The 118,826-nt window shown below is 37.7% G+C and overlaps 6 protein-coding genes across 14 annotated transcripts; 2 read left to right on the forward strand and 4 right to left on the reverse strand.

Annotated features, from left to right (window-relative positions):
• Positions 1 to 828: 828 nt before the first annotated feature.
• Positions 829 to 2,619, reverse strand: si:dkey-1j5.4 (leucine-rich repeat-containing protein 15). The gene is made up of 3 exons (XM_056763772.1): positions 2,616 to 2,619; positions 1,273 to 1,971; positions 829 to 1,019 (listed from the first exon to the last, which is right to left on the reverse strand). Exons 1-3 carry the CDS (start codon positions 2,617 to 2,619, stop codon positions 829 to 831), a joined length of 894 nt encoding a protein of 297 aa, XP_056619750.1.
• Positions 2,620 to 6,379: 3,760 nt separating this feature from the next.
• lbr (lamin B receptor) lies at positions 6,380 to 13,735 on the reverse strand. Of its 3 annotated transcripts, none has more exons than XM_056765215.1 (15): positions 13,602 to 13,727; positions 12,198 to 12,268; positions 11,575 to 11,749; positions 10,948 to 11,130; positions 10,726 to 10,821; positions 10,053 to 10,221; positions 9,767 to 9,963; positions 9,437 to 9,491; positions 9,145 to 9,339; positions 8,903 to 9,006; positions 8,581 to 8,706; positions 8,331 to 8,499; positions 8,169 to 8,249; positions 7,957 to 8,079; positions 6,380 to 7,798 (listed from the first exon to the last, which is right to left on the reverse strand). In XM_056765215.1, exons 3-15 carry the CDS (start codon positions 11,743 to 11,745, stop codon positions 7,638 to 7,640), a joined length of 1,830 nt encoding a protein of 609 aa, XP_056621193.1. In that variant the 5' UTR covers positions 11,746 to 11,749; positions 12,198 to 12,268; positions 13,602 to 13,727; the 3' UTR covers positions 6,380 to 7,637. The 3 variants fall into 3 exon arrangements, with proteins under 3 accessions (XP_056621193.1, XP_056621191.1, XP_056621192.1); XM_056765213.1 differs by having other exon boundaries at positions 10,053 to 10,224; XM_056765214.1 differs by lacking the exon at positions 12,198 to 12,268 and having other exon boundaries at positions 10,053 to 10,224; positions 13,602 to 13,735.
• A 1,159-nt stretch (positions 13,736 to 14,894) lies between these two features.
• Positions 14,895 to 96,881, reverse strand: enah (ENAH actin regulator). Of its 6 annotated transcripts, none has more exons than XM_056764304.1 (14): positions 96,497 to 96,881; positions 61,605 to 61,770; positions 54,761 to 54,938; positions 39,410 to 39,482; positions 29,507 to 29,841; positions 24,367 to 25,071; positions 22,483 to 22,817; positions 21,917 to 22,053; positions 21,655 to 21,703; positions 21,498 to 21,549; positions 21,101 to 21,167; positions 18,645 to 18,729; positions 17,845 to 17,902; positions 14,895 to 17,340 (listed from the first exon to the last, which is right to left on the reverse strand). In XM_056764304.1, exons 1-14 carry the CDS (start codon positions 96,499 to 96,501, stop codon positions 17,303 to 17,305), a joined length of 2,283 nt encoding a protein of 760 aa, XP_056620282.1. In that variant the 5' UTR covers positions 96,502 to 96,881; the 3' UTR covers positions 14,895 to 17,302. The 6 variants fall into 6 exon arrangements, with proteins under 6 accessions (XP_056620282.1, XP_056620281.1, XP_056620280.1 ...); XM_056764303.1 differs by lacking the exon at positions 96,497 to 96,881 and adding an exon at positions 78,673 to 78,827; XM_056764302.1 differs by lacking the exon at positions 96,497 to 96,881 and adding an exon at positions 71,185 to 71,580.
• Positions 96,882 to 97,670: 789 nt separating this feature from the next.
• Positions 97,671 to 98,933, forward strand: srp9 (signal recognition particle 9). Its single transcript, XM_056764312.1, has 3 exons — positions 97,671 to 97,881; positions 98,229 to 98,297; positions 98,377 to 98,933. Exons 1-3 carry the CDS (start codon positions 97,810 to 97,812, stop codon positions 98,494 to 98,496), a joined length of 261 nt encoding a protein of 86 aa, XP_056620290.1. The 5' UTR covers positions 97,671 to 97,809; the 3' UTR covers positions 98,497 to 98,933.
• A 799-nt stretch (positions 98,934 to 99,732) lies between these two features.
• ephx1 (epoxide hydrolase 1, microsomal (xenobiotic)) lies at positions 99,733 to 103,441 on the forward strand. The gene is made up of 9 exons (XM_056764311.1): positions 99,733 to 99,792; positions 100,546 to 100,739; positions 100,860 to 101,040; positions 101,118 to 101,336; positions 101,420 to 101,549; positions 102,216 to 102,430; positions 102,585 to 102,693; positions 102,774 to 102,896; positions 103,069 to 103,441. The coding sequence occupies exons 2-9, from the start codon at positions 100,557 to 100,559 to the stop codon at positions 103,277 to 103,279; spliced, it is 1,371 nt and encodes a 456-aa protein (XP_056620289.1). The 5' UTR covers positions 99,733 to 99,792; positions 100,546 to 100,556; the 3' UTR covers positions 103,280 to 103,441.
• Positions 103,442 to 104,032: 591 nt separating this feature from the next.
• slc5a6a (solute carrier family 5 member 6a) lies at positions 104,033 to 118,617 on the reverse strand. Of its 2 annotated transcripts, none has more exons than XM_056764309.1 (16): positions 118,485 to 118,617; positions 113,446 to 113,903; positions 112,863 to 112,928; positions 112,662 to 112,713; positions 112,424 to 112,491; positions 112,169 to 112,323; positions 111,647 to 111,787; positions 111,299 to 111,428; positions 110,633 to 110,721; positions 110,417 to 110,529; positions 110,255 to 110,322; positions 110,053 to 110,139; positions 109,775 to 109,947; positions 108,549 to 108,652; positions 108,183 to 108,304; positions 104,033 to 107,863 (listed from the first exon to the last, which is right to left on the reverse strand). In XM_056764309.1, the coding sequence occupies exons 2-16, from the start codon at positions 113,791 to 113,793 to the stop codon at positions 107,702 to 107,704; spliced, it is 1,878 nt and encodes a 625-aa protein (XP_056620287.1). In that variant the 5' UTR covers positions 113,794 to 113,903; positions 118,485 to 118,617; the 3' UTR covers positions 104,033 to 107,701. The 2 variants fall into 2 exon arrangements, with proteins under 2 accessions (XP_056620287.1, XP_056620288.1); XM_056764310.1 differs by having other exon boundaries at positions 113,446 to 113,894; positions 118,485 to 118,581.
• Between the last annotated feature and the right edge of the window lie 209 nt (positions 118,618 to 118,826).

Raw genomic sequence — 118,826 nt, forward strand, 5'->3', positions numbered from 1 at the left:
AGGTCATGAACCCCATGAGGATGAACTAATGATAACAGATTTTTTTATTTCTGAGTGAACTATCCCTTTAAACTAAACCGCTGCTGTCCTTCCGACACATCGTATATCAATATTTGTTTTACTTTATGTCATTAATCATTATTATAAATCACCCTTTATGTTGTCACTGGGTGTTGCAAATATCTTACATATTAAAATGATTAAAACATGGTGTCAACTTTTTTTTCCATTTCCTGAAAAAAAGAGAATTTGGACATTTACATTTACATTTACATTTAGACATTTAGCAGACGCTTGTTTCGAAAGGATAGCAACTAAATCTAACATCATACAGCAGTTCAAATGGTTATTTGCCACATAGTAACATAAACATGCTTAAAGCATCAAGCATCGCTTAAAAAGACACACTTTGTATACATTAGATACATAATAATATACTCTATATCAAAGTATCTAACCAATGCTCAAAATTATGCAAGATTAACTATTTCTTATGACAGCAGAACTATTGTCAGATTAAAATGAAAAGCATTCAGTTAACTCGTCACACTAAGTGATCCTAAGCTGACTGCTAAATCGTGATCCAAATTCATAAAATAGGCACCCAGGTTTAGTCGAGAGGCTCTCCAGGTGGTCTTAAAATAGCGGAGCGGTTGAAAATGATGATTATCTGCAGAACGACGCGGCTATCATTAACCTGTCAAAGTCATTGTGTCTGAAGTTATGTGAAGTATCACCTTTCAACTCCAGTAAATATCACACTGTTATTATACAGCGCTCCAAACTTCTAGAGGTCGTTCGTGATGGCATATCAGACGTGAGGAATTTCTAGGCCTTGCAGGGTAGTTCGTCAGGTTTTAGCTGATGGATTGGCCTGTCGCGAACCTCTTCTGGACTAACACACAGAAGTCTTCGCAGAGGAGAATGGTTAGCCGTCGTCTGGGATATGTAATGGACCAGGGAGTTTATATTGCAGTCACATTTCCATGGGTTATCGAACAGATACACCTCCTTCAATCCTGAATCACAAAAGTAAAAAAACACATGAACAACAGATGGAAACACCTAATATATTATATTGGATTTTATATGTAATCAAGTACAAACTAAAGAGATACTCCTAAAGCTATTCTACGTCTGTGATTTATCTACAGTACCAGGTTTTCTTACATCAGCAACAAACCAGCTACTACAGCACAATCCAAACCCAAAAAATAAAATATTTTCCGATAATAAATAGCGATTTTAATCAGCTTGGATAGAGTTTCTTACCTTGCATGTTAGCTAGCATGTTGCCATCAATACTATGAAGCCGATTCCCGCTCAATCCCACATGAGTAAGTTTAGGCGTGTGACGAAAGACATCAGCTGGCAGACTCTCGATCTCATTCTTTCTTACATAGAGCTCCCGCAGGTTGGAAAGACCATCCAGTGTAGATGTAGCAAGCGTGGAAAGCAGATTGTTGTCCAGCACCAGCATCTCAAGTCCAGTCAGAGGTCCAAAGGTCCCAGCCTGGATGTTCTTCAATTTGTTATTGTCCAAATTGAGAAAAATCAGCTCTTCAAGTCCAACGAAGGATTTTGGCGAGATCCTCTGAATACGATTCAGCGCTAAGTCCAGAACCTTTAAGGCGTTCAGAGGCTTGAATGCATTCGGTGGGAGAGCAGTAAGAGAGTTCAGGGGAAGATCAAGATCTGAGAGATTCCTCATGCCGATAAACATATTAGGTTTTAGGCTAGCTATCTGGTTGTGGCCCAGCATGAGAAAACGAAGATTTAGGAGGTCTTTAAAGCCCTTCACTGGGAGTTTGGAAATCTGGTTTCCTTGCAGATTCAAAAGCTTCAGTCGCTGGGCACCGCCAAACGCTTGAGGGTCTATCGACTTAATTGAGTTTCGTTCCAAGTTTACGCTCTCGATTTTTGGAGAGGAGGTTAGAATGTTGGCTGGGACATCTTGTAGTAAATTATCACCTTGAATATTAAGAAAAAAGGGTCAATATTCTTTAATGACTTCCTTTCATCTGCAGAACAAAAAAATATATTTTGAAGAACGTTGGTAACCAAACAATGGCGGTCCTTGCCTTGGTATGCAATAGTTTTGTGTCCAAAATGAGTGAATTGGTACCGCCGTTGTTCGATTACCAACATTCTTCAAAATATCTTATTTTGGGTTTTGAAGATGAAAGAACGCCAAACAGATAAAAATTACTAGAGAGGGATTAAATTATGACAACATTTTTGGGTGAGCTTTAATTCATAAATGTATAAACCTGAAAGAGAGGTTTGGATCGGAGCACAGGGTCAAGAGAAATAAAAGCTCATGGACTAAACAGAGCTCTATTAATCATTCTGGAGACCTTCTGGTACAAGCTCCTGCCAAATGCAAGTGCACTTCTCAAAGTGTAGATCAATCAATGACAAAAATTACCAGCTGTCCCCACTGAAAAAACACTTTGAACCAGCCTAGGTTGGTTTGCTGGTCTCATATGTAGCAGTATACGCATCTAATATGATCAAGAAAATGTATACAGTACGTGGTATAAAAGTCAGATGGTAAGATGGCAAAATATGTTGTTCATGAATTACTTTGCAAAGAAATGAATTCCTCTGCTCACCCATTTTCAGGATCCATGAGTCCGGAGGGAGTTGGGGGGGGATGTTTTCAAGTCCCCTCTTCTGACAATTGACTTCAGTCTTCTCCGTACTCAATTTTTGGCTGCATTTACAAACGCTGGGGCAGTTTTCCACAGCCTCTGCCACCCACAGCCATAATACCGCCAACCCCCAAACCAGCTTCATACCCCTGAAAAAGTGCAGACCCTCAGCATACATCCACTGATTTAATAAGGCAACATGAAGGACCATTCTAATCCCGTTGAAAAGAGCATTAAGAGTATTAAAGAGAAGCCCACATACTGCCTCAAATGTATCAACATAATGTGTGTTAACTACAAATTATTCATGCAGGCTTACCTTATAGATGCTTTTAATGGGACCTCACCGTTTCAATTCGATGCTGAAAGCCGATAGCTGCTCTGTGCTCGAGTCGGATGGAGTCAGAAAATACGCCAAATTATTTGCCCTTCTACGAAAACGTCAAATCTGTGAAACTCCCAGCACAGCACGTCAGTGTGAAAAATGACATGCACGGATCACGGCAGGTTTCCCTGCCAAATTGAACTCCTGCGTCTCAAGAGAGACGTAGGTGGGCATGTGTTCACGTGGGTGTGTGAATTCACAGGGCACCTTATGCACGCCTTTGATTGTTTAACTTGGCACAGGTACGGTCTGGTTCTCGACAGATTGATCTTACGGTTCTATCACAGAGCACACACGGTAATACAACAGATCGGCGAACGGAGGCCGATGCCACAACCATTCTGCCCCGTGAAAGACTGCTGAGCTGATAAGGACATAAACCTTGTACGGCTTTTCTCCCTTGGGCTTTTTGTGGCATTGTCCGTCAGGATTTAAAATCTCTGTTTTCTGCAGAGCATCATCAACGTCAGTCTTACTTAGGCGCCCCGGGACTTTGAAAGAGGGCTGTAGAAACGCATAGACCTCCCGAAATGTGATTATACAGTAAGTGTTTCTTTAAGAATGCCCAAGTGTGACGGGTCTGCTCGCTGTGATTTTATTGTGTGATAAAGACAAATGCTCTTTCAAGGCCCGCCAACAGCAACGCAATATGCAAGCCATCTGGAGAAGCATAATTATAATTTTTCTAGCTCCAAGCTGAGAAAAGCTGATACACAGCCTCTTGAGAAGAAAATGAGAAGACCAGACAAAATGACAACAGTAAACAGACAAAACAGCATGTGATTCTGATTAATAGGAAGGTGTTACGATTGCATCTGTTCTTTAACAATTATTCATTTCAATATCAACTAAACAGTCATTGGAGGACCAACAGGCTGGAACAGTATTAAAGGAACAGTTCACCCAAAAATACTTACTCACCCTCGAGTTGTTCCAAATCTGCATCCATTTCTTTGTTCTGATGAACACCGAGAAAGAAATGTGGAAGAATGCTTGTAAGCAAACAGTTCTTGGCCACCTTTGACTACCATATGAAATAAATTCTTTGTAAATGTCTTTGTTCTGTTGAACACAAAAGAAGATATTTTGAAGAAGTAGGAAAGCAAACAGTTCTGGGGCACTTTGACTACCATTCTGTTTTTTCCTACTATGGTGGCCAAGAACTGTTTGGTTACAAGCATTCTTCCAAATATCTTTCTTGGTGTTCGTTGGAAACAAAGACATTTTGAACAGGTTTGGAACAACCCGAGGATGGGTTCATGATGACTATTTTAATTTAATATGAATCATTAGTTTAAAGGAGTAGTTCAAACAAAAATAAAATCTACTCCATTCAGCCACGTCAGCTCAAAACCCAAATGAAAAGAGATTTTTAACATTATTAATATAATGTTATATTTTGAGATGGACAACTTGAAGGATACGATCTATGAACTGCCTTTATAACAGTTTCATTGTGTTTCTGTTTTCTAGTTCAGCAAGAATTGTATATTGGGAGACAGAAGCATGAGTACAGGGTGAGCAGATACCGACAGCATTTTTATTTTTGAGTGAAATAATCCACTAAAGCACATTTCACGCTTGCTTTCACTGTTTATGAAACAGCCATAGGTACAGTCTTTCAACATCAGTGAATTCCCCTCCCCCTGTCAGCCTCATGCACCGTTGCAAAATAAACCTGCATCTCAAACGCATTTCTCAACCCAGCACTGCTCTGATGCTGTAATAATAAAAAAACACTCTTTTTTTCATGCACACCAGTTTTCATGTCCTCTGATAGGCTTCTAATAGACAAATATATATCATTTAGCATGAAGTGATGCATTTTTTAATTGGAGCCGTTCAACCTCAGCAAGCTGCAAATAAAAAGCTCAAAGACTTCGGCTGAAGGCACAATCCCATTGCTGTAGAGGTCACATGCGATCTCGGTTTTAAATGCCCCCTCCTCATAAAGTCCCCCCGATGCCTGGGTGGGAGCTCCAGGCACTTTTGAAATTGCCCATCTTGCTCTGTATGAGAGAAAACAATGGGTAACCTTTTATATCAGTCCCTGAAGAATTATGATAAATGTACTCGGCTCCAGAGAGCGTGTAGTCTCGCCATGTGTGTCTGTGGACAACAACAGAGTTAAATATTACATTGTTTTTCCGTTGACACATTTCCCACGGTGTGACGGAATATTCAACTGGTTCTTTGCATGGTTACAAAATGTTTTTTTCCCTCAATGAATTGTTCACAGTTGATGTTGCTGAATACAGGTAAATCAGGCAACTTAAGATTGAAAATACACACTGATATAACCTAACAGATGCCGTCTGTAATGAAACAATTTAGCGTGACAACAAAACTAATTGATGTCACAATAGGCAGAATTATGGAATCTCCATATGTTTCTCTTTGGCAGCAAATAAAATCTGTCACTTGGTTAATTTGCATGGATGAGGCAGAGGTACGGCCCCAATTTTAAAAAGTCTGTCTTGCAGTCTTGATAATACGGTACATGATATTGCTGACATCTAGTGCTTGAATGTTGCTAATGCAGATCTATTTCACTGGCTCACCTATAAAATTAATCGACTCGAATAAACCCATGTGGTTTTCTTTCTGAAACACAAAAGGTGGGATGCCATATGTTTTAATGCACTTACAATGAAAAGGTGCCAGAGCTTTAAAGCAAAACATTTCTTGTAAGATAGTACTCAGATACTTAACAAAAGATAGATAACAATTCCGATTAATATCAATCAAACTTCAGTTGCTTTGTTTTGATCCAAGCCATAATACCTAAAAAAAGCTAACTCGCACAAAAAAAACATGATTTTTCCCAAATTTAGAAAACGCAGTTTTCATATTTTGGAACCAAAGTCTACATTTACTGTATAACACACTAAAAAGTTACAGGGCAACTTTTTTGATGAGGACCAAATGTCCCCAATAACATTACATTTCATGGCAACCAACTTCCTAACATTTTATCTAAATCCAATGTCGTGTACTTGTTTCTTCAAGACTTATGTGATATCATTCATTAGCTTAAAAACACCGTTAAAGTGTATAGCCACAAACGTTGCGTACAAATATTCGACTCAAAAGTTATTTGTTCGCAAACAAGGCATTACGAGAAACAAGTTTGTGTAACGTTACTTGAACCCATTTGCTGTGGACGTCAACGCCTCAACAGTATTTAATACTTCTGAAGGGACATTGATCAGTTTTTTTTCTCTGTACTTCATTCTGTCTGCAAACATTTCATTTACAGAAAATTTCAAAATAAAATTCAAAGATAATTAAGAGAAAATGTTGTCATTATGAGGAAATAAAGACCATGTGACCAAGGACAAAATGTTTCATTTCTTTTTTTGATAACACACTCACCAGTTACAAGCAACATGACCATGAGAAATGGTGAAATTATTGACAATAATTAAAAAGAGCAAAAATAAAAAGAAAATAGACTAACAACTACAGAAATAATTCATTCTAAACTTGTCGATAAAATATCAAAACCTGTACGAAACAATTTGCAGTCTGTACAATTTAATTTGTGCCAGGACTTTCATCTACAGTGGTTTAATTCTGAATGTGTATTATTGGCATTTGAGATTACCTGCTCGTCAAATAATATTTTAACAAACTCATCACGCTATAATGTAACCAGATAAATAACATTTGACAATGCCTTTGTACTGTGATAAGGTAACAGCTCCTCTTAGCCATGAGCACTATTATGCCAGCCCAAGTCCATACAATTATGGAGTAAACTTATAAAGTAATATTGGATAAATTAAGAAAAGCCTTACATTACACATTCAGTCAAGCATTTTAAATTACAACCTTAATAAAATGATAGCCTTTTAATTTGAGGTGTCTAGCTTTAGATTTTTCTTTCACAGCACATCCTTGTTTTCAGATAGATACTAAGAGAAACTTCACTTTGTGACTGAAACCACAGCTTTCAAAAACTGACCCAAAAGCTTAATTTTTACATTGTCTTGAGCTGGAGAAATCTGAGGTAGCCAAGCCAAATTTGTGAACTTTGGATTTAGCACAGTGCATAATGCCTAAAATGCAAATCAAACCTAAGATTTTGTTTTAAATATGTACAGAAATTAAGAAAATATAGGTTTGTTTCTTCACACATCTCTGGTCCTGAGAAAAAACATTACACCTCTTCTTACTATACATACACGATGAAAAATAAAATCCCATCATACACAATTCAAAAAGCATAACACAAATTGTCAGCGCTAAACAACCAAGCAGATTCTTCATATGTGTATATGTGTACATAAGATGAGATGGCAAGTTATGTTCTGAAGTTATGAATAAGGCAAAACAATCTGTCAAGTAGAAAAACACATCTGTACAACAATATACATCTTAAAATGGAGGTCAAACTCTGGAACCGGGGCAGTGTCCACAATCCGTAAACGTTTTGTGACAAGGCAAAATTCGGATTTAAAAATTGCTTTAAAAATTATTTGTTTCAAATACAAAATGACAAGCTGCTAGAAGTGAAAGACTCTGTCTAATGTTCAGTGTCCTCCTGAGGATTTATTTTACCCTGGGTGTCCAGAACAGGTTGAGTCCATAAGTGGTCAGTAAATCCCGGGGAAAATGCGGTACGGGACAGCTTTGCAGTACTCTTCCCATGCAGAACCGTACTTTTTCCTGCACTGACGCTCGTCTCGTGCATTACGATGCACCAGAAGAGTGATCAAGTAAATCAGATAAAAGTAAGGAATCACATGGTTGAAACCTATGGGAAAGATTAGACATTATATTAGAGATGCATACAAGTGCCTGTGTATATGATCTATTTGGAGCATTAAATTCTACTTAAATAAGAATTCCCAAACATTTCATGTACATCATGTTATATGTGTAAAGATACATTTGTCACAGAGACACACTCACCGCATGGTAGAGACCAGGCTAAACCCATAATGATATCTCCAAGGTAATTAGGATGACGGACAAATCCCCAAAGACCAGACACTATAAGACTCTTTCCAGTTGCAGTAGGAATAGCCTTCAAGTCTGAAAAGATACATCACAGTATAAATCCATTTTAAACTGAAATAATCATGTTCGATTACATTTTTTTGCACCCACTTCAGAACACTTACGCGACACTGCTGGGTCAGACGGATTTTTTCTGAAGACGAATTTCTGAGAGTTGGCTTTCCGGAAGATGTAGTATCCGACTCCTGTAAGATTTTAATACAAGGTAAATAATTCAAGTTGAAAGTTTTATGACAAACCTAGAGAAAAGAAAGCCAAGGACTGACCATTCATGGCGATGAGAGTGGTGATCCAGAACACAGAAAGGTCATTGGGATGATTGACTAGATAGTAAGCTTGACAGGTGAATGTGAAGGGAACAAAAGCCAGATCTCCAAATGTCAACATAAATCCAAAGCCATCATACACTATATCCATCATAGTCAGAAGCTTCTCCTAAAACGAAGAACAGTTGAATCACAGTCAGTTCATGGTTTCTATATAGTCATAACAATAAAATGGTGTATGTTTGATTACCTCATGCCAAATACCATCAACAACCCAAAGAAGCTGGAAACCATTAACCAGAAGCATAGCTGGAGAGGGATTTTCTAGATTCTGGTGCTTCATCTCAGCGAGCAACATAGCAAAGTTAATCAATACCTATGAAAACAAGCTATATCAGTGCTTTTCAATATGAAAAAATCAAACAGTAATGTAGCATTCAGCATAAGTAGTTTTCAGGTTTTTTTATGTTTGAAAGATGAACACAAGAGGGAGCCATTACAACATCCGTCCAACCTATCAAGACTGCTGGAACATTGACTATCTAATTTAAAACAAAATAAACAATACTCACCCAACCAATCAGACCTGGGCGCATTTCACAGAAGAATTTGATATCAAAGCTTTTGATTCGAGGATTCAGCTCTCTACCCATGAAGAAGTCATAGATGATATAACCTAAAAATTAATAAAAACATATTCATTATAGACATTCAATAAACCCAACTAAACTCTATAGACCCATTATACAAAATGATGGTACAATGCCAGAGCCGCTAAGCCCTGCCCATGCTAACACCCAGCTGTACTGCTTACCAGAGTTTCCTCCAGGAGCGAGGTTACTTTCGGTGGCCCAGCGCGAGCAGACGAAAAGGTAAATGCTGAGAAGAGTGACGATGACCAAGGCAGAGGTGTAGAACTGCAGGAAGTGAGCATGGATGTAGCTGAGATCCACTTCCTGGTACACAGCAGCACCCACTACCACAGCCGTGAGGACCAGTGCATAGAAACCTGAGACAAGACCCCGTCACAGGTCACTCAATAATAATTCCTAAACATACATCTCAATGGCAACAGCCAAAGTTTCGAAATTAAATAAACAATTTACCATTAATCCTGTATTTCAATGTTTTCCCGTTCTTGAGGGGCATTCCCTCAATGACCTGATGAACAGAAAAATAAGCATAAACTACATGCAAGTGTGCTTTCTACTAATGGATGAGTACATTTGAAATTTTGTGCGTTTCATACATTGTTATAATAAACAATATACACTGTAATGAAAAAACAAAAGATGTTTTTCCAGAGAGTCTGTACACCATCTCTAATCATGAATCTAATGTAAACCGCTTCATTCCAGATAACAGGCAAAGCAGAAACTGGAGTGGTCATGTGCCTTAAGTCAGGTCACGGGGTGTCATGTGATTGTGGATGATACCTTTCCGATAGGGAGCAGAGCGAGGACAGCCTGGAAGAGAAGCCAGAGCAGGACGATGCCAAAGACCTGCCAGTCCCAGAGAGACTGAAGTGGAGGGATTTGAAGAGGGAAGTCCTGAAGACTGGCATCCTTCTGCCCACAGAGAATGAGCAGAGCTAACACAGCCACAGGCAGAAGTAACATCAAGAAGAACACACCTGAAAGAAAGATCATGTATGTAATATTACATTCTATGATTTATTGCATTTTTTGAAGTTCTTTGCATCCATCTGTTGATAAGACTCACCAACTCTTCCTCCAAACTCCAGATCAGTTGTTTTGACGGGAGCTGGCGGTTTAGCCTGCACCAATGTCTCCTCCTTCGTCTCCTCTTCTACAGGTTTGCCGTCGCCCTGTTCCTTCCTGCGCCGCAGATTGTATCGTCCACGTGTTTGGTTTTCAGATTCAGCCTCTGTCTTCTGCAGCGATAGCGAATTTATTGTTCATCATTAAACTTTATATTCAATACTTATTTTCTTAGTGCAGTTGTCACTAATCAACTTAAAACGGTAAAAATAGTATTAAAGAGTATAAATGAATCAAGGATCTGTGCATCCATGTTTTAAACACATTCAAGTTTCATTCAAAGTAAATGATGATTTTTACATGACTGAATTAGTCTGGTCATGCATTGTAAAGCCCATTCAGTTGTTCCATGAGGTGAAACATGCTGAAAAACATGAGGATCTGATTAAAGCCCTCAGTCAGCTTTAGCTTTGTGTGCAAAACTAAACAGGCTTCCGTCACACATGGGAGGCACAACATGCACACATCATGACATTCCAACCTTTACAAGACCTGTTACCAGTGTATCTAACTACAGACAATAAATTGGTTGTAAGATTAAGAGCAAAACGTCCTTGTGTCGTCAGTGATTCAAATATTACCGTGATGCAGAAATCTGTAATATACTCTCTTACCTCATTGACTTTTGTAGCTGTATCATTTTCCTCTTTCTTCTCATTTTCCTCTTTCTTCTGATGTTTACTGTTGCTATTGTTTTCGTGTGGAATTGCCTAAAAAGGATGAGACACGTGAGGTGAATTTCACGAGGAAAAGTCAAATTTTTTAGGTAACAACGATTGTAGATTTTAAATGACAAATATGATTTTTGCTGCCTGTCATAGCAGACAATTCCCTACCACAGGTGTGAGCCGGACCTCCAGAACTTCTTTGAGTTTTTCTCTCTGCAAATCTGCGGTGCGAGAGGAAGATCGGCGGGACGTCCTGGCCGGAGAACGAGAGCTGCGACGAGTGCGTGCCGGTGACCGGGAACGAGATCTAGACCGAGAGCGTGTACTGCCTTGTTTAAACATCGTCAGACTCTGAAATACAAAAAAGTGCCAAATTAATGTACAGTCAGTGGGGTGAAAATGTCATATACCAGATTCAATAAAATTTGTGATTAAATGTTATTTATACCTAGACAAAAAATTAAAGGTTTAGGATTTTAAAAATACTTCATGCCTTTTATAAGGTTCATGTGACATTTTCAAAACTGAGTTGTTCACACATTTTAATTCTGTGACAACCTATTACATTATATGATGTTTTTTCTTAACATTGCGTATATTTTGTGACTTTTCCGAAATCAAAAAGGTTTTAGCTACATATTTTTGTGCAGATGGAAAAACTTTTCAGGAATTAGGATGCAGATAGAACCTAATAATTCCAATAAGTGACGATTTATAGAATTAAAATTTTTTTTATCCTTAAATAGGCCTAAATCAATCAATTATAAGTTCGTACACAGGACTGGGGTTCAATACCGTAATGTCAGACTCCTTCAGCTCCAGCTCAGTGCCATCTTTGTAGATGACGGTGTAGAGTCGACTCTTGTTGTCATAGTTTAGCACCTTGACCTCATAATAGAGGTTACTGCCAGGCCAGCGGCCCATTACAGTCTCTCCGCTTTGAAACCTTGTAGACGGCATCCTCATTTACCTACGAAACAAATTAACATGTCAAAAGGTCTACAAGCTCCACACACACCAACATCATTCAGTCAAATCCTCAGGAATTAGATCAGTTAGTAAAACAATGCAAAATAAGTTTGCTTTTTATAACCAGTCTTTAACTAGACTACATAACATTTGGAATGTTCTCATCAACAAACTATCGAAAAAATGTACGAGTAAAGATTTTCAATTCATATTTTGTAGGTTCAGAGGTTAAAGAAACTCATGTGGAGATATATAAGCGTGATGACAGCACAGGCAGCTAAGTGCTAAAAAGTGCTGATGGTCTGAATTACACTACGCATCCTCACACTATACTCTCGGCACTAGAGTTTTTGTTGTACCCTCAATAGCCTTTGTGAGGGGAGTTCTAGTACCACACAGATAATACAAACTTTGAAGTTCACTATTGAAAACATAACCAAAACGCCTACCTCTAAATGTTAAACACAGAGGTGTAAAAGTCCTTGCGAAGAAATAGTTGTAAAACACATTAAAGGCAGCTCTATAACCACAAACACATGTCAAGATCAGGAACATAAATAACAAAACACAGTAAATACAAAAGTTACGCAGAATCTTGTAAAACGTAGCATTCACGCTATATCATAAGAAACAATCATATTGAAACCATATGTAAAGAAAATGCCATAAAACACTCCCAAGAACTCAAACCATCAAGTTAAACACATTCTTGATCTAATACACTGACACACACCCAACAACCTCGAGTTAAAATCCAGCACCTGCTTAATCCCACGTGCATCTAGTAGGTTATGAGAAACCAAAGACCAAAAGATTTAAACTGAAAGAATTTGAGGGGCGGGGCATATTATGCAAATGAGAGGAAACACGACGACACGCGCGCTTTACTACCAGTCCCAGCTATTCAAGCTAAAAATATACGGTGCTTAAACTAACTCCACGCACTTATAACGTTTATGACATTTTAACAATATTCAAGAAACCAACCAATCAGAATGCGTTAACTTTGCCTGTCTGAAGATAAAGTGAAGATATTTTTGCCACATTCAACAAAAAGTTAGTTTAAAACATATATATTGTTTTATTTATTTAGTGTGTTTTTCATGTGATGAGGATACTTAAAAAGTATGATCACTCGATGCTCCTTTAACAATGAAAAATAGTGACACCGCAATGGAGGGAAAACGTCATGTATTCAAACCATTGTGTGTCGGCGTGCGTGCGGCACAAGTTCATATAAATTAGACAGTAACATCAAAAACACCCCCAATAAATACAGTAAGCGGCCAAACTGTTTAAATGATTTACATTTTCCGTCAAGGCATCATATTTATACGACAACTGTCTTGCATTTTGCGCAACGTCGGGCTGCGAATTGCTTACACTTTCTTATTCAAAGCAAACTATGAAATCAAAGATCGAATATTCGACTAACAAAGGTTAACAGTTATTTAACAGCTAAAGTGTCTTAAAATGAATGCGCAATCTAATCTGGACGATACAACAAATGACTTGTGTGTCTAAAGACAATAAAAGCGCGCCGTGCCCAAGTTTCCTGTATAACGAGCCGGTTGTAAATAAGGTTGTTATTACACTTCAAACACCACAGTATCGGTATATGTGTTAATTATTTAAATACAACTGCAATGTAAGATATTTTAAACCACACGCGTTAGATACAAATACAGCTGGCAAGGTTTTCTTACGGTAACGTTAAATGATATTCACTTCGTGAAGTACGTTCACGTTAAAACTGGAGACCGCCGATATACTTCTGCACCGTTTACTACGCAGTCACAACAGATACATTCTAAAACATTAAAACGCAAAGTAAATAATATATAAATTCTTACCTTGGTAAGGAGGGTAAAGGTTTAATAATCACCACAGTTTAGCAGTTAAATTTCATTAAATAAAGACTATATTTTTAAAAACACTAGTACCCCGCTCTGAGCTTGTTCCTCCCTCTGTCTTCGCTTAACCTACCAGCGTCGGTGAGGGCGGGAAGCTCTCTGATTGGCTGTAGGAACTATCTTTTAAATTGTTCAATGTTCTGATTGAACAACGGATAGTGTTAGCTGAGCGCTGATTGGTGGGTAGGTCTTTGCGCTTGGGTCATAGACAAAGTTTAACAAAATGGAGTCCTCTGGCAGGACTGTTGAGCTGAGAGATATGAGAGAAGATGGACAGACAACGTTTTTAAAAGGTTTATTAAAGTTGGATGTTAATGGTTCGGGACTTTTTTTTCACGAGGTCAAAGTAAGATTTAACAAAAAAGGAGAAGATTTAATTTTGTAATTGTTAATGTAATAAACAATATTAACTAAATTAATATTTATTTTTGTATTAGTCTAAAGTAGTTTGTGAAATGGGAAGTGTGATTTATTTATGACATTAAATGTGACGAAAACAAAATAGTAAGTAAACACATTTAATTTCTGAATTGAAATTCCAAACAAGGAGCTATGATAATTCTGTGTACCGTCCAAAGTGCACAGTCCGTTTTTAAATAGTAGAAATAACATTAATACCTGATCCTTAAATATTACAATCATAAAAATGAACTACATAAAAAAGAAAGAAATGTCATGAGTTTTATGTTGGAAGGAAATAAATGCACTGCAAATGTGCATTTTCAGTTTCTGCTTTTGTCAGGTTGCATTATTGCACTTGCACACAAATGAACTGCAGCAATGCCTCTACTATTCAATAAAGAAGCCACCAACAATCTTTTAATTTCATCTCACTTGAGATATTCTATTCAAAATAAATATATTTGATATATGAATGAGACTGCAAACTTTGCATAGGCTAAAAGTTTGTACATGCATCAATTTTTTATTTTGAAGCACTAGATTATGTAATAAATGTATAGATGTGTTATGTCTCTGTGTTACTGGATCGTGAAGCGTTAGCTGTTCATGCAGATCTCATTTTTAGTGAAGTCCTGCCTTCTTCCTGTTTGCCTCCGCTGAACAGCCAGTAAAGCAGCAACATTTGCTACAGACGAGGTGTGAAACTAGGATGATGTCATGTTGCACAAGTTCTATATATGTGATTTGGTAATATCCCAAGGCAACAGGCCATTTCTAGCCCAGATTGTTGTAGTCCACAGTGCATACAGAAATAAACCATGTAAACAGCAATGTATTGCAATTTTTATTTCATTTGCTCAAACAAAACAATGTTAGCATGTAAGAAACTTCTAATTAACATGAAAACAGTATGGTACAACATGACGATAAAATAGAAAGATAAAGAAACTGAAAGTTGCATTTTAAGGAAGTTCAGTTAAATATGACCTGTCCCAAGGTGCCGACAACACGATCAAAATTGATAACATCATCAACTGATTTCCACCACGACAAAGATCAGTTTCTCACATCTCGCCAGCATACATGGTTTTAACCTTAACACAAACCACACCGTAATTGCAAAGGAAAATGACGCAGAAGAATGAGAATGCATGTTTAATTTTAAACAAAGATCAAAAAAGCTTCCTTTGCAACTTGCTGAAAATGCAAAACAATCAAAGTTATGGCAGGCCCTAAAATAATACTCTCTATATATACGCTTTTAAATTTCTGACATATCAAATACAACTTCCAAACAAGGCACAAACCATGAGGGTCACAAACAGGCTTTTCCAGGAATGAATCAACCCTGATCAAAACATTACGCCTGTTTAACCTAATGATCAACCTACAATAGTTGTTTGTTGTTAAAACAAAGGGTGGATCAGGAGAGGGAGACGTTCAAGAGATTAACTCACTCTTTAGCTTTGGTGATATTGCCAGCCACAAAGGGACGGCTGTCCTGTCAGCATTATAATAATTTGAATTTCTATGGGTTTTTTAAAGTGCAATCAATGCTGTAAACACTCCATACAAACGCTCTGATTCCTTGAGAGGTTATTTTCAGTGATGGCGAAAAGGATTTGTTGTGAACTGCACAAAATGTATAAAAGAAATTCCATAGGATTGAAAGGTGAGCAGATGCAACCATGCCATGGGTTGGGGAGAGATTTGATCCGAGAGAATAAATTCAATGATTTGCCGTAAAATTCACATAGCCTATAATCACACTTCATGTTTGTACAAAGATATCCATCTTAAAAAGCACATTCCCAATAAAAGTTCCCTAACAAAAGCATGTTGGAAGATAGAGCCCTTCTACAAACCGAGCCGAATGCCTTCCAGTGTGCAGAAGAAGGTCAACGCATAAATAAACAATACATGACTGGACAAAAAAAAGGGACAAAAAATCCAAACCATTTATAATGCCACAAACCTGTATTCGTCTGTGATGTGCTGCTTGGCCCAGAAGAAGCAGAATAAGTTTCCATGCATGATCTTTTGCATCCTTAAATCCTAAAATATAGGATGTCGTACCCCTGCAAATTTATTATGGCTAAGAGTTGTCCTTTTGCGAAATGCACTTACAAGTATGCGTATGGAGAACATCAACCACGGTTTTAGGGCAGAGTGGATGGGCTTAAAGAAGAAAAACACATGGGAAAACGAGTAAAGATGCTACACTTATTGCTTACGAACTTAAATTATTTTCGTGGCAACCGTTTTTCCCTTACCGTTCATAAGAAGACATGCACCGAAATTGAAAGAAATACGAAAGAGCCTACTGCGTGTAAAAAGTTTCATAGTATTTCTGGTGAGCACTATCTACAGATAAGGTCCGGTCGACGTTGGCGTCAACTTTCGATTTGATTGGCTGAGAGGATTTTGGTAAGAGCTACAATGATGTACAGTAGAAAGGCATTGTCCCTCGTAATCTTCCCGGCAAACACACCAGACAAAGAAGGTATACGTGTAACAGCGGCTCATCGACCAGAAGACTCATCATCCCAAGAGCGATTAAGCTACCTGATATGGTCTTGGCGCACATCAGGACAGGTTGACTGAAAGAGGGTATAATGTTTATTTTCTTCTTTAATGTACATATTGTGATTAAAATAGTAGGAAGACAAGCGTAAGAGTCCTGCAGCAATAGACAGCCATACACATTTGGTTGGCCAGAGATCAAGATTCAGCTCTATATAAAGACCAACTGAATTAACATTTCTTCATCATCATTATCATCATCATCATCACCACCATTTATAGAATTCATAAACTACAAAGCCTGCCCTTTGCTAAACAATGTGCCATAGAATGAATGTCATCAGCTCGATTTACAATTTCACTCTTCGATGGTTAATACAGTATGTAGTTCAGTAATAGATTGTGTCCATCATCCGAATTGACTTCCGCAGTAAGTCATCCATTGCATACGGACAGTCACTTCCTTAAGACTGTGTCCTGACCCCCCCCCCAAAAAACAGGGCTTCGGGAGTACGCTGTTGCTGTCGAGTCATCTGGGCATCCCCTCGCACCCCTGTGACCTCACGCTCAAAACTTCCTCAACAGATCTTCCCGAATAACATGGTTATTGTGATCACCACTGGTTAAAACTGTAAATGTCCATTTTCATTGCTTTTGAGATAATGTCTTAAACCGAAGCTGTTCTCGTGGGTAAAATACAGATGCGTCTCATCATCCTATTCAGAGCTTGACTTGCCCAATTCCTCCCTGATTGCTGCACAAGACAAAACAGAAACAAGAAAGAAATCGTGAATTATTTCACACTAACAGTTTAAAATTTGGACACACCTACTTATTCTTTCAGTGGTGTTTTCCACATTTTAGAAAACCAGCGAAGTGAGCAATACTATGACATATCAAATGAAAGGTTAACAGCTCTTATCATTTTGCATCTTGAGAACAGTAGACACCCTGTGGTTAGAAGGGTTTCTCTGTAAAACTGCACATTATGAGCACTCCTAACCAAGTTTAACAGGTTCTACTTGTATTCAAGGTTTCGACATCTTTAACTTTTTTTATGCTTTTTCAGTGGCCCAACTTCATATTTTGCCGGATTCTTGTTGGCATTTAAGCATTTATCATGGAAAAACAAATTCAACTAAATGCGTCCAAATAGTTGACTGGTAGTGTTTATCAATACTGTGACTATAAAGTTTGTGATGTATTACAAAGCTCAAAGCATTTTATATTATGGGAATACAATGTAATGAAATGTTACCATCTATTAGTTCTTCTTTCAGCTTTGACAGTTCCTTCCTCATCTCCTCTAGAATGTCCTAAAAAGCAATGAATACATGTCAACAATTCAAATATTATTTGTAATACGGTTACAGTATCAAAGGTAGAAAAAAAAGAGTTTTAAAACAATGCCACCAAACTGTTTTCATGAGGCACTACCAAACTATTTTAGCCATAAGACCCAAACTCTTAATACAAGCTATTACTAAGTATGATGCAACACAATACATCATATAATACAGTGTATTAATACTAAATATAATAGTTCATGTGAGTATTATATCCCTTAGTTTTGGTGGCTGGAAGGAAAAGTACTGTCAAGACCACCAGATATGTTGGTGTGTCAAGAAATTGACCAACATGATGTCACTATAATTATACAGTAGCTACTGTAAGTAACCCTTCACCGCCACAGACAGATGCTCCACTGACAGTGTGTAAGCCAGAGTAACTGTCTCCTTAGATAAGTAAGTCTCCGGCATGAGTCTTTCATATCTAACATGCTCATTCATAGAAGAGAAGGGAGGTATTGCGGATTGAACTATAATTGGACACACCCACAAAACTGTGCACTGTTAACCAGTAGTTCTCCCTGTTTCATTAGAAGCTATCTAATATGTTTGTTTAAACAGGCATTTTTATCCTATATAAAACGCATGATTTACTCATGTTTGACCAACAAGTTGAGGAAGCAATTGAGTAAATCCCAGTTACACTTGAGAGTGAAAAGACTGAAAGGTCTTTCGATTTGAGTTAGTTCCTCCTTGATTTGAGAAGTACCTGTTTCAATCTGTCATAGTCTAAAGCTTCTGTTGGCACCCCATTGGCACTTATGGATCCGGTAGGAGTTGGTGTAGACCTTGGTCTAAAAAGAAGAGATTGGGTGAGGTGAAGACAAGTCACAGAAACAAAAAGTATGCAGATCAAGATGCAAGGCAGATGTTTGGTCACACGCTTACTGATATTAGTGTTTATACGAAGCATTAACATAACATATAATAATGCACATAGACAAACTTCAAATGCAAAAAAACGTATGAAAAAGTCACAATTTCAATTAGTAAAATGCAGAAATAGACGTTTGATGAAAGTTTATGTATTCTTTAAATCATTTGTATTTAGCTGCATTCATTGTACTGAAATAGATACACGCATATCCACACATGTTCATATACATTTGGGTGATGTGAAAATAAGCACAAGGGGTATTTCTATGCAAAACCAACATTTGTTAAGTCCAAGTCTAAATGTCAGAAATGTTTCAAAAGTTGACGCAAACCACAGCAAACAGAGATTCCAAAGATTCTTTCTTTTCTTCCACTTCAAATGCATTCAAACACCACACAATCCAGCTGCTTTATCACTCTCATGCTCTTCTGGAGCTGAACAAGCCGAGACGGGAAGCTGTTGCCAACACAATAATCGCTATAGGGTGGAACGTGGGAAACAAAGGAAATGACGCTTTATCTGTGCCATCATACAAGTAATGAAAGCTGTGAACAGCGGGTTGCCTTTTCCAGAAAGGAAGCAGAAGCTAGGCGTATAACAACATTATGAAATAAATTAAGAAGCTAAAGTTGTTATCCCTGGAATAGAGTCATGCTACAGTATGAATCTTCTTCCATTTCGTAGGCGTCAGGATCATTTTTCTCTCCAGAATAAAAAAATGCTAAATTAAACATACGCACATTTGTACGGGGAGGGGAAAGAGTTATCTATGAGACCAGGTGGAAGAATTGGCATGAGCGACCTTAGACAAATGTTCCTTCTCTCTGATAGCACAAGACCCTGACGCATAGTGCAGTTCACTTTATAAGAGCCGTATTCAATTATGAGGTTACACTCAGAGCTTGATCCACTTTCTCTTTGAAACAGATACAATTTGGAACTCATCATAATATCAAATGGGTTACTGCAGATTTAAAGCAGAAAGACATTGACATTCATCTGGCAGACACATTTGTGACCCAGGAGAACAAAACCGGTCTTATGTGTACATTTTTCGAAATTGACATTTTTACATCAATAGAAAGCTTAATTATTCAGCTTTCAGATGATGTAGGAGTTGTAAAGGATAGGACAATATATGGCAGAGATACAGACGTTTATAACTCTGGAATCAGAGGGTGCTAAAAAGTTTTAAACGTTGCAAAAATCGCCTTTAAATTTGTCCATCACAGGTGCTTTAGCAGGCCATCCACTCAGACAAATAAAGTTTTTAAGTATTTAGGGTTGTAAATTTACAAATTATCTTCATGGAACACGATCTTTCCTTAATATCCTAATGATTTTGGGCAAAAAAGAAAGAATTATAATTTTGACTCATACTATGTATTTTTGGCCTTTACTTAAAAAGTTCCTATGCTACTTAAGACTGGATTTGTGATCCAGGGTCACATTTATCCAAAGTGACTTCAAATCGGTGCTTCTCTTTGGAATCAAACCCACAATTTGTCTGTCCAATGTTCTACTATTGAGAAACAAAAACACCAACAGTAACTTGCGATCGTTGCTGTCATAAACCAAGACTTAATTCGTACAATTTTACAGTGATTATATTGTTGGCAACAGCAAAATCTTTGTGTATGGGAAGGAATCAGAATCGTAGACAATCATCGCAACAGCCCTCATCTTATTTACAGAACAATCTCGGCACACAAATCTAGAAAGAGTCCTCAAACTAGTCTCTGATACCTTGTTAAGGAATCATAGTACTTTTCAGTACTCGTCTGATTTCTCCATGGTACGTCCCGTCTGTGAGAGTAAAGAGACTAACCGGTCAGAGGTCTGTAGCTTGGATTCGTTCAATGATATTTTCATTGCTAAATACTGAATGACCAACTCTGATATAATATTTCTATCAGTTATCTCTGCAATGTAGCCCTACTGAAATGTGCTTCAGTCACAACTCACAAATTTTTGCACATGACTGAAATGGTGGAATATACTGAACAAAAAGAAATCGAATCTATAAAAAATGCTTGTATAGCACTGGTAAGAAGCAACACAGCTCTTGGCTTTAGTCATGTCAAGCACGGGCCCAGTCGTCTGCATTCTGACATGCCATTCTGTGGGCTCCGGCTGGCAAGCACATGATGCAAAGCAGCAGAGGCAAATGATAATTCAAACTAGCGTGGACCAGGACCTGCAAATGACTCCCGGAAGCTGAAAGTTTTCTTCAGAAAGTCATAATGAAATCTGTGAAGCATCAAAAACAATGATGTGCAAATGTTTACCTTCCGATGACTGGCGATTTGCTACCGTTCATTGTGTTTGTCCTCTCCCAAGGCTTTCTGGGCATGTCTGTGAAAAAAAATGCATTATTAAAGCCAATCCACAGCCCTCAGACTCATACCTCAGGCTTTCAAAATACGCATACTGTACAATTCCAGCTCCTATTCACTTGAATGAGGTAAAATAAAATATAAATCTCCAAAACTGAAGATGAAAATGTAATAAACTGTATAGTAACTATCAGTATATAAGGGTTTTTAAAATCTTTGAAAACTCTCAAACTGAATCTGATCTGCCATAAGTTCTTTTAAAACTAAAACTAATGCAAAACTAAAGCCGGTCAGATTTTTATCTTCCTTTGTCTCCTCATGCACGTTTCTTCACTTATCTGAATCTTACCTGGTGTGCTACAGGCTGACACTTTCGGAGTAATGGTTGCCTCAAACTCCTCCTTTTGGAAAAATTAAAGCATGATCCATTTAACAATCCATCACATATGATCAACTACGTACATCATTCAATTATAAATATATGTACAAAGCTGATGTAAACTCACAGCTTTCTGCTCAGGCTCTGGTGATGAACCCTTCTCTGCGATTCTTCTCCTGAATCACATCAATATTAAACTTTAACATTTCGTGCCATTGCATTTGACAACAAGCTAATTTTATGACTAAACCGCTCCCTACTCCCATCACTGTGACCTTGCGTAATCCAATTACATGGCAACAGTGCTAAATACAGGTGTAAACGTTTTCAGAATATTTGATTACTCAAATCACACAGAACGCTACTAAGACACACGTAGTGTAGTTCACCTCCTGGCCAGCAGGGCACTCATCTCCTCCATTAGACCGCCTCCTCCAGGTAAAAGGCCGTTCCCGCGGGCTGCCTCGGGCTTGGCACCACCAGAACTCGCAACACCGACCAAAGGTGGAGTCGGTGGCTCATCAGGCTACAGTAACAGGAACGTTTCCAGAATGATTCAGGCATTTCTGATTTATTATGCATTGCATTTGTTTCTTTGTGATTTAATGTCATGCAAGCGAAATACTGGAAAAAATGAATACAAGGCATATCAACCAACATTAGATAGGGCTTCTTAAATTCCATCTTTGTAAAGTTTAAAACGAATTCGAGTCTGACCTACAAAAAAGTATGAATAAAACTCCAAGAAATTAAGGCCCACCAAAATCCAATATAATGGGTTTCATAGATTTAAGTCACATAATGAGATATCATTGCCTGATAATAGAAAACTGGCGTCGGGCTCCACAAAGCCATTTAAGAATCCTCTGTAGTAACTCACATCATAGTGAACTTTAATGCAACTGTGCTGAGTTTAAGGATCATGTGATGCATTGAGATGGTTCTAAACTCTTACCCTTGAAACTTTCCGTAGCTTGGCTCCAGCGAGGGCGGCTGCGAGCCCAGATAGGGCCTTGTTCTCATCTGTGGTGGGTGAGGGGGTGAACAGACCCGAGGGTAAGGGTGGGGCGGGAGGTGGAGGTGGTGCTGGTGGTGGAGCCTGGCCTGAGAGTGGGGGTGGTGGTCCTGGAGGTGGGGGAGGCCCAGTCGGGGTAAGTGTAGGAGGGAGTGGTGGTGGGGGAGGAGGAGGGGGGCCAGGAGGCAGCAGTGGTCCGGCAGTGGTGGGGGTCACAGTGGAGCCGGGAGGAAGGGGTGGGGGAGGTGGAGGGGTGGGCATCCCCTGTACTAAATCTGTGGGATTAATAAGAATTAAAATATAGTTAGAACACATCTCTTTAACATCTACACAAAGGATAGCTTAAGGTTTATATTTTTACGATTTACAATAGCAGAACATGAAGACACAGTGAAATGAATCATAATGAGTTAAATGGATGTCAGTGTCTATCCATATTTCGAGCCTATTAAAGGGTTAGTTTAACCAAAAATAAAAATTCTATCATTGTTTATATACCCTAATGTTACTTAAAACCAAAGTCTTCCTTTCTTCTGTGGAACAAAGAAGAAAATATTTTGAGTAATAAATTATTTTGTGTCCTTGAGATGGAAGTCAATGGGGGCCAATGATGTTTAGTCACCAACATTTTTTAACGTATCTTCTTTTGTGTCTTACAGGTTTGGAAAGACATAAGGGTACTCAAATGAAGAAAGTATTTTAATATGGGGTTGGACTATCTCTTTAATTCATCGGTTTTTAAACTACAATGTTTGGTACGACCCTTAAATGAATAATCATCATCCAAATCTCATTCTGGGGGTGGGGGTCACGTGTCTGTATTAAGACACGTGACATCAATACATGTGAACATAAAACAATCATCCATAAACGGTGTCTGACAATGTAGAAAAAAACTGAAGGTGTATATGGGTAAATAAATGAAAAGATTTAATAATGGGGACTACAGTTGGCTCCCGTTAAACTATAAAAACATAATAAATAAACCAACATTTGCTTTAAATTAAACATTTAGACTAGTTTTGGACGTACAGTAGACAGCTGAAGTTGTCATATCTTTGACATGCTTGTCTGCAAATGCAAAGTTAATCATATTAGTATTTACAATTTAGCTCAATGTCAAAGTGCATCATGCATATAAAGTGTCATGTCTTAAACCTCTTCTATAAATAATTCAGGAGAGGTGATCTTATTTCAGTGCCGTTTATCTGACCTTCCATGATGCTCTCTTTACTCAGCAGAACGGTCTGTCTTTGATGACCTCATCAAAAATAAAACACATGGTCAATTTCTTTTTCGATTTGTTTTGATCTTTCATTTGGACATTATATACTGCCTCTTCTGAGGATTTTTCATAAAACAAAAGTGTGAACATGAAAAATAACCAAGGAGGATGTGTGTAGTGTTCGTGGATGTCCCATGTAAAGTTTACTGTACCACAACAGTACTTGTACATGTTAACATCTAAAACATATTTAACAATGCAAGAAACTGTCTCTGATGAAAACTAAAAGCAATGGAAACAACACAAATCAAAGTCCACGAGAGTGACAGTGGAGATGTTCTTCATGCCATGCCGCACAATTACAGGCATCTGTCAAACCAATAATCATCGGTGCAATCAGACTGATGTAGACATTCAACATAGAACGGCTCATTTCCAGACGCTTCGGGGACCTTTACATTAAGCCAACAAGCAAAACAATAGTCGAAGCCAATTGCAGCCACAAGCCTCGCACGGCACCCAGCTCAACGAGGCAGGCCCCCTCCTCGAACCCCAGTTAGTGGGTTAGTGGAGGTGAAGCGACACAGAAGAGGCCTTACCCGGCTGGCTGGGGAAATCAGCAGGCAGCTCTGGAGCAGAGGAGCAGGAGTCTCCCAACCCAGAGTTTACAGAGTGCTCAGCAGAGGCAGGGAAGGCTGTGGAAGGAGAAGGGACAACAGCAGGCTGGGGTGAGGGACACGACACATGGGGCATGGTGGGCGAGGGCGAGTACAGGGGGGGCGGAGGGGGTGGCGTTGGCGGCGATGAGAAAGGCTGACCCGAGACTGGAGATGAGGTGTGGAAGTGAAGCGAGGAAGGTGGCCCGTTGGGCGCCATGATGGGTGAGGGGGGTTTCTGGGAAAGCGGACTGGGGGCGGGAATGGCGATAACTGGGCGAGGGCCCGTGGCCTTGCCGGGTGGACTGCTAATCATGACTGGAGGAGAGGGAGGTAGGGGCATGAAATTACTGGCCGTCCAAACTGCTGATTTGGAGGCGGGAACTGGAGGAGGTGGGGCTGGGGGTGGTGGCGTGGGTGGGGCGGGTTGCCTGCGGGGTACGGTGGCGTAATGAGGCAGGACGGGGTGGAAGGCGGATCCTAGCGAAGTGGCGAATCTGGATGCCGAATGGCGCAGGGGAGGGGTGGGAGGGGTGGCCGTGGAGGGGGAATGCATTGGGTAGTTGAGTGTGGAAGGAGACGCAGGTGACGAGGAGGTGGTCTTATTGTATTCGGGAGGTGGGGGCGTGTATAGGGTGCTTTCAAATGCTGCATGGGTGGGATGAGAGGACAGGAGGGGAGAAGCGGCAAAAGTGCAAAGGGAAAGAACACAAGACATAGAGAGAGAGAAGGGGGGAAAGAGACAGAAGAGAGGGAGCAAATGAAGCAAGGAAACCAGCAGAGACCTACAAGTCCATCATATGTTTCTATTTCTCTCTATGAAAAGGGAATACAATTAGTACAATCAGTAAGCTTTTGACCACATCATGAATTGTAATGGATGGATCCACTCCAACATTTGTTACAAAGATCCTGTTCATCATTCAGTGCTTTCAGGAGACATTGAGCATATGGACAAAACCTTCCTGTATCTCCTGGATGCACATTTCACACAAGTTTGGCATCTCTGCATCATCACACATTTGATGAGGGTCAGACATTTACTCACTTCATGCTTTTTAAGTTTAGCAACATTGAGCAAAAAAGCAGGATTAACCACAAACATTACCTCGCCAGATGACAAATAATGTATGTATGTGGACTGTGTGTTTCATACTGAAACACCAAAAACACAACAGTGAAAAATTTGTATTCCAGTGACTACAATAACATTGTTAAACCAATGACTGTCCCCCAATTTGTAACTTTACTACAAACTTTTCCCATCACTAATTAAATTTCATACATTCTACTAGCGCTTATCACAATACTAGTCTACTGTAAACTATCACTCCCTAAAACAGTGTCTTTACATTCTTTGTTGCATACTCTCAAAGACTGTAAATATTAACAAGACTAATGCAATCTACAACCAGTACTGAGTGTACTGAGTGTTGTGAAGCAATTGCCCTTTTTACTGCAAATTAGCTTAAGAAACTAAATGGATTGTTTACTTAATCTTGGAAAATATTTAATTCTGATATTAGCTTGCGATTTTTAGGAGTTTGGCCTTTTCCCATTCAACATGAAAAGAGGCTAATTTGGCCAATAAAGGATGACTTCAACGGTGTTTTGTGCATTCTGACTTCTTTACAATGTTTAACGTGCTGTCTTCCTATGCTTGACATGGCCAACTTGTCAAAAATACAAATTGGACGTATGACGTAGTATTTCTGTGCTCGATACACTCCCCCAGCACTCTTTATGGAAAGTTTTTTTCGAACATTAAAATCTGTATCGTAACAACTATTCTTAGTCCCTTATTGGACAATTTTCCGGAAAAAGCACGCCCACGCCTCAACCGGCGAGAGCCAGATGAAAGAGCACGCCCACATGTTAACCAAGGAGAGCAGGAAAAGGAGCACCCACACTCGTCAACCAGCTGGAGCAAGAGAGATAGACAGCACTGCTTCGTGAAGTTCAGCTGTGTTTGTTTGTTCACTGCATTTCGGTGAGAAATATTATATAAACGTTGGTTATGACGCTGTATTTGAAGATCATTTGAAACTGATAAATGCCGTTGTCCCAGCGCTAAAAGATGCCGGACATGAACCACAGCCGTTAAGTGAAACGGAGTCATAAGTCTGTTGGCAATGGGTGCACACGTGCTTTAGTTCTGACCCCCATCCCCCAGCACGCGTCATGTGTTTTGGGAAATAATCGTACAGCTGTATCTGTCTTTTATAAATGTGATCAAACTAAAGACTCGGATATTTGAAATGTGCGATACTATTCTGTAAGTATATTTGATTTTCAGAAACTATCTGAGTGACGGACACTTTAAAAGACCATTTGTGTTTTTAGGTAACTGTTAGCATCTAGCTAAAATGCATTCAGAGAAATAGACAAAACGCAAAAAGCATTGGAAATGGCATAGCTCCTTTGCATACTATTTTTAAACTATTATGACATATTCACGACATAAATCAAGCAAACTGGGACAGAGCCATTGCGAAATAGTTAGCTTTAGCAAACTAATGTGACCCTGAACCAAAACCAGTCTTAAGTAGCTCGGGAACATTTACATTTACATTTAGGCATTTGACAGACGCTTTTATCCTAAGCGACTTACATTGCTTTATCCTATACATTTTACATAGGTATTTGCAATCCAAAGGGATCGAAACCACAACATTGCGTTGTTAACGCAATGCTCTTACCACTGAGCTACAGGAAAGCTAACATTTTTAATAAAAGACAAAAATACAAAATTATAGATTTTTCTTTTATGCCAAAAATCATTAGGATATTAAGTAAAGATCATATTCCATGAAGACATTTTGTACATTTCCTACATTAAATATATAAAAACTTTCTTTTTATGAGTGGATGGCTTGTCACAGCGCCCCTGATTAACAACTTGCACTAAGATTCTTGAGTTTTAAACAGTTGCATATCAACCAGATAGAGTCCTATTCTAACAACTCATACATCAATACAAATCATATTTATTCAGCTTTCAGATTATGTGAAGCAAACTACAAGTGAAAATCAGTAGTGCCTAAAGATATATATGGGTAACTGACAAATAAAGAGTGTCATATAGGGTGACGTTGCAAAAATTTCACAAAAAAGATAAATCTTTCTTATACTATTTTATTATAAATATAAATCTTATAAAATTATATATTATCAACAGTTTGTTTACTAAAATTTCACTGTCACGCCATAAGACACACATATAGTAATATCTTTAGGCATGTTTTGTTTATAAATGAAAATTATGGAAGTTCTTGTTTTTGGTTAATGACGGAAGATATACGAGTCATATAATATACGAGTCACTGCATGCCATATTCTGGGCAAATCTTTCCGCTCTGGTGATTTCTGCAAGCAGCCTGCAGACACAGCTGCCCCCTCGCTGCGTGAAGCCTACCACACCCCCTGAGCACGCTTCAAAATACACGTCAACACACAAGCAAACACAAATTACCATGTCCTACATTCAGTTCATATCCTTCTCATTACAAACGCTGCCGTGCTTATTTGTGTTACTCCAGATTCAATTGCCTTTTACAACTTAAATACAACTTCTGTTTATTCTTCGTCTAAAACGGATAATCCATTTTAATTTAATGTCATCCATCTCATTTCCCTCTGCTCTTCCACATAGCTAGCTCTGCATTACATCACGGGTCATGTGATCTGCTTGTCAGTGTGTTTTTGTTCGAGTTAATGCAATTCTTCCACTTCTAAAGCATTTGTGGACATACTGTGAGGAACTAATCTAAGTTTATTAAATCTTACCATTTACTTAATAATAATTCAAATTCTCACAGACATCACTCAGACAGAATCAGAACGGCATCTGCTAAATATATAAGTGCTATGCAACAACACTTGATTCTAAAAGGAAAACTCAGGCAAACATTATGAAAACAAGTTGCACAAGTTTAAGTTTCAGAAGCACATCTCTTTTGGTTTTCTTACATTACACAAACGTTAGAACAAAACACAACAAACAAAGCATTTAGAACTGAATCAAAATATCTTAAAGATGTACTTATTTATGTAAAAGAATGAAAAAAATAACTAAATTGAAACAGGAAGTGCTTCTGGACGTCATCATTTACTTCTGTCATTTCAAACAAACTTTCTTTCTTCTGCAGAACACAAAAGAAAACATTTTAAAGAATTATGGTAACCGAACAACGGTGGTACCCGTTTACATGCATTGGTATTGTGTTCATACACAGGAAGTGAATGGGTATCGCCGTTGTTTGGTTAATAACATTATTCAAAATACCTACTTTTGTGTTTTGCAGGGGTGGGTAAATAATGTAAGAATTTTCATTTTTGGGTGAACTATCCCTTTAATATTTCAAGTTCAGTGTCAGCTATGCTCCAATTTTGTTTCTCAAAAACTAAATGTCATTTAAAAAAAGGCACTAACACAGCAAACATATTTTCTGCAATGATCTACATTATGCTATGAATGCCGTTGACTTTACTTATCTTATATTGGACCCAGATCATTCCTTGAATACTATAAAAATCCTAACAGCAGAGTTCTGGCAGGGTACCCATAATCCTAGTGGATTGCGCACTGCACACCATGAGGGAATTGTGGTTAGCCTGCTGATTCATAATTTTCCAATATACCAACAGATGGACACATGTCCAAAAAAATAATGTCATTATAGGTAAATTAGGACAAGTAGTGCTCCCTCCTCCCACATAAACAACAGCTTTACAAATACTACGCAGCCTAGAAATGTCTTCAACACAAACAACTAAATTTGCATGGACAAAATTTTACAGATTTATAATTTTCCTGTTGCATGATTCTTTGCAATCTGAACGCAGAAACGCCTATAAAACAACTTTTTATAAATTATGAAGTGTATAAAACTGCAGCACCACAAAATGATTCCTAATTGACACATCACAGGCATTTCCATACCTAGCCTAGACTAAAACAGAAGAAAAGCAACATGTTAGTCGGTTTTATAACCTCAATCAGCTGTTGTCTCCAGCCCGTCATGTCTGCATCTCCACTACGGTTCTGAAAAGATGCTTTAAAAACAAACATAAAGATGCTCACCGGCGTTGGAGATGCGTCTTCCTCTTTCCCAGTCCATCTGCTCTCTGTCCAGCTGCTCCTGGTGCTCTTGCTTTTCTCTCTCGGCACGCTCTCTCTCCATCATCTCCCTCTCAGCGCACTCCCTTTCCTGGCGTTCTCGTTCCAATTGCTCCTGACGTTCCTGCTCCAGACGTTCCTGCTCGGCACGTTCCCTTTCAAGCCGCTCTCTCTCCTGACGCTCCCGTTCCTGGCGTTCCCTCTCCAGCATCTCGCGTTCCAGCCGTTCACGCTCAAGACGTTCCCGGTCAAGCCGCTCACGCTCCTGCTCTTTCTGACGCTGGAGCTCCTGCAGCTGCCTAAGGGTACACGAGAGAGAACACATGAGTGCATGTCGGGCCAGATGGGACCGCAGTCAATCTTTACACAAGGTCTAACCTGGAGGCAGGTTAGATTAGGTAAGTGAGGCGGTGTTGTTACATAACCGGGTGTATCGCTTGACTGCATCATGGGAAAACAAAAGAATTGATGCTTACAGGATTAAAACTCAAAAGCTTTCATTCACCATCTACAGATTAATCATTGGAATGAACAGAACAGTCACTGTCGGATGGTTTAGAGATCATGTTATAACTTTCTTCCATAGCTCAGTTGTTCTTTCACAAGTTTCTACTTGCATTTCATTAGATGTTTCTTCGAGACTTCCTTTAAAAAAACCTGTAATTTTACAGAATTAACTGTCGTTTTAAAGATTTTTTTTTTCAATATACATTAAATACTGTAAAATTACAGAAAAAGTAAAAAGCTACGGCCAGCTGCGTCTTTTGAAATTTTCAGCTTTCTTCTTTTTACAGTTTATTTTTGAAATACGGTCAAAAACTATAACATTACATAAGACAAAATATATATAAGAAAAATGGGGAAAACAATTGAATACATATCCTTATATCCTACAATTCAGATCCCTGTAATGCAGACTGCGCAGTACATCGCATCCTCCTCTAGAGAGCAGCATGTACAAATTAGTGACATAAGATGTGAGAAGTGCCGACTTCAGCATCCAGACCAGCTCGTGTGCAGATGTTCTGCTGTGTAAGGCTTTATAAAAGAGCCACATGCCCAGAATGCCAGTGTTATTCAACTGAAAGGCCAGACACATTTAAAGTGTGGACAACAGGGACTTTAAATGAAGAAAAATGAGGCATTTGTGTCAAAAGGGGTCTGGAGCAGGGCAGGTGGCCTCAAAGACAAGTGAACTGAACAGAACCTAATACCAGTACTAAGGTTTTCTTTTGTTTCAAGGGGTAGTTTACCAGAAAACAAATCAGACTCACATTTCTGAGGTTCCCACGCTTCTTTTTGCCTAAATGGGTGTGCGTGAATGATGTCATTTCCTGGGACCCTGCCAGGCACACCTTACATCCTTTATGATGAAAAGAAACATCACATCAGGTGTGGTGCCATCATGCCTCCACATGTTCCAGAGGAAGAGATCATAAAGGCATAAGCCACACCTGAATATTTCAAAGACCCCACGAGAAGAATGAGGTGTACGGTTCAAACGGATACCGTCACACCTGCCGCGACAGTGACAGTAACAGTGTCGTCAAAACATTTGAATTTTATCTAGAATAAGTCTAGGATGGGAGAATCTCAAATGAACATATGACATCACCTTGCTTCGAGGCAAGTGAATGTTAATTTAGTGAAACCGTTGTCATTTGCAAAATCACGTCATGCCGACCAACATAAGATAAGCAGTTTTATCGCCTTTTTCAATCACTTAACTGAAAAATCTTATTCATTTTTTTCTAGCACATTATGAGCAGTTGGTCTGAGCAGGTAACAATCACAAAAGGGGGAGGAGCCAAACAAAGGGTCCGTTTTATGATCTTAAAACAGGTTTGATGCGCCATTTTCTTTTAATAAAGGTCAATAAAACTACACACGGCTGACAAGAAACCACAACGCCCATAGTACCACACAGATTCTCCAAAACGTGCTTGGTCTACTGCCCGAATTCTCCATATCTTAATTTAGTTGTCCTGTTTCACAGTTGTTCTCAAACCTCGTTTCCCATCGGGTGCATTCTGAGCCACTCCGTTATGAAATACAGTCGAGGCATGGATTGCTAAGAGCGTGTCCCACTTCCTTCAAATCCCCACTGAGCCTGAAACATGCTCAGAAATGTAATTAAAGAGCAGAGGAAGCCTTGTTCACGGCCGCATTAATACACTGCCCCCAAAGAGCACAGCAGCCACAGCGGAGCCAGCCGTAAGTCAGCCCTGAGTAGGCTACAAGAGTGGGATCCCTACAGCGGTGCTGACAGAACATTGAAAAGGCATGATGTAAAAATGGACATTTGACATCACAGGTCCACGTTTAATTTAAGACACGGATGAGCGGGATCATTAAACATACGGGTCAGATACGGTTCATGATGCAACAGCCATGCAATCCCGACATCCGAGGTGAAGAGGTCACCATAATATCAAGGGCTTCTTGATTTCACAAGCTGTCACATGTTACAAAAATAGACTCGGAACAAACATCGCTTTAAACCAATCTGGCTTGTGACCAACGGGAAAAACAGAATTTATGGGATCGAGTCTGGGCGCTCCATGTTGCTCTAACAGGAGCGATGGGCGGATTGCAGATCACACCATTTTTGTTCAGTACTTTATTTATGAGCAATCCTATTGGACACATACATTCCCTGGCATACGAGATCATAACATTCCAAAATATTGAGCCGCACAAACACTTAAAATTAGAAACTGGCCCTGCTCTGAGGTGAGACGCTAAGGGCCCAAAATATGAGGCCAAGGGGTTCAAGCAGCTTAATCGAAGGCATAGTTTGCCATTTTTTCTTGACTTGAATGCAGTTTTAAAATCGACTCCTTCAAATCATCAAGTTCTGAGCTGTAAGAAGAATTAGGTTTTTTTTGGCTCAAAAATCCTAGCTCTTCTGCGTGGAATGAGGAACATGCAGCACATCCATTTATTGGCGTCTTCTTTCCTGACATCAGTTACCAGGGAAACAGTATCTAAGGGAATGTAGGCGGCTCACAGCCTGATTCAGGACATCTTCCAACAACTTACTACAACACATTTTAAGGATATTGGACCTTTCTGGATATCAAAAGCAGGAAAACAGAAAAGGTACAGGAAAATACAAGGAAACAAAGGTCCTGCGAATTAAAGTAAGTTTAAAATTAGGCTTTTAATTGTGTAAAAAAGTATAATTTGTTGTTAATCGTCATTATTACTATTGCTCATAGAAGGGTTAGGGACTAAGACTACGTATCATTTATCTTGCACGGTTTTATTTAAAGATCCAGTGTATTAAATATAGCGTCATCTAGCGGAGAGGTTGCGAACTGCAACCAACGGCTCACTCCACCCCTCCCTTTCAAAGCACTTCATTTACATTTAGTCATTACGGTGGCTGACACAGAACTAAGATGTTGTCATGATTCGCTTCTTTGCCAAAGGAGATAACATATTTACAAAATGTGCTCTGTAGAGTATTTTGTCCGTCTAGGGCTACTGTAGAAACAACATGGAGAATTCCATGCAAGGGGACCCGTGGTGTACGTAGACAGAAATGGCTCATTCTAAGGTATTAAAACATAACGCTTCATTATGTTAAGTCTTTATACGCCTTTAAAAGACATAGTTACATATATTACATTGCATTTATGCGGATAGATCCTCTCAAAAATTACACACAGCACCTTTAACTCATTCTGCACAATAACGAACTGAGAGATCAAAATTGCTATACAGTATACATCGTATTAATGATCAAATGAACAAAAATAGACTCAGGAGGGATCTGAAGCATACAGTATTTTGGGCCTTCTTTGACTTGCCTAAGTAAACAACAACTTGCAAAAACACATTCAGAACACATTAACTACCACATAGCAACAACCTGGGAACCACCAACAACGCACTCAAAACCTGGAAGCACTTCTCACATTTTCTTTAGAATATTTAAATGTCTAGTTAAGCATAAAACTCTTAACCTGGGCACTGACAGATATTAATTCTGTATGCAAATTTGTGGCATATAAGAAAATCATTATAGGAAAAAGCTATTTTAAATATCACACCAAAAGTAGAGGGACTGGAATTACTACAACACAAAATATATCAGATCCTGAAAAAAATCATTATGTGGAAAAGGCCATCATCGATCAAACTGTGCTGACGGTCCATTGCGAGAGCAGGCAGAGTGAATAGCATATTGAAGTTCTTTTGGTCAGTGTTTTCCCCTCTATCCCTGAAAAGTCTAGACATTTGGTTCATGGGTACTACTAAGCAAATTTGTCTTCTTAAAAGAAATAGTACACACATACGTTCTGTCAATAAATAGCAGCCATTCTAAGTGGTCAAACAGCATATGGGTTTCAAAAATATTATGACAATTTATTTTAAGATGCACTTTTCTTTTAAGATGTTTCAGTTTGAACCCACTCACTGATGTCCACAGACATTAACAGAAATGGAAATAAATTGCAATGTCATACATCCCAAAGACACAGAAATCCCAGAGACACAGACTGTGTTGCTTCTGTGTCTGTAGGAAAACAGCTAAAATTTAGAAAGACATCTAGATGAGGAATGATTTTTGTGTATTATTGGGGTAAAACTTTACAGAAGTGGAGTTACAATAGGTTTAAATTATGTCTCAAAATATTTTTTTTAATTCCATATCTTCATACATGTGATCCTCTGTAAAACAAAATCTTGGTTGTCGTGGCGATGGAAGAGCCCACCAAATATGCATTTCCTCACTGCCTAACGTGCCACAAAATAATACTTGAGGTATTTCAAGAATGTTTGGTCATCAGATTGTTTTAAGTTTCCAGAAAGGCTCGAGCCACTAATTCATAGCATGTGTGCATAAGAAAACCAAAATTAAAAGACAAAAACAATACAATTCAGAAAAAAGCACCCCAAAAACTCTTTGGGAGAATAAACACATTCTTGGTCTTTGAATTTCAGACATAATGCTTTTTTAAACTGACACACAAAAATGGCCTCTGACACATACTAAAAGAATTCAGATGTAAAACGACTTGGTAAAAAAAGAATGATCCCAATAAGAGTAGAGTCAGTTTGAAGTTTTCTGTTTGAGCCACTCAAACCTTAAGGCTAAAAATTTTGATATTATGTGGACTTTTAAAAACTGCTTTCATTTTATTTAAATGTTTAATAGTGTCAAAAATCTAGAATGCAAATTACTTTCAAGGTAAGTGCATGTGAAATACCACTCAGCACAAGAGACCTGTGCATGTTAAAGTACGTGACCTTTATTCTACAGTTATCTTCAGCGGGCCTGTGTCATTAACACCATCAGGGTCCTTGGGGCCGTCTGACGAAACCACCAATTCATCTTCTGACAGCAAGCAGACGGCCTGACGGATGTTTATAAATGACCGCGAGCAACCTGCCACTCGTTCTTTTCCGCTCCTCTCTATCTCAGCAAAATTGTCAGCATTGTATCAGGTTTGCATCACAGGATGACATCAGATGCTAAGCACGCACCCAGTTCCATTGACTGCAATAGCTAAATATGGCTTTGGGACGGCATGCTGTGGCGGGGTGGGCGGCAGTAGGCCAGCTCCATTACACGCACTCAAAGACTTTCAGAGAATGTGAGCCCTCCGCTTTCTGTCTGATCTTTCACAGACGGGGGAAAATATCCTTATAAGGAACATTTTCACTATATGTACTATAGCACCTGGCTGATGATCACAAACTCTTAGAATGTACAAATGACTCCATCTTGCTGAAAGTAATAGTTTACCCAAAAATGAAATTCTGTCATCATTTACTCACCCTCTTGTCATTTCAAACCTGTATGACTTTCTTTCTTACACAGAACACAAAAGAAGATGCTTTGTAAAATGTTGTTACGTGGCACCCCTTGACTTGCATTGGTTATGTGTCCATACAATAGAAGTAAGAAAGTTAAAACCCTGAATCGCACAAGCAACCATTTTACAAAGCATCTACTCTTGTGTTCTGCTGAAGAAAGAATCTCACTCAGGTTTGAAATGATAACAGGGTGCGTAAATGAAGACAGAATTTCCTTTTTGGGTGAACTATTCCTTCAAGTGGAGAATATCTTACATCTCTTACAAGAGACCAAGCACAAAATTACTTTTTTTTAGAAAATTTAGAAGATTTATTCATTGTCAGTCAAAACTTGAACATGACTGTTTTTTTGTGGAACACAAAAGAAGATATTTTGAGAAATGTCTTATTGATTTTAAGTCCACTCAACGGAAGTCAATGGGGTCCAATGTTGTTTGCATACCAACGTTCTTCAAAATATCTTTTGTGTTCTGCAGAAGAGAGAAAATCATACAGGTTTGGAATGACATGAGGGTGAGAAAATGATGACAGAAGTTTTATTTTTGAATGAAGTACCCCTTTAAAAAGCCCTAATGAGAGGAGAACTGAAACAGGAGAATATGCAAACACAGGCAATAGCTGAAACACGGCAAGCTGTCAACACTAATTAACTTGGCTAAATAAAGCAATGCTAAAAATATTTTATTTCTATAATTAAAACCAGTTAACTAGAGGGAGCATTTTCCATCATACTTAAAGTTGAGAAAGTTTTAACATTTTGTTGAAACACATACTAATAACCCATTGTTGACAAATGACAATTTCAGCTTTCCAGTTTCCAATTCACTTCATTCTTAGTTGATTTTTACCCACAACCCCCCTTACACACTCACAATGCAATCCTTCCCAGAACTGTCTAGTGTGTAAGCACCCTTATACTGAAACTGGGCTCCAAATTGATGTTTCCAGCTCATCTTACCCTGAAATTGGGTCCAAATTGGGGCCTTTGTGTGGCTTGTGGTGAATCAGTGCATACTATTACACAACGATTTGTGACCGAGGCCATTTTTTCACAACAGAAATTCATGAGCTTCTGCAGTCTGACTACATCTAGAATACAGAACACTTCACTTGAAATAATAGCTATTTTCAAAGCAATATTTTGGACGGAAGGCCCGAGCTGTCGAAACATCTAACTTTGCAAAGAAATTGCTATCTCTTCCACATTATTTGAATGGAAAAGTTCACCCAAAAATGCTCTTGCATCTTATGGCTTGCTTGCAACACAGCAGGAGAAACTGAAGAATGTATTTTTTCTAATACAATTACAACGAATGGGCTTCAAGAGACCCATACAAATCATACTCCATATTCCTTATTGCAATAGCTCTGTGAGTAAAATAATACAATTTATGTTCTTTTGATAGTTTGAAAGCTGTGGTGCCCATTTATTGAACGGGGAAGATATAAAATAGCACTGTGCACTTCTTCATGATTCGGCACTTTGGCACAAAGAAACCCCAAAACACAGTCCTTGTTGTCACTACACTTGTTAAACATGTGAACGTGAATTAGCATAATTGAGCCTCATGTGTACTCTAAAAACCAAGTCTGCTTCTCAGGAGTTTACTATGCCGTGGAGCACATCTCTTTTTGGTGCTCAATGCCAGCCAAATTGTTTGTTATGCAGGACGCACAAGGCTGTCCAGAGACATCCTTGCTTGGCTATCAGCACGCAGAGACTAAAGCTAGACTTAATGTTTAACAGGCTGCAGGGGCTCTGCAGATATAGCCTGTGAAGATTTGACGTCTCTTCTGAAGCAAAGAAGTAGGACACGACTGTTGCTGAGTCACCATTTAAACATGGAGATCACGTTCAGTGTTCTACGAAGACCTTGAGATGAAGAGATGCATTATTGATGGAGAAAAGTTAATATGTGAGAAGCAAATCTTTCCATATGCTCCATAAAGGCAAATGACAATTTTGTTCATCATTTATTCCCGGTCGTGTCATTCCTAACCTGTGTGACTTTCTTTCTCCTACAATATGCAAGACATTTTGAAGAATGTTGGTAACAAACAACATTGGATCTCATTGACTTCCATTGTACAGACACAAAACCATTAAGACATTTCTCTAAATACATTCTTTTGGGTTCCACAGAAGAAAGTAAATCATGCAGGTTTGGAACGAAAGGAGGGCGGAATTATTTAAATCATTTTTTTTTTTGATAAACTATCCCATTAAGGTTCGATCCCAGCAGCCACCACCAGTGTATCCTTGAGCAAGACAATTTACTCCACGTTGCTCCAGGGGGATTGTCCCTGTAATAAGTGCACTGTAAGTCGCTTTGGATATAAGCGTCTGCCAAATGCCTAAATGTAAATGTTAATGTAAAGTACTATTATTAATCATCTGAGACACACTGTAGTAACACTGAAACAGCTTGAAGTAGTTGCACAAGATGGCGCCGGTGAGCTTTTGGGACGCCAGAGTCGGCAGAGTAATTTCCGGTTGTATGACACTGTGTGGGAAAAGGAGAATTTTTGGATGGCATACATGGCTGTTTTTTTAGATAAAAAAGAAGAAAGTAATATATCAGCGATATGACAGATTTTCTTTATATTGCTGAGCACTTTGTTAAGCCAAAACAACTCCAAAGTGTAATACAACCAGATATTAGTCTGCGAACTCTGCCATCGCTATAGCTCACCGCCGCCATCTTGTGCAGCTAGCGAATTGCTTTAAGCTGTTACAGTGTTACTACAGTGTGTCTCAGAGGACAACTAGACCATGACTAGCCGTGCATTAAAGGATTTTATTGCACGACGTGGAGGATAATAACCACCCGAAGCGAAGGGGAAGTGCATTACAAACCTCTAATGCATGGCTATCTGTGGATTATACCGCTTATGCCATGGTCATTTCCCAAATTAAGGCAGTTATTGGTGTTTACAGTGTAATTTTTGATCATACACGTGAAAATGAATGTCACACTTCAGTATAGGGGGCAATTCTCGCTATTAACAAACCATTCACTTTTTCCCCAATAAACAATTAATTTGTTGCTTATTAATAGTTAGTAAGGTAGTTGTTACATTTAGGTATTGGGTAGGATTAGGGATGTAGAGTATGGTCATGCAGAATATGTGCTTTATATTACTAATAAACAGTCAATATGCCAATATTAGGCATGCTAATAACAACTAGTCAATAGTGAGAATTGCCCCTATACTGAAGTGTTACCAAAAGTACATTTCAAATGTTGATCAAAGTGACTGGAACTACCAATGCATTAACGGTTTTAATGCACACCTTCCAGCAAATCAGAATCATAAATCTAACAAAGTTTTCATAACCGTTTCTAGTATCTTATTGCATTCAACTTAAATAACCCTGCATCAATGTTTCTAAATCCCAAAAGAAGATGTTTTCTCATCTGCAAAAAAGCTACAAATTGTGATTTTCAGCACATTCTAGTCAAGCTGCACTAACCTTGACTGCTACTACCTCTGGGAACTCACTGCAGAAAAGCTTTTCATTAACAAACCCTGGCTGAGTAACAACCTCTCTATCCTTTGAAGTCTAAAGAAATCTTGATAAAAACATGCTCATGAAAAGGCAAATTCAGAGCTTCAAAGTGGCAAATTAACAGAACTTGATCCAACAGACATTAGCATACCAACACAACAATGTGTGTACTTCATGCAGCAGTACGACGGTTCATCTGGTTCATACTCGCACCATCACACCTGTGAAGAGCACATATGTGATTCCAGGTGGTGGATGCCATTTTTTGTTTAAGGAAATATCTTGAATTTAAGTCTTTGTTCTTTCAAAGAGATTATATGATCATCCCTGACTAAAAAACCCCACCGAGCTGTTGCTGTTGTGTTGGAATATTCAAACAAACAGCAACATCTGGACATCACCTTAGAGCAAGTGTTGAAACATTTTACTGGAACATCAACCACAAATGCCTCACATTTATTTCTGCTTATCAGGCTAAGACAGGACAAACTGGTTTACCTTATAACAAACAAAAGTGTGTGTTTTACCTTCTCTGCATCTCCAGCTCCTCTGGTGAAGGGCCATTCTGCACCTGAGGGGTCTGTCTTGGCAACGGGGGGCCTGTGGAGAGAGTAGATGAAACAGTATGAAAAAAACATCAGATTGATTGTGAAATTGGATCAATATTGCAAAGTACACTAGACGAGCCAAAAACATTAAGAGCGGGTTGTAGAGCGACAGTAGCACTGACCGTTGGCTATAAGATGCATCGATTGGGTGTGTCAGACGGTTAATGAGGACATTATATAGCGGGGGAAAGGCAAATGATTATTTCTGAAACAAACCATCAGCACTGGTTCAGGTCACTGAGTGTACAAAACAGCAAAGCTAATCACCCTAAACTGGAAGTGGGGATGGAAAACTGACCGTTGTATTGTCTGATTTTACAGCACTGTTTGGGCACAAAGTGTCACAGCGTGTCTCTGAGTGAATGAGTGGCGTGGTTTCGTGTTCTTTGTGGGAACCCTTGTGGATTTTTCAGTTCTGCGTCTCACTTTATGAGTGCGTTTATATATTAACCTCCAAAGATGTTCTAAAAGTTTACAACACAAACAAATCATCCAACACCCATTGAATCTCAAAGGTCTTGAGACGTCTGGTCAACTTGAACAAATTGTGACACACCCACACGACTGTGGTATACTTCAGTACTTACTATAGTAAACTGTAGTACAATTTAATATAATTATGAATTACTATAGTATATTACAGTATTGAGTAGTATTATATAGTAAGAAATTTTACTACAGTTTACTTTACGGTATTTTTCACGAATGTGAGTATACTGTATTACTATTGAATGAAAAACTGAAAACACATATTCCAGAAATATTAACACAGATAAAATGACATTTAGGGAAACATTTTTGGAAAAAGGTTGAATTTTGGACAAATGGTCTCCTTTTCCACCGAAACCGCTATCAGAACTGGAATGTGTTACCATATTGTTACCTATTGAATCATAAGACTATGTAAACGTTTATGTCTGCTGAAGTCCATTTATAAGAAACATATTTTATCATCCAAGGTAATTTGATTCAGTGTCTGAATCTGTCAGAAACCGATTCTGAGCTATGCGAGGAAGAGTTCTGCATTAACGTTTCGCACAAACACAGAACCACAGATCCACTCGCCTAATGGATTAATGCAGCATTGTGCAGGTGAGAGAGGTCTGTTTACAGAGTTTAGAGGTGATGCCCGCTCTGTAGCTCATTACAGAACTGCATATGCCCTCTGACATTTCCTGTTTACTTTCTTCACACAGCAGGCATTGCAAAAAAAAGGCTTGTATGCGTACATTACAATAATGTTTTTTGGTAGAAGCTAAGGGCAAGTTATTTTCCTGGCATAAAATCCTACCATTTTCATATTGTTACATGAATGTTGCAGTAAACCAGACAGATCTTAATAATGTCAGGCCATGCACACAAAATAATATCAAAACAACAAAGCCTTACACAGATACAGATGCCGTGCAGAATACATTAATTGAATTTAACTAGCCTGAATTTCGCCCGCAGCACAAACTGCACGAGAAAATATTACATTAGCCATCTGGACAAGCCAAGCTGTGATCAACTCACGAGTCAAATTTCATTTAATGTTCTGTACAGTTTCGTAAGCCAAACTTTCAGCTGATGCATGTCTGGAAGACAGTTTCTGTAACCCACTCCTTTCTCAAATGGTCCTTGTCTCTTTAACACATAAAATACACACCTACGCCAGGCTTAATCTGTATGTAAATGGCTGTTATATAATACAACCAAGCACCCTCGCGTTCTCTTCCTTCCCCAAAACAGAAACAAGTATTACCCCTAAAATGGGATGAGGTAATCTTAAACTATCATGATGACATCTAATGAGTCGACATAATAGGTTGTTTGCGATCACATGGTTTTAATGATGCGAAGTGTTGACGGAGAGCACCAAGTGATTTTCTCCGTAAGGAATTCACTATCACTAACTCACGAAACCTATGTTTAACGACCTAAACAACAACCAGGGAAGCCAAAATCTCTGTTAACCCAATCTTGTAATAAACACTAGCTTCTGTTAAAAGAATGAGTCCTTATTAAACGGATAAAATGAAGAATCACGTTGCGAAACAACGATCAAGGAAAACCAAGTTAAATACATTTGTTTATCACTGATATCAAACCAAAACATGATAACAGAAAAGTTTTATGTTCTCAGTTTGTCGCTGCCTTGAGCCAGGTTATGTGGTTTCTTTATAATGAACTAAGCTTAAAGGCAGGGTGGGTGATCCTGTCCAGATTTTTTTTATCACTTTGGTTGAAAATCTCTTTACATCCTGATAGCAATCAAGAAGTATAGTGGTCCAATATCATTTTACTAATAATTATATTTTGTCTGTTAAAGGAGTAGAACCAAAAAGCGTTCCCCCAATCAAAACATTCTGGCAGAACATAATACATCATCAAGACTGCAGCGCACTCACGTCCGCTTTGTCAATTTAGGGAGAATGGTGGACAATCAGCAACAATCAAACTTTCCTGAAGAACCGACAACAAGTAAATCTACAAAACGAAAGTTAGTTTTTGAAAAAGCAGTGACGAAAAAATGTCTGGATCATGAAAGATAAAATCTCGAATTAACCTTCGGTTCAACTTTTACACGATGGAGACAGTTCTGGCAGGCAAAGGGTCTGAAAGACGACAGAATGGTTGATCTATTTCTTCTGGACAGGTATGTTAATGCTTCGAGAAGAATTTTATGGATTTAGTCTGTTATTCGCTACGTAGATTTACGAAATTCATTCATGTGTTTGGAGGAGGCGTGGCTTTGGACGTCGAATTGCATAGAGGGTGGGATTATAATTTCACTCCACATTTAACGCGAGACTATTCTTATCCCCAGAATAAATGCTTGTTCTTTTAACAGGAGCTAGTGTTTATTACATTTAAAGTTAAATAGAAATTACGTTTTACGTGGTTGCTGTTCCAGTATGTTAAGCGGTTTCCTAATAATGGATTTCTATTGGGAAGAAATACAAGATTGATCACTTTATCCGATTAACAAAGACACTATCTTTTAACAGCAGCTAGTGTTCATTTCAAGGTTTGACAGAAATTTGAGCTCACATGGTTGTTATTTAGGTACGTAAAGGGTTAGCTAGCTCGGCTCCTCCCAACCGCAGATTCAGGATTACAATCCTCTTTTATCTCAGTTTCTCCGTCAAGACTCGCATGTTCCCCCTTCATTATCATCAACATTTGCTACATAATAAAAAACACCATGCGGTTTCATGGTTTGATTGATTTGAACATCAACGCAAAACGCAGGCATTTTGAGTTTGTGATAGTGAATTCCTATAGAGAAAAAGACTTTGTGCCCTCCATTTGAACTTCTCGCAGTGCTGTCATGTGCAAACAACCTATTTAACCTCCATGGAGAGCAAGGACAAATTTACAAAGCTCTATACAGCAGCCATAATAACGAATTAAGATCAATTTCTTCAATTTAGACTTAATAAAGGCAAATTTATGTTTCTTTGTCAGGCTGAACAGCACTTTATAGCTGGTGTCAGTCCAAAAGCACTTAACTTTAGCTTTAATATAGACTATTGCCCCATCAGGCCAGTCAAGTGATGTACTGACATCACACACTTCTAGAAACCTGAACCTGAAAAAATCTAAACATAAAACCCAAAACAAGATATACAATAACTCACAAAAACAACAACAACAATAAAATAAGAAAAATAATAATATATATTTTTTTATAACAATATAACCATTTCATAATAAGTAAAAAAAGAATATTCACCGCCTCCATATGCCTAGTGATTAAACAGCTCTCACAAAAACAAGAAACTGATCTAAAAACTAAAGCAACTAACCAGATTAAATACAAGCTTCAAATGTTTACGTTACAAAAATCATCTCTATGTGGTTAAAAAATAAAAATAAAACACTGAATCCAGAAATTACAAATCTCTTATATATCACACAAAATAAATGTAACATCCACTTAAATCTCATTCGCATCTACAAGGGACCAGACCAAGAAAAAAGCTTCAGAAAAAAGCAAAAAGGTAAAAAATCAACTTCAGGTCAGCTGACCGCACAAGGAATTTCAGAATCTCTTGCACCTACATGAGAGGAAAGAGCCGCCGAGTCTCTTCTGACAGCAGATGTATTGAAGAAGTCCATCCTGGTTTTTGGGTGCGCTAACAAGTGCACTAGAGTCACTCCCATCGGAAAAATTGCCATCGATGACTCCATGAGATCGCAGAGAGAGAAGCATGTTGTTCTGGCTTTTCTGAAGCAAAATCTGCTGTGATAAAATAAGACCGGACCGGTTAGACACACAGTCGTGTTCACCGAGCAGGATGTGGTCCACTTATTGCACTTTCCGGCCCTGATCAATTATTCATGCCTGGATGGGCGAAGGGTAAATCGGTCAATGTTACCATCACATCACGTCGGGTGGGAGGAGGAAAACATGGATGTACTTGTTGGATTAACCCCTTCATTACAACAAAGATGGCGAGAAACTACTCATGATACAAAGGGCAGCATTTTAGGAAGTCTAAAGCAGCATCAAATGGATCTTAATAAAAAAGTAAATATCCCAGCTACCAAGGTGGGAAAAACAGATAAAATAAAATACATAAATAGACAAATAAATAAACTCTCCTTTATAAACAACAGTTCCCATAACCCAACGTATCCAATATGACGGATAAAAGTGGTATTACTGGATATTTTCTTTCAATAAAACCAAAGGAATATTTTCCTCAAGGTGGATATGAAACCCATCTCAGGATGGCTCTCTAAGCACTGAGAGCACAGACGCTTGAGTGGAAGGCAGACACACAGCTCTTCTCAACAGCCACAACATCAAGAAATGGGCTTTAAATCAAGTTAGAAGATGATGTCATTAACAACTAAAAGCCACAAATAGACCTGACAGATCCGAAATCGCCAAGCCTGGGAGGAGATTCCTTTTACTGATCTGTGTGTGCTTCAGTTGGTAACCGGGTACAAACACACAGCACCAAAAATCTTCAGGTGTCTGAAAGTTAGCTTTGAGCGTGCTGGATTATTCAGAGACACCCTAGCAGCTAATGTACAAATAAACGCATTATGTAAAATTGCGTGCGTCAGACCATTATCAGACGACAAATAAGAAAGGTTTCATAAACGGCAAAATAGTGGATAAAAAGTCTTCTATTTCGTGTCCTTTTTGTTTAAGTTTGTACATTTAAAAACTAAAATTAAAGGCGATTGAAGTACCATGTTCCTAAATAATTCAGCATTATAATTCTTGTCTTTAATATTCAAACCTAAAATATTGCCAAAGCAACTAAAAGGTTGTTAAACGATTAATTGCAATTAATCACATCCAGAATGAAAGTTTGTGTTTACATAATATTATAATATTAAAATTTAAATGGTATGTTAATGTTTATTAATTTTTATATTTCTCTTAAATATATGCATGTATGTGTTTATAAATACAACATTAAAATGCACAGTACAAAGAAATATATAATATAAACACAAACTTTTATTCTGGATTAATTGCGATTAATCATTTGACAGTCCTAATGTAAACGTATAGTTGGTTTGACAATGTTTTAGGTAAAGCCCTAGTTTACTTTCGGATTCAAATATGAAGCGTGCTTTCCCTGTTTTAAGGACAGGTTACCAGTTTAAATCTCAAAGTATGAGTTACAGTAATCTGATTTGACGTCTGTCTTTGGTTTCTTGGTTCAAGCGAAAGATTGTCTATCAGAAATCAAGTCTTTACCTGCTCCTAAAAGACAATTTACTCCCTCTGTTTTACCACCAGCTTCTAACAAACATTGTCATTACCACACTCCAGTGTTGTCACCTGGAAAGTACAACACACAGATCCCCTTTTCGCCCATGTGCGCCTTCCAATTAATGTGAAATCTGCCTTCACACACGAGGAAATTAACGTCAAGGGCTGCATCACTTTAGGATGAGGAAGTAAACGAGACTTACGAAGCTTGTGATTGGATGTGTGCAGGTCAGTGAATCAGTTAAATGGGATGTTAATTAAGCTATCTTAAGCAAGTCGCACAGGCTGTCGATGGTGAGGTGTATAAATATGTACTGCAAGGATCAAACATAAAAAAAATATAAATAATCTAGATGAAATAGTCCCTCTACATCCAAATATGACTCCGCTACATCCAAGAATGTAACAAATATCTTGAATGCCATACAAGTAGATGGGTAGTGTTAAGGGTCAGAATCTAGGTTTTGATGTGTTTTGTTACTCATGGCTTTGAGTAAGAGACACAGCGTCTGGGAAAAACAGGGACTGGGGTCGACCCACCTTAAAATAGTTACGTTTCTAGGTTAATACAACTTGCTTAAATTAGTTTACTCATCACTCACCCCAATGTTAACCACTCCGAGCTGGGCAATGTCATGCATGAGGTGTTGATGTTTTCAATCCTCTGCAACACCCCAGACACTAAATAACATGACCTGATATCACCTCACCTCCGGGGGGGCAAAATATTGCAATGACGGAAATGAACCACAAAGAATTTGGGAGAGTGTTGATGCAATGCCCCCTAATAAAAGAACCTCTGCATGGAAACAGTGCCATTTGTTGTCAGGTTTAAAAACAATCAACATGTGCTGAATAAAAAGAAACATATGTTGTACTTATTTTTGTACCATATAAGATGGAAAGTCGTTCTTGAAACTTTAGTCCAATACATTGTACGTGCTGAGATTATATAAATGTTCTTCTTCATATGCAATTTTGATCCTTTTTTGTAGATAGCTGCATGCAAACGGTTTACATTCATGAGAGGAGGTTGTAACATTCATACTGACATCGGGAGAAAGGATAATCTAGAAAAGGCGATTTGAATGGATAAAACATCCAGAATAAGCAAGATTGAAAATGTAAGGAACACTCAAGACTGACTCAGCACTCGCAGCTAAATTTGGCACACGTTCACCAAGATACAGAAACAGCCCTTGAATCGCTATCAACAATCTGTTTGAGACATTTAGTGGTTGGTTGTGATAAACTTGGCATCAATGTGCTGTTAAACCCAGCGAGGAAGGTCAGAACTTCTCTTAGATGTCACAATGAAATTTTGCTTGATTTTGCTTTGACCTATAATTATTATATACAATTTCTAGATCATTTTGGTAAATCAGCAAACTGCCACATATTTCAGTTCAGGTAGTAGCAAACGGCGAAATAAAATCATCATGATATAGTAAACAAATATCATTTCACATGCTTCAATTTGATTGGTTGGGAGAGCGATGACGCTCCTATTCAAGAATCTGACAACAACGCCACCATTAAAAGCAAATATATTACCATCAATTGCAAATAGTTTCAGAATCACATGCACCTTTTAATCTAAACAATGTCTTCTGTGGCATTGCTTTCCATTATACTGTACACTTGTAAAAAAGATAGTTGTCAGGTTTCACAGTATGAAACTGCCCCTGCTGTTTCATCTCCCACAGTTAAACCTTCTCCCCCGCCAAACTTACTCCTCAAGATAATCTCAGTGCGGCTGATTTTCTTCTGCGGGAAACGGTTCACTCTGGGGGCCGGCATGATGGACAGGAGCCCGCAGGCCTGCTTTCAGCTCTGATGCGAGACCAGGTCCCTCCGGGAGAGTCGAGGTAGAAATATCGAGTCGTACACCACGAGTAAAAAACTCAAAAATCTGTAACCAAAATAGGAAACCCTAAATTGTTCCAAAGCAACAAAGCCAACCTGGTGTCTACTCGGCTCAATTACTAAGAAAGCTGGAGAGGAGAAGAACTGTCCACAACGAGAACTATTAGAGTCTGGGGCAACAGAATGATCTCTTCAATAAAAAGTGTTCAGGGTTGCCAACGTCATCTCTCCCACCTTCAAATCAAATTGGCTGCTGTTGCAATTGGATGGTCATTTGGTGTCAGCTTGAAAAACAAACACATAGCAGATGCGGGGTCCAGCATGCCCCTTCCATGCCGTATTCAACTAGGAAAAACAACTCTTTTTAGGCTCAGGAATGTTGTGTCTTTTTTCCAGAGGTACCATGCTTCAAAAGATAAACACTTGTGTTGCCAAACCGTAAAGTCTCGAAATGCAGGCTGACCTTCATTTAGAACCCCAGACGCAGCGGGCTCCTGGGGGGCGACCGTCGAATGGGGTCAAAAGCCAGCTTTGTTCGGACATTGATGAGCTCATGCGATCCCACATATCTGCCCACTGTCAACAGGCCATCACGAGACAGTATTTATACACAGAAAGGTGTCACTTAAACCGTAACTCCTGACCCTCACACATGTGAAAAGACCACTGATCCAGGTACTATATGGAAGACAGCAACTGATAACTAAAATTAGATACCTTTCATTTTATTGAATATGATGCAAGCAAGGTTTCTGAGAAAGTCTTAAAGGGATAGTTTACTCAAAAATTGAAATTCTGCCATGTACTCAGTACTCACCCTAAAATTGTTTCAAAACTTTGTATATTTCGTTGTTCTGATGAACACAAAACAAGATATTTTGAAGAACGTTTGCAACCAAACACTTCTGGGGCACTATTGACTTGATCGTCAATAGTGCTCCAGAGCTATTCGGTTTGTCCACATTTCTCAAAATATATTTTTTTGTGTTCGGCAGAACAAAGAAATGTATACAGGTTTGAAACGACCCTATTAAATTCTGGAAGATTTTTGGTAACTATCTCTATAAAATGTTCTCTCCTGAAAACAAAAGGCATCTCCATTTCTAAAGACCAGATTTTTCCCATTTTTGGTTAAACAGATGAAGTAAATCATGGGTAACAATCTGTGAGCGTTTGTGAGTTAAAGCGATAGTTTATCCAAAAATAGAAATTCTGTTCTATGTTAAAAAACAATATATGACTCTTGGAACATGGAACACAGAAGAAGTTATTTTGAGTAATGTCTCATACATTGGAAATCAATGGGCGCCAATGTTGTTTAGGTACCAACATTGTTCAAAATATCTTCTTTTGTGTTCTGCAGAAGAAAAAAAGCCATACAGGTTTGAAATTACATAAGGGGGAATAAATAATCAACTTTTTAGGTGAACTGTCCCTTTAAGCTCCTGCCTGAAACTGGGATAGGTTCACCTAAAAATTCAGTCATGAATTACTCACTCTCCTTTATACATTTTTTGGTTTGGTTGAAAGATATTTGGACGAATGCTTGTAACAAAACTGTTCTTGGCCCCCATTGACTATCATAGTAGTACCGTAGTAGTCAAAAGTGACAAAACCCAGAACTGTTTGCTTTCCTACATTCTTCAAAATATCTTCTGTGTTCAACAGAACAAAAATATGTTGGTCAATGGGGTCCAAGAACTGTTTGGTTACAAGCATTCTTCCAAATATATTTCTCTGTGTTCATCAGTACAAAGAAATGTATATAGATTTGGAACATTTCATTTTTCGGTGACCTACTCCTATAATTATTTTGGGAAAGACAAGGTTTTCCAGTACGTGAGAAATAACACTTCTTTATCTCAGCCGGGGTATTACCTACTCAACAGGCCGCTGTTCCACCTATCAACACTACACCAAACTTCACATCCCGCTCTTAAACCACAAACACCTGCCTGTCTCTGTCCGTAAGAATTTAATCTTTTGTTCACACGTTCCTAGAAGTCAAGGCAAAGAGGCATGTAAAAGTTGACAATAAAACACTAGAGTTTAAAATAATTACATCTAAATCACTCGTGGGAAACACTCAATCTTATATTTCTCACATATTCTCCGCTGTGGAATTGCCTAGTGTGATTACTCAACAACAAACATGTTTGTATAGCTTTACTTCACTGATATCACAACCAGCACATTCATCACTCCTTCATGTATATATATAGTTCATGTCGCCAAGAGCTCTCTACCCTGTGACAGACCTTGTCCGTCATGCTGGCAACAGACTTTATATAAAAACGCCAAATCTCACAAGATCTACATCTCCAGTGTCAGGGTAACATCATTCTATCATGTGACTTTGTGTGGCACATTACGCCCCACTAAAATTAGCAGGGGTTTGGGAAAAGGACCTTTGATATTCTCCTGGATCCACCGACGGAGGTGTGTGGTCTCCCCTGAGAGGGGTTGGATGATAAATGTGGTACACAAAGTTAAAAAAACAAATCTACTACTGCACTGTTTTGCAACACAAGACCCAATTGGAAGACAGTACGACCACATGGGTATGACAACCGGGCACAAACATGGCAAATATCTCGATTAGGGTTTGTAAACACACTATTCGATGTGATGCTCCAAAAATACAGGCATGTCTAACCCGTGTCTGTGTATAGACAAATACAAAGGATCGCATTCTGTTGCCGAGGCATGTGTCGCTGAAACATTTGACAGGTATTACCTGATGTAGACGATACGAAAACAAAGCCTGACATGATTTACTAACAAGTCTGCCTAGCAACACTACAATTCCTCGTTCAATCAACAGGGGGCACATTTTCTATTCAAGGGTTTTGTTTTACATCCCGAGGCTTCCAAATCAGTTAATAAATAACTACAATTGAAACGCTACTTTATTCTTAGCAATGCAAATAAATGGGAGTCATTAAAACCCTCAAGGTCACATGCTAATTGAACGCGTCAACAAACCACTCAGTCACTTTTGGTGCACGTATCCCGAGCCCTAAAACAAGTAAAAAATGCCACTGAACGGTCAATGCATCTTAACAATATTCCCTCTCTCATCCACTTCGCTTCCTGTCCTATCTAAAAAACAACACTAATAAAGGCAAAATGGACAAAAAAATACATCTTTTGAATAGAAGTGCTGTGCAGTTCACTCAGGGACAGATCTCACCGCAGTTAGTTACAGTCCTCTAACAGCACCGAGCGGAGGCGTTTCACCCTACCACAGCTGTAAACAGCTTAATGCTCACAATAGAGTGAATTAGGGGAGAGCCAATTAGGCTTTCCTGTGCTGGCACCATGGCATGGGATCGTACTACGGTCTGGTTAGTTCAGTTTAATACACTCTCCAAACTCACTGTCTCACTGCCAGACATCCACAGGCATTGTCCACATTCAGCAGAGCTAGCAAAGCACAAACCAATGCTGAGGACTAAATAGGAAATAAATCAAATGTTTGTTCTTTTAACTAAAAGTATAGTTGAAGTATTGTAACCACAAGTAAGGTTTCCGCTGACCCTTAAATAAAAAAATCTTAAAGGGATAGTTCACACAATATTGAAAATTCTGTCAATTACTCACTCGCTAGTTGTTCCAAACCTGTATAAATTCCTTTGTTTTGTTTAACACAAAGAAAGATACTCGGAAGAATGTCAGCAACTGAGATTTCTGGCACACCTCTGACTACCATAGTACGAAAAATGACAATGTTAGTCAAAAGTGCCCCAGTTTCCTTTCCTTTGTTCTTCACTTTAAATAATGTATTTGTCCTACTATTGTAGTCAATAAGGTCCAGGAACTGTTTGGTTACATGCATTCTTCCAAATATCTTTCTCTCTGTTCATCAGAACAAAGAAATGTAAACAGATTTGAACAAGTTGAACTGTCCTTTAAACACAACAGTAAGAGTACAATCAACTTACTTTTTTACATCACTGCACCACAAACAATTTACATCATTGGCTCACAATTTTCAGCCTGAGGCAGTGAAAGGAACTTCGTCCAAGGCTATCCGCACATCAGTTAAGTATGCATAATTAACATCGCTTTGCATAATTAACTGGCGCGCTATCAGGTAATTAATAGAGAGTAATAAGGCCATAGAGTCTGAGACTCCCCATGGTGATAACAGGAGCCCAGCAGAGTGACTAGATCACTTTCCATAGACAGATTAGTGAGACAGAAAACTGAAGGTCATGAAAAATGGCACCAGCCGTTGCATCTGCTATGCTGAATCCACAAATTCCTGTTCGTCTTTTAAGATACAAACGATTAAATGATTTGAGGAAAAAAAGATACTGGACAGTGTGGTGAACGGATGTTCCCACATTTAACTGTATTATTTTAACTTTGTAAATTCGAATGATCAAACTTTAGTCTTAACTTAGTGTTAAATGATACAAGCAAAGAGTTTATTTGCAATAACATATTTTTATTATGTTATAATGTTTTTATTGCGTTTTACGGTGTTAGCAAGCTGTATTTATTTGAACAATTATTACTTAATCAAAACAACCCAAGTGCAGTTTGATTGGTATTACTTGAAATGCACAATAAAAAACATATTACAATTCTTTTTCTATCTTTTAAAGTATTTTTTTAATATCTGTTTTTGCAAATTAATTCTTCAAGTGTACTTTAAATTTAGTATCAATCTTTTTGTCACGATCTTGTCCTTTTGTCAAGAGATTTCTAGTTCTGTGGACAGAGTCGTGACAGTAAAATGTCTTTTGCGCTTGTTGTGTGGAAGCACATGGCCTTTGTTGTTGCTTTGTGCCATGTGTTCTCCTGTCGCATGTCTTGGCCCCGCCCCCTTGTTTCCCTGTCAATCTTCCTATTAGCGTTTGGTTCCCCTCACCTGCACATTGTAATTATCCCTCATTAGTTTTCCCCATTTAGGCCCCGTGTTCACTGTCCTGCGCCGGTTCATCAAAGTTCGTGTGCTATATCCTGCTCCTGTCGGGCCCGTCTTGTGAAGTGGACTTTTTTTCTTGTTGTTTTGATTTCATTTGTTTTCTCCCTCGTGGGAAGTATTTGTTTTGAGTTCTTTATTTATTTACTGTCTACCCCTTGTGGGTTTTTGTTTTAATAAAGCCTTTTGTTCTGCTGTCCTGCATATGGGTTCTCTCTCGAAATTCGTGACACTTTATTGCTAACAACAAATCACATCATTGTTGCCTCAGGACCAAAGATGTTGCCAACTTTAAATCTGAAAAAATCATTCTTTGAAACATTTATATCTATATATTAGTGGTGGGCATAGATTCATTTTTTTTAATCTAGATTAATCTTGGAATTAATCTAGATTAAAATGGCTCATTTGAATTCTACCCAACTACCCAAATAATGACTAAAAGTAAGTCTTTGAGAACGGGTGTCTCAAGCCAGGTGGGCTCTCCTGTTTCCAAAATGCATCACAAACTGCTTTTGAAAGCTGTTCTACTATGATAATTGGTGATGAAAATAAATTATGTTCAATAAGATGTACTTGTGTTTACTTCCGCATTAGCTAAGTAAACACGCGTTTAGGTGGTACTTGAGACTGGAAGAGCTCCTACAGTACATTTACATTTAGTCATTTAGCAGACGCTTTTATCCAAAGCGACTTACAAAGAGTGAGGGAGCAACAAGCTTTATGTCATACAGGAGCCATAATACATTAGATCTCAATACAAAGTTACTGGTTTCAACTAAAGCTAGACCACTACCTGTTGAGAGAAAGTGTTTTTTTTAAACCAATTCCGCATTGCACAAGGTGCAAACAACCTTAGTCTTGTCGATCTTTCCATTGGGAAGCTTCTTAAAAATAAATTTTCCCTGAAGCAACCCGGCGGTTTCAAAGCTGCATCCATGTTAGCACGTCACGTTTGATGTGGTAATTTCACAGTAACGTTATGTTGTGTTCAGACCAAACGCGAATGGCGCGTCAAGCACGAGTGATTTACATGTTAAGTCAATGCAAAGACGCGATAGACCTACTTGCGGTGCGAATCGCGCGAATGAAGCCCTGGTCATGAGATGATGAGGCGGCGCGAATTGCGCAAATCACGCGAGTTGAAAAATTTCGTTCTCACCCGGTACAGTGCAATTCAGCCAGGTATACATCCGCGCTAAAATATCAAGGTGAAAGTCATCATAGCTTGCGTAGGATAGTCCCAGCTCCGTACCCAACTTTGAGAATAGATTAACGGCGACATTGTTTTTATCGCGCGATAAGAGTCACGTTAACGCCGTTAACGGCCCTCCACTACTATATATCCATATATTAAATGAGCCCTTCCAGATGCTTACCATGGCACCTGTCAAAAATACTATAGTAATACTATGGTCGTTTTTGTTTGCCTAATAATAGCACCTCTTATGCTCAAAACATTTCATACACAAATTCTGAGTAAACAGCACCTAAATTAGCCAAAATCAATCTGTGACATTCAAAATGATTCTATACATCATAAAATAAAAGCCTGAACTATATAGAACTCTGCAATGCACACAAACAATCCTTTCATGAAAATCCTTGCCTCAAAAACACAGTCGGGGGTGACAGAATTACCTTACTATTGTGATACATTGTAGAACACTGAAGAGCTCAATATGCAACAGTTAAAAATGTTCAGATCACTCATATCTCAAAGAGACAAGCAGAGTTCAGCCCCAAACAAAAGCATCATCTGTTCTAAAAGGAAAACCGTCTCAGCTACTCTGACGTAGTCAGAACAGTTGGCTCGATATACAGGACGACCCCCGCTGTGACCGCGGCAGGGTCTCAGACGGTGGAGAAAAGAGCCGGGGGAAGAAATAAACTTGCATGTTTGCGTGCACATGCGCAGACAACCGCTGCAGACGAACGGCTTTCATGGGAGCTGTTATACACAAGCCAAAACTCCTCCCCTTATCCCAATCTGCAAAAACAACAAATACTGAGGTGACCCAGCTTCCCGTAAAAACTAGTGTGAATGCAAATCCATGCCCCTCTATTTGCAGAATGACAATAACACGAGTACAATAGACTGGGTCTGGATACAAATGTGACCTCACTGATGTAGAGCTCGACATAAACAGTAAACAACAATCTGCAAATTAAGTAAACTACCTGATTAGACCACTTAACATGTAAAGAGAAATAACTAGAAAAAGAAACAATGTGAAAATAATGCAAAATGCACGTTAATTACGTAATAAGGAATATTAAACATGATTACTAACTAAACATGCTGTCATAAAAACATACCGCTTTATGATCGAGACTTTCAAAAAAATATCGCAGACAGAACTCAACATAAACAGATTACAAAATGGATCGCTATCATGCTATTTTTCTGCTTTAACATAATTCAAAAATAAGATAAAAACCAAATAAACGAACACCGTGTCTACACCGGACGCGACCATCGCTACACGACACGACGAAAGACATTAGAAACGCATTAGAACTCATTATGATTACAAATTTTGTCCACACTTGATGTGGCGCAATGCGACGTGTCAAACGCATTAAGAACAAGCAGGTGGTCACGTCACTACAGATAACAGTTTAAAAATATATATTTTTTAAATGATTCCAGGTATCAGATTTTAGCAATGCTCTGTAATACTGCTGCAGGGCTCAATTCACACATCATTAAACGTAGCCCTCGCTGGTGTGAAAACAACATTCTCACCTGCATCCTGAGAGTTCAGCACCTCCAGGGCATGCATCATTGCACTGGCAAATACATTGGCATCCTCTTTGCTGCCAAAGTTAAGCCCGTAGACCTGCCGTGCGTCTCGCCACTGGTGAAAGGTTTGTGTTGCCTGGTTGTATTTCAGCCCCTTGGGAATGGCACAGTTTATTACCACCTGTTGACAGAAGCAAACAATGTATATTTAGATTTATTCATTTAGCAGATACTTATTTTACATCTATGAATGAAGTGTATAAAAACAGTTAACTGTATATTGGATTACGATACATACGATTATGGTTTGAACACATTTATAAAGGTCCAGTGTGTAATTTTTTGGAGAATTTATTGACAAAAATACAATATAAAATACATAACTATGTCTTCAGAGGTGTATAAAGACCTTACATAATGAAGTGTTATATTTTTATTACCTTAGAATGAGCTATTTCTATCTAAATACACCGCGGCTCCCTTTACATGGAATTCGCCATGTTGTTTCTACAGTAGCCCTAAATGGACAAAATGCTCTTCATAGTACGTTTTGTAAATACGTTTTCTCCTTCAGCAAAGAAGTGAAAATTTGACAACATTAAGCTTTTGCTTGCAATAAGCAACCTCACCGCTAGATGTCGCTAAATGTCATACACTGGACCTTTAAATACCATATTATTCCTGAAAATCAGTTTAAACTTAAGCGTTCATAAACCTACTTAACCAACCTACATATCCACAATTAAAACAAAGTTATAACACATTTTTGTTTGCCTTCATATGTTTATTGGTAAAAAGTATTAGGTGTTACTATTTTTTTATGAGAGTTCTTTAGTTCAAGTACAACTCTCTGAACATTCTCCGTAAATATAAAGGTAGACAAAGTTTCAAAATTTAAATCTGACAGATAAAGCAATGAGACATAGTTTCTGCTTTTATCTACAGTCCCTTTAAAGGTGTGACAAGAACGAAGAACAGACAAAGAACTGCTGGTGTCAGCACATTCATCCTGGAAGATAAATAAAAAATAGCAATGCATGATTTTGTACGTTTTGCCACGATATGCTACTTTTCCATTACACAAAGGTCACCAAAGTCAGCTTGGCTCAAAACAGGCGTTACACAACAACACTACAAGGTTAATGTTGTAATTGCAGAGATATATAAAAATCAAACACTAGACTCTCCACACAGCACATCTTCAACAGGGCAAATCTTTGTGGAGCTTCTGTGGAAACTGGCTGTTTTCTGAGTCATTTTCATTTCTCAGCCTCTGACATCAATGTAATTACTGTACCATGAGAAGTGCAACTAATTAGCGAGCGGCATAAATGGAACCGTGAACTGTAAGGCACCCTGACACAACTCACAAAAGCAGAAACTTCCCAGTTTTCTCAACACATTGGTATAATGGAGTAATAAGAACTCAAATCTGGGTCATGTTCTTGTGTAGGCAAACTTAGATGTTGGAATCAAAGCCTTTATGAGTAAAGAATCCATATGCATATTTTACTGTATACATTGTAAATAAAGCATGGTAATACTTGTAAAATGTGCCATCACAACACAATCACTTAAAAAATAAGTGAAGCATATACCATAAAATAACCTGCATTACAATTGAATATTATTTAAGATAATCTCAGTGTGAAAACCAGTCTACCAAAATTTCATTAACAGAGAAGTAAAACTTTATTGTAGTCTTGCAAGTGAGAAAAAAACAGACTAGAAGCATTTTAATGGTGGCTTCAATTCACTCCTTAATTCACTTATTAATTTACTTAATATACAAGTATTTGGCGGTTGTAATACCGACAGGTAAAAGCCTTATCCTTAAATTTATGATGACCCAATTTTGTTTTGCTGTATTTGCAAAAATTATATTCAGAACACTATGGTTGCTTCAAAGCTGAATTAAAAATGTATGAGAATTAAATATAAGATCTCTTAAACAGACAACTTTTCGTTCTAATTTAAATAATTTATTAGACAATTAATCGTCAGTCAAATTTCATAATCGTGACAGCCTACTGGTAAGTGAAACGGAGTCATTTGTCTGTGTTTTGTTGGCAATGGGTGCACACATGCTTTAGTGTTCTAAAGGGTAAGAACGTCTTTTTAATAATGGCTATTGTTTATTGGAAGTTTTAAAGTTGACGAGGTTGTTAAAAGGTTTATTTCGGAGTTTGTGAGAAATATGTGCATGTGTATTGTCCGTGTTCCACATCCAATAGCCGATCTATACTGAACATGTCAACACAACCATTTCAAATCGTGCTTAAATTATTTAAAGCACTTTATATGAATTAAAGGGTGATTATATAATGTAATGCTAGACAATGATGGCAAAAAAACACATGTTGTGTTAAAGGTGTTAATTATTTTTAACGCGTTATTCTGAAAAGAATTATTGCATGCGTTGAAGTTGACAGCCATAACTTTAACAAATACATTTTCGATATTTTCATAACTGTAGCCGTTGCATGTAATTACATGTTGTACTACGTCAGACATCAAAATTATAGCTACTTAAGAACAAAACATTTGTTTAAGGTTAAAAGATGATTTATTAAATAAAAGATTCTGAACTGGCAAAAAAGAATAAATTACTTAAAGGGATAGTTCACCCAAAAATACATTTATTTCATCCCTTTCTCACCCTCATGTCATTGAAAACCTGTTTGACTTTCTTCTGAATACATTTCAAAATGATTTTTTTTTCAAAATATCTTTTGTGTTCCACCGAAGAAAGAGTCTAGTTTAGAATCACGTGAGGGTGAATAAAGGATGATCAAATTATTATTTTAGTGTGAACAATCCCTTTCCACCCTATTGGTTGAAAATCTGAGGTATATATAACCAGCATCAGTCAGTTAAAGTAACCGTAAATGACAAGGCTTTCACAGAATGTGTCAAACGTAGAATCCATGATGACATTTGGTTTGTCTGCGCTTCAATGCTTTACTTCCTTCAGAAATTAAACAATGCTGGATGTCACGTCAACAACTGCCAGCACGTTTCCTGAAGCAATCCGATACGCTCCTTCACCGGATATCACCATAATTATGACGTTCATCGATTAATGTAACCATGACTAAACAAGCGAAGAGACCAAGAGGCACAAAAACACTTCCATAAGCGAGACACTTAATAACAAAAAAAAGTCCTGTCCAGTGTTGCTGTCTCTTCGGCATTTCTGTCAGTTGTGTATAAGGAAACACAGTCAGTGCCACAAGATGTTTACCTTCAGGTGAACAATATCTTGCACTTCACTATAGTGTGCAATAGGTTTAATCAGTATTTTCTCTAAAGTTTTAATTTAGGAAAATAATGTTTATTATGAAAGTGCCGGTCATGCCATTAGAGTTTTTATCTTGCCGAGTCATACCCTGGCTGAGTGGAATCTAGCAGCTCACAAATCATTCACAAAGCTCACAATTCAGACAAAAGAAAAGTTTATTTCTTGGTTATATATCTTTAGGCAAGTATTAAACAGACAGGGAAGGATCTAGGCCAGACTCGAATAAAATTCATACGTAATACAGTCTGAAGTGAACAATGTGATGCTAACAAGCATTCTAACTTTAGCACACAGAGTGAATTCCTGACCTATCACACTACTACATCAGCAACACTTTACAGCATTACTCACTCACCAAAAAATGAATTAATGAAGTATTACAGACAGAATCTGCAGATTCACATCAGGCTTTACAACTCTTGTCGATTTTAAATGCAGCCTAAATGACAATTTCTAGTTTGTAACTTTTACAAATCTGACCTCTTACTGCAATGTACTGTATCAATTATTTCCAAGATTTATTTTCATTGTATTTTTTATTTATTGTACAGTATCTTGGGTCAACCTCTGCCGTTTTTAATGTGCTTTAGATGTCAACTTCATTTAATCTAACAGTCAAAGAGGTGATTCGCCGGAAATACGTGTTTTTCTTTGTCTTTGGTGTGTCATAAGTTGCCCATGCGTGTATTATACACGTGTAAGTTTAAGTGTCGGAACAAAAGATGTATTTTATCTAGAAGCGAATGCTCACCCAGACCTGCCTGAAACGCTTTGTGTAACCACAACCCGGCGAATCTACGTCAGTTCGTAACACGATTTGACTAAGACCGGCCAAATCTAAACGAAAGAAAGGTAGGCGGTCTTGTAAATCTCATTGTACCGTTGCCGGTGCAACCTGATGTTCCGAATATGGTAAGAGGCATTACATTTCCGTGCAGTATGGGACCAATCACGACGCACTAGTGAACTGGCCAATCATAGCACACCTTTGTAAAAAATTTGCTTTGTAAAATATCAGCCCGTTTCAGAGAGGCGGAGCAAAGATGCATGGTATGTCCTTAAATCATGGATACACATTGTATTACATGTAAAGCAAACAATAATATTCGTTTTAGCCACGTCAAATGACTCCTTTAATTTCCTTACCAAAATTAAGAAATATATCAAAATTCTAACTTTTGCCATATCGTACATCTCTGCATCTAAAACTCACCAAATAGCTTTCACTGAATAGCATTCATAGACATTGATAGTCTGTATATTAAAAGAACTCATTTGAAGCCTTGCAGATGTCTAGAAATGCAATAGAAGCTTTGCAAAAAGGCTTAACTGAAGGATGGGTGCCAACTATAATATACCCAACACCACCCTCCAATACATAAGAAACCACTTGTTTTAATATAATATAATATTCAATATATAATATAATATATAATAAATCAAATATGATACATTCAACATCACTTTCAATTCTAAGGGATAGGGAAAATATTATAAATAATTAAATAAATTGGCTGTTTTCTTATGCATTAAAATGAGAAACAATGCAAATCACTGAGCAATCGCTAAATAATAATAAAAACTTTTTTTTAACAATAAATAAAAATAAGTCTTTGACATGACCCCTTATAAGGACATTTACAATTCTTAATTAAGCTCTGTTAAATATTTATGGGGCAAACTAAAATGAATTTAAAGAAAAGTGAATAAAGCAAATGCAAAAACAAGTAAATTTTCCAGGTAAAACTGTATATCTTAATTTCTCCACCATTGTAAATACCAAAGTGCCTTGTAATAGTTTACTATACTTTATGTTTTTATTTATTTTTCATGGGACTAATGCAAAGACAAGTTTTGTTTGTGCTTGCTTGTACTGTGCAAAGAATCTAATGCAGAGTTGGTGAATGACATGATTAAATGGAAGGTTTCAGGGCCAAAGAAATATCAGTCATTCTTAAAACTCATTAAAAAAAAGCCTTCCAAGAATTTTTTGCAGACAAAATGACAGCATTGAAGACCTCTGACTATAGTCACATTGTTATGCTTGTCATGAAAGAGTTCACTACACGGCGCTCAGATATTGGAAGCTTCATCCAATCCTTTTTTTTAACTAGACTGCATTCTCCACGCGAAACAAAGATTTAAGACATTTAATTACTTTTCGAAAGGAAACGCCGGCCTACACAGCATCCTAGAGGGCAACAAAAATGCATCTTAAGCTCTAACATTAACAGGATCTCCCTTAGTCAAACACTACATTTATGGTTGTTAAAATTGCAGATTCAGTTAATGAAATCCGGTCCATCACATCAGGGAGTTTACAAAAAAACATAATTGCGACTGAGGGTTAAAGGGGTGCTGAAGCAGCATATACTGTTTACGCAAAACACATGCACATTTCTCCAAAATAATGATTTAACAACCTCATCAACTTTAAAACTCCCAATAAAAAATAGCAATTTTTTAACAAGACGTTTTTACCCTTGAAGATTTTATTGCCACATTGTGTTTCCTGAACTTGATCATGGCATTTCTATTTAACATACGTTAATGGTGTTCAAATGGCACTGTGTAGAAAATGTATCTCGGCAATTCCCACCTCAAAACCAAAGACAAACGGCTTCCTGTCCAAACATACAGTTCCTGCATGGACATAAATCACATGTGAAAACGTGTTCAATTTGCTACGTATTCCATTCAGTGCAGTAGACACGGTTCATTAGTTAATCCAGAAATATGAATAGACCTTTGGACAGATGCAGCAGGGAATAAGAAGGCAGCTAAATTGATTTCGGCATTTGATCATGAAAGCGCATGTTTTTCTTCAGGTATTAGCTGAGAAATATATGTATTTTTAGATTGCTTGGTAAGCTGTTCTCCAACTCCAAGCAGTTTTGTTTAGCATCTCCTATTGTTAGGTCAAATGATGAATAGAAAAATAGTTGCTAGAATTTCTTGGTGTACTCTGGCCATTACTCTCAATACGATACATAACAGGTTTTCCAAATCTTGAAAATTAGTTGTTTGGCTCACATAGACCTTTTTGAATTTCCAGACTGGACTTGAAAAGAATCAACAGTATTTCCTGAAACGTAGCCATGCATAATATTTCCGCAATCACATCAGGCGTTGCAATGAGATTCTCCTTAATCTACCCTGTGATGCTTTGAGTCACGAAACCCTGCCATGTGTCATGTGTCAATGTCATGGGTCATTGCATGTACTGCAGTGAAACAAGACCCGTCTCTGCATTGGAAGCCGGCAGGCCCAGTGGACAGTCTCCCAAATGAACAACTGGATCCCAATTGTCTGACTAGATGCACAATGTGCTTAACAAAACACCCTTCAGCCTTTAGTATACTCACAATACACAACTGCATATAGTCCCTAGTGCTAAAAAGCAATAAATACAGTAAAGTATATAATGTAATAATATTGAATCATAATTAATAACATGCCATCTGCCTGTCAAAGAGAACACAAGCATTAGAATTTAGCACAGAATTTTCTCAAACTCAATTACCCCCATAGTTTCAGCTCTCTTACCTGGTGGTCCTGAATCTTACGGCCCACTACTCTGAAGGCGTTGTTGCCCGTGTGGTGATAGATGTGGACTCGACTGAAGCCCGTGGATCCGCCGGCCGGAACCCATTTCTTATTGGCGTCGTCATATACCATGACAGCGGCCCGCGCCTGACAGATACTCTGCTCGCTGGAGAGAGAAAGAAAAAGGCAGAGGCATTATCAAACAACAGAAAACTAAATTAGCCAACATTAAGCTTCAATGGATCGAAACAGAAAAAAGACAACACCTCAATTTACGTGAAGTGGCAATAAATCTGTGCATTCAATGTACAGAATAAACAGCTGAAATGAACCGCCAATGGTTGAAGTTAATTGTTTTCCCTTGCAAATAGCTTTAAACCACGGATAAGTTGCAATCCGCTGTGTGATTCCGCATTTGCATTCAAGTGCAGTTCAACTTTATAGGTCAATCGTTCATTATGCAGTCACCCATTAAGTGTAAACACTGAAACTCAATTCCCATGTCGCTCTCCACACATTTTACACTTTAGGCTAGAACTCACCTTGCATATGACGCTAAATTATTTACAGCTTTAATAGATTAAGAAAAGAGCTGCTAAAAGCAGTCTGCACTTTGAGCAGAAGTGCATCATGTGCTGGTGGAAAAAATGAAAGAGCGAGAAGTGAGAAAGTGCTCTCACCTTGAGCTCACATTCCCTCTCACCTTGAGCTCACATTCCCCTTTATATAGAAACCTTGAAAACGTAACAGACATGTCACTTTTTGCGATATATAAAGGTTCTGACCACATTTGAAACGGAAAAGCGACAAGTGCTAAAAGCTAGCGCTTACAAGTTAGGTTTTCAGGATAGTAAGCCCCGGCCCCACACTTGAGAATCAGTGGAAAAAAGTATTGCTTCTCATCTTTAAGAATCGGCTAAAAAAACACATCTCTTCCATCAACATCTGACCCATTAGTACAGTCTTCTTCATCTTCTCTACTTTCCTATCCCCCCCAAAAAGGACATTTCTAGCTTTGTATACTGTGGACCAGTTTTAATGTACTTATGCATTGTTGTTCTTTTGTTGCACAAACTGCTTATATTGTCTAATTCTAAAAGACTGATAAATGACTAAATGTAAATGTCATTTATATTAAACATCAAACGTGGACTAAAAAAATAAACCGATAGCGATGGCTGAATTGAATATTACATTTACATTGCGTTTTGTGTGTGTGCCTGGAAAACTCATGAACTTAGCATTGTTATCACCACTTTATCTACCCGTTGAGTGACAGAAACTGAATATAGTCTTTCAAGTTTTCAAAGACATGATAAGCTTGGAAAAACTTAACACAAGTGTACCGGACCTACACTGACATCATTTACGAAGAATGTTCAAGTCACTTAATATTCATGTGCTACACATAAATGGGGAGAGCGAAACGCTTTCAAATCAGACGCCACCGGCTGACAGCAAAGTCAATCGGGTGAAATAAATAATCATGACAAAGCACTTCAGAATATACACTGACAGATTGTCAAGTGTTTTGTTTTGCTTCCCTGCAAAATTTAACTGACGACTGAGATGAGATCCCGGGATCATCCGCCTCTCAGATAAGGGCTAATCTAACAGGACTGTCCACTGAGACCAATCCCTGCACTTTAATTAAGGAATGAGCGTGCCGGAGCACAGCGGGCGAGTCTCCGGAGCTCCACACTATATTATGGTGTAATTGATGGAAGAGAGTCAGAGAAGAAACATGCTAACAGGGAAGAACTAGATAAAAAAAGCCTTACTTGAACTCATTAAAAAAACACTAAAGGACAGTTCACCCAAAAATAAACATTCTGTCATTTACTCACCCTCTGGGTTTGCCAAATCTGTATAAATTACAGATTAGATTAGAGACAAATTAGATATTTGGAAGAATGTTTGTACCCAAACATGTCTTGGCCACCATTGACTACCATAGTAGGAAAAATAAAAACGATTGTCAAAAGTGGCCCGGAACTTTTTACTTTCCTACATTCTTCAAAATATACATTTTTTATGTTCAACGAAGAAATTAGAAAGCAATTTCCTACAATGGTTGTCAGTGGTGGCTGAGAACTGTTTGGTTACAAGCATTCTCTCAAATCTATTTCTCTGTGTTCATCATAACAAAGACATTGTGAGTAAACGGTGATAGAATTTTTATTTCTGGGCAAACTGCTCCTTTAAGTTTTGTATCACCATATTGGTCCATAGTTTCTTGTGACCTTCATTGTCAACCAAGACAAATTCCTCCTGCCGGAGCCAATACGTTATTCTGATTCATGTTCATTCAGTTTCACTTTCATACCCTTCAAATGAATAATCTCTCTTTAGTTTCATTCCAAGAATGCGAACAGACAACATGGAGGTGAGCTTTCCAAAACGCGAAGCTTTATTTGCCGCTCTAATTTTGAAACGGTAGCATCGTAGTTAATGTTGCATATGCGCATTAATATTCATTTGAACACTAACATATGCCTTTTTGCAGTGTTTATCTCCTAAAGGAATGTGTGTTTTGAGTGACTTGGATGAGTTAATGATTCAAATTAGCGTTTTGAACGAGTTGGTCAAATGATTCACTTACTCAGTGGAAAATTTACGCCACGTACTGGCCGTCTTAGTTTTGCATTTACAAGCCTAATATTTCCCTTTATAGACTACAATTTGCTTCAATTTATTCAATTACTACATTTAATACAACAACATTTCTAGTGCAAAGTATAATAGAGTTTACTATAGTAAATACAAAATGTTTCATCTAAATCTGTGTTTTATGTATAGATTTGAATTATGAACATGGCACAGCACCATGATACTACTTGGTATCGAGATACTTTAGCTGGTATAGTATCATAAGACATGTTTATGTTACCGTGACAACCCTAGTAGGAAGTAGTGCTTGATCTAAAATCACTATGAGATTTTATCGTTTATCGCAATATTTGTCAAACAGCATCATCATAAATATACTTTATTATCATGAAAATACATGAATAGGTTTGAAAAACAGCAATAAAATATGAACATTGGCATTTCCTGGAACTACGGCTGGATCCGAAATCGCATACTGTGACAGTAGGTACTGAATTTGAATAAGTACCTATCTAAAACATTGTATATAGTATGAGTGGGAGTAGTATGTATACATTTTGGACACACTTCTTCCGCCATGTTTTATAGTCACGTGACCCATTTTCGCCAACTATATAGCATGGAAGTATTTCGGATGCAGCCCATGTGTGTAAATCGTTCTTCTTCTGTGACCCATATTCGGAGAGCGCCATCTGGCTTTCGGATGTGGCGGCATTTAATCATAATTCATTGCAAAACGGAGCATAAAAATATAGTCCCAGCCCTAATAAGAGTCTAAATAAATACAACGACACAGTCTGATCAAAAACCCTCTGATATTAAACTGCAACAACACAATCAGGAAATGTTCTCAATTCCTTGTCGTATTAACATCCCATAGCCAAAAAAAACAGCATCAGTGCGCTTCATGCTGAGGCTGCAGTGACATGAGAGAAAGCACTCTGGGGAAGAGCATGGTAAAACAGGATCTGATTATGCAACCAAGTGCCTGCAACATCAGGAGAAATCACCATCAACCTTCTGCATGACTCAAACGAACGTCCTTGATGACAGCTTCATTGTCTTCGCCTGTGTAACAGACTCATTCACAAATAATCTACACAAGTAAATGACATTGCCATTGCATCCATAAACACAGATGTGGATTCTGCATATTGACAATGTGCCAGGGACAAAATTATAATAGCCAATGTGTTGAACGTGAATGCTTAGTAAAACTTTAAATCTAAATACAATTCTTTCAACTATATTTTACTTCTTACGTGTAATATTAAAAGCCCAACCCAGCTTGTGAGTTATAAAACATTTGCACCTTGCTATGAAGGGCTGACATGAATCATGTATGTCGACAAGAGTAACTCGGGCACTCTCGCTCTTTAACACTGTTTGTTTACACGGCTCAAATTGTCCAACACCAACTCTAACAAGCTGCCACCTCAAAGTCGCATCGCAAATCCAATGAGACTCCAGCAAACAACAAGGATTCAGATGGCCTCGAAAGTCAAGCAGACGTCTGGCCCCAGGACCACAATAAGATCTAAAACAATCCTGCAAAGACACCGAAGGATTCCTCATGTATTGTCAAGGTCTTGAGGAAAGTCAGCAAAAAATAAAGAAACACAGCATAACACAAACACTGACACAAAGGTTCTTTGTTTTTTCAGAAGACTGTACAATCTTTGTATTTGTTGAACTGCAACTTCTCAAACTGATAAATCAAAGAACTTCAAGGGCAAAGCGCTCAGATTACACTGTAAATCGTTTAATATCATACCATTTCTTATATGAATGAGACAAATATTGTCTACATAAGTTTATACTTTCTGCACCACTAGCATCACCAAAGGGACATGCAAAAACAAACTCAACCTCAAAACCAATCTCCAGCCATTCCCGGTTTGGCATTGGTCAAAACCATCAGATAGCTCCACCCTCATTCACTAAAGCCACAGCATTTACTCTTTTTAAGGAAATCCATTTAGGAATAGTTTGCATAAAACTTAATCTAGAAAAAAAACATTTTACTCTTAAAGCGATGATATTATCAACAATCTGTTACCAACATTCTCCAAAATATATTTTTTCTTGTTCTGCAGAAGAAAGATAACCATACATGTTCGAAATGTATGACAGAATTTTACTTTTTGGGTGAACTATCCCTTTTAATGGCAAAATAAATAAACAAGCCATATGGCAACCTAAACCATAGCAACTACACCTGAGGTCTAAACATCTCAATTTAAAGGATCCTGAAAATCCCCTTTTAGGGCTACAGAGTCTTAAAATAACCTTCCTGCTGCTTTTTACCTACTCAACTAGCCACAGGTGCGTGAGAGAGAGCAGACAGAAGCTATTTTAAACCTGGGCTCGTGTAATAGCCATGGCTCAGGCTGAGAACTGACTGCTCGCAGGAAGCCCGAGGGTCCGCGGCATGGCGGAGGTGTTACAGCGAGCTGGAAATAGGCTCCGACTCCCACTGCGAGATGCAGAACGTCTCACAGCCACAAGGTAAAACCAGCATACAGGGACTAATAACCAACCAAGAATCGCTGACAGATCGCTGAATGAACCGGGGGATTTAATTATAAAACTGTTAAGTATAAGACTATGACTAAGATTAGAATCTATTATAAAATGTAGATGTTTACGAGCTAGAGCATTAAACAGGAAGTAGTCATCAGAGGTGAGAAATTTCGAAATGTTGCTGTTCCTTTATGGCTATTATCAAGTGACGCATTAACTACAAACATGTTTTGTCCAAGGGGCTATTATAAAGTACATTTAGCGTGTTTTTATCCAAAGCGACCTAAAATGTTGAAGAAAACGGACCAATTCATCCCAGGGACTCAAGAAGCGCTATAACAAGTAACAAGTTTTCAAAGGTTTTAGACAATACCTGTTGAGGAAAATAGAAAACGTTGAAGAATGAAGCACATTGAACATGTTCTTATCAAGAATTTACAAAAACGATATGTCGTTTTTTTTAAATAGCTGAATAAAACCTTAAAGGTGTATGAGATTTAGTGGCCACCCCTACCTTTCAAAGCACTCCGGTGGCTGACACAGGACAAAGTCTTCGTTAACATTTTACCTTCTTTGCCGTAGATGATAACGTATTTACGAAATGCTCTCTGTAGAGCGTTTTGTCTGTTTAGGACTACTGTAGAAAAAATAAGGCAAATTCCATGCAAGGGGAACCACCATGTTTGAAAATAGAAAATGAAATAGCTCAGAACAAGGTAATAAAAACATAACGCTTCATTATGTACGGTCTTTATACATCTCTGAAGACATAGTTTTGTATATTATACTATATAGCATTTTTGTCAGTAGATCCTTCAGAAAAATGATACACAGCACCTTTAACTGAACTTTCCAGTCTTATAAACGTCGTTTATATACAAACACAGATTTTATTACTTTTATTTTTCAGCCTCAGATCCTAGAACTAGAAGATAAGATAAAGATATGAAGAAATCTTACTCATAAACTATAGTTTTATTGCTTTTCCAATCTGCAACCTGCAATTTCGCTGAATCATGCAAATAAAAAACATTTACATTTCTGAATGTGTCTTTAGGTTTCATAAAATGCTTGCTATAAAATTTACAGTTCCCTTCACAAAATAGCTGTATCCCATTTTTCTTAAATGTAATTTGAAGCACAAAATAATTTTTACAGTCTGCTTGCTTTCCTTGGCATTCATACTTTATCTGTTTAGCCGTGCATTTCATTTCCTCCATTTTAAGGTGTATATTTGTCATGTATTCTGTCAAACTTAACACGTTGCTACCAAAAGACTACAACATAAGCATGCGCAATCTCTCATTCTCATCATTTGCTTGCATTGTAAAGCCCTGCCACACAGATTTTCGTCTCTGTAGTGATACTCATAAGAGACATTCTCATAAGTCACAATCTTCAGTTAGGTTTTTTTTTTGCTCTCTTTTGGTCTTTTTATAGGCTGAGGAATTAAAGCCATCACCTTAGCAACACTTCTACGTGGGTGGATTTTATGCGTAGCTCCTACATAACACTGGGAAAAAGATTCAGTATGAAGGCGAAAAAAAGACATCCAGGCTTCTCTTGTGCTCGCCCTTTGTCTTCCTGTACAACACTGTGCTCTGAGCGCACGATCGTCTCGCATATACAAACTGATAAGAAATCTGTGAGACAATTTGCGGGTCGATTGTACACTTTTATGCTACACCAAAACACTAAAAGGACTTGAATGCATTAATACCCGCTCACCGTTAAACCTTGGCATCCTTACTATCGTGATGCCAGTCTTTGCAGCTGATATGGAGAGTTCCTGAGCTGCCAACATCTCACCACCTCCACAGAAACTGCAAAAACTGGCTTAAAAATAAACTCCACTCACAACCATGAGTCACGCAGAACGCTCGTTCTGGTGGATGCCGGTACAGATTCATTCATGCCATGCTTTGCAGGACAATGGGAGACATCATCACAGCATAAACAGCCCCGGTGATCTCATCCTCGCATGGGCATCTATTTGTGAGTCAAGCCTGCTTTTAAGCCACTGGCATGAGGACAAGAACATGCTTTTAAAAGGACAGAGGCCAATATGAGCAGAGTGCTCATTGCTTCGTAATTGGGACCTTTCTATTTAGGCAAAGACACCTGCTTTGAAGTTTGAAATATACATTCTCATTGTTTTTGTAAATACCATTCTATAGACTGTTTCATCGAATGAACCCACTGCCCCGAAGTTAACTTCCAATCTGTGTTTAGTTATAATAAAGCAATTTATTTTCAATTAATATTCATTTATATTGATATTTAATTGTATAAAAATTGTAATACATACATTTAAAACTACTCAACAATAACAGATTCTATATTAAGCTATACCGGAAGTTAAGTTAGGGCCACATATTGTTTATGTTGTTGCTGCTAAAATGGCTTCAGGAGTTTTATATGTTTACTGATCACTGAAACATATAACAGCCAAAATATTGAAATGCTAAATACACTTGACAGCGGCCATACGCCATCTTTGTGTGTAATCCACACAGCTTTACATGCAAGACATTAAAGGGATAGTTCAGCCCAAAACTCCAATTTGCTGTGTAGAGTATGGCTAATATTATTAAATTTCAAATTTAAATTATCAAATTTATGAAAATATCAAGCGAGTCACTTCACGAAAAGTCCACATGTCGCCAGGTGAGCTTTTTGGAATTATGTGCTTTAGGAATTCTTAGAATGACGGACCCCATATACTCCCATTATATGAAGCAGAGAGGGCTGCGGATTTACCAAACACTTTTCTTTATGGTTCTACTGAAGAAAAAATATCACCTAAATCTTGGATGGCCTGAGGGTGAAAAATAAACCGCAAATTGGAGTTTTTGGCTGAACTATCCCTTTAAAGAAGATGTTTATGAACTGTAGGGAAAATAGGGACTTTAATGTCCAACACACACAATAAAAAATTTGACATGACTGCGAGGTTTGACGGCATCATGGAAACCTCAAGCTCTCTCAAACTAAAGAGAGTTTTCAACTATAAGGCAAAACTATTTATGCATTATGTTTATTTATTTACATTTCGGAGGGCTGAGAACCCAAACATTTGCAAACTGAATATAAAAATAATGTTATCTATGCTTTTATCTATGCTAGTGCAAACTACAAAAATGCTAATTTGTGAAAACGTCATACATTCTGTAGTACATTGTTGTGATGTAAACATAACCTAAACCCTTCTAAATTTTATAAATGGCTCAATCAGTCCCACTAAGAAAAGGATAAACAACGTTAGATAACAATACATTTTTATGACATTATAGTTTTCATCAATTATTCAAACTTCTGGTCAATGGGAAAACTGTTGACCTATAAATGTAAACAAACATACAGGCTAGTCATTCTATCTAGCACATAATACTCAATTGAGAAAAACAAGAAAGAACAATAAACACTGAAAGTGCTTAAAAATGCTTTAGTGAGCGTTTAAGCTGGAGTAAATGGAGTGTTGTCAAAACAAATCAGCTTTAGGTTAACTAAGACGTTTTAAGACAATCTAGCAACATACCCTAAAGCCATTAAACAGCACCAGCTCTTCTCTAAACTAGCAACACCCCATGACCTACAGCATTCAAAAAAGCAGGTGTGATGGTCACACCTTGTTTACACAAGCAATGCAATTTCCTGTTTTTAAATGGAGTTGGGGTGTTAAGAAATCGGCAGGTGAGTGCTGAAAGCGACCTGTTTTTTCTCCATCGAGCACTTTATGGAAGCATCCGACACGCTGCCGTTCTCTCACCAACCACAACCATCCGCCACCTTTTGCATGCACGGAGGTTCCCACTAAAAACGTCACAAGAGATAAGTTAGTCACGGCTGCGAGTGGCAGCATGGTTTATAAAACACCACCCTATACATGGGGAAACACAATGTCCACAAATACCTTTCAATGTGTTTGAAAACATTTATATCAGAAAATACACTTTCAATGATACTGAAGAGAGCAAAATGATGGGCAGCAGGTCAAATTTGGTTGGAATGAAAAGATTCGCACAAGGGAGATAGCTACCTATCAATGTTTGATGGCTGAATTTGCAGTACACAAATGTTGCTGGCTTGCCAAACGCTTTATAGGCCAATTTGCGTATCTTGCATCCATTCCACAGGGAGCTATAAGAGTAAATGAAACTGTAAACATTTTCCACCACACTTCCTAAAGCAGCTCACAATCTGCACAATCACGGTTTTGTTAAAGCCATAACCCCAAACACAGACAACCAGCAATGATGCAGAAATTAAACACCAATGTGACTCCAAATGATGCCATTTTCCAGCCCTTACGCAATTTCTGTGCACCCTTCCAACAATACGATTGGCAATATAAGGTCCATTAAGGACGCATTCAAATAGAGATGCTTTTAATACAATATTCAACAGTTGCTCATATCAAAAACAGACCCCGAGCGTTCCTACGTACCGGTGCACTTCCATTTTTGAAGACAGGGCGCATCTTTCCTTCAGTATGAACCCGGACACCTTGCACTGCGCTGCAGACTGAAGCTGCATGGCTTCCCCCGGCTCCAGCGACAACGCTGCGGACTCGATCGCGATCACACTCGCCTATTCATCGCGTTCCCCCGGTTGTGAATGCATCGGTTATTCATTATTCAGAGACGGGCGCGAGTCAGCAGCTCTTCGCCATGCCGTACGCGATGCCGCGCTTCACAGTGCTGGACGGTAACCTGGCAACAGGCATTTGAGCGCTCGCGGTTGTTAAAGGAGATCACGTTTGGGAGGATGAAATTGCTACGCCGTGTTAATACCGCTCAACCGAGCAGGCTTTTCCCGCCCTGACTCTCTGGCTCGCTCTCTTTCTCCCTCACTCGCCCTATCTTTCCTACCCCCACCCTCTCTCTCTCTCTCTCTCTCTCTTCATTCTCTCTCTCTCTCTTCATTGTGTGCAGCTCTTTTTTTGGTGATTTATTTTCACTGGCTAAGCTTTGTTTTGAAGCAGCATGTGCGGGCAGTAAACATTCAAACAAATAACGCAAAGTACTTAATGCAATAATTGAAACCGAATGGGAGTGTGAACAATGCCTTTATCACGTAACTGAATTATTGAATTGATACATTTGTTTAGATATTATGCTCATGCATCATAATGTAAATCATAATATTTGAGTCAAATTGCGCTAATACAAATGGTAATTGGTTCTTTCTATTCCAGAAAACAAAAGAAGATATTTTAAATGAGTTAGTGAGGCAAATTGACTTTTTTCATGTCATGTGTCCATGGAATAGAAGTGAACAGATCATTCTTCAATATATCTATATATATTATAATATACTTTTGTGTTTTGCGAAAGAAAGTAAATCATGCATGTGTAAAAAAACACAGAGTTATTGTTTCTTTCTTCACCTTTATGATGTTGAAGAAAATATTATTGGTCATTGGATATTAATGTGATGGATCCCCAAAAACTGGTTTAATCGTTTTAAAGCTGTATGATTTCTTCTGAGAAACACAAAAGGAGATATTTTGAAGAATGTCGGTAACCGAGCGACGGCGGTACCCATTCAAATCTATTGTATAGACACAATAGCAATGGAAGTCAATGGGCAGGCCTACCACCACTGTTTGTACGTGTACGTGTTCTGCAAAAGAAAGTAAGTCATACAGGTTTGAAATGACAAGAGGGTGTCTTGCACGTGATTTTGTACAGTATATCTATACATTTGTTGTGTTAATCAGTTAGAATTTGTCCAGCATAAGCTTTATCTTTAAACAGAATTAGATCGTGATGAATAAAGATCGCTGAAGAATAATAATAAATCAAAAAAATCCTGTTGTGGATCGATCCAGAATCATTCGAGACAGAATTGCAATGCATCGCCGAATGGATTTTTCCCCAGGGCCACTTTTTATACCTTACCAATTGCTTGGGGCCATAAAAATTTGCAATCAATCTACACAATATTGCCGTGTGGTGTCCGCCACCCTGTGCAACATAAATAGTGCCATCCAGCAATTAAATCCGATTTCTAAGCATGATTCTAGATCAGCAAAATGAAACCGAGGAACCATGTGACAGATGCACCGTGGGATCATGGGGTTTGCTGGGTGGCAGAGAGAGTTTGGCTAGAGATCCTGTGGTTTCCAATTGTCTGGCCTCTTTCCACAGGAACAGATGGGTGTGAGTGACAGGTCAGGTGCAGGATAAGGGCCTTGTCTTTTTGAGGGTGGGGTTCACTGTGCAGACGCCGATCATAATGCACAGTCACGCTGTAAGCTTGTGAGCTGTAAAATCAGAAATTAATCACTTGGGCGCTGACAAGGGCACCATTGGTCAAGGACGGACCCATCCAAATCATTCATTTATGGGGGTGAGTTGACAGCAAGAGGAATCAATACATATCTGATTATTTGCTTTAGTGCTGCAAATGATATGGTCCTATAGCATCCATACCCAATGGTCTCTTCATTTTATTTATCTTTTTGATACTTTTTTATGTTTCTTTCATTGTACAATCTAATTATTTAGTGTTTAAACTGTTGGATAGCCCAAAAGCTTTTTGGCATTGTGGCAATTTACCCCAGTTACAACACACTATTAATCCATCCATTTACAAAAAGATCAACATCTGCATCTTCAATCAACTATTCTTTCTCTAGGTTAAAATAAATACTTTTTTTAAGTTATAAGAACTGTGACAACTTGCCCCAGTTTCACCTAAATACAAAGATCTGACATACTGTCTGTGCACCAGGCTCAAAATTTTCACAAACTATTGGGCTGGATTATAAAATCATACCTTTTTTTCATTTCATCTCTTCATTGGATGGGTGTTATTGCACTTTAGGAAATGTGCAAGTCAACCACAGTCACAGCAGACTCTCACGTTCAGAGAACAAACACGAATCAATTAGCTACTCTGCATCTGAGATCGCTACGCTACTACGCCACCAACAACAAACACAGACTTTTCGAATCTCACGTAAACTGGAGCTGGCCTGCAGCATTTCCAAAATCTCGGGCACGAGAAGAGCCACCTGGGATCACCGGGTTCCCATGAGTGGGTGGTGAAGTCAGGTCAAGCTGAGAGTGTGAAACCTCATGCCCGGCATCAGCAGAACACATGGTGTATGGGAGGATACAAGCAACACCTCTGTTTATAAACCGCATGTCCCCCAGGAGGTCTGGCACTGCCATTTCAGGATTCATGCCTTTGCAGGTGGTGGCACAACAAGCCAGCCTGGGCTTGTCTTTTGACACTTCTTAAAACATTTTTTTTTATAAAAATATACACCACCATATGGTTATTCTCACACAAAGTTACACTGGGGGTTGAAATGAAGTTTAAAGATTCATGTGCGGGAGATGTATTAAAAGGAGGATCTATTGACAGAAATGCAATATAATATACATAACTATGTCTTCAGAGCTGTATAAAGACCTTACATAATGAAGTGTTATGTTTTTATTACCTTAGACTGAGCTATTTCTATACATCAAGGCTCCTCTTGCAAGGAATTTGCCATGTTGTTTCTTAGCCTAAACACAAAGTGATCCATAGAACGCGTTGCGTTAAGGCAATTCGCAACCTCACCACTAAACGCCGCTAAATTTCATACACTAGTTCACTTAATTATGTTTTTTTTACTCATCTTCATGCCATACCACATGTATATGACTTATTTTCTTTAGCTTACCACATACAATAATACTTTTGATAATTTAAATCATTTCGATTTCAAATCACATAGGTTCTTTCATTTCATGTGATAGAACTTGCATATTTACATTTACATTTTTGCAAATGTCTTACAAGTTGGGTAAACGCATATGCAAGTTGGGTTGGGTAGTTGGGTATATTGGTTGGGTAAACGCATATCAAACGCAAAAAGCATATGACAACTGGTCGTGAGGTGTGAGATCCAATGAGATTCAACATTAAATGAAATGATTAAAAAGAATAATTTTGCCATCATTTTAACTTGTCCTCATGTTGCTATGGTTTTTTGGCAATAAACACAATATACATTGGCTTTTGTGGAAACTAGCGACTTTGTATAAGCACCTATTGTTCTATTGCTCCTGTATGTCAGATTCGCTTTGTTGCTCCCTGAACTCTCTGTAAGTCGCTTTGGATTTTAGCGTCTGCTAAATGACTAAATGTAAATAAATACTGCATAAGCTAAAAATTGTAAACGTTTTCTCTCACAAATGAATTGTCTCGTTTCAAAAGACACACTAACCCAATGGCTTCATTTGGAATAATTTAAAGGATGTATTTGCTCCGGTGTTAAATAAAAATAATGGAATAACAGAAAACTAAAATTTTCCGGAAGCTGAAACTTTTTTCTCGTAAATTACGTGGTTTTCGTTGTTTTACTTGTAAATGTGATGTCTTCTGTAATTTGACGGTTTTTGTTTGCATTTCAAAAATTGATTAAAATAAAAATTCCGGCAGCTAGGGCAACATAAATATACAGTAAAACAACTTTTGCCATATGACTACAAATGTTTCCTGTTTTCTTGTAACGCTGCAGTCTTTTTCTGTAATTTGATGTTTTTTTACCGCATTTTAAAGTAAATAGAAAGATCTGTTTTTGGAAACTTCTCATAAAAATGTGTAAAAAATACAACAGGAGAATTCAATTCCATTGACAGTGTCTTGAAACTTTACCATTTTGAATCCGATAAGAAGAAAACAAAACATTATTTAAATATACCATTGTTTGTTTATGTTCAACCTAGTCATAGACATCTGAGATGGCACAAGTGTGAGTAAATTGTGAGAGTTCAAATGTTATTTTAATATACACACTTTAAAGTAAATTGCCCCATAATCAGCTTCCTAAGTTTACTTGAGAATGTACTGTGTAATGAATAATGTTATAATTTATAAACATAACTGACATTTGATTAGGATTCTTTACTGGGTTTATCATGAACCACTGTTATGCATGACATTCAACCCATATTTGGGATATTATCCCGAGCTGCTCAAAACCCAAAAGCATGAAAATAGCTTTACCTTTATGCACGCAAGCACTCTTTCTTGCCCCTAGCAACAACCTCCCAGCGTGCTGCTATATTCTAATACATGTGACAGGAGATATAGACTGACTGACTGCTAGTGTCTGGCTCCAAGTAGGATATCATGCAACACTTTAACCATATCAATGTCACATGGATTTTTTTACTCAATGTTACGCATCAAAAATGGATTGGCATTAAAACATCAGCTCTCAATAAAACATATTCCACTTTACATTACTGCTAAGTAACATTCAGTTGATTCAACCGTCATTTAACTACTGACATGACAGATTTCATGAATTTAAAGCTACCAGTTCTTACATGCAATAGTGAAAGAATGCAAACATTTTAGAACAGTAAATAAAAGCAAATATCATTCTAATCATACAATTATGGCTTTAAAAATATTTTAAAGGATGTGGTTCTAAACAAGAACTGGTTATGTATCGCTTCAAAGGATGATAGAACGAAGCCTGTGCCCTTCAAATGTTCAAAAAAGATATCTGAGGGCAACAGGGCCTCTTCACGCTCAGAATCAGACAAGAAGATTAATCTCTAGATCAGTACCACATCACATCTGTGACATAACTGTGAGAGGCAACAAACAATTGCACCAATTTGTCCTGTAACACAGCAGGTTACATCATGTGTACGAGGCTACGGCATCAGCATCAGCATCCTTATAATACTATGACTGGTCGTGAGTTGAGATGTTAACTGAGGTAGTATTTCAGGCGAATGAGCTGGGACGTCAGCTATGCCGAGGGGTAGACTGAGATTGGATTAAAGCAACAGGGATCAGAAAAGCAAAAAAACACACAAACCCCTGTGGAGCAACAACATCACAAACATACCAGCGTAGGTCACGTTATTCCACAATCACTTAAATGAGCTCAACAAATTATAATGACTCGTCAAATCAGAGCGTATTATAAAAACAGCTTTTTCATGTGGATTCAAGTTAAAAAATTTTAATTAAATGGAGCTGAATTATGTTTTATAATAATCACAAAGCCAAAATGGAGTTTCCCCAAAAAAGCATGCACACAATACAACATGTGAGCACATATAATAATTTTACAAGAAACGTTCAATTATTTAAAGTGTGATTGACTTTCTGTTTGCAAATAAAAAACTTAAATATTATATTTTTGAAATATATTTTTGATTTGAAAATTATATTATGAAAATATAATTTGATTTGAAAAAGTTATCTAGGATTCATGGATGAAGAGTAGGGATGCACGATACCAGACCGACAATTGTGATGGAATTGACTGCAATTTGTTGTGAAATTTGCTTTGAACGTTTGTGACAAGCACATAAAATAATTATATTATTATATAATTATATTTCCATAATGTGTTTGAAGTGAAATTGTAATTATGAAGCTATTCTATTTTTAATTCTCTTACTGTGTTGTGTAAAGATACAGGCATCAGTATTGGGGAGTACCGGAAAAAAATATCGGTATTCGTATTCGGTCTTTAAAAAATGGTAGTGGTGCATCCCTAATGAATAGCCAACAGATCACTTATATCTCCACTCATAAAATTCTAAATATTTGTAACTAAAGTTTGTTAAGTTTGATATATTGTTAGTGAAGGTGTATTTATAGAAATATACAATTGCGCTTGCCACCTCACAAAAAAAAACAGGTACAGGCATCATTATCGCCGATTACCAGGAAAAAAAACACTCTGCCTTTAAAAATGGTATCAGTGCATCCCTAAAAAACACAATTGTAATCTTATAAAAAACATTTGGAACCTTTAGCTAAACATAAAATTCTTATGAAGTGACAATGTAAAATGTGTCTTTCCTCATTCGGAGTTAAAACTAACAATTATCAAAATTACACAAGCAAAACAAATTCTTGTGTCTACTACTAATTCTGAAGTCAACGCAGGACAATGCATATATTTTTTCCAGGGAATAAACTATGTGAAAAATGAAACCTGGACTGTGTTCCTAATATAAACATGAGGCAAACGGCTAAGCAGAACTACCTCATTGTTATTGCACTTGTAAACTGTAAGACCTGCAGGACTTGTCTTACAGAAACCACTTTAACACAGGCGACTGTCAAATCTGGACATCGAAAACAAGTCGTGTCAAATTAGTTAATTCCTATAGCTCTTATCCCAATCCATCACAAATACAATCCAAAGCAGTTAAAAAAAATTGCAATACGTTCTCTTTTATATAAAATAAGCATTGGAGAAAAATATTAATTATAATTTTTCAATGGGTTGTGGTTCTAAGTAGAGTTTCGGTATAGACTGATAAAATCCTGTCCCTGACTACACCACTAAGCTCATTTATATAAAATCTATAACGAAAAAAGCCACATCACACCACATCTGTAAGAAATACAACCACATGGTTATTCAGCAAAAACATCAAACCCAGGCGTTGTGGGAAAAAGTACAAAAACTATCCACTGATCTGAAATGAACGGAACTGTCTGCGAGAAAAAAATGCTACTCATGATACGTGATGAGAAACTATTGTGGGTCAAGTTAAGCTCACTTTATACGACCTGTACAACACAAAACTGTCTATTCTGTACGGTCTACTGTAACTTTGACACCCTGTGATAAATAACCCCTATTTAAGGCTTCTACTTTAAACTAATTTTATCACAAGGTGGTTCAAGTAACATTTGAATATTGACTACCCCATGCTCCTTTGAAGTTTATAACCTCATGCAACGGAAGCCATAGGATACGGTTAACCGTTTACTATTTTTACCCCGACTTCAGGGAACACCAATATTAGCCATCAAGAAAGGCATTGGGTTCAATTACTCTTCCGTCTGCTCGTGAAACAGAAATATCTAGCATTTATTTACAATAATTCCTCTATAAGTCATCTAGCACTCTCGGGGCGCACCGGCCACTTTCTCGCCTCATACTCACACGTCATGTGTCATCACTGCTTGTTGTAATTCTCCGCCTGTGAGGACCCCGTGTACTGTTCTTCTTCTGACTCTCCTCGGAGTCTAAAGTGTCTTGTAAGCCAGACCCAGAGATGAGGCCGAGAGATGAGTTTCGTCTGCTAGGATCCCTCCCTCAAAGCTAATTCAGGCCAGCTGGGCAGCCCCCTAAAGAATGTCCCCTCGCCCCGAAATAAACCTGCTGACTGAAAGGCGTCATGACATCAGCTCTCTTCAAATTTTCTTCTTCTGGTCTTACATCTTTCCTTCCTTTCCCAACTGGGGCAGTGGAGCAGTGACAGTTCATTTATATTCTGTTCAATCCAAGTCATATAGATGATCTACTAAGCACAAAAGGCTTAAAGATGTGTTATGAACGGCACATTAGGGTACGATTCAAAGGATTTGAAGGGAAAGCTTTATAATAGCGGAATGCAATGATGCTAACAGAATGCTTTGACATACTGTACAACATGGGAGCCAGTTTTCATAGGAAAGCTATAAAAGGAATACGGTTCAGAAAAAGCTAATAAAAACAATTCCCCATCATGTCATTTATTCACATTCTCTCACACAATGACAGTTCGTGATCTTCAAAAGTAAATATTAAGCTCCAAAATAAATAATACTATCCTGTATATATAGCTTCAGAGAGCAGTTTTTATTGCTCAGAGGTTGCCCTTTCATAGCTCAACAGATTTGATGGAGCTCCATTGTGTTTTATTTAAAGATCAAGTGTGTTCTTTTTTGGAGGATCTATTGACAGAAATGCATTTTAATATACATATGTATGTCTTCAGAGGTTTATAAAGATCTTTCATATTGAAGCGCTATGTTTTTATTACCTTAGAAGGAGCAATTTCTATCTACATACTCCGCGGGTCCCTATACCTAGAATTCGCCACGTTGTTTCAACAGTAACCCTAAACGGAAAACTGCTCTTCAGAACGCGTTTCGTAAAAAAAATGTTCTGCAAAGAACATCTGTTTCAGCAAAGAAGTGAAAATGCGACATATTTGTCCTGTAATACTAGTGCTTCGAAAGGGCGGTGGAGTGATCCATTGGTTGCAATTCACAACCTCACAACTAGATGCCACCAAAATCTCCACATTGCTCCAAGTATCAGTTTAGACTCCAAAATTTCCTTGGATTTAATTTAAATTTATTGTAGACACATGAACGATATTATGAATTTGGGTAACTGTGAGGTTATTTTGAAATATTCAATAACAATGACTTATGATCAGAAACTCGGTAATTCTAAACTCTAATGCAGACATTTGTGAGATTTGTGGATCTTTTTTGTCAGTAAAAATATCTGAGACACACGAGACTTAAATAAACGTTTCCTTTTCCATTTAATCTCATTAACGTTTACAGTAAGAGGCTTGATTGAGATATTAAAGGGATCTCTGTGATTCTCTGTCTTATGAATATGCGTTTCCTTGGGAAAAACAATAAATTAAAATGACATGAGGGTAAAAATTAGCCGACAGTTTGGAGACGCAAATTACTATTCACATTTAAACCAGTGACTCATTTTTTCCATCATCAATAATAGATCCTTCTAAAGGTCAAGTTTAGACCTTCCGAGTTCCGTATTCACCTCTGAAACAACCTTACAGTCGCCTCTGCTCCCAAATGTTCCAATTGGAGATAAACAAGAGGTTAAAGACTTTGACCTCCACCTCTAAAGTCTATTTCCACTCTGGTTAGCAACTTCAATACAAGTTGCAGTAATGTAACTGGCAGACAAGTAGTCCTTTGCTCGGTGGAGGCTTTTCTAAAGTTACCATGGAGAGAGGCGCTGCGGTGAAATCTTATCCTTGAAAGAGAAGGAACAGGCCACCGAAACCAAACTGTGAGGCGAGATGCAAATAGAGGGCCGCTATTAACAAGATCCCTTAAAATACAGACAATCCAGCATCCCTCTCCAGCTAACCTTTCATCCTGGACGTTTGTTGAACTGGTCTCTATGGTGACTTGGCCCCGTATGTCCCCCTGAAGAGATTGGGCCGTTGGATTTGGGAGATTAGAAAACAAAAAGTTAATGTTCCCACACTATCTGGGCTTTGGTGAAAATATTTTAAACAACAGCCAAACCAGTTTCTCCAATTCTGGTCTGGAACACTGGTGGGTTTTTGTGAAGTAAGTGAAGCTTGGGTGAAATCCCACGGTAGCCACCAAACACTGGAAAACAGAAAGTCTGTGTTGTTACTGAAGAACTTAGAGGCAATACAATAAATCAAAGCGATCGTAAATCTGGCCCAGTTCAGTGTGGATTCTCAAAATGAAAATTCTGCGGCGGGAACGCAAAGTGTTTTGCTAGCAACGGGGTGTTGCCACAACAACGTGAAGGTACATCATGCAATGAAATGCAGTTTTCTTCTTTGTGCTTGTAAATGTTGCCAAACAAGTCTCAACCAACGCTCTGAATGTGACAATCAACCAACCGCAGGTGACATTTACTGCCATTGTTTCAAGCAAAAAAAATCTATCAGAGCACAGTTTCTGTACATGAACCATTCAGTCCCTGACAGAAAACAAATAGAAGGTAATTCTGATGTCCCGAGAAAAAATACACAGCAAGCTTCAGCGCTCTCGCTGCCAAATTTCTGTCTAGTTGTTGACAAAATGCTGACTAGTGCGAAACATGCCCAGCTTCTCAGGATATACGACCAAGTTCTCCGGCCATCAGCATTCTGATCTCTGTAAAAGCCAAGTAGTCAATACTTTAATATGCACTTTTGCCTTCCAGTCATCCAGTTAGTTAGTAAAGCGTATCAGGTGAATATACTTCAAATAAAAAACTGAATTCACGCAGTGGTTTTGAAAACATCTTTACCACACATTTGGAAACTTCAGGGACAGGCACCTTATTGATGGAGAAGGGAATAAACACTCCTCGTTTCTCAAATGTTGTATAGTTTCTCCTGCTGACCCGGTCAAAAAAAATGCCGGCCTCTGCGCTGCCACTCAGCTTAGCAGCAGATTTCAACAGGCAAAAGCTGGATCTACCGCTTCAGTGACTCTGAGACCATAATCCCTAAATCTTTTAATATCATGTAGAAAATGTTCGGACAAAAGTCATGAAACAAGGATGAGGTCTAACAGAAAGGATGGAGGGACGAGTTAGTCATGGAAACGGGGAGGATGAGGCAATCATTATTGGAAAACCGAAATCTGATCACAACAAACTAATAATCGGCAAGGACAGATGGCTTGTAGAGTGCCGAGTAATAACATCTAAAAATCTATGTATTTTTTTTCACAGTACCACTATGCATCCATCATTGCAGTCAAAATTGTTCTTGGATTTGAATGCATCTATCCACCTTGTATGATTTTTAATTGAAACATCAGTTTCAAAAATAAGCAACATGAATTTTATGGCCAAATGGGATTTTGAAAAACCAATGCTCTCCCTTATGTTACTAAACAAACTGATGGTGTCTTATAAATACCCCAAGACCCTTGAAAAGGACCATGAAGAGGCATTTTAAGTCATAATGGCATCTGCATATTAGATTGACCTTATAGGAGCTACTCATCCAATTAACTCGGGCTGCAATATCGATCGATTCAGTACACATGAGCACATTGATTGTTCTTGACCACACAACTGATACATCTCAATGAGGTTAGTCAATTCCTTAACATTGTACATAAAAGCATCTGCAGGATTACGTACGTTTCCCAATAGGAAAGAAGGTGTATAGGATTGTACATTGATATCATCTGTTTACTGTTCATATATAAGCAATTATTCTACATTTTCCACACAATTGAAGAGCACAGATTAAATACGTAGAGCCATCAATGTTGATATTTTGTTATTGTTCATGCAAACCAATTGGAAGTTATTTTCAACACAGCATCGAGTCAAAAAGGGACGAACCCAAACAAGTTGTGAAACAATTAATTGCGATTATAATTATGTTTATATTATCATTTCATTATTAGATAATTAATTATGTTTGCATTATATATGTCAGTGTACTCATTATTATACAATTTAATGACAAAGATGTATTTATAAACACAAAAACATACACATACACAAATATATATACACATACACAAATATATATATACATACATATACATTATATATATATATATATATATATATATATATACACACACACACACATACATACATATATATATATATATACACACACATACATGATATTTTAATGTATTTATTTATATTTACCAAAATGAAATTATATTTTGTATATTTATATTTGTATTCAATATATGCATGAATGTGTATGTTTATACAACAAAATGAATATGCGCAGGGCACAGAAATATATTATAAGGTATAGTTTCAGCCCAAATTGCTGGGTTTTAATTTATTGTTGGGTCAAACAAACATTTCCTGTGTTAATTAAACCCAAAGGCTGGGGTTTGTCCCATGTTGACCTAATGGTGGGTTGAAATAAGCCCATTATTTTTTAGAGTTCTTATACCAGAGCAAAGGTTGGTGGTTCAAATCCCAAGAAAACCCTGAAAAAAGTATACTGTAAATAACTATTGATAAAAGCATCTGTCAAACGCATAATGTTAATGTAACGTTGTTATATTTAACAAAACAGTGTATATCTTTGCTCTTTGTAAATCTTTGTAAAAAGATTAATGGTGTTTAGGTGAAAACATGGAATCTATTAAATAGACAAATTGTCTGAAAAAGCAGCTGATGTTTGAGATTGCATCAAATTAAGTGAGCAGTTAGACCACCTAAGCTCGGATGGCATCATGGTCCAAAAGATTCAGATCACAATTTACTAAATCCAGAGAATTAAAAATACTTTGTACGACAGTGGGTCCCAGTCCTCAAATCTGATTGGATGGGGGACGCACCAGAGCACTTTAGCTTTACTGTTGCATAAACCGCATGGCAATGGTGAACATTAAAACTAGCAATAAAATTATAAACCAGTAATATGTGGAAGTTACAACTGGAACAAAAATACATCTCCTAAAAAAGAATCGCTTGGGCAAACTAAAATTATGCTCTCAATATTACCCTTCTTAATCCAGTGAGTTTTTCTCCTCAGTTCTCTCTCTTTCTGAGGTAATGAAGTCCACATGGAGGTGAGTGAAAGCCTCTCCTGCACCAAACATGGCAATCAGTATGTGATGAGTCATGCCCTCCTTTAAGCTGCTTTAACCCCCTGCTCTCTATTTTTCACTCATAACAAATAACTCCGGAGACTGTGATCTGACGTTCCACTTACAGCTGGACTTGTGGAGCACATCAGTACGAGCTGAAATGTCTCCTAAGAAAAAAAACACAACAATGCATACTTTCCATCTCCTCAGACTATCAGTCATGGGGCCCAAGGTCTGATGCTCGGCACACACGCAGCACAGAGCGACACGCTACAACTATGCGGAAAACAATGAAGCAACTCTTTACAAACCCTTTAAGGTTTCAGAACAAACTCAAGGACATGAAAGATAAAGTTGTTCGGGTTTCGAGTAATATGGTTATACCAGCGATTTCTCCTTAGTGATTTAAAGGTCCAGTGTGTAATTTGAAGGATTTATTGACAAAAATGCAATATAATATACATAATTATGTCTTCAGAGATTAATAGAAAGCTTACACGATGAAGCATTTTGTTTTTATTATGTAAGAATGAGCTATTTTTCTACATACAACGCGAATCCTCTTGCATATAATTCACCTTGTTCTGACATCCGTCGTAGTGTTTCGGACGGAAGGGCTGGAGTGAGCGGTGAAGGAGTCCCAAAGGATACATGCAAACTGCATTATAGCCTCAGCCTACCTGTGCATAAATCAGCATCTCTGTTGTTAACAACTTGGTGTCAACTCAAAATAACTCGATTCACATTAAAGCAGTTGGTAGGGCTGTCCCGATTATCAAATAATCGCATCATCGTATCATCATGTGGTTTCAGATCATTATTTTATCATTATTATTATTATTGAACACCTCTATATAAGACACTGGGGGAGATGCAGTGTCTGAATATTGCAATATATTTTAGAGTATATATTGTAACTAAAGCATGGTAATACTTGTATAATTTACCACCACAACACAATCACTTTAAAAAGAACCAAAGCATAAACCATAAAAATAACCTGCAGTACAATTTAATATTATTTTAAGATAATCTCAGTGTAAAAACCAGTCTACCAAAGTTTCATTAACATATAAGTAAAACTTTATTGTAGTCTTGCAAGTGAGAAAAAAAAAACAGATGGAGGCTTCAACTCACTCCTGATCAATTTACAAGTATTTGGCGGTTGTATTAGGTAAAAGACGTTAAACGTTAAATTTATGATGAACCGATTTTTTTATGTCTTATATTCAGAACAATATGGTCGTTTCAAAGCTGAATAAAAAAAAAATACGAGAATTAAATGTAATATCCCTAAACAAACAATTAATCGTCATAATCGCAATGACTTATTAGACAATTAATCGTCAGCCAAATTTCATAATCGTGACAGACGTTGGCATAAAATTAGTGTGAACTCAAACTAATTTTTTTGGTTAAAAAAACATTAAATAGATTAATGATACTGTAAGTGTTGAAAACTGTGCCCTAAGCTCCCTGGTACAGTAGCACTAAACGGACAAACTGCTCTACAGAGCATCCTAACAGAGCAAGGGAGGGGCGAAGTAAACCATTGTTTGCAATTCGCAACCTAACCACTGGATGACGCTAAAATCTACACATTTCTATTTTAACTTCAACGTGAGTAATTTGTTGTAATTTAGATATAGATAGTAGAGAGAGAGACTGGATAACATGTTTAAATATTATTTTGTATTTTCCACCTAAACCTGTTTCCATTTACGCATTTGATAGACGCTTTTATCCAAAGTGACTTGCATTGTATTTGCTATACATTGTTCCTGAGTTGTGCAATCTCCTGGGAATGAATCCATGACCTTGGCGTTGTTAGCCCCATGTTTTAACCACTGAGCTACAGGAAAGCTGTACCGGTTTAAGGTACATAAATCAGCAAGCTGTAGCCTATATAATTTCTTGCTGACACCGTTGGTTGTTAAAGTGAGTAATACAACCATTGCACAGAATCGGGATATTCATTAAGTGATCTTTTGTGTTATAAAGTAGAAAAGGATGTCATAGAGGTTTAAAACAACAAAGGGCGAGTGAATAATGACAAAGATATAAATAAGTGAACAAAGCACACAGTCTTACACCCAATTATTTTAGTTTGTAATATATTGTTCTAAGCCATGAATCACAACTAATGACTTTTGTAAATACTTACAGATCTGAAGCTGCTTAAAAAGCAGGCCGTTAATGCTGCAATCTATTGACTCATCTAATGAATGTTCAGCCACATGTAGGAATTTGATCAAAACAAAAAACACTACGATGAAATGTACTTCACCATCATGGTTGGGCTATTATAGCGATTACACCTTGGATTGCAGAGGAGTCTAGTACTGCATCAACCTTTCAACAATACTGAAGCTGTAAGGGGCAAGCTGTAGTTAATCATGCTGTGCATGGCACTGCTCTTGAAGTCAGGCCTGCCAAAGAGTCAGCTTTGGGAGGTGGATATTCAGCAGGACTACAGCTTGAGCATTTTCAAGCCTTCCAATAGGAAAATCCTTAGTGGAACAAACAAGCACGTGCACATTCGCTATTTGTTCGCTGAAGTTTGTAACTGATGTTGAAATAAATGTATACATCTGGATCATCACATGCTTCTTAAAGAGTTTTAATCTTCTACATGTTACTGGAAATGGAAATCTGATCTCACTCATCTTAATTTAATGTACTTCTTAACTTCCTTAATGCTAGTGCACAACTTTTTCCAGACCAAATAACAAATGTACTGATCCACTACATGAGATATGAAGTCAAAATGAACATTAATTTATTGTACAGCAGCAAAATTCAGTTTTCAATTTAGCGGCATCTAGCTGTGAGGTTGCAAATTGCAACCAACGGCTCACTCCACCGCTCCCTTTCGAATCACTACGGTGGCCGACACATGGCTAAGATGTCGTCACGTTTACGCTTCTTTGCCGAAAAGAGATAACGTATTTACGAAACATGCGCTATAGAGCACTTTGTCCGTTTAGGGCTACTGTAGAAACAACATTGCAAATTCCATGTAAGGGTCGCCGCGAAGACGCTTAAGTTTCAGTCTGTTTTGTAGCTTCAATTAAAAAGTGAAATGTTCATAAAATAAATTTAGAACTACTCTAGTAGTGGATGTTCATGTGTTCATGTCCTCGTATAGTAAGATACAGGCAAATCCATGAGTGTCATGCTTCCATGTTTTGCACACATGTTTTTTCCCAAATTGCACACATCATAGGGCTTTAGATCAATGGACTCGATGCAGCAGGAAAACAAGTTTTAATCGCAAAAAATAAATAAAATCGGAAATAAATAGTGGTACGCCATTAGTTAACCTCACACACGAACAAGCACCAGGCCAAACGCATATTACACAAACCCACAGATTTGGCACCTGCCAAATTGTGTCGCATGCATGCTACGCTATTTAATTTACATATAAGTTGCACTGTACAGGCCTGGTAAGGTCTTTATACACTTATGAAAAGATTATGTATATTATATTTCATTTCTGTCAATAGATCCTCCAAAAAAATAAAATGACACACTGGACATTAAATACAGGTAAATAATCAGTTTAATAAACTAGCGCAATTACCACTTAATAGAAGTGGAATCATGACTGAATTTTGAAAGAGAGATCATTTGAAAGGCACAACTCTGAGTTATTGTTTTTCCCTTAACATTGACGTCATGTACGTAGCCAGATCAATTTACAAACACAGGCATACTAAGCATTTCTTTTTCATTGAAAAATCATCTGAGAACATCCTCTTATTATTCATCTAAGTCATGATTTTTCTTTCTGTTAATTCAGAGCTACTCTTCCGCTGCTTCGCGTCAAGCACAACCATCCCTCGCGGACGAGAGGAGAACATTGATCAAATGAGGAAAAAAAGAGAGAGGAAGAAATTCTTCACAAATTCACTCCGACTCTGGCCGCATGCCACGGAAACACTCTGGAGACCCTTTTAACACGTGGCTGGTGGGGGAGAGACTAGAAGGGGACTTCTGAAAGAAGAGGGAGGGCTGGTTAATATTCTGACAGAATCGCTGTCAGGCTGGATGCTTCAATGAAACTTTGCAGAATGTTTAATGTGCTGCCAAGAGGTACTGCATTGTCCTCTAGGCAGTTCCCTGAGGACCCGCAACACAGACAAATGCACTACTGTAAAGTTTGGAAACACTTACTAAGCAACTAAGTTGTTTTTGAAAGAAATCAATACTTTTATTCACAGTGCGGGTATTAAACTTCTCTAAAAACTGAAGTAATTGTAATGCAACAAAACGACCATTTCGGTTTCGACTAAATTTTCAGAGAGTGTTAATAGAATCCTACACTTGCATTATTGAGAGCTGATTAGACCAGAGGCTTTCTAGAAATGCATTTATTAAGATATTTATGAAATTTCATCTCATGCTTTCGCCAGCTCTTCCCAAAGGTACTATAGGCATGTAGGGTTATTCTCAGATACCGTGAGATCCCGCCAAATGCTGCATTGGATCAGTCACTACGAATTAAATAGACAAAAATATATGATTGTGAAGAACATTGTGATATTAACAGTCTCATGAAAGGGAAGTTTGTTGTTTGCTGTTGACGGACTCTCACCTGTTACACCCACTGGCACAAGTGTGTTTGGGATTGACACAAAGACAGACAGAAAACAGACAGCTGAAGCCTTATCAGCTGTTTCACAACCTTCAATGCTGACAAAATGCAAGTCAACGCAAAAACCTTAATTCAGCAAAAAATAAAAGATAAACAAATTATCCCTCTATTTTAATTTACAATAAAAATATATGTCGCATAACAGTGATAAAATTGAGGGGACGTTATTCTTAACAAAAAAAGCACAATGCAAAAAATCTTTGCATACAGAGCTACACAAAAACTGCATCTTGAAGGGGCGGAGCTTACAGAAAAAAGGCCTCTCTGTTAGCAGATAAGGCAGGTGCAGACTGCAGAATATGTCCCACTAACCCCAGCACACACCCTGAAATAATAAAGAGGAAAGAGGTCAGAAATCCTAGTGCCAGCAGTAAGGTAACATAACCCACTGACTACAAGCAAAACAGAAGAAGAAAAAAACATGCTTGCTATAGGGCAGCTGCTCTCTCTCTCAGACAGATGGGTCAACACAGAGACCACCTGTTCTGAACATACACCGCACTGAAATCACAAATTACAACTCGAAATGGGCAAATGTATATTTAAATAGGGGGAAAATATCCAATCAAACCCCTTTTAACATCTAAAAATGTATAAAATAGATATATAGAAAATGAAATGTATAAATATAGAGAATAAAACATTGCCTTTTCCAGATATCACATAAGAGAAGCCAGAGCAAAACACAGTTGATGGGAGGTCAGGGCCGAGGTCAAAGGACATCAGACAGAATCAGACGACAGCTTCACTGGGACAAACATTTCTTACAAACACACACTCCCACTTCCTTACATCAGCTAAAATGTAAAATGTTATCAACTCACAAGCTCAGCTGCATAAAATAGAAAAATGTGCTGAAATAGACAGATCTCGAATTACAGTACAGGCTATACGGCAACAAAAGTACCTTTTGCTCACTCTTCTGTGCAACACAAATTATACCTATATTTTGAAAAATGTGTCAGTGGTTTTGTGAAGTCAATAGGCACCAATGTTGTTTGGTTACAAGTGTTATTTAAGGTGTTGGAATGACATGAGGGTGAGTAAATGAAGAATTTAAATTGTTAAATGAGCTGTCCCTTTAAGAAAGATATCACAGAAAAAGAAAAATCAGGGAGAGGTCAAAGCTTTAGCTAACCCTTTAACTGACAATGGCAAAATCCAAAACAATCCAACCAAGTAACAAAGTCATATTATATAATTTAATGCAACCAAGTCAACACAGTTACTTCTGCTACATTTAAATCCACATGAAACCATTTAACTTTTACAAAAAACTGCTACTAAACAACGGTAGAAGTAAGATGCAGGATTTAAACATTCCTGTAAGTCTAACCAAGGTTGCTCCCTACAACAAAACAGCTCATAAATCCAGTGGCACAATTTAACTAAAATGACAAAGAGTTGCACTTGAAATGCATTTTCGATCAAGTTTAAGAAACCTAGCAGTAACCGCATATGTTCATCTTTACGGTTTAAATAAACAACTCTTGGTCATAGCTGTGACCCTGCACATGATCCGAATCAACAAGCAGATGATCTACCAGTTCCAAGCGACGCGAAGAACACATAAGTCTGATTAGGACGTTGTGGTGCTTCTGTATTAGAGATGTTCTCTTGGTTAGTCTGATGTCAATGACACAGCTTGAGGTGGGCAGAAGGCAGGCGGCTGCTGGGTTCAATCGTGCAGCTGGATTAGGGCTCTGCTCACAGTTCTTTTACAGCAAGACAACACGGAGATGCCACACAGCAAACGCCGACCGAAGGATTATGGGAAGCTTTTTTGCCGTGGCATATGAGGAACAATAATATGTCTTTACGTTCAATCTGATATTGATAAAAGGACAAAGAGGGAAAAACTCAAAATATCCCGTATTTCTGGAACAAGCTCACATTTATGAAACAATCAAATACAATATATAAAAAACTAAGTCTATGCATGGATTTAAAAGAAACTATAGCAGCCATCTAGAGAGAAATTCAACTGAATCCATATTTTCTTTTTATAAAATGCCAGAAGGGGATATCATCATACTCGCTTACACCATAACTTTAAACCCCCCCACCACACTAATTTGATCCGAGCTTAACCAGTTTTTACTTTTTTTATTTAAAAAAACGGAGAATCCAGAAGTTCAGTCTGAGTAAACTGGGGAACATGTTTTGTTAAGCGCCCGCAAAAGCAAGAGAAGGCTTTGCAGCTAGTGTCTAACAATTCGGTTTCAGGGTCTAGCTCCATTGTTGCACACACAAAAGGGAGATGTTTCAATCACAATGGCAGGACACTACAAAATGTAGGCCAATGGGGGCTCGTCCGCAGGGAATGCAGAATGACGGCCACTCAACTTTTTGTGCGTTTATCCAATGTGGGATAAATGCTCATAGTAGTAAATTAGCATGAATATATCAAACCTCAATAGCCACCACAACAACTATTGAAGTACAATATGCATTAACATTTCATTTTTAAGGAAGAAACTTGACAGTACATCACTAGGAAGTTGTGGATGGTGATACTTATTTTTTGTTTCATGGTTAAGGGGTTTGCTCTTTGCCTTTTCAAGGACTTCACAAGCTAATAAAAACGATTAACATATTACCGTTCTCTTTGGCATAGTTGTACAACTGTGCCAACTCATCAGAATTCTGTGTTGTGACAACACTCACAGCTGTTTCAACACGCCACACATTACAGTAATTATCCGTGTCCTCCTCCTCGCAACACTGAAGCGTCACGCACTGCCCCTTAAGCTTCTTCCAAACCCAAACTTCACCTCAGAAAGGATTTGTTTGTACTGACAGCAGTCTAAAGAGACATCGCCTGTCAAACTATAGTTTCAGCTATAAGGGGTCTGCTTTAGAAATACACCGGCATGGTGGATATGATGCTGCAGGACGACAAAAAAACGAATCATCTTGCTTGCTGTTGTTCTGCCATTTTGAAAATGGGATGAGGGATGCTGGCCAGAATTCTGAACCGAACGCACCCACAGACACGAAACATCTCATCTTTAATTCAGATGCGTATCCGTTCAAAGCAAAACAGCCTGAGCACAGGCCCGACGGAAAACTGCGACTTCTGAACGGGAATGCAAATATTAAGGAATCACGCTGGTTGGTCGAACTCAGAGGAGAACAAATGTTCATCTGAAGAACAATTTAAGCTCAGAGGCAGATTCATCTCGGGTGCAGAACACCTTTCGAGGTTGTAGATAGGGATGCAGAAAGAAACAATCAGATCAATATAAGGAGACGTCGAAAAATGAATGGATGGTTCTCTAAGGGCCTCTATTGAATGCAAATTTCCTTTACCTCTAGAGTCTATTATGTTCTAGGCTACCGTTGTTTAAAGCCGAGAACTTTTTCGAATGAATGATTAAGTGTTGGATAGGTCAATTGTTACACATCGTCTCATTGCCTGAAGTCAAAAGCTCAACGTGCCCTACATCATTTTTCCAGCCTGATCTGTTTAATAATGCCTGGTGATTGGTTGCAATTTAACCCACACGACTTAATGCATGATGGAAAATTGCGGTATTGTTCTATTCATTGAGTAGCTCTTGGAAGTGCGTGTGAGCCCTTAGGCGTCCATGCATATTGCATTATGTTTCTAAGCAAGACCACATACGGCCAACCATACTCACGATTTACGCCTCGTTCCTACAATTTTCCTGTTAATCGATCTAGCAGACTTGACATGGCAAACATCAAGTAATACCATATTCAAACACACAAGTATGACAAAACTAGCATAAGACCTCTCCCTTCCCAACTGGTCTCATGATACCTTTATTTCAATTCAACCGTTTCCATATCATTTGATGACATTCATTCAAATTTCACATTCAAAGTGCGGGATATAAATAGCATAGAATGACAAAAACGATGGACTTAATACAACAACATAAAAAATTGCTTACATTGACGACTAACATGTGCCCACCGTGACAATTGCATCATGAGTAATGAAAACATAAAGGCTATAGAACCAGTGTAAGTAAACAAGAAGTAAACAAAACCATGTAACCATATGGCAGATAGATAGTTTTTGCCACCTCTCAACACTTTAAAAACCCACATGGTGCAAAGTCAGCAAAAAGCATAAACAACAGGGAATTAGCCTTGAAAATGTAGGCAGCAACAGATCAAGTTTAGTTTCTAAGATACTATCAAACCTATTCTGCTCATGCCAAGCTTATTTTAAACACTCTGTTTTAAGCTATATTGGTCTTAAAGTGCCCATAAAGCATCCGAGAGGAGAAATCAGTCTGCATCTTTTCTTTCTAAACTTCCCACTGCAGCAAAGACACAATGGCATGTGTGTGATCATCCACAGAAAAAAGAAATTGACACCAAAAGTGAAAGAATCTGAGACAAGGGATTCTGTACCGAACAAACTTTTTCCTTGCGGAGTCAGAAACTACTTAGAAGTTAGGTGAGATCAATACTCTTGTCAAACGCCAGTCAAGCTGTACAATGACTTTAACAACACCTAATCCAATGCTCATCTGTCTGGCTCAAAGCAAGAGCAATTTCTGTCCAACAATCTATGATGATGTACCTCACAGCCTCATTTGCTGCGCACCCTGAGAGCAATTTAAATTTCAAGGTGACTGCTAACTAAAAGCATGAGGCATTAACTATCCCTGATGTCTACCTAAGCAGCATTATGAGACACTATAGGTTTGGAAGAAATTATCATCAATCATCTGTTTATTCTGGCCTGTTATTGTGCCATTACTGCGACCTTACATTAAATATGACTGAGTTGCAAAAATAAATGAGTGTGGTAAAGTTGTGTGATGACTTAAGAAGCATGAAACTTTTATATAACACAAAAAGACTAATTCAATCACCATTATGTCATTTTAAAGCAATATGACTTTTTTACATTGAACAAAAAAAAGGACCATCAAAACAATCCAAACTGCTTTTTTTCCATACGATGAAAGTGAATACACTTTTTTGTACAAAAAAAAAGTACAACAGCTTAGCCACTGTGCTTCTGTTAAAATGTTTCATGTGTCCAAAACAAGTCATTCATCACTCTGTCAGCCCGGGATGATATTAGGTTGCATAATCAGTGGCAGATTTTTGGGTAAACTATCCCTTTAAAAAGTTTAAATCAGTGGTAATCCACTATGATTAAATGCATTAAATTCTTGATTGCTACACATTATCAAAATTCTTCCAAAAAAGACGTGAGGTCTGCGCCGAGGGGCACAATGAACAGGATGAATCTATGGCACTGAACTTTCCGGTAGAGCTCTGTATTTAAATGAGATGAAATAGAAAATATAATGGGTGACAGGGTATAATAGAGAGAAATGGATGGGGGGGCAGATGAGGTATATTCAGTATCACTACCGAAAGAAAGTAATTATAGAAAGAAAAATGGAGAAAGATGTCTTCTTCAATAAGACTGTGCTCACATATTATGACGTTCTAATTGGGCAAGAATATTCTAAAGGGACTCCAGACCTTTCTTAAAGGCATAGTTCACCCAAAAATGAAAATTCTCTCATTATTTACTCTCCTTCTTCTATGACTTTCTTCTACAAAACACAAATGGAGATATTTTAAAGAATGTGAATAACTAAACAACGGCGGTACGCATTCATTTCTATTGTATGATTATTGACACAAAAACAATGCAAGTCAATGGGTACCAATGTTGTTTTGGTTACCAACATTCTTCAAATATCTTCTTTGATATCTACCCTGATGTGTTTTGGTATTATATCTCCATTACATGGAAAAAACAACCAGTACATTTCAGGTTTAGATGACACGGTGGTGAGTAAATGATGACAGAATCCATTTGAACAATTTCTTTAAAGAGGTCATGTGATACAGCTAAAACAAATATTATCGTTGGTTTTAGATGTAATGTAATGAATATACACGATTTAAGGTTGTATTTTCCACATACCGTGCATGTTTGTATCTCCTCTTTTCCCCCGCCTCCCTGAAACGTGCAGATTTTTTACGAAGCTCATCGCTCTGAAAAGCGAGGTGTGCTATGATTGGCCAGTTAACCAGTGCGTAGTGATTGGTTGAATACTGCAAGCTTGTGACGGAAATGTAATGCATCTTACCATATTCGGAACATCAGGTCCCAAAGCAATTGTACTGACAGGTACGCCCACCTCACTTGCATTTTCATTTGGGAGGTCTTAGTCAACTCATACCACAAACTGACATAGATTTGTTGGGGTGTGGTCACACGAGGCGTTTCAGGCAGGTCTGGAATGCATTTTGGTTCCGACACTTTAATTTTTGGAAACTTTACTTCTCTAATACATGCACGGGTAACTTACAACACACCAAAGAAAAACACGTATTCGCGCCATATGACCCCTTCAAATATAAAACATACAGAAAATAAAAAAGTTAAACAATGCCCTTTATTCATTAAGATGTCCAGTCTTGACACACAGTTTAAAGCTTGACATTTCCCGACACATGCTCCTGATGAGTAAGACAGCAGTCTGCTTCTAAAAATCCCACAAACCACACCTGTTACGACTAACAAACACGAACAGTCGCCTCCGCTCAATCACCCTCCCAGGCGTGAGACAATCCTGTTTTTGACACAGGAGGCAACCCACATACATCTGAGGTGTTTTACTACGTAATGGTATTTCGGGCCAAGCAATACAGAAGAGATTAATCTAAGACAGGATGCAAGCTGCATTTGTTCCCGGAGGAAAGTTATGTAGCCACATAATCCAAACTCTAAAAGACTAAAGACTGCCAACAGCTGACTCTCTCGCCATGTGTCTTCATGTGTGAGGAAACCCTCAATTGTTCTGATGATAAAAGCTTTAAAGTTTTAACACATCCTCTCACCAGCCAGACATGCAAACATTATTTAAATCACAAACTTAAATTCTTTATTGGTCGGTTTGTTTTGAATAGCCTATAAGACTACATTATAGTATATCATAGTATGTAGGTTCATATATTATAACAAAACATAAAATAATATCAAAACAAAGACATTTTCGCAGATTTAAACAGACCTTATATACAGTAAATATCTTAGGGAAGTTAACCATGTTTTTTCTTAAAGGGATAGTACACCCAAATATAACAGTTCTATCATCGATGCCCATCCTCTTGTCATTTCAAACCTGTATGACTTTCTTCCGCAGAAAACAAAAGGAGATATTATGAAGAATGTTGTTAACTGAACAGCGGTGGCACCCATTAACTTCTATTGTATTGACACACAACCATTGCTTGTCAATGTGTGCCAGTTAACAACATTCTTCAAAATATCTTTTTTGTGTGTCTGTGTGGGAAAGAAAGTCAAACAGGTTTGAAATGATGGGTGAGTAAATGATGACATAATTTACATTTTGGGGTGTCACATTAAATTAGACCATTTGTATCGCCATAGTTTATCACATGTCATTAACTGTGGTTATTTGGTGGGGTCATAGTATATTTGTGTGTGAAATAGTTAAACAATGGGTCATTTCTCGTGAGAGAATGCACAAAGAGGAGCCAAAAGTCGACTTATTGGAACACGCAATGTCATCTAAACTGAACCCGTTGTAAAATGAATCTAATTATGTTCATATTATCTCAAACATGTGGGCATAATTATGCTCATTGCATGCAACCTAAATAAACAGCGTCTCCTGAGCTCGCTTCCATGCTGCATTGCACAACTGCCCACTTACACTTAGCACATATAATACATACAAATATGTGCGTGTTTTTCGCACATCTCTAGATGGTTTACCATGTAGTAGTGTTTGTATGCAGACAGCAGAGAACACATGATCCTAATCTATCATTTCATTACGTAATTGAAGAAGCAACTGAATTACTTCAAAGCTTTGTCTTTACATACCGAGTTGCATCTACTTCATCATCATCAATTGTTCCCTTATTGAATTATTCATAAGCAGTGCGCAAACAGTGCACGCACAACATACATATTTCAACCAAAAGAGCACTTATACATCACGGTCTTGAACGTCAGTGCATTGAGATTAAATTGAACGTTTCTTACCTCATGGTGAATTCAGTTCTATGGTGTAATAAAATGTCAGAGAGTTTGTGAAGTTCGCGCTCGACCAAAGTCACGAAAGCTATGAATGAAACGCCGCAGGACCAGAGCTTCTATCCCGCAAAGTAAAACAAAAATAAAAAATCAAAGTAAATAAAAAAGAACTCGGTCTACATTGCCTACCGCATTGCACCCCTGTGTGCAGATACTACCGCAAAAAAAATGTAAGTAAGAATGATAATTTTCTGTTTGGTCTTCCAGAGCCTTTGCTTCCAATAGCGGTAATGTGCCGCTGGGATCCCCTTCTACAGCCACGGCACAGACGCTGATCTTTACTGGCATACGTCAACACGCAAGAGACGCGCAAACTCCCTGACCACGCCCCCACGCCAGATAGATAGATAGATAGATAGATAGATAGATAGATAGATAGATAGATAGATAGATAGATAGATAGATAGATAGATAGATAGATAGATAGATAGATAGATAGATAGATAGATAGATAGATAGATAGATAGATAGATAGATAGATGTGGCTATGACTAAGGTCTGTGAGTGCAATAGAAACGAGGGGAGAATAGTTTGGAAAACCAAAATCTATTTTGGATAGTTTAAAAATACTACACTGCCACCTTCTGGTACAATTTGATACCTCCGCAATGACAATCTAAACAAAATATTCTTAAGGAGTGAAGTGACTAGGCATCCTATTGCATTTATCGAAGCTAATGTATATCGCATTAAGCATTCAAAGGCAGGTTTGGAATTTTGTAGTACTTTTTATAATGCTAGAAACATTTAAACAATTTAGATTAATTTATTTGTAGAGGCTACTGTGCTTAACACAATACACTGTCACTTGTATCACTTATATAGGCTATAGTTGTCGAGATTATATATGCATTTTTAAACCGTTGCAGTCGCGTTTTTTTATAATACCATTATAATACCAACATTCATCCTCCACAATCTTCAGTGAATTGTACACCTTAAATTCCACATATATTACATAAATAAACATTTAAAGGTTGCAGTCACGTATTAACTTCATTTTGGACTCTCGGTGTGGCGGCTGTTCACTATTTTTGACACCAGGAGGCGGACGGATGACAAACGCTGGCTAACGTCGACCCAGCAGTATGCACGTTTCCTATTGGTCCGTGTACCTTCCGGCCAATCAGCGTAGGTTTTCTTTCGATTAATGGCGGACACTTAGGCCACCTGGATTTAGCTTCAAACAGCTGTATGTTGGTACTACGCGAAAGTTATTTCGATTTATTAAACCATTTATTTTGTTTAGCATTTCCTGAAATATGCCTTATTTTCGGACATGGGATGAGTTTGCCCGGGCGGCTGAAAAGTTATATTTGACGGACCCGATGAAGGTAATTTAGGCTACAAACACACGTCATGTTAACTGGTTGTATAGTATCATAGCACCTTTCTGTCATTAAAGTTGTGTTGAAATGATCGGTGTAGAACAAACATAATATGTCGTTGTGTAAGTGTGTAAAATGGTTTGGAGGGTTGGTGATATTTCTTATTTAAATACAACGTAGGCAGAGATAAAAACAGACAACAGTGGAAGCTTCAGCTGTACTGCAATAATGTAATTCATGAAGCTGTTAGGGGTTTTACTAAGCAATTGAACGGATATTTATTTAGGACGGAGGTCTTCAATGCTTATGCTTTGGGTTATAATGTGTCTGTAATGATATCAATGTGTTTCCAGGTCAGAGTGGTACTAAAATATCGGCACTGCGACGGAAATCTCTGTATGAAAGTGACAGATGATGCTGTGGTAAATTAAACTTATTTGTTGTTCCTCCTTTTATCATTTTACAGACCATGTTATGCATCCTATGTGTTTTTTATTTCAGTCTTTACAGTACAAGACCGACCAGGCCCAAGATGTGAAGAAGATTGAGAAACTGCATGGGAAGTTAATGAGATTAATGGTCTCCAAAGAATCTCATAGTGGAGCTATGGAAACAGACTGAATCGATCCATGGACATTTAAATGTTGAACAGTTGTTTTTGACACAATCTGAAGGCTTAACGTTTTTAAGACTCGCAGATCAACAAGTAAAAAGTGAAGTTTGGTTGAAGTTTATTGACTGTTGACCCAAGATGAGACACTTTGGAAAGAGCGGGCTCCAGGAACTTCCCACACGCTTATGATATTTGTGTTGATGATGAGGTTGGATCAAAATGAAATTGCTCTACAGTTGTTTTAGTATTATTTTATTTGCAATGCCTATTATTTCATGTTTGGGGGAAAAAAAGTTTTGTTTGCATTGATATCATGGACTTACATTTTTAAAGGAGACCTTTTAATTTCTTCAAAGCAGATTATAATGAAAACTCAACCTAAAGTTTGTATGTCCATGCAAGATGTACAGTAACTCTAAATAAATGTTTTTTTCTTCATAAAGTTCCTCGGAGCCTTTAACGAATGCTTTTAAAATGAATGTTTTTATCAGAATTTTAATGTCTTGATACTGACAATGTATATTTGGTTAACCTTGTTTAGGGAAAACAGTCCTCCAAAAGACAAATACCCAGTTATTTAAGATATGCTGCATGAAGATGACGCACACAAAAATAGAACAATGAAAGCATTTTAAGTTTGGTTCCATAATGAGATAAACATTTAAAAAAATCATGTTTTTCATTATGTTATCATGTTTTTACGGTGTTTTATCGTGTAAGTTAGCTGTATATTTTTTTGTTATTCTGTCTTGCATCAAAACAAACCAAATGCAATTTGATTGATATTAATTGGAATGCACAATAAAAAAAACTCATTACCTCATTTTGGAACCAAACTCTTAATTTTAATTTAACTAAACACAAATTGTATCTTCAATTTTACTCATGGGGATGATGTGTTGATGTTTATTGACTATTTAAAAGATTAAGATCAAGATTATGCTTGGTTAAAGAATGCATGTTAATGAGTGTGTTTCCACTCACATATTATCCCCACTTTAAATTAATCCACCATATAAATGCAATATTTTAATAACTACTTGATTGATCTCTCGTGTATATATATATATATATATATATACATATACATATACATAAATAGTTATTAAATAGTAAAGTAAGACATACCTTTTTTTAGTTGTAATAGAAAAACATTTTTATTTTATAACAAATGTGTAGTATTTTCATGGTGAATGTGACGCGTGCGCGCTCCTTGACTACATCTCCCATGATGCACTGCGATATTTCTGAGTTTGATTACTTGGCGTTATGCGTTGACATCATAATTTCTCATGCTTCTCGAGGTAAGCGGTCTTGTTTCGTGTTTATGTTAAGTTTTATGTTAAATGTAGTTTTTACACGTTCGCCCGAGTTTGTTTGTTAATTACCGTCAGATTACAACAAAACATTGTTATTCTGTTGTGTTGTTATGTTTAATGCGATATTTTCTGATGATAAAATGACAGATTGCGCAACAACTTTTTGCTCGATTTACAGTTTTAACAAAGTAACATTAAATTCCAAGTCGATCATTAAGACTTTTCATAGCGTGAAATAAACGTTTTGCATGCGTTTCTTTTTAGGCTACTCGATTAATTAATTTTGCTATGACGTTCTGTATGCATCATGCAATTGTGTGTTTCGTAACGTTAGCTTAGTTGTTTTGAATTCAGAGTCATATGTTTGGAAGGTTTTTATATTCTGTGACAATGTAATCCATGTTCAAATGGGTTTTTTCATTAATGCTTTTTATCAATAATTATTTACATTCATTATAACAAGACAGCAGAAGAGACTCTTATTAACATGGAGTTCACAGTGTATTAAGGGCTAGACAGAGAAAAGCTTTGTCGTGCAGGTTGACTCACATGTTGACCAGAGCTTTGTCCTCACATATTCCAGTGCTGGGAATGTTATGCAACATAAGATCTTTGCTCCATATTCCAAACATGCATTCAAACCCTGGGCTGATAACTAAAAGGGCGTAGATTCAAACCCTGAAGGATGAAGTATAAACTAAGCAATTTTAGGGTAAATGTTTATTTGCTTTATTCCAGGACCCTCCGTTATGTACATAGAATTGGCGTTGGCATTAGTGCTTGGGGCAGTGGTTGCTGTGCTGTTTCTGAAGAAGAAAAAGAGTGTCCTAAAAGCAAAGGATGACTGGTGGGGTGAGGGATCTGGTCCACAAGGACCTGAAGATGACAGCATTCGGCCCTTTAAAATTGATACAACTTTAGAAGAGATCGAGGTAAATCTTATTATTTTAGACATGGCTGTGTGATGTATCATCCCATATCTTTAACACTTCGAAAAGATGTTCCTTTAACTCGATGTCTTCATAAGAATAAAAAAAATCCAAATCCTTTAGGATCTGCATCAAAGACTAGATCAGACCCGCACCTTTCCTTCTCTTGAGGAGAGTCAGTTCCACTATGGTTTCAACTCCAGATATCTTGAGAAGGTTGTGTCGTATTGGAGGAATGATTTCGATTGGAGGAAACAAGTGGACAAACTGCATCGATATCCTCATTTCAAAACTAAAATTGACGGTGAGTACAAAACTATAGTAAGAAGCATATTTGCATATAACATACATTTTTCACTTTTTTGTCATTTTTGATACAAGGAATTGATATTCACTATGTCCACGTGAAACCCAAGAACCTGCCAGAGGGAACCTCTGCAGTGCCGCTGATGATGGTACATGGGTGGCCGGGCTCCTTCTATGAATTTTACGGTATAATCCCCCTGCTCACAGAGCCAGCCCGTCCTGATGACATAGCATTTGAAGTCATATGTCCCTCCATACCTGGCTATGGTTTCTCTGAAGCCCCTCATAAGAAAGGTAAAGTTTATATTGTTGTGTTACAATACATTTTAATTTTATGAAATATTTATGTTTTGACGATCATGATGTGTTTTGTACAGGTTTTGACTCCGTATGTGCGGCACACATATTCAGTAAACTGATGAAGCGACTTTGTTTCAATGAGTTCTATGTTCAGGGAGGAGACTGGGGTTGGCTTATCACCACTAATATGGCACAGCTCGAACACAAGTATGAATAGTTTCCCTTATGCATTAAAGTGGTCATATGGTGTGTTATAAGTTGCCAATGCATGTATTAGACACGTAAAATTGCAAAAATGTAAGTGTCTGAACAAAAAAATGCATTCTATCTAAAAGACCTGCCTGACTTGACTAAGCCAGCCCAAATGTATATGCAAGTGAGGTGGGTGTACCTGTCAATCCAATTGCTTTGGAACCTGATGTTCTAAATATGGTAAATGGCGTTACATTTCCGTCACACGCTTGCAGTATTCGACCAATCACTACGTACTGGTTAACTGGCCAATCATAGCAGACCTCGCTTCTCAGAGTGTTGAGCTTTGTAAAACATCCATGCGTCTCAGAGAGTTGGGGCAAAGAGGAGATCCAAACATGCACGGTATGTGCATTTTTGAACCTTAAATCGTGTATACACATTGCATTACATCTAAAACAAACGATAATATTTGTTTTAGCCGTGTCATTTGACCCCTTTAAAATATGGTAGAAAACCACTGTTGAATAATATTATTGTCAAATATATAAAAACACAATGTAACATATTTTAATGTTCCAAAACCCAACATTTACAGTGTAAAATATGAGAATCAAAGTGTTGATCAGAAATAAAATGTATTTAATAAGAACTTTTGTTATTGACCTTCTTTCTCCTCAGCACAGTAAAAGGCCTCCATGTTAACTTTGCACCACCTGATAAACCAAGCCTTCCAATGGTGTTGTCTTTACTTCTCGGTCGACGGTTTCCCAAACTATTTGGCTTCACTGAACATGATGTGAAACGGCTCTTCCCGTGTATCCAGAAGCTTGTGGTGGACGGCTTGAAGGAAACAGGATATATGCACATACAATCCACTAAACCAGACACCGTGGGTGAGAAACACAATGTGTTTTTTGCAAATAAACTTAAAAATAGGGTTATTGTTATTATCCACTCTCCATTATGTTTAAAAGAACCTCATGTGAATCTGATGTCAAATGGAAACATTGGTTAATTTTTTATTTAAAGTCTGACTGTGTTGCACAGGACGTGGATTGAATGACTCTCCTGTTGGTTTGGCTGCTTATATTTTGGAGAAGTTTTCAACTTGGACCGATCCTGAATTTAAGAATCTTGAGGATGGTGGACTGGAGAGGTAGTAATATCACAGTTTACCAGTATAATAGATTGTTGTGTAATATAAGTTTGGTAAAATAATAATTGATTATTCAACAGAAAGTTTTCTCTTGATGATTTACTGACAAATGTGATGATCTACTGGACCTCAAGGTCTATTATGTCCTCCATGCGGTTTTACAAGGAGAATTTGGCTGAAGGTCTTAACCAGCCCCATGCAAAGTAAGAGAACTACCGACTTTAATAAACATTATATGTTTTTATTATATGATAGTCAAAACCATGGATTGGTCATATAAAATGACAACTAAAATACTCAGAATGTACGATCATAACAAAAACTATATTCATGTCTAGTTTTTAAGACACTTTTGGGCTTTATTTTACACTATAGAATTCCAGTTTATGTTCCGGCAGGCGTGGCCTCTTTTCCCAACGAGGTCATGCACACCCCTAAATTGTGGCTCACAAAGAAATATCCTAACCTCAAGACATACACTCCCATGGAACGCGGTGGACACTTTGGTGCTATGGAGGAGCCGCAGTTACTGGCAGAGGACATTCAGAACTTTGTGAAGATTGTGGAGAAACAAACAAGAGAATGAGGATTTACAGATTTTATACTTGTGCACTTATTCAAATTGGTCGTACACTTATACATGCATTTAAAGAATGACCATGATATAAAATCATACTTTATTAAACAACTGTATTATTTTATTTTCATTCTTTGGTAACAGTACTATTAAAATGCTACAAATTCAATAGATGTACCAACACAATTTTGTGTTTGCTATTATGCCTTTTTTGTTTTACTATCAATTTAATTCGGGCACTTTTGATATATTTCAAGTGTTATTTTGGCATCTCAGTGTTGGGGACCACAGGAGATTATATTCAGTTTTTCTGATATTAAACAGTATGACTATAAGACAATAAGAATTGGTCTATCCTTTACTAAACAAAATGTGGTACACAATCTTTAGTTTACTTCCTGAATTCTAAACATTTATAGCATTAATAAGCTCTCCCTATTTTTCATAAACATTTACTCAGTAACTTTTAATCAAAGTTACTGAGTGCAGCTGTGACATGTCAGAGGAGACCTTGCTCTCCTGGCTGAGACTGGTTTCTCCCAAGGTTTTTTTCTCCATTTTTTTATCATTGGAGTTTGGGTTCCTTGCCACAGGGCAGTGTTGGCTTGCTCACCAGGAGACTGCATTTATTAGATATTATTTACTAAAATGATATTGGTTGTTCTATAAACACCTTTTTCTGTTTTTCTTTTCTCCTTAACATTGTGAAAAGGTCCAAATAAATAAAATTGAATAGCCTTAGAAAAGGACAAAATACAAAAATACAGTCAGGAAGACATTTTTATTTCTATCAAGACAAATGTATATTTATTTCTTATTACAAACAATATATTGAGAGGAATAATGTGTGTTCAGGATTACAAGTAATGCCCAGTAGTGTAGCTAGGAACAACTGTTCCTTTATTCTGCATTCATTTATACACATCATCGCTATAGACGCTCAGCAGACCATTACAACTGCCTCTTTTCTCACAGTGGAAAGTTCTTGGCGAGAACTTTCGCGAACCAATCAAATAAAGAGACACAGCGAAGGCACGCCCAAAGCAATGAAGCTGGTCAGACTCCATTGCTTGTGGTACATTTGGAATGCATATTTGGTCAAATAAAACTTTGATAAAAAAATAAATATTCTCATAATATTTATATAAATATTATGTATCAAAATATTTATTTTGGTTGCACAAGCTATGTATTCTCTTCATATAAAATGAGTATTTTTTATGTCATAGAAAACTATTTTCACAGTGAAGCTCACAGAATTCCCCAGAGATTGATTCTCTCAGGTTCACACAGTTTAGTAAGATTGTAGGACAGCACAATGGGCTCTATACATGCGTGACTTCACAGGAAGAACCCTAGGCAGTTTCCGGTTGGGGAGACTTAAAGCTGTGCAACGCGGAAGTCACTCTGGCAAATAGCCCATTGATAACGGTTTCACCCTGCTTAGGTCTTCTGTGCAACAGCACTTTTGTCAGTTTTTACGTACAATGTGGCAATAGAGTTACTTCATTCGTCACCCGCAGGGGACAAATTTCTCCAAAGAGAAATAAAGACACAGCACAGATGAAATGTTTATGCTGTAACACTGTGCTTTATGGCAGTGGTTCTTAATCCTGGTTCTAAAACTCACATTTTGTATAATTTCTTAGTGTGACATATAAATGTGCGATACTGTGCACTACTGTGTTTGAATGACAAATTCAGGTGTGCAAGTTAAGCCTTTGGCACACATAATTCAAGTCATTTCTGGTATGACATACCATCTGCATAAGACACATGACAGTAATGATGGTAAAAACAATACTACATATCCATGAGAACAGAGCGAATGAGAAATGATCACATTTGACAGTAACAGGGCCATTGTGATGGACCCTTGGTGACTGGAATGGTCAAGTAACCAAAATCAAAGCTGAAAGTGTTATTTCTTGCAGAAATCTATTGCAAGACTTGCATCAATAAACCAAATTGGTATGACTAGGAATTAGTGTCGTCTTGTTTAAGAAAATACAGAATGACCTTAAATGAGAGTTTAATAAAAGTTAAAAAAGGCTTTTTTTCGTTTAGATCTACTAGGCCAACAAATGTCCAGTTTTCATCTAATACTGATAGTCTCAAAATTGTTCTCATAGTCATTTCATCCCAGACAATATACTGTACATCTAAAGACATAAAACACATGAAATGAAGAGTTTGCTTCGAATGACTGAGGCCGCTCACACCGGATTTGTATTTGATTTCAAAACAGTTGTTGTGCTAGTTTTCTTCCTTGTGTTGAAATATATCCCATTGAAAGGCAATGTTTCCATACAGGACTCCACAACATATCGAATCGATCAAAATATCAAACATGCATAGTTTGCATTAACTAAATTAAAAGAACACGTTTAACTTCGTTTCAAGCTGAAGCAGAGTGACTGTGTCTGGTGTGTGGAAGATGATCAATAATAAGAACTAATGTGAAACATTTTTGTTGGTTATTTTCCGCTTAACTTTTTTTTATATTGAATCTACAGGCTTTATTTTGTCAGAAGTTTTATCGTATCGCGTTATCAAGCAACCCATCCTATATCGCATTTTTCTTCATTATCGCAAAGGCTTGTCAAATAGTGTAAAATAGCCAATAGACTTCGAGCGACATCACACCATATGTGCAGTTGCAGCCATTATTAAGGGGATGGACATCTCTATTCTAGAATGCTTATGATTGGACAAAAATCTGTATAGTGCAAAAGTTATCAATATGTATATTTCGCTGCTCTCATTCTAAATCCTTATATCTCCATATTTCGTGGTTTTAATTTTTTCCCGAAATCATTATTATAAGTCACCCATTATGTTTGTCATGGGGTTTTGCAAATATCTCACCAATAAAATGTGCTTGTCAACTTTGACAACACAGTATGTAATCGTTTTAAAAGGACAGCGTTTTTTCGATTTCTTAAAAAGTGGTGAAAATTTGGACAGTGACGATTCACATCCATTTACCCGAAAGAGAAAGACTGTCCATTTGGATGAGTCACCCCTACCTTGCTCATGCAACAATGACCAAAATTGAGTAGGTGTACAGTATGTAAATCCGTTGGCTGTGTGAACGGCCTCTTCATATTCCCCACATGATGACACTACTGTTAATGAATATCACTGGCGAAAAATGAAAAACTAAAATGTCACCCGACGTACATAAAGCACTGACAATAAGCGAATGCAGGACAACAAACAAGGCATATTGTTAAGCCAAATAAATTAAAAAATACTGTTTGTGCTGTTGTGGATTGAGATGATCAGAAAAAGCTTTCATTCACAGGCACAATCCCACAAATGTCTATAGCATCTGCAAATGGTACGACTTGGACTGAGGTCCGAATTTTGACTAGAGAGCAAATCATTACTCTAACATCAAGAAATGGAACAAATCAAACAAAACACGACTTAAACCATTCAAAATGATAGTTACTCAGTTCTATTCTTGATACTATTACAAGCATCTTTAGATCTAGTATCTGTATCAAATATAAAAACTATATTATAACTTCCATTGAACATTCTACACCATAAATTACATTTCTACACTTGATTCTTTTCTAATTACATTAAATTCATATTTGATCTTAAATAAAAGACTTTCTGAGATGCGGACAGCAATCCAGTTTTAAAACGCAGTGCATTATTTCAATCTAATGGTTCAGTCAGTGGAGTTGAGCTAAGAAACGACAAACCACAGACACAAAACTACATCATACATTCATGTGAAGAGGCACTTACGACGAACAATGGGCTTCAATGAGAGTTAAGAGAGGGAATTATAGATCTGACATGCATTAGATTCACCACAGTATCTCACAGTTATGACACTTCTTCATTGCTGAAGGTCTCTTCATGAACGTCAAGCTGAAAGTTTACCATTTACTATTGGCAATTCTTCATTTGCTGTAAAATTTGAGCTTGGTTTCATGAACGAACACATTAACCTGTAAAGTTTTCAAATCCTTACAGTTAAAGAAAGGCTAGCGGTTACCAACTTTAGGGGGGAAAAAAAATAATTTTAGAGATAGACAGACCACAAACATGGCGAAATGGCACTAACTTTAAGCAACAGCCATCTGTCAAAGTTTGAGGAATTGTGCAAACGGTTGTCTGTCTTGCAGTAACCCACCCATCCCAAACTCCACTTCCAGAGTGCTTGTTTTGACTTGTGCATGTGCGTTTATCGTCATCGTGAGATTAAATTAATGCCATGTAAACTAGGTTCAAAAGATCAGTTTAACCTATGACACAGACTAGTGACACCATAAAAACATCTAATCACCTCTATTGTTGGCAGTTTGGGGCACAGTGTACCAATATTGCAGAGGGGCCTTTTAATGACCCCACAACACATACCGTAATTCTATTTCCCCAATAGCTCTTTTGTACTTTGATGTGATGTTGTTACAAGGCCGTTTCCTGCACCGTATTGACGATGTTGCATGTAGGATGGACGGTCGCTTGTTCGTCCTCCTCCTCCCTGAGCTTGTCTTCGTCTTTAGTGTGGCCAACACCATTGTTCTCTTTCTGTGCCATCTGGTAAGGCTGTAGGTCCAGGTCTTTACACTAAAGCAAAGATATAGACAACCGTTCATAATGAAAACTAATTGTTTAAAAGAAAAACGAACCATGTTAAACATGTTTTGTTTATTTTGTATTTGGACAAATTCAAGTGTAGGTGGGCAGAGAGAGAGAGAGAGAGAGAGTTTGTAATCATTGTAACTATTAATGCAAAATTGTAAATCTGTCCTCAATAGTTAACGGTATGTGTAGAATTAATACAGTGTTGATAATCACATGTTTTTGGTTTTATTTTGCAGGCAAAATCACAGTAAGGCATAAGTGAACTGTACAGTACTATTATTAATTTAAAAGATGAGCGTACCTTGTTCCCCAGTGGTGTAACACAGCAGAGCTTCTCTTTGTAGCGCTCGGGAAGAAAGAACAGCAGATTGCCCAACACAGGGTAAATTGTGCCTGGGTTTAACTGTTTCTCCTTCCAGGGACCTATGTGCACCCCAAGCAAATAAAACATTCATTCACATACCAAGACTTACTTACAGTGAAACCTGATCTAGACTTTTAGATCAATTCAAAGAGAAATGACACAAGACAAATGCACAACAGCAGCGTTCTCAATGTCAAACCTTGCTGCAAATACATATTCAGATTTTATCCAAGTCCCAACAACAGGGCATATAATTGAGAAACAGATATGATTAGATCATTTGTGGTGAGAAACACACTTTACCTGTGAGAAAGCTGACCAATAGTCCCACCACCACAACAGTGGCAGAATTATGAGCACTGTACCACATGTATGATAATGAGTACAGAGCTTGAACACCAGAGGGCCTGTTCAGACAAAAACACCGTAAATGAGCCAAACACTTTAAATGATAAAGAATGATGTATAACTAAACTTAAAAACAAAAAATGAAGACACTTTCTGACTTGTATGTGGTTTTTTAAGTGTTTACTGCCTTTCTATATACGTTTACATACCCCTTGCAGAATCTGGAAAAAGCTAAAACATTTGGAAGAATAAGAGGATTTTTGAAAATGAAGGTTTAGTTTTAATTTAGTCCTGCCCTGATGAAGTTATTTCACTAAAGAAATGTTAACAAAGTTCACACTAAAGAATAATTTCTCAAAATAGCCCAGGGCAAAAGTTTACATACCCCTGATTCTTAATAATGTATGATGTTACCTAAACAATCAATGACAGTTATTATGTTTAGTCATAGTTGTTTAAAGCCGTGTGTCCACCGAGGCGTAAACATCGGGGGTATTTAACTTTTGCCCTGGGATATTCTGTTATTATTCTTTAGTGTGAAATTTATGTCAACATTTCTTTATAACTTGTTCACGGCAGGACTGAATTCAAATTAAACCTTAATTTTCAAGAATCCTCTTATTCTTCCAAATGTTTCATCTTTATCCAGATTCTGCTAGGGGTATGTCAACTTTTGAGCACAACTGTATTATGTTTAAAAAATCTAAGCACTTGCAAGTTTGTTCCGACAAAAACCTCACTTTGATATTATATATTTAATGCCATAAAATACATTTAAGTGTAACTCATGTTTCCAAATGTACAATATAACTGTATATTCTAATCATACCTTTTTATTATGATTTTTATTATGTAATCAAATTTTATTGTGTTTATTTAGTTTTTTTTTTGAGGTATGATTACTCGATCAAAATAACCCAACTGCAGTTTGATTGATATTAATTGGAATGCACAATAAAATAATTTCGTTAGTAAATGCCCTAACACGAACTAACAATAAGCAATATAGCTTTCAGCATGTATTCATTTTTGTTAATGTCAATACAATTATTCTTGTTAGTTCATGGTCCATTAACAAATGTTAATATTACATTTAAAAAATGTATTAAATGCTGAAAATAGAACAAAGATGAATAAATGCTTTTTTTACAATAGTTGGTAACAAGTTTTACTAAACAAACCTAGGTTTAGCTGTGATGAGTGTCGTCATAACAGCAGTTGTAATGTTTCCCATGTCAGGAAGGACAGTGCCGTTTATCACAGGCGCTAGAGATGTGGGCATTCGTGAAACAAAGCTTCCAATGCCGATCCAGAAAGCCATGACCAGCCCGGCGGCCAGCCCAACCAGAGCACCCTAAAAACAGCACATGAAATCACTTCACTCTATTGCATTAAAAGACACTGACTTAAGAAATAAACATATCAATGTGATGTTTTGTTTGAATACAGTTTCACTCACGGTTGAATTGGCACATGGAAAGAACATCCCGAGACAGAATACCCCCAGAAGAGGTCCCCCCACCATCCCAAATATACTGAGTGCTGCCTGGAGGAGGTACAGATAGACAAAATTAACATGTGACATTTGATACATTTAGAACAGCATGACATTATGCTTATTATTATATCTCTGATACGCCATTGTGGACCTTTCTCCTCACCTGCAGCACAGAGCCCATTAAAGAAGCGACGTACGCCATAGCAAGACACACAAGCCCATAGCCGAGAGCTGTGGGAAAAGAAAAAGACAACAAAAACTATCACAGACGAGCATATATTCAGACAAAAGTATTCTTTCTTGTGTTACTGTTTAAACAGGTTACCCAAAAGTTTTGATAACATGGTGGCACGGGCCTCAGTCATGGCTGGGACGTGAGGTTTGATCAGGTCCTCCATGGTTACCGTTGCCAGTGAGTTAAAGGCAGATGAGATTGTACTATAAGGTAGAGCGGACACCATTAAAATAAATAAACTATATTAAAAATGGACGTTTTCAAGAGTTTTTTTAAAGGGTAACAGTTAGTGTAAGTGGTGGTTACCTGAGAGCTCCACTGAACAGGCAGGCGACAAACAGTCCTGGCAAACCAGGAAGATCTCTTAACACATCCATCACAAAGTACAGCACCATCTGCAATAAGAAAATAATAAACACAATTTTCATTTTCATCAATTTTTTAACATAACAAATCTTCAAGAAATGTACAATTATAAAAAGCCATGATGCTCATTGGTCAATAATGTGTCTACTAGCCGTGTTGCCCAACACTGTCTTCACATTTGACTTACACAGCACACAGCACACAGCACAGCATCTCGTACGTTATAGCTTGCATGGAAGCCATAAAGGTTAGGACAGAGGATATAATACTTTAACTTTAAAAAAAATCTAAAGAAACCATTGCATGCCATAGTTATAATCATTGTATATTTTTATGTTGAACTCAAAAATTAGATATTTTGAAGAATTTAGAAAACAACCTTTGACTACCATTTAAATGTTTCCTACTATTGTAGTCAAAGCTGCCCCAGAAATCTCAGTGGCTGACATTTTTTTTCTAAATATCTTTTTTTGTGTTTTTAACAGAACGACAAAATGTAAACAGGTTTGGAACAACTTTAGGCAGAATAATACGTGGCAGACGGTGAACTATCCCTTTAAGAATAAAAATGTAGATAAGCACCAAATGTAAATTTCTCAGTCAGACCTGGTCATTAGTTGTGACGTAGCCTTTATCCAGAGGGCTGTCCTCCCCGTAGCGAGCGTACATAACCAGACCCATTAAACAGCCCAACGAGAGCACGATCTGTTGGCATGGAAACACAACATAGCAGGACCTGGAAAACAATCAACCCCGAAACACTTGTGAAAAACACCTTAATCATCAAAATACAGATCATAAATAAACATGTCCCCGGGGGGTTGTGAAATCACAGAGTATTGTTGCAGTCATATTATACAACACAGCAGAAACAGCTACATTTCAGAGTAAAGTTTCAGACTTTATTGACTCAAGCATTAAGTGTTGAATGTGCTCAGGGGGGTGTCTTCTCACATAATGGCCTCTTTCTCTGTGCGGGAGCTGAGGTATCTCTGGACCTGGGCCTGATTCACTCCATACAGGGCCAGCATGAGGAAAACGCCCCCTACTCCTAGAGTCCAGAATGTGTGTCTCTCTAAAGGGTCAGGATTGAGGCTGCCATGGGAAACGAAGACAAATCAATGTAAAAATGCAATCGATAATGATTTTAACATTGCAATATGAACATTAGTAGTCTATAGCATCTATTCCTCTTTTAACAATTAAAGGAACAGTTCACCAAAAATGATTTTGTCTTCATCCTTTCGGGATTTTGTCAAGAATTCCTATAAGTTTTTCCTACTATGGTAGTCAATGGTGGCCAAGAAATGTTTGGTTACAAGCATTCTTCCAAATATCTTTCTCTGTGTTTATAGGAACAAATTAATGTATACAGAATTGGAAAAACTCGAGGGTGAGTAAATGATGACAGAATTGATATTTTTGGGTGAACTGTTTCTTTAACTCACAAACGTGTAAATCTTAACAATCCATTACTTCAGCCCTGAGATGCGACTGCCATTTTGTGCTTTTCTCCACACTTCAGCGATGCCACCTGCCTGTTGAGTGCCCACCACGATCACTGCCAGCTGCCCTGCAAACATCACAATCGTCTGAAACACATCTGTCCAGATGACTGCTTTCAGACCACCCTGAAACAGAGAAACAGGTATAGAGTCAAATTACAAAGATCATGTTTAGACTGGATACTTTTAAGTAAACTGAGCTTAAAAATGGATGTATTTTGCTTACTAATGTTGTATAAAGCGTGCACACCAATCCCATCGCCATCACTGCCCCCCAAAGATCCAAACCAGTAACTGCAACCACAGAAATATAGAGAAAATTTATGAAAGAGTAAAAAATCTCCACAATCCACTTTTTCTCTATTCAGGTGCCAATGCATAGACAAAAAAAATACTTTGATGTAAAGTGATATGCTAGTATATGAAATGTACATATATATTATGCACACCATACAATTATTTACCAGCATTGAGTGCAAGTGCTGGAGCATACAGAACAACTCCCATGTAGATCACCTGCGTAAAATAAAATGCAAACATTTAACAGTTGGAAATCTAACTTCAAGTCGACTAGTTTACTGTTAATCTGAATCAAGCCAACTTTTCAATTACGCTACAATAAATGATGGTTGTGTGTAGCCAAAAAAACACAAAACCAAAGTTACCATCTGAAAGATGAAGGTCACTGTGCCACATATCCGAACACTTTTACTAAAACGAAGTTCCAGATACTGTCAAAAATAAAGAGGAAAAGAATTCATTTAGTACACATGGCCAAAGTTGTTCACATTTAAACCAATTCTATTGCACAGTATGACACTGTTGTTTTAAGTAATGGATAATGTTTGTTTACAGTATACCCAAAAATGAAAATGTTTATATCATTCCAAACCAGTATGACTTTCTTTCTTCTGCAGAACACAAAAGAAGATATTTTGAAAATGTTGGTCACCAAACCCCTATTGACTTCCATTGTATGAACACAAAACCACTGAGACATTTCTCAGAAAACCTTCTTTTGTGTTTCACAAAAGATAGAGTCAAACACAGGTTTGAATTAAATCTTGGATTAAACATTTTTGGGGGGTGAACTATCCCTTTAAATCATAAATCCACGAATTGCCCAGCTCAAATTGTATATTATTTTGGCTTCAGCTATTGAGTAACTCATATTGCTCAACCGCTAGTAAATTCCTTAAACAAAGTAAACATTTACAAAACAAACTGAGCGTAGATGTAGTGTGGTACCTCATAGGCACTACTGAGGCGGAGTCTATAGAATACTGGTATGAAGACGTGTGCTGGGATAAGCAGACCCAGGAAGTACGAGCAGCCCAGGAACCAGTACTGCGTGCCATGCGTGTAAATCTCAGACGGGGCACCCAGAATAGCCACCGCAGACTGAAAAGTGGCCAGCAGCGACAGTGACACCGGCAGGCAGCTCATGCTGCGATCGGCCAGCAGGAACTCTTGCGTGGTCCTCTGGCGACCCCCTGAGAAGGCATAATAAAGCCCGATTCCTGTGGAGCACACCAGCAGCAAGGCGAAAATCACATAATCCACCGTGCCGAAGTGCATCTGGACTATGTCCCCCATGATGCAGCTGAGATGTGTTCGGGGAGCACGGCGAGCGGTGCGGCCCCTTGATGATCAGCTGAGGCTCAGTGGACAGTCGACAGTAGGGTCATCACGAGGACCTGGTGGACCTGGTTTAAGAAAGCAAAACGCCAACAGAAGTGTTTTAAAAGGTTTACCGATTACACATTTTCTAAGTGGGTGATGAATGTTTTGCAAATGCAGAAACATTTACAAGAATGCATTGCTGAAGGAAATAAATGAGGTCATAGGTCAGTACAAGATTTAAATATTTTACTTTGATGCGTCACATAAACATTGTATTCATATACAACTAGCAGTGACATGTTAATCTATTATACTTCACAGAGAGCTTTTGTGTGACAAAAAGACGAAAGTACAAGTCAAGATTCCCAGGAAATCTTCTATACCACTGTATACCACTTCTATACTCACAATTCGCCTTTGTACCATGCAAATAAAAATAGATAAATATGTTTATGAAGCTATAAGTAGTCTTTCTCGCTGTTCTGTTTCTGGCATTCATCTGTAAAATTGAGCAAGAGCTTTTGCTATAAGCCAGTATAGCTATAAGCCAGTTTTTTTTTAAAGAACAAATGTTTGCATGATAGTATTGATTTATGACAGTACATACCATCTCAAGGTTTTTATAACACATGCCCTTGATAAATCTAGCACAGTCCATTCAATATTTACTAACACATTATAATTCACTAACACACTTAAAAAAAATCACTTTATCACTGTACGCGGCTTTGGTGAGGCGTAATGTCTTATTTAACCGGAAATCTGACATACTTTAATATTGTTCATCAGCTTCTGGTCTAACATTGTATTATTGTGGAGATGATTCATGAGAATTATTTTATAAGTTTAAATTCATGTTTTAATGCATTATTGAAGTACGACTGCATGTAATTTATTGTTATAATATAAACTTACGTATAGACCTTCGCTCAACTTTCTAGTGACCAATTTAAATTGGCACAATGCTCAATTACCGCTTGTGATAATCTCAAATTATCAGAACTTTAATTTAACCAGAAGATTTTGAGTTGAAGTTGTCTGAATGTTTTTTACACAGTATGAATTTATATATATAATTAGTTGAATGTAATACTTAGTCATTTAGAATAAAACAGGAAAACGTCTTCAAGTAAAATTAAGCACTAATTAAATAAACACAGCAACAGTTAAGAAATCCTCTTCTGTGTTGTTCCACAAATGAATGTCATGCTTGATCATTGTTCCCACATCTCGACTGCAGGACAGGGGTTTGATTCACAGAAAACACTTCATGCTGATAAAATCTCACATGCACTGCATGTCACTTTGAATAAAAGCTTTATCCATGTATAAATGCAAACGCTTTTGTCTAGACTTCATAGCTGATCAATCAAAGAAACATTTTCTTCATGAACTTTTTCAGCCTTCAATTTAATCTTCATGTTTTTGTAGCAAGTTACCACGCTGAGAAATGGGTAAAAGGTCACATATCACACTTAACTTTCTTGTTGCTGACTTGGCTGCCTTTAACACTATCCTTTCTAAAGTGTAACTCATTTACTAACTACAACATCCAATATATGTCGATTAGTACACTACAATACTGCCCGGTCCTGTGGAACAACACATGCTGTATACAACCCACACCGATGTCTGTCACATTTCAGTGGAACTCAATTGTATGAAGGTTTACTTTCACATAGAGTCGAGGTCGAGATGTCTAAGAGCACATCAAAAACAAATGTATTTATTTTAACCTGGAAATTAGTTTTTAGAGAATAAATAAAATAAGGAAATATTTAGCATTATGTGCTTGTTGAATGTAAACAAGTGTGACTGTGACACAAAAAATATGAGAAAAAAAATATTTTATTGTAAATAATAAAACATAATTTGAACTTTTCACTTAAAATGCCATTTATAATGCGTGGTAAAAATCGAAAACTGATGGCTTTTGATTTTAGTTTGTCCAGTTTTAATAAGTCTTCACTCATATCTTTTTCAACTTTACTGCCTAAATGTTCCAAAGGTCTTCAGCCTTGAGAGAACATGGACGAGTTCCAAAATATTTTTAACACCACGGAACAGCAAGTTTCTACCTTCTACATAACACTAGCAGCAGGTGGGAAGTAGCTTAAACAATCGACAAAGACGTCTTAAATCTCCTGGAATCTGAACCATGTTTTCATACGAAGGCAATAATGAAAATAATATCAATCCCTTATATTATGCTTTAAGATTTGCATTTCAACTAACAATTTATGTCTCTGGCAGACACTTCTATCCAAAATACATTTAAAGCACTATACCATTTTCCCTGAAAGCTGAACCCATGCCCTGGCACATTGCTCTAGTAGGAACTTCATAAGCATCGATAGGCAATTGAAATAGTTTTTACAATTTACAATCTTGAGTAAGCAAACTGATTATTTGTAGAAGCACATAAAAATCTCTTGATTACACTTCACGTGTGCATGATAAGGACATTGGTTTAAGACTCTGTGGGCTAGAAGGTCCAACTCAGATAACAACACTGAACATGAGATGTTTGGGTAAGGGGAATGTTTCCATCTATATTGCTTCCGTATTCATACCAATTTAATCTCTCAAATGCAAAATTGAGAAGGACAGACAGGTTCTTATCTGCAGAACAATGAAGGAAAACACAAGGACACCCGATGTGCTAGCTGCTGTGAGAAAGGATAGACTGTCCAGATTCTTTCTATCGTGCTAGAGTAGAGTTTATCTGAAAATAGATGTGGCACCTAATTTCTATACATAAAACAAAATCCATGCCAGATCAAGGACACCAAACGGAGACATAGTAGATCTGCTATCACAAGGGCTTTTGATGATCAAACGGTGGGATTAAGGCACCGCAAAACGTCTGTTTGATTATCCTTGGCCTCTATGATCAAGCCTTCTTCAGCATAAAAAAAAAAACATTAAACAAAGCTTCTGGGACATTAACCGTCACCACTATCAGAACCCTGTTTTAATTATGGTACACTAATATTTGCAAACGAAATATTAAATGTCAGCTCCAGACATTGACCAACGGTCTCATTATTATGAGACTTATGACAACATTATAAAACATTGTAGTGTCGTAAGATATAACTGCCAGTCAGCTTTCTTATTGGTTTCCATGCAAAGACGATTTTGTTAGATCACATGTTAGAACAGAATGTCACGACACTCTGATAATCTCAGACAATAGAAAAACACGTTTTGAATTGGTGTGCAGGTGGTGAATCACCTTCAGAGCCGTTATTGCACTTGCCATTCTGATCATATTAGAATATAGACTACAGTTGAAATAAAAACAGGAAATGAAACAAGACATCATGTTTTATATTGAATCATGGCGAGTCACCTTCATGGAAAGCTGTCATGCTACTTAAAATATCAAATTTACAGTATGGCAAATAACCGACTAAAATCATTCCCATGTGCAAAAAGCTATTTATTTGAATGTATTTCAGGCCAAACGCTCACAATTTGATAACAATTAAATATTGCAATTTCTGAGAGGACAAGGAGGCAGAAAGAAAGAAAATACTATGACTAAGATGTGCCAATTGCACATGTTTAAATACACCTACTACATCTAAAATGAGTACAAAGTTCTTGAAAAAGAAGTTCATATGTGAATGATCATGCCTTGGTATACAGTTGTGATGAGTAAACTAAATCTGCTTCCTATAAACTTCTCTATCCAACGAAATACTGACCATTCAAAAATCTTTAAGGTCCATTTGAAACTGATTCATGAATTAATGTGTTAAAAATGTAAACAATACAAAGATATATTGTTATATTCCCACATAATGAGAATCACGATGTTCTGTCAGACACATCAATACTGTTGCAAATGTTTAACCATGATCTTTAAAAACAATAAAGTTGCGTAAATTCACAATTTAGCCAGATGCAAATATGGTTTAAGTTGCTATCTAGTGTCTAGACAAATAATATACTAAATAAAAAATGAACTTCGCGAGAGTCGATGTTGACAGATCCCACGTGTTGTATTTCAGTCGTGACACCATGACATTCTCCTCATGCGATTTTAATGGCGCAATGAAGGACTGATAGACACATCGACCGCAAATCTTTAACATGACAGTTTTTCTAAAGAAAATCAGCTTTTGACGTGCACGACACAAGGTAACGAAAACGCCGTGTTTTGTAATGGAAAATTACACCTTTAACGTACGTTACCGGTCAATGTCACAATCCACGCGCGTTGCCCTCGTGATAAGCTAACGTTACATGTTTGAATCACTGTATCATAAAACTATACTTAGTTACATTGATGACGGACACAGATTTTGTTTAAAAGCAAACAGGGTGCATGTACACGCTGGTGGAATCGTGGGTGACCACGTAAATGTGTCGTGCGGAAAGGCTGCAGTCTCATTTGCTGATGTAAAAAGGGGAAACAGTATTTCGTCACGAACAACAAGCTATACATTGACACTGCAAGTCTACAACGTCTGTAACCAAGCGACGCCGTATAGAGTATAATGTAAAGGATAATACATCCATCGAATGTGTCTAAGCTGCGATTTAAATAAAGTTGTTGTTGAAATACTCAACGTAGCACCGTCTGCTACAAGCGCGCGATGTGTTTTAAGCGACCTTGTCATTCAATATTTTCAGCCATCACTACCTTAACTTACCTTTGCCGGAGTTCATCCGATGAATAATGGATGTTGAAAGCTTTAGCCTGTCGCTACAGATCAGACCACCCCTCCTATCCTTGACATCACAGTAAAGGTTGCCTTCCGAATGTATAATCGATTCACATTTTACATGTGCTTCTGACGTCACGCTCAAACGTCACCACGCTTCTTCCTCAAGCGATGCTCAATATTGCTTAATCTTTTCTTCTATTTGACTGATCTGTTTATTTTATACACAAAAAAACGACGTAGGTGTAAGTATAAAGTAGTCTTTACAGCTGTTTATTGACTCTTATATGTATATAAATAAATCTAGAATGTTTTAATTAAAATGACTTG

Source organism: Triplophysa dalaica, chromosome 13 (assembly GCF_015846415.1).
Source record: "Triplophysa dalaica isolate WHDGS20190420 chromosome 13, ASM1584641v1, whole genome shotgun sequence".
In the NCBI taxonomy this organism is placed as follows: domain Eukaryota; kingdom Metazoa; phylum Chordata; class Actinopteri; order Cypriniformes; family Nemacheilidae; genus Triplophysa; species Triplophysa dalaica.

Bases quoted from the DNA above. Each gene is read 5' to 3' on its own strand.
- si:dkey-1j5.4 (XM_056763772.1), bottom strand. The intron at 1,020-1,272 runs GTAAGAAACTCT...TTTGTGATTCAG, and splicing joins CATGCTAGCTAACATGCAAG to GATTGAAGGAGGTGTATCTG.
- lbr (XM_056765214.1), bottom strand. From the start codon at position 11,745: ATGAGGATGCCGTCTACAAGGTTTCAAAGCGGAGAGACTGTAATGGGC. The intron at 10,225-10,725 runs GTAAGAGAGTAT...CTATCGCTGCAG, and splicing joins CAGCTACAAAAGTCAATGAG to AAGACAGAGGCTGAATCTGA. The intron at 7,799-7,956 runs GTGAGTGTGTCT...TCTTTCCCATAG, and splicing joins AGCCTGGTCTCTACCATGCG to GTTTCAACCATGTGATTCCT.
- enah (XM_056764302.1), bottom strand. From the start codon at position 71,273: ATGCAGCTTCAGTCTGCAGCGCAGTGCAAGGTGTCCGGGTTCATACTG. The intron at 61,771-71,184 runs GTACGTAGGAAC...TTCTCTCTCCAG, and splicing joins TCAAAAATGGAAGTGCACCG to CGAGCAGAGTATCTGTCAGG. The intron at 54,939-61,604 runs GTAAGAGAGCTG...TTCTGTCAACAG, and splicing joins GTAAGATTCAGGACCACCAG to GTGGTAATAAACTGTGCCAT.
- srp9 (XM_056764312.1), top strand. From the start codon at position 97,810: ATGCCTTATTTTCGGACATGGGATGAGTTTGCCCGGGCGGCTGAAAAG. The intron at 97,882-98,228 runs GTAATTTAGGCT...ATGTGTTTCCAG, and splicing joins ATTTGACGGACCCGATGAAG to GTCAGAGTGGTACTAAAATA. The intron at 98,298-98,376 runs GTAAATTAAACT...TTTTTATTTCAG, and splicing joins AAGTGACAGATGATGCTGTG to TCTTTACAGTACAAGACCGA.
- ephx1 (XM_056764311.1), top strand. From the start codon at position 100,557: ATGTACATAGAATTGGCGTTGGCATTAGTGCTTGGGGCAGTGGTTGCT. The intron at 102,694-102,773 runs GTAGTAATATCA...ATTATTCAACAG, and splicing joins GAGGATGGTGGACTGGAGAG to AAAGTTTTCTCTTGATGATT. The intron at 102,897-103,068 runs GTAAGAGAACTA...TTTACACTATAG, and splicing joins CTTAACCAGCCCCATGCAAA to AATTCCAGTTTATGTTCCGG.
- slc5a6a (XM_056764309.1), bottom strand. From the start codon at position 113,793: ATGGGGGACATAGTCCAGATGCACTTCGGCACGGTGGATTATGTGATT. The intron at 112,714-112,862 runs GTAACTTTGGTT...TATTTTACGCAG, and splicing joins TGACCTTCATCTTTCAGATG to GTGATCTACATGGGAGTTGT. The intron at 110,323-110,416 runs GTAACCTGTTTA...CTTTTCCCACAG, and splicing joins CATGTTATCAAAACTTTTGG to CTCTCGGCTATGGGCTTGTG.